Raw genomic sequence first — 142,227 nt, 5'->3', positions numbered from 1 at the left:
AGTCTATAATATAGCCCAACAAAATCACACTAACACACTTTAGTATATTTGACACATTTGGCAATAACATCAGTACATAACATATATTCACAGATATAATGTAAATAAGGTTTGTTCTTATTATATTTTGTTCTTTCCAGTGTTGTAAGTTGATACTGACAGGATTTTGCAAAATATTTCCCATTTTCGCTGCTCAAGCTTCATCGGAATAAACACCATTTCAGGTTAAACCACCATTTATGGAAAATTCAACATCCTCAAAGACTTTATCACAGGGGAGAAAACCCCTCCAATTGAAGGTGGCCTGTCTATTTGTGGTCTGAAGAAAAACGCGGAAAGTAGCTGTGTCTGATTATAATCACAGTAGTCCTTTTTATCAATGACTTGGGAGGGGGGAAGGCAGATTAGAAATAAACTATTTACAGCATTCTAACCAATGAGTTCAAAGTAAAGTTACCATATTTTCACTGCTCCTATTCTGTACTTTTAACTGTTGTCTGACATGCAGAAATGAAATGGGTGAAACATTTTCTACCCATGGAATACAGTGATGGGAAAAGCTTTGCTTAATTCCTGCACATCACGCTAAGTTTCACAAACTTAGCCCAATGCATTATTGATATGCCCCCTGGCACTTTTACATTTTGATATTATAAAATTATTTACTCTGTTGAAGTAAGTGTGATGTTGTAAACAGATGTTGTGTGCAGTAGGCTCTCATTATTCCTTGCCCTTCAGCTTCTCTGCCAACCTGCAAGTTCTCCTTTCACACTCAGCCATTGATGCTTTATGCCCAGATTTTTCCCCCTCCCCCACATCTGCATCTCCAGTGATAAAGAAAAGCCTCCATGTTCTTATGATTTTTACATCATAAGGAGTCTGAGGTTTTAAGGAGAAAGGAAGCTTGTCCTCTCCCTGACCTGCTTCCCCAAAGGCAAATGGGAAACAACTGTCCATATGAATGAAGATTTCATTTCTACATCTGGTACAGCTGAGATCCGGAAAGTACCATTGAAACTGGAATAGCACAAGAAGGAGAGTAGCTGCAGGGCATCTGACCAGGACAGGGTTTAAATTATTTACCTATAATGTTTTAGAAAGGGGGGGGGACTTTCTATAGTTCTGCCAATGTTATATTCAGTACATCAATTATGCTAAAAACTTAAAAGCACATGCTAAAGTCCCACTAGATCACGATCACCTATGCCTAACCTCTTTCTCCTAACCGTATGCACTAGAATGCATGCATAATACAATATTAAATCAATATTAAAATAATTAAATTATTGGTTTATTTCAATAAATAAAAAAATATAAATAAAGGAAAGGGGAGCCAAATGGAGCCCCGATCCTGCAATGGAAATAGTTAGTGGCAATCCACACCACCAATAAAATAAGAACTGGTTTGCTGGAGCAGGCCAAAAGTCCACTTAGCCCAGTATTCTGTTTCAAAAAAGACATCAGGTGCTTTTTGGTTTGATTATACTGCTCCTGGAGACAAAATTAATTGTTCAGTCCTTTACAGATTTTGTAACACTCAATTTTATTAGTATGTGTATTTTTAATGTGATGTACTTCTGTTAACTGTAAGAATGATTGATTGCTGCTTTCTCCAAGGTCTGTTACTTACTTATTTATTTATTTATTTAGAATATTTATATACCGCTCCCCATTGAAAAAATCCGGAGCGGTGAACAAGATAAAATGAAAATAAAAACAGAATAAAACAGTTAAAAACCAAATTTAAAAGAAGCAAAAACAGAGATTCAAGGCTGCATATTATTATTATTATTATTATTATTATTATTATTATTATTATTTATATAGCACCATCAATGTACATGGTGCTGTACAGATAACACAGTAAATAGCAGGACCCTGCCACGTAGGCTTACAATCTAATAAGTTGTAGTAAACAATAAAGAGGGAAGGAGAATGCGAACAGGCACAGGGAAGTGTAAACAGGCACCGGGTAGGGTGAAGCTAAACAGTATAGAGTCAGAACAAACTCAATATTTGAAGGCTATAGGGAAAAGAAAAGTTTTTAGCTGAGTTTTAAAAGCAGTGATTGAGTTTGTAGTTCTCAAGTGTTCTGGAAGAGCGTTCCAGGCGTAAGGGGCAGCAGAAGAAAAAGGACGAAGCCGAGTAAGGGAAGTGGAGGTCCTTGGGCAGGCGAGAAGCATGGCATCAGAGGAGCGGAGAGCACGAGCGGGGCGATAGTGTGAGATGAGAAAGGGCAGCCACGAGTCGAGATCGTGGAAAGGCTTCTTGGAATAAAGATGTTTTCAGGAGGCGCCGAAAGGAGTACAAGGTTGGCGCCTGCCTGACCTCCAGAGGCAGGGAGTTCCACAGGAGGGGAGCCACCACGCTGAAGGCCCTTCCCCTGATGGACTCCAGTTGGAGGAGGGGTCTATGTGGAACCACCAGGAGCACGCCCTCGGATGACCCCAGTGACCGGGCAGGTTGGCAGAGGAGAAGACAGAGCTCTCTCAGGTATCCTGGTCCCAAGTTGCATCAGACAATGTAAGTAACAGGCTTCCCTGAGGTTCATTGCCAAAACCCTAGTATACTGCCCGTGAATATGGAGGTTTCACTAATTTGATGGCTAACAGCCATTATCAACCTATTGTCCATGAACTTACCCTTTTAAAAACCATCCAAATGAACAACCACCTTCACATTTTGTGGTAGTAAATTCCACAAGTTAATAATGTATTGTGTGAAGAAGTACTTCCTTTTGTCTGCCAATTAGTTACATTGGATAACTAAGAACTCCAGTCTGAGAAAGGAAGAAAAATTCCCCTCTCTTCACCCTGTTCATAATTTAAACTGAGCCTAAGATAAGCAGAACAAATTGTGGGATTTGTATTAAATGCAGCAGGGATGACTGCAGAAGGTCAATGAGTGATCTAGATACATATTTGGAAGATACCGCTTTGTATTTATCGCATTTCCCTCCCTTTCTCCAAAGAGCTCAATTGATGGTGGTGAGGGAATTATTCTCTTGTCCTCAGAATGAACTTGCGAGGTAGGTTACAGAGACAATTTGGCCCTGGTTAGGCCTTATCTAGAGTATTGCGTCCAGTTCCGGGCTACACACTTCAAGAAGGACGCAGACAAGCTGGAGCGTGTTCAGAGGAGGGCAACCAGGATGATCAGGGGTCTAGAAACAAAGCCCTATGAAGAGAGACTGAAAGAACTGGGCATGTTTAGCCTGGAGAAGAGAAGACTGAGGGGAGACATGAGAGCACTCTTCAAATACTTGAAAGGTTGTCCCACAGAGGAGGGCCAGGATCTCTTCTCGATCATCCCAGAGTTCAGGACACGGAATAACAGGCTCAAGTTAAAGGAAGCCAGATTCCAGCAGAGGAAAACTTCCTGACTGTTAGAGCAGTATGACAATGGAATCAGTTCCCTAGGGAGGTTGTGGGCTCTCCCACACTAGAGGCCTTCAAGAGGCAGCTGGACAACCACCTGTCAGGGATGCTTTAGGGTAGATTCCTGCATTGAGCAGGGGGTTGGACTCGTTGGCCTTGTAGGCCCCTTCCAACTCTGCTATTCTATGATTCTATGACCACAACCTTGCCTAAAGACAACCACCGTTCAGTGATGCTCATGAACCCAGGGAACAAGCCAACAACATCACAATAAATGAGTGAGTCTCAGAGGGCTGTAGCTCTCCTCGACATGGAGTAGATAAATTCATAATTGATTTGGCTACTGGGTAGTGTGAAGCAAGCTACTATCTCCGAGTGTCTCCCATCTACATCATCATCAATAATAATAACAATAATAATAGCCTACTTTACAGGTTAAGGAGTATAACCTATACATAGAAAAAATTCTATATTATTCTTGTTAACAACAATATTATTCTTGTTATCAACAATAATAATAAATGTAAGAATTAAATTAGTATTATTAATTCCTACTTAATTTCTCTTTTCCCTCTTCCCCCCTGAAGTCCTTTTCCTTGTGTGTCATGTCTTTTTTAGACTGTAAGCCCGAGGGCAGGGACTGTCTTCTTTGCTAATTTATTGTAAACTTCTCTGAGAGCCGTTTTTGGCTGAGGAGCAGGGTAAAAATACGATAAATAAATAAATAGAATTTCCTTCCCAGATGAGCAGGGTCTATTTAGTCAGCAGCAGTCAGTCACATGCATCTTGGTTAGGGAGGGGCACCTGTGGTACTCCACATGTTAACAGACTACAACTCCCATCATCCTTGGCCACTGACCATGGTGGCTGGGCCTCATGGGAGTTGGGAGTCCAATAATAGTTGGAAAATCACAGGTTTCTCACCACCCCTAATTTAGGCACTCAAAGGCCAGGCATGAAAATGATGGATTTCCTCTTGAACTGCTGATCTGCAGAGATATACTGTTTCTGGACATAAAAGCTCGATTCTTAATTTCAGTTGTTTGTATTTGTTAATAATCCATGATTATTATTTTTTATTTTTTTATTCTGTCTATCTTCTCTAAGGAGCTCAGAGTGACATGCATGGTCCACACTTTTACCTCCCCAACAAGATTAAGTTGAGAGATGTTGACTGGCTCAAGATCACCCAGTAAGTTTTGTAGCCGAGCATATATTTGAACCTGGTTCTCCCCAGTTTATGTCTACACCCGCTCTCAACTAGGACAAGAAGTCATGCAGCAGTCCACTTCATCAGTGCATGGCTCGGTTGGCAGATACATAAACACCTGGGTAAGCTGAGGCCATAAGTGGTAAAAGGTGGAGCTAAATGGCAAGAAATAAAAGGCATACAATCTGACATAATTCAATTAAAGCTTAAATGTATGCAAAAGAAGCCCAGTGCCCATTTACAATTGGTGATAACGCAATCATGTTAGCATTGTAAAGTAACTGAACACCTGTAAGTGGGACAAAAAAAGTAATTATCTTGAGTAGAACAGATTTAAACTTCATTATTAGTTCCAATTCAACTGTCCCCCCACCCAAAGTCTCCCTTTGAAAGTCCTTTGCTCAGGAGAAGCAGAGTGTCCAGGACAGCCTTGGTGCTCTCTGGATGTAGACTACAGCTCCTATCACTCCAGACAGCGTGCTGGCAGCTGAAGCCCAACACATCTGGAGGCACCAGATTGGGGTAAGCAGGTCCAGGGAGACCGAAAAGTTTGTCTGTGATGTCCGATTTGCAGCCATTCATTCTCTTTGCATAGTTATACTGACCCATTTGTCCTATATACAACTCAGAATGCCACAGATGACAGCATAGATTTCAAAGGGATATTCAAGCATAAAACAGCTGAACTGAAACTTATAACTGATTGGTTTCCATTCACCTGGGCCTGATTTAGTCCCACTGCAGGTGTTCATTCGCTTAGGCTGAAAAGGGCCACAGGGCCAAAAAACCCAAAGTGCCAATATCTTTTAAAGCTCTTATGGTCAATAACTGAGCCTTTGGAGAGGTATTTCAACCTTTTAGAATGGGGTGGAGGGGAAGGGGAAGAAGGCATGGGCCTTTGGGAAACCCCGGAGGGCTGGATGAGGAACCCAGGAAGGCCGGATTTAGCCCCTGGGCCTGACATTCAGCCACCACACTATACAGTTACCTGGGAGTAAGTTCTATTGAACTCAATAGGCCTTACAGCTGAGTAGACACATAGGATTGTACTGCTAGCTGCTCAAAGATGGTTCTGCTATCACTAACTGTTGTGACTGTGAATGGTTACTGCACTTGTTTTGAAGAGATTTAAGTTGTCCACTGGCATTACAATCATAGATCCGGGAGGGACAAGAGTATTCAGATCAATTTCTAGCCGGTTAGCACCATGCACTGAATGCATCTAATGAAGCGGACAGCGTCCATGAAAATCTTACGCCAGAATACATTTGTTAGTCTTTAAGATGCAACAAGACTTTGTTATTTGGGACAAAAGATGATCGGGGATTGGGGTTAGAGTCGAGTCTAGCTTCTTGTTCTCAACACTTTTTATGATTAGGTTCTTTTCCTGGAAGTCCATTTTGGTTGTTTTTCTGTTAGTCAATTTAATTAGGAAACAAATTAAATCATCAAGATTTCATCACAGTGACGCCTTTTCCTGAGATGAAAGCACAGGTGAATTGAATTGGCTCAGTTCACCATTTGCTAATAATGCCTTTGACTTCCTGGCACTACTTTAGTTTAAGTTTTGTTTAGTCATGTTCACTTGCTCACCTTTTTCTCCCTCTTTGGAGAAGTCAAAGGAGTCCAACAAATCTCCCTTTCATTTGCGAATGAATAGGTTGTTGGTCTATGCGAGGTAAACTATGCAATTGCCTTGCAGCTACCCTTTTATTTCCAGCAATATTCTTATTCCGTCAACAACATGGTACTTTAGAGAGTAACTAAATTTGGGTTGGAAAAGAGAAAGAGGGGCATATTTTATAAAGTAGCAGTACACAACCTGTTGCCCTCCAGATGTTTTAGACGATCCCGTCAGACTCAGCCAGCGATCCCGTCAGCCAGCGTAGCCAATGGCCAGGAATTATGGATGTCGTAGTCCAAACCATCAGGAGAGCACTGGGTTGCCTACCCATGAGAGGGAGGCAGATATTTTGTTGGCAATTTACTATCAGCACAAGTTTCTGTTGTTGAATTTTTATTCTTGAGATGATGTTTCTCACCTATAAAACGGTTTCATTGGTAAATGTGTTCTTTCCAAGGTTCATTGGAATTCTTTTAGAAGAGCCAGTGCTGACATTAAGCTCTGAAGGGTTTCCGTTTGTTTATTTTTTGCATATAAATGAATGTCTGGAGTTGGGAAACATGAAAGATCACAGCGGTCACTTCTGGGACTTGAAAAAAAAACACACATTGTGATGCTTCTAGTCACAGAATTAGTAGCCATGAAGCCTTTCTCTGTTTCAGACATCACACAGCTGATGCCAGTGGACCACTGGTGTAAGCAGTCAGCTCTAAGTGTGAGTCGCCTGCAGCAACATCTGCAGTAGCTCTAGGAAGAGAGTCACATGAGAAATACCGTGTTTGACCTTGTTTAAGTCAGCTTCGCCAACCTAGTACCTTCCGTATAATTTTGGACAACAAGTCCCAAAATTACTGACCATTAGTGATGCTGGCAATTGTTGATGGGTGTTGGAGTCCAAAACATCTGGAGGACACTATTATTATTATTATTATTATTATTATTATTTATTTATTTATTTATTTATATAGCACCATCAATGTACATGGTGCTGTACAGAGTAAAACAGTAAATAGCAAGACCCTGCCGCATAGGCTTACATTCTAATAAAACCATAATAAAACAATAAGGAGGGGAAGAGAATGCAAACAGGCACAGGGTAGGGTAAACAGGCACTAGGTAGGGTAAAACTAACAGTATAAAGTCAGAACAAAATCAAGTTTTAAAAGCTTTAGGAAAAAGAAAAGTTTTTAGCTGAGCTTTAAAAGCTGCGGTTGAACTTGTAGTTCTCAAATGTTCTGGAAGAGCGTTCCAGGCGTAAGGGGCAGCTGAAGAAAATGGACGAAGCCGAGCAAGGGAAGTAGAGGCCCTTGGGCAGGCGAGAAACATGGCATCAGAGGAGCGGAGAGCACGAGCGGGGCAATAGTGTGAGATGAGAGAGGAGAGATAGGCAGGAGCTAGATAGTGAAAAGCTACACTAGGTTGGGGAAAGCTGCTCTAAGTCTTCAAAATGGCTAAAAAAAGAAAGAAAGAAAAACCATACCTATGCACTTTCCCCTGAAGATTCTGCACCATACATTTCTATAGTAAAAAAAAAAGCACTCCATATACACAGGAGCAGCTGCCACTAATAGGGGTCTAAGACTGTAATCTAAGCATACTTCTCTGAAAATAAGACCTAGTGAGACTTACGTCTCTGGTAAACATGCTTACGGGTAGAGTAACCAGATGCAAAAGCAGCACAGTAAGACTCCTGTATCATTAATACTTTAGCAGGGGAAGGAATTTCAGATAGTACACCCTTGCATGAGAAGCTGCACATGCCAAAATTCCCTCTTCTATACAGAACAAGCCTGTCAACAAGCCAAAACTACAGGCTGTTTTTCATCTATTTAAATGGTATAGCTACATCATATTATATGCAAGCAGACATAATAGACCACAAAGCGGTTTGTGCATTTCTTTAACAATACAATTTGGTTCTTATAACATGTAATTAGCCACTAAAATGTAAGGCTATCCTGGCAACATTACATGACAAATGGTGTTTCAGAAGAATGGAATTGGGAGATGACGTAGCAACACCTAAAAAAAAGTTGAGTTTTTCAGTTTCATACTATATCTCAGCGACGCTAATAAATGCACTCATTCATTCACAATCCAATCCATGATTACTCTAAAGTAAGCCCTACTGTCTTCAATATGGAGTGCTCCCAAGTAAGTGCACATATTACAGCCTCAGGCCCACAATTTCATTGCAAGGGGGAAAGCATTCTGCTGTCTTTATCATTTACTTGCAAAAAAGGGCTTTTTCCATGTTATTGTTAGAATTACAAACAGACGTGTTCGCCCCTCTTACAAGGGACTCAATTTGACTAGAAATTAACTCTTTGCTTCCAGAATAAATTGAATTTTGGGAGGATATGTTATATATTCCCCGTCATTTCTGATCAGTGTAATTAATATATTTATACTAGCGTGACCCTATGGAAAGGAGGACAGGGCTCCTGTATCTTTAACAGTTGTAGAGAAAAGGGATTTTCAGCAGGTGTCATTTGTATATATATGGAGAACCTGGTGAAATTCCCTCTTCATCACAACAGTTAAAGCTGCAGGTGCCCTGCCCTCTTTTAAATCTGGTCACTCTAGTATAGCTCCTGCACGTTAACTGTTGTGTTGGGGGGGGGGGTTGTTATGTTAAAATCATAAGGTTTAGCCAGCCATGAAACTAATGGCCTTTCCCTATTTGCCCCCAGCATCTGGGCATTCTGCCCCTGTACTAGAAGGCTCCATTTGACTCTCATCATAGCTAGTAGCAATTGACAGACTAACCCTTCTTGAATTTGTATAATCATTTTTAAAGTCCCCTTTGATGATGAATAGCACAGATTTATAGGCTGCTTTCCAATGAACTATCAAAGCTGTTAACAAAAATGTTAAAACCATAAAATGCAACAAAGTACAATAAAACAACCATTAGTTGGCCATGACTATATGTGGCTGGTTTACCATTCAGGGAAAGCCTGCATGAAGTGGTGGGTCTTGAGCAGATGCGTGGCCTAATGTCATCAGGGTGTCACCCTTTCAGAGGTGACGGCAGCACTAAACAAATCTCTTACAGGGTGCAGCAGTGCCAGGAGTGTCCCTTCTGAGAGCTGCGAAGACTAGGCAGGGAGAGGTGGGAGTGAGACGGTGCCAAAGGCAAGCTTTAGCAACAGAATGATAGAGATGGCCTGATAGATTACTGGCGGCAGCCACACGCTGCCCCAAAGAAGGGCCAACTGCACCTTGCACCACTTGCAACTTCTGGAGCAGGCCCAAGGGTATCTCCACGCAAGAGTGCATCACAATAATCAAGTCTTGAGGTTGCCAGTGCCTCAACCACTGTGGCCAAGCCCGTGTGGTCCAGGAATGGCCATAGCTTGTGAGCCAGTTGAAACTGGTAAATGGCACTGCAGTGCTAATTATAATGCAAATAGCAGGAAATGTGTTGAGCAGGGCCAGCATCCTGGGTTGGCTTGGTCGGGCATTGAACGAGGGCCTAAACCCCAGCAGGGGCCTACCGACAGGAGTCCTCAATAGGGCTTAGGCTGCAATGGTGTAGTGGTTAGAGTGTCGGACTGGGAGTCGGGAGATCCGGGTTCTAGTCCCCAGTCGGCCATGGAAACTCACTGGGTGACTTTGGGCCAGGCACGGACTCTCAGCCCAGCCTACCTCACAGGGTTGTTGTTGTTGTGAGGATAAAATGGAGAGGAGGGGGATTACGCACACCGCCTTGGGTTCCTTGGAGGAAGACAGGCAAGGGATGTAAATGCAAAATAAATAAATTTATTTATTTGTATGTTCTGTACAGCACCAAGTACGTTGTCGGTGCTATATAAATAAATCATCATAAATAAATAAATAAAAATTACGTGGGACTGAGCTCCATTTAATGGGGCTTCCTTCTGAGTAGGCATACCTACCTTAGGCGAAGTCAAGCATCCCCGAAGCCCCGCCCCGCCCTGCCCAGGCCCCTCCCCGCCAATTAGGCCACTTTTAACATGACAATGGCTAGGCAAGGCTGGTCTGCTGCAAGGCCGCCCATAAAAGATGCCCCGAGGGCCACGCGGCCCTTTGCTCCCTCGGCGGCGGCGGCAGCAGCTCCACCCGCAGCACCCCCCATGAGCACCCCGCTGGCGGCCAATGCCTGTGGCCGGGTATGCCCAGCCGCGGCCGGGATGGGGTTCGACTACTACTGGTCTTCTCTGGAGGAGATGGAGCCCGGGCGCTGCTCCGAGGGGCTCCTTGGCCCAGAGGCTGGGAGCGGCCCGGGAGAAAAGGCGCCCCACCCTCACTCAGGTAGGCGCGCCCAGCCTGCCAGGGGCTCCCGGGGGCGCCCCGTCGGGGGTGCGCGCGGGGGTGCGCGCCTTGGGTCCAGCTGGCCAGGCGTGCAGGCCCATGGGCCGGGCCGGGTGGCCAGCGCTAGCCCCGGCTGGGCACGGTGGAGCCCGGTCCCAGGCGAGCCCGGAGTCCAAGCCAGGGACTTCCATGCACCCGAAGGCGCGGGCTCAGGATCGCAGCCCTGGCCTGGGCTCTTGCGCAAACCGCGGGGTGGATTGTGGCCCTGTTGGCGCCCTCCGTGGTAAGAGGGCTGGCAGCCCGGCCCTGCGCCGGGTTTACTCGGAAGGAAGGCTGGCAGCCTTCGTGGGCGGTTGGCTCGGCACTGCCCCGGCAACGTGGCGGGTGGGCAGCTGAAGCGCGACCTTCCACGGAAGCGGCCTTCCAAGCTGCCCCCGCAACTGGGGGATGAGGCAGAGGGGGCCGGCCAGAAGAGACCGAGGCCGGGGCTGCCCGTCGCCGGCTGGCTTTCAGGCTGGAACAGCATAGGATGGCGCGGGGCGGGGCGGGGCGGGGCGGGGCTGGCGGGCTTGCAGCCTTGCGCCCTGCGCTTCTTGGTCCACGCATGGCTCTCTTCCAAGGGCTGAAAACTTTAGACGGGGCTGCGCAGTGGCTCAGCCCCGTAGCTACTCTTGGGAACGCGTAAACGCCAGTTACCTTCTCTTTTAAAAATAATAATAATATGCAAACACGTTGATACTCAAAAGTGATTTGACCCTTGCGCTGGCATTTTTAACATACGATGAATATTGACACCGATCCCTGCTCTAAGTTTTGAATATAGGAATTTGTCCATAAAAATGATGTATTTTCCTATAAATCAAAGATGCGCATCAAAGTTAAGTACCTTTAAACAGCGCAATCTTCGGCCATGTCTCCCCCATAGACTTCAATGAAGAAAACTTCCATTGAAAACAATGGAACTTTAAAATACACTTAATTTTGACTAGGTCATAGCCTGCCACGTATTCTATGGAGCAACACCTAAATGAAATTGGAGACAGAACAGCTAAAGTTAAGTGCCCCCAAGCGTGATTCAACAAGAGTTAAATGCATATTTATAACACTATTGTAATCGATGGAACTTAAAAGTGCTTCATTTGGGCCTCATCTAGTTCATTGTTGCTGGGAGTACCAGTTTGATAGTGATTATTATTATTATTATTATTATTATTATTATTATTATTATTATTATTATTATTATTATTTATATAGCACCATCAATGTACATGGTGTTGTACAGATTGCGTATAGAGAAAGTTTAGCAGTGTGTATCTCAATTAATAATGGTAACAATCTTATTGTTTATAATCATTAGCTAGGAGTATCATTTTGGTCCTAGAGCATGTTGGGGACAGAGGTTAAGAAAGTAAGACCACCCTTTCCCAACCTGGTGCTTCCCAGATGTTTTAGAGGGCGGGAGGGTGCTGTTGCACCATGCCCTGCCTTGTTCACCCCTGGCCGATGGCTGGTTGGCTACCGATGGACCCTTGGTCTGATCCAGCATCAGGGCTCTTCTTATGGTCTTATAGACTGCAACCCATCAACCCCAGCCAGCATGGCCCATTGTTGGGGTGATGGGAACTGTAGTCCAGAACATCTGGAAGGTGCTACTTTGGGGAAGGCTGGTAGGACTTTTAAAGGAAATACCTTATTGGGTGAATTTCTTGTCATGAGTGTACAAGCTTCCAAATTTCATTGAGGTAGGAACTGGCTTCCTTTCTGATAAAAAGTTCCATGTAGTCTAGAAGATGCATGGATATAGTTTCACCAGTGTAGGTGTATCTGCAAGATTTTTAACCGCCATGTTTCTCTTGTGTGTTTACTAGAAAGTAAGTCCATGTTCTGTCTTTCATGCTCTATGCATCCTTCCTTAACAGTGCCCTCTTTGCTTACTTCACAGATCTCTCTCCAAGGTCCTCCAGCTCTGGTGTATTCACTATTTACACACCAGACTCTGCCACCAGCCCCAACAGGCAGCCTCCTTCCCCACAGCCATCTTCTCCCCAGCTGCTAAAGGAAGAAAGTGCAGGAGGCAGGAAGGTCAAAACCCGCACCGCTTTCTCTCAAGAGCAGCTCCAGATCCTGCACCACAGATTCCAGAGCCAGAAATACCTCAGTCCGCAACAGATCCGGGAACTGGCCTCTGCCTTGGAGCTGACCTACAAGCAAGTAAGCCTTTGGCTGGGTGGCTGAAGCAGCATCTGGCACTGCCAGGATTGATTCTGCTGCACACCTTTGGCCTGAGGCTTCCTGAAGATCTGCCCTTCTTACAACTACAGCAGCCTTCCTCAACATGGAGCACTCCAGATGTGTTGGACTAGAACTTCCCACCCTTCTGGAGGGGACCAGGTTGGGGAAGGCTGAACCGTGGCATTAATTGTCCAGAGTCGGAACTCTGGTTTCTCTGATGGCTCTTGCCCTCAGTCTTGGGACCCTAACCTTTAACCTCATTGCGCCACACCAGAAGCATACTTTTTGCCATATCTCTTATTGCTTTTGCCTTTCTCTTTGGACATATCTAAACTGCAAACTTGTTTCTCTTTTATGCTACTTCAACTGTCATGTCTTCCCCCAAAGTATCCTGGGACTTGTAGTTTGGTGATGGTCCTGAGACTTTCATGTGGGCTCCAGTTCAGTGTTCTAGTCTGCTATGCCTTTCCTCCACTGTACTCCATTCCATTTCATTCCACACAATAGCCAGTCTACTTTCTATGACTATTGAACACTCTCAGGCCTCACTGAACACTTTTGGGGTCCCCCCCCACCTTAGGGTTTTTCCTAACATCAAAATAGACCCATTGAAATAAGTCCCATTCATTTCAGTGGCTCTACTTTAAGTATGACTCACGTTTGGATCCAACCCTTTTTATCCTTCTACAATATGGAAGGATATTGGCTGCAATATGAGGGACAACAATGCCCAGCCTAATTTACAAAGTTGTTGTAAGAATTCCTGAGGTCATAGACGTGATGTTCTTTTTATCCTTCTGCAAACCTTTGGGTTCCTGCAAGCTAGCTGATGCCTTCTTCTGTGTGGATGGTGCTGTTTTGGCTGCATATATCATTAGAGAGAATAAGAGGCCCTACCCACCCATCCACCCTAAACTTCAGTTCTCCAAACTCCAGAAAGAAAGAACTGCAAACCTGTTTTAAGTATATTGTGAAATTAAGTATATTAATTTTTGTGAACCGCCCAGAGAGCTTTGGCTATTGGGCGGTATAAAAATGTAATAAATAAATAAATAAATAAAATATTGTATAATAGCTTTTTGCCTATTTAGCTGACACTTCTAAGAAGTAAGAAAAATGCATTTCTATGAGGGATATAAATGTACCTTTGCATGGATTGACTAGAAACTAATTAAGAAGTGTCTTATCTGTGCTGTGTTCCAGATAAAAACGTGGTTTCAGAATCAACGGATGAAGTTCAAGCGAACCCAGAAGGAAAGTCTGTGGATGAGAAAAGGACTGTGCCCACCTCAGGTAACGGCTGCGTTTCTGTGATGGCGCAAAAGTCCTCATGTTTTCTGACCCTTCAAGAAGATGCTTGAGGGTGAGGTCTTTGTAGTGGGGCCAAAGTGTGTGAGGCCATTGTTCAGTGGGGCGAAGCACATGCAGTAACTGTTTATTGATGTATTGTGTCCACCTTACTCATTACTGAAACCAGTCTGCCATATGGATTTGGGAAGGGGGAAAGATTTCAGAAAATGAGGAGCAACATTTATAGCAAGAGTTCCTTAAGACCTACTGTTCTTCCAGCCTTTGGCTGCAATATGGGGACAATAATACCAGCCTAATTTACAGAAGACACAAGATGTCCTTTGAATGCCATGTATTACTACCATTTTCTCTGTTGAAACATTACTACCTTTTTCTGACAGAATGCTTACCTGGATATAAATCCCAGTTATCACCAAGGTTACAGCATTGGCGATGCTAGAAACATCCATTCATTGGCCGGTGTGCATGAGAATTATCCTAGCGACCAGAACTATGGCAGCGACCACCAGATCTACGGTAGCCCCCAGACTTTCTATCCAATTGTGAGTGGTGAGGATGGGAGCTTCCTTGGGAAAACTTCCGGGCCTTGCTACAGCCAACAGGCCATCAGCTACATCAGCCAGCAAAAGATGAACTTTTATCACGGCTTCGCTGCCAGTGTGGAATATGCCGCTGTGAAGATGGAGGATGGCTATCCCTTTGCAAATGCTGCTCCCACTGCAACAGCATTACCAGGAGCCTCCGTCCTCCAGCACTATCCAACACCTTTACCAGTTCAAGGAGCTCTGAGCGACTCTTAACTCCTAGGCTTCTAACTCCCCACCACACACGCTCTCATTCTTTTACTTCTCTCTCCTGAAGATACAGAATGCCCCCCCCCCATCTTCCCACCTCCAACTGCCATTGGCATGAGCAAGAGACCTTGGGCACTTCACCAAGGCCAGGTCCTTCCCTGCCCCGTCTTCTGCCTCAGGGGTGTGAATGTGTGCGTGTGTATGGTTCTGAACTTTGCTTTCATCAGATCAAACCTGGCTGGCTCCAGGAAAAGGCACTGTGTATATGGAAGGCCATTTTCATGAAGGGGAACAGTGCGAACGCTGGAATCCGTCGCCTCCCCCACCCTTTGATTGCCTGCTGTCTAAATCAGCCCTCAAAAGCGCCCAAACCCGAGGGCTTTCCCCTCAAGACAACTGGAAAGAAAGCTTCCACTCTCTTTAATACTACCCCTCCTTTCTTCCTTGTGGGTCTGCACCTCTTTGATATTTCATAGAAGATTTTGCTCCTGGCCTAAGAAATGGATTTTAGAATCCAGGCCTGCCAACTTCCGGTGCTTCCAAACAACTTCTTGTTTGTTTCTTTTTGAACTGCATATATCAAGAGTAGGGGGACAGGTCTCTGGTTGGGTACGCTTAATAGTTTGTGATTTCCAGTAGGTGTCACTTTCAAGTTGCAGGTATTAAAACTGTCATCCTTTTGCATCTAGTCCATTCTGAGACCTCCTAAAACATTATAGACGGAGCCAGGTATAATCCGGGAAGTGAAGCTGTTCTAGAATTCTTCATTAGTTTTAACATATAAAACACAGTGCATGGAGACTTGGGTTTTAATTTCTGTGTATTAGAAAGGAGAATGAGAAGTCTGAAGGAAAGGAGGAAAAATTCAAAAGGCATCTGCAGCCGCTTCTCTAAAGAGTGCCTCCCTGCCAACTTGTGTCCAGTAGCCTTCTCCGCCTTCTCCATCATTCACTGAGTTGCCTGCAGTCCAGGAGCAAAGGCACCAACAGGTCAAACCCCCATCCAGGCTGAATAGTGAGGTTCCTGGCTTTCCTTTTGCAGCAAGTGACCCAGCCCAGCTGTTGGACTGTGCGTTTCGCACTCTGTGCATTTCCCTTCGGTTCACATATTTGTTTATGAGTGATCTTGGAAGCACTTCATAAACCACTAACATAAGAACATTGGAGACAAGACTGTAACTCTCTCTCTAGCCAATGGCTGTCAGTTGCAGCATGACCATGGCCAATATGGTATGTGGATCTTTTCCTGTAGAAATTGGATATGACGAAAAATATCTATTCTTACAATTTATTCTGTAGGAATGTTTCAGTGTGACAGATCTGTCTAGAGAAGGTTATTTCTTATGAGCTCTTTTCTATGAAACTGTAGGACACTCATTTTTCTTCTAACTAGCCTCGCTTGGTAAGTCTTGCACTAGATAATGTAACGATGACTGCAGGAAGGGAGACCTGTCCCCTCCCATCCAGCACTACTGTGAAACTGCCCCCAACTCATTAGTAGCCTGCTACAAAGTGAAAACTGCTAGCTTTCCAAATGAGGTAAGAGAGACAGTCAGTAGAACCTCAAGTTAATGACCTGTTTAAATATTTTTTAGTTTTGTTTTTTAATAGCATATGTTGTTATAGGAGTTATCATATTCATATACAGAGCACACAGGCCTTTTTGTTAATATGCAGTGTTTTACTGTATTGCTGTCATTGCTTTTTAAATCACACAAGGAATTTATGCTGCAATTATTTCTTTAGTAAAAAGCACAAAACTGTTACCTGTGTCTTAATGGATTCTGTGGTTGATGGAGTTCTGTTTAGTTTCACTTTTTCACTTTCGCCCTACAATAATTACCTTGCACTAAGCACATAGGATTTAAACCTAAGGGGGAAATGTTGCTAGCCTGCCAGTGCACCATGCATCCCAATATTAATTGTTAGTGGGCTGAAATGAAAAAGAAAAACAAATAGGGGTGTGCACGGACCCCCCAATCGGTCCGCTCCGTGCCGTTCTGCCCATAGTCCGTTCCTCTTTGCCGCAGAGCTCCGGCTCCGAATATTAATTGTTAGTGGGCTGAAATGAAAAAGAAAAACAAATAGGGCTGTGCACGGACCCCCCCCCCCCCGATCGGTCCACTCTGCGCCGCTCTGCCCATAGTCCGTTCCTCTTCGCCGCAGAGCTCCGGCTCCGAATCTGCAGTGGAGGGGAGTGGTGCCAGGTAAGCCCCCCCTCCCTCCTCTCCCTTACCTGCAGAGCCTGGTAAGGGACCAAAGGGGAGGGGGGCCTTACCTGCGTCCGTCCGCGGTTCTTCAATTGAGCCCGTGGCTCAACCAGGAAGTCTGGGCCGTAAGTGCGGCCTAGACTTCCTGGTTGAGCCGCGAGCTCAATTGAAGAAGCCAAGGGACCGCGGACGGACGCAGGTAAGAGAGAGGAGGGAGGGGGGGTTACCTTTTTGGTGGAGCTCCTGATTGAGGTCGATCCGCTCCGCAATGCTCCGCCGGCCCCCCAATCCTCTTCGCCTCCGCCTTAAGGGTAGGCGAAGCCCCCCGCTCCGCTCCTGCTTCTCCGGTTCGAGGAGAAGTGGAGCACATCCCTAAAAACAAAAAGCTGTGCTACAACACACACACACACCCAAATCTGGTTGCGCTGCAGAAGCAAATCCTTGCTCCCCACAGGCAAGAGCTATCGAGGAACCTATGTTCCAATAGTTGCAGTAATAATTCTATTTAACTAAAATAATCCCATGGAAATGTATTCAGTTATGCAAGAACATGGCATCATAGGCTAATAACTCAGTAGTATGGGATGGGGAAATGACTGCTATTCCTGTTAACCAAGCCAGAATGGTGCAGTAGCCTGAGAAGGGATAGACAATATGGTGCCCTCCAGATGTCTTGTAATACAACTCCCATAAGCCCCAGTTGGCTTGGCCAGGAATGATGGGAACTGTGGTCCAAAACACTGTACCTACTCATGAGTTAGCGGCAGATATTATAAGGAGTTGTAGCCCAGTTTCAAATCCCCACTCAGTCATGAAGCCCAGGGATTAGCTATGAGCCGGGCTATTGCTCTCAGCCCAATTTATCCCTCTTTTGTCCAGAGCAACCAGGAAGAAAGGCATCTGGGCCCCAGAGCAACCAGGAAGAAAGGCATCTGGGCCCCAAGAAAGGCAAATGGCTGCAGTGGTAACCTTTGCACTAAAAAACCCCACCCCAATATATGAAGTAATTGATATTCTGTTACATTCTCACATAATGGGCAAGATATCCATGCTACATTTTAAAAGACACATGCATTGGCAACATTGTCTGAAGGATGTGTTATAACCTGCAATTTAAAATTGCATTACCAGCAGGTCTTTGTGTGACTTTCAGTAGATCAACAAGGATTTCTTGCTCTCAACAACCATCTGTCAGGGATGCTTTAGGGTGGATTCCTGCATTGAGCAGGGGGTTGGACTCGATGGCCTTGTAGGCCCCTTCCAACGCTGCTATTCTATGAATTAAAGCAAAAACAAAGTAGATCCTTCAAGCCTGAAGTCTCCCACTCCTGTTTTACATTAATGCTTTGGCTGATAACTACTTTGGGTTCTCTATCCCAGTGCCTTGGAATACTGTGTGCAAAATCTGGTTCTTGGCTACTATCTGGAATACCCTGCTGCAGAGAACATGGACTGTAGCTGCCCTAGAGCCTTTCATAACAGGAAAAAAAAAACTCAACTCATTACAGTAGAAGTTCTGATATAAACACAAGACCAAGGCATGCCAAATGCTGCTTCCAGATTAATCGTCTCCTCACAGGCCATTTTATGAATGAGTACCCAAACTCTGGAGACAATTGCTATTGATTTCAATGTTCCCATTTGCCCAAAGCACCCATCCACACAGAAGGCTGCTTGCTGTGTCTGCATGGTTTTATTTTATTGCTCCATTATTCATAGCCCTTCTGATTAGCCTCCACAATGGATAATTCTTGTCTCTGTGCAGCAGGCATGACTGTTGCATGTAGAAATACTGGAGCTGGGCATTTCTTGCTCTTGCAACACTCCAGAAGTTAGTGTTTTCAGGTGTAAAAAGCAAAGCAAATCTTTGTTTCAGTTCATGGGTAAAATGGTTTCCTTAGACAGATTCATGATTGGGGTCTCCTCTGTTTCTTTAAAAAAACACAGATGTGCAGGGTTCCTAATTGGATTGGAACTGCTCTAGTGAGGAAGGGGATTATCTGTCAAGTAAACTTCACTCTGCAATATTTTCTTGTTGTAAATCCTTCCATGTCACCATCAATGGGAGAGATCCCTAATGGGGCAAATGCCAGTTTGGAGGGGGAAATGATTTAAATGGAATCATTACTTATTATAGAAATCAACTAAAACTATTTGTCTAATTGCAGCTAACTCCTACAATTGTAGCAGGTTCATAATTTTTAACTGACCTGGCCAAAATCTGCTACATTCTTCAAGATATCTGTGTTACTTCCACAAATGCAGTGGCTTGGTTTAATGGGGCTTTCCCCTGAAATATCCACTCAAGACTGCTGAAAGTACCCGTTGCAAATGCCAGTCTTAATGTTTAATCAAGTTACGATGAATAATTTTTAATCCCATATGTTTGGCTTGGGGGAGAGGGGTGTTATAGAACCATTCTAAGGTTTTTCATGGTTGACAAGTCATCCAGCACAAAAACACTTCAAAATTTTCCATTGGTTTCTGCTTTAATGCTGTCACATTTCCTTGTAAATATGCTTTTTAAAAAAATGTAAAAGTGCATTAAGGTGATTGCTGTTTTATTTCCTAATTTTGGGGATGCCAGTTGTGTGCCATCCAAACACACACACACATACACACACATGTTTGAATGCATGTTGTCAAGTCCTGAAGCCAACTAGATGTTCCAGCATTCTTGTTGTTTTATTTAGCCTAGCCTAGAGACTATACCAGCTCTGAGTCATCTGAAAGATTAATTTGATCCAGTTTTCCACACAAATCATCTAGTAGGTTTCCAACACAATCAAGCATGCCTTATTGAACAAGGTTTGTTGGGACATGTGGATCAAATTTTTAGGTAACTGCTGCACTTACTGAAATCTCTCGCATTGATAACTTTTTTTGACTGGACCTATTTTTAACCAACATGAAGAAATTCAGTAAGGGGAAATCATACATGTCAGTTTCCGCCTGTCAAGCAAGTTTAAAAAAGAAGCTTGTAGACACGATAGCAGCCCTACTTTTCTGCAGAAGAAATGCCCTTGCTTTTTTATTTGTTATTATGACAACCCCCAGTTCGTAGCTCCTTATTCTTTCTATCCTTCCTAATGCTATCCTTGCAGCCTTCCCCAACCTAAAACCTTTGAGGTGTTTTGGACTTAAACTTCTATTGGCCCCAGCCAGCATGGCCAAAGCTCAGGAATGGTGGAAGTTGTCCAAAATATCTGGAGGGCCCAGGTTGAGGAAGGCTGTTTTAAAACATAGCCATAAAAATAGCCATTTTGGTGTCACTTCCCCAAGACATCATTAATGGTGTTTGCAAATCTAGTGGATGCACAGGACATTGGCCAAAACGGAAAGACTTTTGACATTCATATGCCTCTACATACATGCTTCTCCAGTGAAGACCTATACATGATTAACCACCAGTAAGTGCTATGGAATTCAACAGGACTTACTCTTGGGTTTCTAAGGATGTGGATGAAGCCCAACTTTTTTTCATTGAATTCAGGAGAAACAGGAACTGCTAAAACAGTGCCCAGCTGTCATGACAGACTGGATGAGGTCCAATAAACTGAACCCATATATGACAGAGGTGCTGTGGGTAGTTGGTATGTCTGCCCAAGGGTATGGTGGTCATCCTGTGCCAAACTGATTTGGACTCAAGTAGCACTATTTACCCTTTGGGTATAACAATCCTCCCTCCCTCTGGGTGACCACCTCCCCGTGTGCTATTCCAGGGACCCATGTATTTCCAACTAGATATGTATGCAATTAGTTGAAACAATGGAAGATGGATGATATGCAAGAGTTTGGCAAGGAATTTTTTGCCTCCCTCTGCAACCCTTTTTACTTTATCACTTCCCTGCCTGAAAAGGAGAAAACTTTGCATTTCATACCTCAGCACTCAAAAGGGGCCATCTTGGCCCCCTGGGCTATGTCTGCTCTTTCAGGAAACCCTGGGCTGAGGATGTTGATTGTATGAATTGCCAGTCCCGACAAGAGCCAGTAGAAACATGGTGACCCGTGGTGGTGATTTTGACACTTTCTTGACCTGCGTTTGAGGAAGAAATTTTGCATAAGAAACTGCAACACTAAGGCTTTAATGCCTGAAACTAGATATCAACTCACTAGGTGGCCTTAGACAAGTGACTGTTCTGTCTCACCATTCCGCCCAATATGTACCATCCTGACTTTCAGGCGGCTTCCAAGGATTACCAAGATTATGTATGCAAGGGCACTTTGAGCAATCTGGAGCACTATATAAATGCTAAGTATTATTAAGATTCTGAGCAGTGGGGTCATCGGAGGTTATAGGAAATCCATTTCATGGGCAGGTGTAATGACAGCTCTGCATATTACTTCCTGCTTCCCCCATTGTGTAAAACTCAAACTTTTAAGAACTGCTTTTAAAAAGGGGGGGGGTCACCTGTAAAGTAATACAGACCTTGGCCGCAATCAAATGTGTCCTACAATGAAATTCCAGAGAGAGCTAGTTCAGAAGTGCATTGATAGCTTTACATGCATGCACCCCTTCCATTTGCAATATGGGAGTAGGGGCTTCTCCCTTGCAACTTCTGTGCGTGTAAAAATATGCCATCTGCTGAGTTGCAGAGAACTCAAGGGGAGGGAGCAACATGTGAGACTATACGGAAGGTGTATTATAAGTAAGCAAGCACATCGATAATTGTTAATAGGCTACTTCAACTTGGCAGCAAGTGTTACCTATAGGATTGGGCAATGGCTAGCAGGCCTTTTTCCTTCTCAAGCTTCAGGGAGCTTGGCTTGAAACCAGATTACCTGAAGGAGTGCCGCTTCCCGTCCTTGCTTACTTGGACGCCCTACGGTCATCTTCCTGGTGTCCCTGCCGGATGAGGCAAAGTGGGCAAAAGAGGGTCCTCCTCGGAGAGGCTTGCCTGGCAACTTTTGTGGTCTTGGAGTCAGAAGGAAAATATCTTTTCATCCTCTCAGGCATTTTAAGAACTGTTTTAGTGCTTTTTCATCTTAGCATGCTTTTCATAGAATCATAGAATCATAGAATAGCAGAGTTGGAAGGGGCCTACAAGGCCATCGAGTCCAACCCCCTGCTCAATGCAGGAATCCACCCTAAAGCATCCCTGACAGATGGTTGTCCAGCTGCCTCTTGAAGACCTCCAGTGTGGGAGAGCCCACCACTTCCTTAGGTAATTGGTCCCATTGTCGTACTGCTCTAACAGTCAGGAAGTTTTTCCTGATGTCCAGCTGGAATCTGACTTCCTGTAACTTGAGCCCGTTATTCCGTGTCCCGCACTCTGGGAGGATCGAGAAGAGATCCTGGCCCTCCTCTGTGTGACAACCATTCAAGTATTTGAAGAGTGCTCTCATGTCTCCCCTCAGTCTTCTCTTCTCCAGGCTAAACATGCCCAGCTCTTTCAGTCTCTCTTCCTAGGGCTTTGTTTCCAGACCCCTGATCATCCTGGTTGCCCTCCTCTGATTTGGTTTTATGTGCTGTTGTTGTTGTTGTTGTTGTTGTTTTCTCTTTGCAGCTGTTTTTAGCGTGGTTGTATTCTGTGCTGTTTTTATTTAACTATTTGTACTTTAAACTTTTAATGTATAGTACGCCATCTAGAGAACTTGGGTAATTGGGAGTTTTAAAAGTGCAATAAATGAATACTGCACCAGGTCCAGGAAAGACAAACAACACTGAGGGTTGTTGTGTTGTGTGAGGATTCCAGAGTGTAGCTCTCTTACATATTCTCCCTGTTTACCACTCCTTCACTCTCCCTATTTAACTATAGGAAAATGCCTTTTCTTTTTTAAAAGTATGTTCACAAATGCTTTCATTTCACCCCACCCCTGTCACCTCAATAATTGCCTAAAACATTGAATTGCAGCTATTCTATTAATATACCCAGATTCATTTTGAGGTTAAATGTTGTATCAAGCATTCTTAACTTAAAAAGAAGAAGTAGAGGCCAGCTGATCAGCAAACAAGATATAATGAGCGTCATCAGATTGGTGTTGGTGTTGGGAATCATGGTTCCCTACCAATGCTTTTCTCCCCCCACTCCTGTCCCACAATACTTCCTCTTTCTTCCTGGAGAAGAAAGAGGAAGTAAACAAAGACCACGTGGCCCATTCAGGGCCCATTTTTATTGTGTCACTTTTCCTGCACACAGCAGGAAATGGCGACACATTCTGTTTCCAAAACAACAGTCGGATTTTTGGGGATCTGTTTTGTGATGGAAAGAAGGCAAGAAGGATTGGGAGGCAGACGGAAGTGTCTAAAAGACGCATGAAAAACTGCCAGTGGGAAGTAGCAAGCAGGATGTAAAACCGTCGACTGCTGAACCCCAATAGATGTAGGAAATTGTTCCAGGCAGTTTACTAACAAAAGCTGCTTCAAAAGCTAACGCACAACAAACCACTGCTGAGTAAATGGCTGTAGCGTATTATAGCCAAGAGAGGAAGTTACACAGAAGAGTCCATGTTTTTATTTGTGACATGTTGGAAATGAGGCTGTTGCCTGTAACAAACACAGAGCTGGGAGAACTGCCGGGAGATGCAGCCACCCCTGCCAGGATGACATGAAAACAACGCAAGTGTCCCGTCTAGTATTTTATTCTCTTCATACTATCAGCATTATCCCAGAATAGAAAAGACTATTTCTAAGTCCAGGGGGGGTGGGGAATTAAAAATAAATTTGTTTACTACAATGTGGATGTCTTTTCTTTTTCCATTAGGAAGAACAAAGATATGTTTGCACAAACAGTAGGATAATAATAATAATAATAATAATAAGAATAAGAAGAAGAAGAAGAAGAAGAAGAAGAAGAAGAAGAAGAAGAAGAAGAAGAAGAAGAAGAAGAAGAAGATGATTAAAAGGAAAGTGCCCACTCTAAAGGATACACGAGCAGTTTAAAGGAGTCATGGACTGAAACCAATTGGTTTTCAACGGAATACAATAAAACAGCGGTTCTCAACCTGTGGGTCGGGACCCCTTTGGGGGTCGAATGACCCTTTCACAGGGGTCGCCTAAGACCATCGGAAAACACATATTTCCGATGGTCTTAGGAAACTGTATTGACTGAACTATGTCATGTATCATCTTTTGTATTAAAGCTATTGTTATGTATTATTTTCATTAGCAAACCATCCCATGGTTCGTGTAGAGAAGAACAAAAATAATTTTATGGTTGGGGGTCACCACAACATGAGGAACTGTATTAAAGGGTTGCGGCATTAGGAAGGTTGAGAACCACTGCAATAAAAGAAGTTAAAGAGCATAATTTTGTTAGCTATAAGTCAGTGGAAGCACAATAATAAAGAGTCAGAGCTTGATGGGACGAAAACACCTGGCCTACAGGGGAGTTGCAGAATAGCCCTCTCCCCAACAAAATACATCATTATTCTACAATGACACTTTGCATTATTAAATAAATACCAACATCTTATTTCTGCATGAGGAAAACATTTCCCTCCAAATATATATTTATTTATTAAATTTATATACTGCCCAACCGGCAGATGCCCTCGGGGTGGTTGATGATAATGACGTACAAAAAAACCCCATAAAATAACAACCAGAACAATAAATACAACAATGACAATATTAAAATATTAAAGAGCCAACAGTAAATCTGATAATTGTTGTTTATTCGTTCAGTCGTTTCCGACTCTTCGTGACTTCATGGACCAGCCCACGCCAGAGCTTTCTGTCGGCCGTCGCCACCCCCAGCTCCCCCAAGGTCAAGTCTGTCACCTCCAGAATATCATCCATCCATCTTGCCCTTGGTCGGCCCCTCTTCCTTTCGCCTTCCACTTTCCCTAGCATCAGCCTCTTCTCCAGGGTCTCCTGTCTTCTCATTATGTGGCCAAAGTACTTCAGTTTTGCCTTTAATACAATCAAGAAATTAAAGAGGAAGGTGTCTAAAAATATATAACAAAGATGCCAAGTAGTTATCCCTGGGATGGGCATTCCACAAATGGAGACCACTACAGAGAAGGTTCTTTCCCTAACAGCTGCCCACTGCATTATAGTGGTGGCATTCTGTGAAGAACTTCCAAAGAGTCTCTGAAGAAGAACATATGGGAGAAGGCCATCCTTCAGGTAGAACTGGTCCTAAGCTGTTTAGGGCTTTAAAGGCAAACATCAACCATTTGAATCAGGCTCAGAAACTAACTGGTAACCAGTGCACTTGACACAGCATTGGAGTAAGATGTTAAAAACAGCCAGTTCAGGTAAGCAGGCTTGCAGTTCTATTCTGCACTAATTGAAGTTTCTGGACCATTCTCAGAGGTAGCCCCATATATATCACATTGCAATAATCTTCCATTGGGAGCAAGGTGATTGAGCAGGTGGTTACTGGTCAACTGGAGGCACTTCTTACTAGTCAACTTGACGAAGTTATCTGACACATTAATTATGTACTGGAAAGCTCTTTCATATTTTCTGATGTACATGTTATCTTAAATTATGTACCTACTTCTTGGAATGTAAAATATGAACAGCATAGATGGATTTTTCACGCCCTCTCGCCTGCTAAAAGACTGATAGTTACAACATTGGAAAGATAAAATCTCATCACCTATAATGCAATGGATTGAAGACCTAACAAACTAGCAACATTTGAAAATGTGGTATATAAGCGCCATTTATGAATGGAGTCATATTTTTTTCATTTAGAACATTGTAATATTTGAAACAGAGGTCATTAAAATATGTAGTTACACTTGCATTTTTTTGATTTTGTTTTGTTAAAACTCACAATTTAAGATGTGGTTAAAACTTGCGTGAAATTAAGGCCATGGCTAGACCAGGCCTATATTCCGGGATTGTCCCGGGATCATCCCTGTGCACCCAAATGACAGGCAGGGACAACTCCTCCATTTGCCTGGGATAATCCTTAGGTCTAGCTAAGGCCTCTGTATCAATTCAAATTCATTGAGAAGTGAGGACTGTTCAACATCTGAAGCAGAATGAGGTGGTAGAACAGGCTGGAATGATGCAGACTACTGGTGGGAATCATATTCTTGAGTGTTTTGGTGCATTAGAGCTCCCTGGAAATAGAAAAGAAGAATAGATGACAAAGTCTTATTGATTTATTAATTACATTTATAGCCCACCTTTTCTCCTCCGAGGAACCCAAGGTAGCATACATAATCCTCCTCCTCTCCATTTCTATCTATTCTTGTGACAGAATATTTCTTCCTGGTGTGATAGTTTTCTATTTGCATGGAGTTTTAAAAACATTTATTATGGTAATTTAAAAATGGATCCTCCTGTCTGAAGTAAAGCAGACCATGCTACCACCTCCTTTTCTTGCCTGAGGAGGACTTCAAGACAACACAAAACATTACAATGGCCATTCGGAGACCCAGTTGATTTACATCAGTGGTTCCCAAAGTGGGCTGTACTGCCCCCTTGGGGGCAGTGGGATTGCATGAGGGGGCGTTAAGAGGCAAGGGGGCAGCAGAGGGGCACTCGAGGTGGTCTTTTCCGAGAAGCGCCTCTCCAGAAGGTCTTAAAACCCAGGGACATTTTTATGGGAGAAGGTAGTTTGGTCCCAAGCCATATAGCGGAAGAATCCACACATGTATTAATACTGTTTAAGAAGAGTCCTTTTAACGGTGAATTGAAATGTTTCAAAAGCACCAAAATGCGAATGAAGAGACATACCCTGCTTGGTGTGCCCCGCCATGCTGGCTGCAAAACAGAGGCATTCGCTCTCTTTTCCCTCCCTCCCTCAGCAAGCCTGTGGCGGGTGCTTTGGATTTTGAATAAATATTAAATTAATTGTTACTGTTTTGAATTTTATTGTTATTATCTTCCTTAGTGGGTCGTTGAAAGCTGCTATTCTGAATAATGATTTTTATAGGGTAGGGTAGGGGGCACTGGGCATGAGTTTGTGGAACCAAGGGGGCGGTGACCTGAAAAAGTTTGGGAACCACTGATTTACATGATGATGTTTAGGAGGAATGTTATTCCTGAGCCAATAGCAAACCAGAGCACACAGTTGTCTGTGAACTGGAGTGTTTGAATACCTGATTTCCCTTTCAGCTACTCATTGTACAGATACCCCTCCCCCAGTCCCAATGCTATTATGTCCTTTGTGCATTTTATTTATTTATTTATTGCATTTCTATACCGCGCAATAGCTGAAGCTCTCTGGGCAGTTCACAAATTCAGTTTTTGCACCAAGGAAGCAGGAGTAAAAAAAAAAAAATGCAGGCTGGACAAGTAGAAACAGCCGCACAGTTCTCCGGATCGTAGTCATGATATATTTAATACATAAGATGAGCATTTGCAAATCAAGACGCAGAAATGAAAAGGAAATAACGCTGAATGCCAGCAGGTCTTCTCCCTAAAGATTCTTTGGGGTACGGTAAAAAAGATGATCAAATCATTACTGCGAGACAGAGGAACACCTCCCTGCCCTGTCCCCGTCCCCCACACTTTAATGTTTAGAAAGTGTCCCCCCCCAAATTCTCTTTCTAAAAACAACAGTTGCCTAAAGTCTTTGTCCAGCTGATCCCGGAAGGTCAGAGCTGCGGAGACGGCCCTGGCAGTGACCCTATGTGCGTTTCTGGACTCTGAAGAGCTGAGTCAAAGGAGCCAGGTAGCACATCAATCATGCTGTCATTTTGAGGAGTTTCACCTTTCAAAAAGTCGTCTTCCTCTTCACTTTTGCTCTCCCTGACGATGTCTGTAGCCTCTCTGAGGTCCTCAGCACTTTCCTCTTCCCAGAACTGATACAGAGGGTCAATTACGTCCTTGGATCTTTTGAGACTGTAAGAATCGATATTTTGCTTTTTTATCGATACACCTACTTTGCTTGATTGACCCATAAACTGGCTAGACTTTGGGCCAGATCTACACCAAACAGGATACAACACTTTAAAAACGGTTTGAATACGGTATATGTAATGTGTCCTGGGCCTGAACAGTTGTCAAAATCATTATAAACCGTTATAAGCAGTAGTGTAGATCCCGTAGTGAGGACCTTCTCTCTCATGGATTATGCATTAGGAAGGGTAATCTCTTTTTTAAATGTTTTTAAAATCCTTAGAGTATGGAATATTTTCTGCCTTTTGCTGGGAGCGAGGGAAAAACTGCTGGCAAATCACAGCCATGCTGCTACACTCCTAGTTGTCTTCATCGTTTTCTATGGGCGGCTCTTACTTTCACCCAGGGTAGGGGTGAAAATCACTTCAAAAGTAACTAGGAAAGTCTGTCTCCAAAGCATGTTTGTACTCTTCATTTTAAAAAAACTTCTATGCTTACCCCCCCCACCACTTTTCCCATCTCATGACAACTTTCGTAATTGTAACCTCTCCGCTCCCTCGCCAAGGGCAGGATCCACACTACTGCTTATAACGGTTTATAATGGTTATGACAACAGTTTAGGCCCAGGACACATTACAAATACAGTTTTCACACCGTTTTAAAAGTGTTATATCCTGCTTGGTGTAAATCGGCCCCTGATTGCTGCCATCTGGCGGACAAATCACGTTTGAACCCCGTTCAAGGCTTCTGTCACTCTTTTGCCTTACGAAGAAATCACGCGATTGCATCTCCTTTGCTCTTTGCTGCAGTCTGGTGGATTTACACCTGACCCGCTACTACAGAGGTCATGAGAATGCAAATATGAACACTAGCACAAAAACCATCCTGTAGTGGCAGCCCGCTGAACTTAAACTAGCATGTCAAGAACAAGAAGGGGGTAGGTAACCCCCAAACTAAGGTAGGCCAAGCTGGGTAATTTTATGTCCTGGACCTAGTGGTCTTTCAAAGCCCCCCCCCCCCTTTTTGACAGTCATGTGTATTACTTCAGTTGTGAAGAATGCAACTAATGTCTTTTCACCACCACCATTCCATGCTTTACAACTGTTATTACATTCCTGGCGTTTTAAAGCAAACAAAGAAAAACATTTTGCCAACCATGATAAAAAGCTTAGAATCACTTAAACCGAAGGACACCGAATGGCCATTGAAATGTCCCAAAAGAAAGTACTTCTTCACAGAGTGTATAGTTAAACTATGGAATTAATTACCACAAGACTTAGTAATAGCCACCAAATTCATGGAGAAGGTTATCAATGTCTACTGGTTCTGTTGAACTCATGTTTAGCCTGGAGAAGAGAAGATTGAGGGGAGACATGATAGCACTCATCAAATACTTAAAAGGTTGTCACACAGAGGAGGGCCAGGATCTCTTCTCGATCCTTCCAGAGTGCAGGACACGGAATAACGGGCTCAAGTTAAAGGAAGCCAGATTCCGTCTGGACATCAGGAAAAACTTCCTGACTGTTAGAGCAGTACAACAATGGAATCAGTTCCCTAGGGAGGTTGTGGGCTCTCCCACACTAGAGGCCTTCAAGAGGCAGCTGGACAAGCATCTGTCAGGCATGCTTTAGGGTGGATTCCTGCATTGAGCAGGGGGTTGGACTCGATGGCCTTGTAGGCCCCTTCCAACTCTGCTATTCTATGATTCTATGATTCGGAGGCACTGGAAAATGGTTCTTCTATGTAACAAAATACCACTGCAAATGGGTATTCATAAGGGCACATGATCCTGTCAAATGAATAGTTGGGCCTCAGTTTACTTTTAATATGTAATCTTCTATCACTTGCTATCGGACTAACAATACTTTCTAGACTCGCAGATCTGTTTCAGCCATCTGAGGACTCCGGGGATAGTGATAACATGAACTTCCTGGATTAATTTGCCACTAGTTTACATGCCATAAACATCAGGAAACCATCATGTCTCTCTACAGGTGTTTTTGTAGGATACAATTGTTTTCAAACTTTTGATCCCTTATGAAGTTTTCTCTTACATATTGAACTTTTCAGTTCTTGAAAGACACCTTACCTTGTGTAAAATGTAAATGAATATTTTGATGACAGCAACATATTTGGAGGACTATATTAAGGTTACAGGGGTCTAAGAAAAAAAGGTTGAATTGGATGTTGGAGAAATGCAAGACATGTAGACAAGCCTGCCCCGTGGGCTATCCTTCAGGAACCCTGTCTTGATATTATTTATATAAATATTCTAGCTAACACAATCTTGTTTGGGAAGGTGCCTCTCAATTCCAAGATATAGAATTAGTTATGCACAATTATTTTATTTCAGCTCCCACTTCCTTTTTAAATTGGGAAGTATTTTTATTTTGCGCCCTTAGACCTTTTTATGTCAATTATTTTTGCCATCTTGGAAGTAACAGCCACTCACATAAACATAAACACACACACACACACACACACACACAAATCAATTGGGCTTTTTTCTTTCATTTTAATTCATTTCTAGTCTTACGCAGAGCTCCTGCCAGGTTTCGTAAGGTCAGCCTGCAACACTGAAGGCAATGTGGCTAGCCATGGATGGCAACCAAGCCATTACAGTAAAGAACAAGATGACATGGTCAGACCTTTATATGCAGCTCGGCCAGTCTTTGGGAGGTTGTGAATATGCACTCCTCCTCATTCTGAAAACACAAAAATACAACTTGGTTTTACAAGCCCAAATTACTTGGGGCAACATAAAAAATATTCAGTGAGCTGTGTATTCCGTGTCCTGTTTATTCAAGGCTTCATTGGCATGTTGGACTCTTGATGAATTTACAGAATTTACAAAGAATTTCAGGTTTGTGGGGTTTCAATCATGCCGGTTTTTAAAAATGGTTTGCTCTTTCTGACTCAGACAAAGAGAGAGAATGAAAATATTTTCAGAAAGGAAACAGACTAGGGGCCAAGTCGTTGATTAGAAATAGGGCCTTTGAAGTCACAGCACTTCAAATGAGGGTATGGAAGCGTAATTGAGGATTCCACCATAATGTTGAGAGTTAATGTTATGTGGGTTAATTTCTAAAAAGGTGTTGGGGCTTGGAAGCTACACTGTGTCACCCGTAAAACTTCTACAAGAGTCTGCAGTACAGAGACTATTATTATTATTATTATTTATTTATTTATTTATTTATTTATTTATTTATATAGCACCATCAATGTACATGGTGCTGTACAGAGTAAAACAGTAAATAGCAAGACCCTGCCGCATAGGCTTACAATCTAATAAGACTAACAATGCAATCGTATGCACGTCTACTCAGAAATAAACCCCATTGAGTTCAAGAAGTTTTACTTCCAGGTAAGTGCAGACTAAATATATGAACGGAAACTGAGCCCCAAACCAGGTAGGGACTAAGCAGTATAGGACTTGCCCTACTATTTTCACTTATGTGGGGAAAAAAGAGGTAGTGAAACAAGTAGATAGGTTTGTTTGTTTAGGCTGGGAGAGTGGCTTCAGTTGTTTAGGTGTTGGGGCTGAATTATTTGTTGTATTTGCATCGAATTTGAATCAGTGATGAACAAACATGATTACCAAGAATGAAAGAGCCATCAGCTAGTTTATCACATTAGGCAACACTAGGAATTACAGCACAACACTCTGCGCATGTTGAAACAGCATTTATTCACGCATAACTAGCTAAGTCTAGAGGAAAAGCACACTAAGGACCAGCATCCTAGAAGAAAAGAGTCAGTTCTGAACAGGTCTTTTCGCTTTGTCCCACCATCTTCCAGGGAGATGGAACACTACACCAAACTACATTACTAGCGTAGTTGTCCCCGATTCTCCCTTTCTTATTCCTCTGTCAGAAAAACAGGCTTGTACTTCTCATCAAAAAGTTTCTCATTGGCTTCCGAGTGCAAGTTATTGAAAGAAACTGTCCTGAGATGCTCTGGCAGATTTCGAAACTCCTCATCGTTAATGTCTGAATTCTGCATTTTGGAGTGCAAAACCCACCAATGCCCCCAGAAGCCCACATCAAGGACATGGCTGGGAAACTCTATCCAGCGTGGCTTCAGGTACTTGCAATGCACTTGGTAGAGGTCGGCTCCCGTGTCGAAAGGCACCTCGTACACGAGAGAGAAAAAGAGCAGGCTCTGGAAGCGGAGCTGGCCCCGGTTCCTCAGCTTCAGCAGCCGCTGGACGTGCCCTTCTGAGCTGCTGCTGCGGGTCCAGGGTGAGAGGAGAAGGAGGGCGCCTGAGGCTTCCAGGAGGCTGGCCTCGAAAGAGGTTTCGCAGGGGCTGCGGAGGCTGCAACTAACCACTCCGGCCAGCAGCGAGACATAAAGGCCAGCTTTCCCTGGGCGCTGCCGGACGCCCTGAGCCACATCTTTGCAGGCTTCGGCATAGTCGTGTAGGAGGCTTTTGCACCACGAAGCTGGGGAAAAAGAGAGAGAAAGGCCCCGTTCAGAAGACACCTTAAACCGTGGCTTTAACCCTGGTCGTTAAGCCAGAAAGCCGGTCTCTGTTCAGAAGACACCTTAAACCGTGGCTTTAACCCTGGTCGTTAAGCCAGAAAGCCGGTCTCTGTTCAGAAGACACCTTAAACCGTGGCTTGAACCCTGGTCGTAAGCCAGAAAGCCGGTCTCTGTTCAGAAGACACCTTAAACCATGGCTTGAACCCTGGTCGTTAAGCCAGAAAGCCGGTCTCTGTTCAGAAGACACCTTAAACCATGGCTTGAACCCTGGTCGTTAAGCCAGAAAGCCGGTCTCTGTTCAGAAGACACCTTAAACCATGGCTTGAACCATGGTGAAGAAAGCAAAAAAAAAAAAAAGCCTTATTCACCATGGTTAAAGCCATGGCTTAAGGTGTCTTCTAAACACCGCCATGGTTCAAGCCATGGCTTAATGTGTCTTCTGAACACGGCCATGGCTTAAGGTGTCTTCTAAACACCGCCATGGTTAAAGCCATGGCTTAAGGTGTCTTCTGAACACCGCCATGGTTAAAGCCATGGCTTAAGGTGTCTTCTAAACACCGCCATGGTTAAAGCCATGGCTTAATGTGTCTTCTGAACACCGCCATGGTTAAAGCCATGGCTTAAGGTGTCTTCTAAACACCGCCATGGTTAAAGCCATGGCTTAATGTGTCTTCTGAACACGGCCATGGCTTAATGTGTCTTCTAAACACCGCCATGGTTAAAGCCATGGCTTAAGGTGTCTTCTAAACACCGCCATGGTTCAAGCCATGGCTTAATGTGTCTTCTGAACACGGCCATGGCTTAAGGTGTCTTCTAAACACCGCCATGGTTAAAGCCATGGCTTAAGGTGTCTTCTAAACACCGCCATGGTTAAAGCCATGGCTTAAGGTGTCTTCTGAACACCGCCTTGGTTAAAGCCATGGCTTAAGGTGTCTTCTGAATGGGGAGCCTGGAGCTGCGCGGGGTGACGCGACGGGAAGAGTCCGGGGACGGTGTCGGGGCCGTTCTGGCCGAGGGGCGGCGCGCTGTCAGAGCTGCCCGAAGCGCGGGGCGGCGGGGCCTGCTGCCGGCGGCGGCTCACGGCACCCAGCGACGACGGTGGGGCCGGCCTGGTGCCGCCCGAACTCCCCCCTCCGCCGCTCACCCAGCCGGCCGGCGCGGAGCCGCCCCCAAAGCCGCCGCTTCTCTTCCGCCTGGCCCAGACCCGGAGGCTCCGTCATGGCGGAACTGCATGAGAAATGGCTTCCAGCCGGACCCTAAAGCGAGCCGGACCGGAAGTGAGGAAGGAAGGAAGGCGCGTGGCCAACGCCTTCCTAGAGCTAGAAATGCAGACCTGCACGCGCCCGCTACCCGCGGCTCCTTCCGGGCGCTCCGCTTTGCCGCCTCCATGGACGCGAGCGGGGCTGGAGGCGCCTGCCTGCCTGCCTGCCTGCCTGCCTGGGAGCCCGCTGAGCCGGGCTTTGAACAGGGGGGAGTTCAGCCATTCTCCCTCCTGGAAATCCCAAGCAGCTGCGGGCAGGGCAGCAGCATCCCCCACCTGGAATGTGGCGGGTGAACCTGGAGTTGCTGCAGGGGTCCTCCGGCTATTGGGCGGTGTAGAAATGCAATAAATAAATAAAATAAAATAAAATAAAATTCAGGAATGTTGAACCTCCCAATAACCATCCGACCCCAGGAAATAAGGCCAGAGTTGGAGGGCATCTTTGGGTGGGTATGGAGACGCTCATGCACTCGGCAGCCCTGGGCTCCCACGCTGTGTTTATTTATTGCATTTATATAGGGTGACCCTATGGAAAGGAGGGCAGGGCTCCTGCGTCTTTAACAGTTGCATAGAAAAGGGAATTCCAGCAGGTGTCATTTGTATAGATGGAGAACCTGGTGAAATTCCCTCTTCATCACAACAGTGAAAGCTGCAGGAGCTATACTAGAGTGACCAGATTCGAAAGAGGGCAGCTTTAACTGTTGTGATGAAGAAGGAATTCCACCAGGTTTCCCATATATTCAAATGACACCTACTGAAATCCCCTTTTCAATACAACTGTTAAAGATACAGGAGCCCTGTCCTCCTTTCCATAGGGTCACCCTGTGTTGTTGTTTATTCGTTCAGTCGCTTCCGACTCTTCGTGACTTCATGGACCAGCCCACGCCAGAGCTTTCTGTCGGCCATTGCCACCCCCAGCTCCCCCAAGGTTCAGTCCATCACCTCCAGAATATCATCCCTCCATCTTGCCCTTGGTCGGCCCCTCTTCCTTTTGCCTTCCACTTTCCCTAGCATCAGCATCTTCTCCAGGGTATCCTGTCTTCTCATTGTGTGGCCAAAGTACTTCAGTTTTGCCTTTAATACCCTTCCCTCAAGTCAGCAGTCCAGCTTGATTTCCTGGAGTATGGACTGGTTTGATCTTCTTGCAGTCCAAGGCACTCTCAGGATTTTCCTCCGACACCACAGTTCAAAAGCATCTATCTTCCTTCGCTCAGCCTTCCTTATGGTCCAGCTCTCGCAGCCATAGGTTTCTACGGGGAATACCATTGCTTTAACTATGCGGACCTTTGTTGTCAGTGTGGTGTCTCTGCTCTTAACTATTTTATCGAGATTTATCATTGAGGGTAGGGTGACCATATGAAAAGGAGGACAGGGCTCCTGTATCTTTAACAGTTGTATTTAAAATGGGAATTTCAGCAGGTGTCATTTGTATATACAGAGAACCTGGTGAAATTCCCTCTTCATCACAACAGTTAAAGCTGCAGGTGCCCTGCCCTCTTTTAAATTTATTATTATTATTTATTTATATAGCACAATCAATGTACATGGTGCTGTACAGATTACACAGTAAATAGCAAGACCCTGCCGCATAGGCTTACAATCTAATAAATCTGATCACAGTACAGCTGCAGTATAGCTCCTGCAGCTTTAACTGTTGTGATGAAGAGGAAATTTCACCAGGTTCTCCATATATACAAATGACACCTGCTGAAATTCCCTTTTCTATGCAACTGTTAAAGATACAGGAGCCCTGTCCTCCTTTTCATGTGGTCACCCTAATTGAGGGTCACCCTAGGTACCTGCTATCACTGTTCACACGCAGGTGCGCGAGGTAGGTGTGGGGTTGTGGTGGTGGGGAGGGAGGGGGAGGGAAGTCAGTACCCAGGAGAACTTGGCCCTTCCAAAATGTGAGTCTATGGGGGCATCGTAGGCCTCGGACTGGCCCCTTTTGGGACGACGCCGCCGGTAGAGGAGGAGCTTCGGGTGCTTCAGTGGCCGCCGCCACCCGCAGCAGCCCTTCCCTTCCTTCCTTCCTTCCTCCCTTCCTTCCTGCCTCCCCTGGAAGGTAGCTCTCGCGAGGGAGTCTGCGGGCGCCGGTGGGACCCAGGGGGCCGCGCATCAGAGCAGGGGCGCTCGCCCCGCAGGGTGTGGGGCGCGGCCGCAGGTGCCTCTGAGCATGTGCCAAGCGCCTTTGCACAGCCGCTGAGTAGCACAGGAGGACGCGGTGTGGGAGTAGGGCACTCCGGGCCGGGGCTGGCTCCCCGTGGCCGTGGGGGGGGGGGGAGGCGGGCCCCACCTCGGGGGGAGAGACGGAAGGACGGACGGGGCCGTGGGGTGGGGTGGGCAGGTGGGGGACGGGACCCCGCCCGTGTTAGCCCGGCTTCAGCTGCCCGGCCTGCTACCAAGCGGCGCTCGCTGTTCCTTTCCCGTTGCAGGATCATCCATCCGGCCACATCATGGCTGCCCCAGATGAGCTCAAATTTCACGGTAGGTGCCTTCCTTCCTTCTCCCTCTGAGATCTGGGCTTTCGATAGGGGGTAGGCAACCTGGTGCCCGCCAGATGTTTTGGACTACAGCTCCCATAAACCCCAGTCAGCATAGCCAATGGTCTGGAAACAAAGCCCTAGGAAGGGAGACTGGAAGAACTGGGCATGTTTAGCCTGGAGAAGAGAAGATGGAGGGGAAACATGAGAGCCCTCTTCAAATACTTGAAAGGTTGTCCCCTTTCAAATATTTAATCTAGTCAGCATATCTTTGTGTATACTGTCTGCTGTTGTATGTTTTTAAATTTTGTATATTGTTTTTAATGTTTTATTCTTTTGTAAACCGCCCAGAGAACTTCAGCTATGGGGTGGTATAGAAACGTAAACAACAACAACAACTCTTGCTATTTACTGTTTTACTCTGTACAGCACCATGTACATTGATGGTGCTATATAAATAAATAATAATAATAATAATAATAGAGACATGATAGCAGTCTTCAAATACTTGAAAGGTTGTCACACAGAGGAGGGCCAGGATCTCTTCTCGATCCTCCCAGAGTGCAGGACACGGCATAACGGGCTCAAGTTAAAGGAAGCCAGATTCCAGCTGGACATCAGGAAAAACTTCCTGACTGTTAGAGCAGTGTGACAATGGAATCAGTTACCTAGGGAGGTTGTGGGCTCTCCCACACTAGAGGCCTTCAAGAGGCAGCTGGACAAGCATCTGTCAGGGATGCTTTAGGGTGGATTCCTGCTATGAGCAGGGGGTTGGACTAGATGGCCTTGTAGGCCCCTTCCGCTATTCTATGATTCTATGGTCAGAGATTATGGTAGTTGTGGTACAAAACTTCTGGAGGGCGCCCAAGTTGCCTACCCTGGTCCTGGTGAAAAAGTCTGTAAGAATCCAGCCTTTGTCGTGCCGTCTAGTGTCCCTACTTCATTCGTGCTTTGCTCCACCAGGAATGTCAAGTGACATTTCTAGCCCATGAGGTAACTCGTCAAGCACCTTCCTTTAGGAGTAAAGGAGCTGGCGTGGTCATTGGCACAGGGGAGCAGTGTCCATTAAACTCCATAGGGCTTACAGCCTATGCATGTCTACGCAGAAGTAAGACTGCTGTCCTAAACACACTCAGGCAGGGATCCCCAACCGTTTTGGGCTTGCGGGCACACTTGGGACTTTGGATAGTGTTGTGGGTGCTTTCACAAAATGGCTGCTGTGGTAGGCATGGCAATGCCTATCATAGAAAGGCAAAAAGAGGCAGTTGAAAGAGAAGTAATTTGCCTACCAAACTGGGAATGGCAGAGGTAGAGTCTCTGTTGTGAAGCTGTCCCATCGTTCCTTCCTTTAGTTTAGGGTGGATTCCAGCATTGAGCAGGGGGTTGGACTCGATGGCCTTATAGGCCCCTTCCAACTCTGCTATTCTATGATTCTTTGGTAAGAAAAAAGATGGGAAAAGCATGGTGGAAACTTGGGGAAAGCTTCATCTAGAAGCATCCCAGGTGGGAGAAATGCACATGTTCTGCTGACTGAATGGTGGGATCCTATATCTGCTCTTTAAAAAAAATAAATGAATTATATCTGCTCTGTAAAACAAATTTCAGGATTTCAAATTTTGCATCAGGTCCCAAATTGCACACAGAGTTGTATGCAAACTGTCTGTGTTAAAAGCATGCAGTAAAAAAGTAATGCTGTGTTTCTCACCTCCTCTCTTCCAAGCATCCCTCTGGGATCTTAAATACTGAATAAGAACAATGGTGCGTAGCAGCATTTAGATCCTCCAGAGTTCTAAAGTGGGAACTCTTTCCGTTCATCCTTCTAGTTAGTAAATCATTAATGACTGGTTTGCAACCTCTTCCAGACAAGTAGCTTGGCAACTATGGAATAGGCCAGGGGCCTCTTACCTTAGTTTGACACTACTTCTGCTGATGTGCGATTCTGCTTTCGTTCGATGTTGTACTTCGGGAGGTCCCTACTTTTGGAAAGCAGTGTTGCAGCTTGGCCCTTTGAGCCTGAGGGCCTCTAGAATGAAGCGTGCTTGAGCTGGTATGCCAGCCCTGATGGCCTTGTGTTTTCTTTGCAGAATTTGATGAGGCCATGGATTTGCTATCGGAGAATGCAGATGCCACCACTCCTAGCATTGGTGAGCGGCCATGCCACACCGCCTTGGACATGAGCTCCAGCTATAACGAGGAGTGTGAGCCAGAGGAGGAGGAGGATGATAAAACTGAGGTAGGTCTGTTTCTGTCCTGTATGTTGATGATCTGGAAAAATGGCTACTTTTGGGGTGAGGGGCAGATGGGGGCTACTGGCTGTAGGCCTGGAAAAGAGTGGGATGGAGATAACGGGCTACCAAATGGGAGTTTTGAAATGAGGTACTTTAGCGAGGGAGAAAGTATATGAAAAGCTGGATCAGGGGAAGATGATTTTGTGGAACCTCATTCCGTAACGTCCCAGGGGAATTCAGAAAAACACACATTTGAGACTCAATATAGAAAAAACTGCCACTTAAGGGGAAAAAAAAGAGAGTTTTAATTGTACACCACCCAAAGAACTCTTGAGTATTACTGTAAGAACATACTGGTTTTTCATACCGCTCCTAACATCTACAGAACTAGGGCCTGCTTCTCACTAACAAAGGAGGTGATAATCCTGGGTCTGGTATATACCACTTCAGATTGTAGGTCAGGAGTCCCATGAGGGAAGGCTCCTACATACAGCAAGTTCTCTTTATATTAAAATAGTATGTCAAGGAAAAGGTTCTAGCCCAGCCTTCTCCCAGTCATGGTAGGCACAGTTTCTGCCTACCATTGTGTGCCTTGCAGGAACACATTAAACAGATGAGTCATCTTGGACAACCTATTTTAGAAGGTCATATGCCTACAGAAGGATTTTTTAGAAGCTCCAACATGGCAGCCTTTCCCCAAGGTGGTGCCCTCCGATGTCCATGTTGGCTGGTAATGATGAGAGTTGTGATCCAACCCCTCTGGAAGAAACCAGGTTGCAGAGAGTGCTCTGTGTGATTGCTGGTGGCGTTGCCTAAAGTTGTTCCTTGATAACAGTATTTTTGGAGTAATTTTTGCCACCGACTTTTATTAATTCTGAAGTTTATTGTATTGTTTTTATCTTGTGAGTCATCTTGCCTAGGTTTGTTACCCTAAAAGGCAGACTAAAATATTTTAAATAAATAAATAATTCCTAAGCTGGTACACCCTTCCAAGTGTGTAAGTAGCCAAAGGTGAGTAGCTGTTGCCAGCCAGAGGCAAGGCTGCGCACCACTTGAAAAAAAATCTAGAAAGGTCACGAAGGTCCTAAAAGTACTATGGTAAAAATTCCAGGAGAAGACCTTTCCTCCTCTGGATTCTAATAATAAGAGGGCAGAAATAGGTTAAATGTCTCCCTGTGCCCTGACAGCATCTGTTACCAGTTCTTTGTTTTCTAGGGGTCTTTATTTAAGGGCAGACAAGTATCTTGGGTCCCCTTCAAGGCAGATGTTGCAATTCTTTTGGGGTGGGGGAGGCACTGGAATCTGGATTCCCCCGCCCAAAGTTTTAGTGGTTGCCACCGCAGCCTTCCTCACAGACTTCAACAGGATGAAATTTAATAGGGATAAATGCCAAGTTCTACATTTAGGAAATAGAAACCAAATGCACAGTTACAAGATGGGGGATACTTGGCTCAGCAATACTACAAACGAGAAGGATCTTGGAATTGTTGTAGATTGCAAGCTGAATATGAGCCAACAGTGCGATATGGCTGCAAGAAAGGTCAATGCTATTTTAGGCTGCATTAATAGAAGTATAGCTTCCAAATCACGTGAGGTACTGGTTCTTCTCTATTCGGCCCTGGTTAGGCCTCATCTAGTTCTGGGCGTCCAGTTCTAGGCTCCACAATTCAAGAAGGACGCAGACAAGTTGGAGTGTGTTCAGAGGAAGGCAACCAGGATGATCAGGGGTCTGGAAACAAAGCCCTAGGAAGAGAGACTGAAAGAACTGGGCATGTTTAGCCTGGGGAAGAGAAGATTGAGGGGAGTCAGGATAGCATTCTTCAAATACTTAAAAGGTTGTCACACAGAGGAGGGCCAGGATCTCTTCTCGATCCTCCCAGAGTGCAGGGCACGGAATAACAGGCTCATGTTAAAGGAAGTCAGATTCCAACTGGACATCAGGAAAAACTTCCTGACTGTTAGAGCAGTATGACAATGGAATCAGTTACCTAGGGAGGTTGTGGGCTCTCCCACACTGGAGGCCTTCAAGAGGCAGCTGGACAAGCATCTGTCAGGGATGCTTTAGGGTGGATTCCTGCATTGAGCAGGGGGTTGGACTCGATGGCCTTGTAGGCCCCTTCCAACTCTGCTATTCTATGATTCTATGACTCTTCCCAGGACACCATGAAGTTTGAAGCGCAAGCTCTAGCCTCCAGCATGATGCTAGACCTAACATGTGGCTCAGAGGCCGGGACATGAATCCCAACACCAAAGTTATGATGGCAAGTTCACAGTTCCCCAGGTAGCAAAGCTTTATGTGGCACATGCCCCCCCCCCCCCATGCCCCCAGGAAGATTGGTCTTGGTGGGAAATAAGGATTCGAAGGAAGTTAGACTGATACAAAGGATTGCAAATCCAGTGGCAATCCCTCTCATTTCCACCCCCTAACTAAACGTAGGGCTCCTAAATGGGAACTCTCAACCCCTTCCCATTTTGTGTCTTTTCTTGAAGCTTTTAGTTGTATCCATCTCAAAGCCTCTCCTCCTCCAAATGTAACTGTGCTTCATTCCCCTGCTTCTCTTCCCCGAAGGACTAAGACCAGCCTTCTGTCACATTCTGGAATGAAAAATTCTAGGGCTGTTAATTGCTTAAAACTCACATTGTCATTTTAAGAAACTATGAAGCACGTACCATGCTAGCAGGCGCAGTCCCACTGGGGTGGGCATATTCAGGGCCATCCCCAAAGTCATTACCAGATACCCCGTACTTACCAGGCTGTTAGAAGCTGAGAGGAACAAAGAAGTTACATGTAGGGTCAGAGTGCACTGCTTTACTCAGCGTCCTGCTCCGTGGCTGGGTAACTAGTGCACCTTCCATTCTGAGCTGGTGTGCAGGTACATGTACCTGTGGCATTAGGCCCCTGGATAAAACTGCTGTATTGTGTCCTAAAGTTACATAAGTGTGTATCTGATAAGTTTTTGTAACTTCTTTTCAAATGTGATGCAGTATTTTGATATTTGATTTTTATTGTAAGCCATTTTGGGCCTGGTTCACCTTGAAAAAGCAACATAAAAACAATTAACAAACCAGTTAAAATATATATGTAACACAAATTCTTTTCTACAAATAAGGCAATGCATTTATTGTTCAGTAGACTAACTTACATATACTGAAACCTGCCTGACTGATTTGCCTTTGAGCATCAGAAACCTCCACCATTCCTGTGTGAAGAGTATGTGGGAGAATTACCATAAAAATAAACATGCTTCAATAAGAATTTCAGTCCTCCCAACATTAAAGATTCCTCTTAACACACAACAGCAGTCAGTGGAGCACTGTAAAAAGATAAAATTTCCTGAATAGTGGGGCAGGGATGTGCCACTTTAAGGGAAGAAAAAGAGTCCTGACACTCTGGCCATGGTTTGAAATGAACCAGTTTTGGGCAAGTGACCAGGAGTTCTGTACCTTTACAACTGGTCGAAAGCTTGTTTTTTTGTCATATAAGCTCTATCTCTCCCCTGGCCAAAGACAAAGTAGTAACTTATACTTTCATTCCTGCAGCTCTTGAGTTTCCAGAAGAAGCAATCCAATTTCTGGACCTTCGAATATTACCAGGCTTTCTTTGATGTTGACACATATCAGGTAATGAAACCTGTGTCGCTTCAGCTTCATAGGCACAGCCAAGAATCAAATGTACTTGCTGAGAGAGGGGAGTGTAGCAACGGAACCTGCAAAAACCTTCAGGGATACTTAGGTGCTGAGCAGGGCATCTGAGATTGTCCAAGTACAAAATAATAATAATAATAATAATAATAATAATAATAAGAAGAAGAAGAAGAAGAAGAAGAAGAAGAAGAAGAAGAAGAAGAAGAAGAAGAAGAAAGATTTCTGTTTAGTTTGGGGTTGGATTAGATGATATATGGGGCCTCTTTTCATTCTGATTCAGCGTCTTTTGGAAGCAGTTGTGCTTCATGAGTGGAGGCACAGTCTCATGGCTGATATATTAGCATTGTGCTCTGAACCTGGTTCAGTTCCAGGATCTGCTGTGAATATTTCCTTAGAACTGTGGTGGCTTCTGTTTTGTAGCTACCAAATAGGGGCCATCATCTTTAGGTGATATCTAGGAGACGCTCTGCTATGTGGTGGTAGGGGACTTTTTTCACTAAATCTCTAACTTTGAATGGGTCTAAAAATGTGCGTGTGTTAATTTGTGCTGTTTCTCAGCAGCACCAGTAAGGTCCATTAGCCAGAATGTTGGCCTGTATCCCTTCCACACTGAACTTGCTGGGTGGCCTTGGGCAAGTCAAACTTCTCCCCTCATTACCATACATGAACAATAGTGTCTGGTGCAAGCCATGGGGATATTTGTTCATGACTTCCAGCAGTCCCTAAGGTGGGAAGTAGGAAGCTCGGAATCCTTCAGTTATCAGCACAGGCTCCTTGAGGGCCATCGTTTTGCTGAGCCATGGCCTTTTCCTATTTCTCAGGTCCTGGACAGAATAAAGGGTTCGTTGCTTCCAATGCCAGGGAAGAACTTTATATGGCACAACTTGCGGAACAACCCTGACCTGTATGGTGAGTATAGGAAAAACCTCATACTTAAAGTAGAGCAGCGTCCCTTGTCAAAGGTCACACCTTGCAAGCCAACCAGAAGCAAGAGCTCTCCAGGGACGAAGTCTACAAAGGCTTCCTGGGCATCTGAATGCAATTCCATCTTCTCCATTTACTTGCTCCCTCGTCAAATACATGCTTTGTACGTAAAAGTTCCCAGGTTCAGTTCCTGGCATCTCCAGACACAGGACCTTGGACAGCAGGGCAGGGGAAAGCTGCCGAGCAGAATAGAGAAGTTGGGCGAACGGCCTGATGGTACAGAGCAGCTTCATGCGTCCGTGACCATTCTTGGAGCATGCAGGTTTCTCTCTAGGGTAGCCTCAAGCACTGTCGTTTTTAGTAGCTTTTTTATTTTCCAAGTTTGATAACCATCAAATAATGGTGAGCCTCCGTTCGCCTCCATTCTACGGCCAGTGCTGAGACAGGAGGGTTGTCTCCTTGAAGAAAGCCATCTGCTCCTCTTTTTGATCTTCTGACATTACACTTGTGCCCCTCACAGGACCCTTTTGGATATGTGCCACCTTGGTCTTCACACTGGCTATCAGTGGCAGTGTTTCCAACTTCCTGGAGAAAATGAACAACTCCTCCTCGTACAGCCCCCAGTTCCACAAAGGTGAGGTTTGCCATGGAAATGTGTCTTGCAAGTAGCGTGTAAAGTGGTTGGTTTAATGGTAGCTCTAGTCTTTTAAAAAATATTGGGTATTGTTGTGGCCACATCAGGGATGGGCAAGATTGTGATGTAGGGAAAAGATAAGAAATAAGCTGCATGTTTTCTGCTTAAACCTATCGAACAGGGTAATGCAGGAAACAGAGCAATACTAGCAAGCCCCTACTACTCAGCTGGGCTGTGTGAAATGGGTAAAATAAGTAGTATTCAGAATGCAGAAATTCTAGTTCCCAGTTGTTATCTTTGCTATACTTCACTCTCATCCTTGTTGGGACAGGCATCCCATTCCCAGATTGTTTACTTCTCACTACTGAGGGTTAATTTAAAAGTTACTATACAGTTTATTGTTGTTTTTCTAGGGAGTTTCTATTCCTGTCTCCACCTAAAGGCTGTAGATTGTGAGTGTGTGGGTGGGTGCGAGGTATTTCTGCTGGTAGGACATGGTTCAGTTGTTACTGTGACAGCTATTTTTTTATTTATTTATTTAAGGATTTTCATGCCGCCATTCAGCCAAAAAAGGCTCTCACGGCGGCTTACAAAAGTATTTCTTGACAGTCCCTGCCCACAGCTATCGTCATAGGGCTTCTTCACACAAAGCTGAAATCCCACACGTTTACTGGGGCTTCTGCTTCTGGATTCCTTTCAGGATTGAGATTGCCCTCTTGTGTTTTTTCTTTCTGGACAAGTTCTATATGTTTCATTATACAACCACTAGATGGCTGCTGCAATATAGTGGGATTCCGGAAATCTATTGCATTTCAGAGCGTAAGAAAATCGCTTATCGCATTTTCTCTGTTGAGAGTTACTCTGCTATAATGGCCTGAAAGCGCAGGAGGGGCCCTGGAGGTAAAAGATCACAAAAAACCACGAGTGATCAGTCATGAGCACACAATAAAAGCCTCGTGTAGAAATGCTCATAGTGATTGCTGCTCTTGACACTGACAAGTTTCCCTTTTCCACAGTAACTATTGCAGGGATAGTGATCTACTGCTATACCTGGCTGGTACCCGTTGGCCTGTGGGGCTACCTACAATGGCGGAAGGGAGTTCACATCAACACAGACTCCTACACCTTCCTGGAGATGGTGTGCGTCTATGGCTACTCACTGTTCGTGTACATTCCCACTGCTGTGAGTAGGCAAATGGGCCTGCAGGGGGAGGGTTTTTATTTCTGCTTCTCTTCCGAACATAGAATTGAGCTTTCTGGTACGGAGTATTCGAAGCCATGCTTTTTCACGTGTCCCTCAGCACTTCCTGTTTCGTGCAGCTGGATTTCAGCACAAAGAATGTGAATTCCCGAGAGTTGCTGCTTGCTGAGGGCCTGTTCCTCTTGAAATGTATTATGGGATTTTTCCGTTCCACTGACTTACTCACTCCCATTTCTGTTCGCAGATTCTGTGGCTGATCCCAATACCGTGGCTTCAGTGGCTCCTGATCGTATTTGCCGTGGGCCTCTCGGGTTCAGTCCTGGTCCTTACTTTCTGGCCAGTTATCCGCTCAGACACAAAGCCAGCTGCCTGTGCCATAATGGCTGTAATTATTTCTCTCCACGTCCTCCTGGCTATTGGTTGCAAGGTAGGCTTCCTAGCGCTTCACTCTAGGCCTGCACACAGCGAAGCTGCACCAATCGAGGGGCCAGCTGGAGGGCTCCCCCAGCCAGCGCTTGCTGTGCCTGCCCCACATGCTCCCCCGTTGGGGAGGATCGAGGGGGATGCACTCCCCCTCCCGATTGGGATGGCAAGTGGTTACTAAGGGGCAGTCGCCACTGATCTCTCCAGCCAGCGATCAGGACCCTCGATCCAAGGGATTCCCTCCCGAATACCCTCCAGAAGGCGAGGTCTCACCCAAAGCCTCACTGGGCCAGTCTGGTGAGCCAGACTTGGCCAGCAGGCTGGAGGCTCCCCGTCTGTGCTTGATGAAAATGTCAACCTAGTATGTGGCTGGTGCGAAAAAAGCCAATTCCATGCTAGGCGTAAAATTGCCAATATCATACCGCTCTTATGCAAATCTACTCTTAGAATACTGTGTACAGTCCTGGCCACCGCACCTAGAAATGACAATTGCAGAGCTGGAAAAGGTGCAGCAAATGGCAACTCAAACTATCAAGGAACCAGAACAAGTTTCCTATGAGAAAATGTTAGGTTTGGGACTGCTTCTCTTAGAAAAAAGGGCGAGGAAGGGGTTGAACAGAATTCTGCGTGGTGTGGAGGAAGCGGAGAGGCAGGTAGGTTTCTCCCTCTCATAATACTAGAACTCAAGTCATCCGATGAAGCAGATTGATGGGAGGTTCAGGACTTATTAAAGGAAGTCCTTCACACAGCTGCAAATGATATCACTACCCTAAGATGTAGTGAAGGTCACCAATTTGGAAGGCTTTAAAATGGATTAGACACATTCATGGAGGCTATCAGTGGCTGCTAGTCCTGTTGGTCGTATGCTGCCACCAAGCAGTTGCTGGGAAACAGGAAGTTGCTATCGCATTCACGTCCCAATTGTAGGTTTCCCCACAGACAGCGAGTTGGCCATGGTGTCAACAGAATGCTGAACTGGATGGACCCATGATCTGATCCAGCAGGGCTCTTCTTAGGAGGCGACGCCAGTTTCTTAAATATAACTCCGTTTTAGAAAATAGAGCATCACTTATACTTTCTTTGCTCATTATTTGTGTCAAAACGGAATTGGGATGTTTACAAGGGAGTTACACTGTGACGTAACATGTTTCAAAACAAGAATTTATCCATACATATATAAGGAAACTGAGAAATCTATTTGCAGTGCATATGTCTAAAGCGGGGTAGGTAGGCAATCTTAACTGAAGAGCCCTGCTGGATCAGACCAGGGATCCATCTAGTTCAGCATTATGTTCATACAGTGGCCAACTGTTGACAGGGACCCACAAGCAGGACATGAGCGCAATAGCGCCGCGCCTCTCCCCCCACCCCCAACCATGGTCACCAGCAGCTGGTGTACACAGGCATTCTGCTTCTGATACAGGAGGCAGCATAAAGCTATCAGGACTAGTACATTGAGAACCTTCTTGTCCAGGATGTTCCCAGATGATTTGAACTGCAACTCTCGTAACACCAGACGTTGCTTATTGCTGGCTGGAGTTTATGAGAGTTGTAATCGAAAACATCCCGTTGCATCAGGTTGCCTATACATGGTAGAGGCCTGGGGGGGATTCCACACGTCGTATTGAGGCCGCTTCCATGCGCCCCCAGTGCGCCCCCAAAGCGATTGTGTAACTTGCCTGTTCGAAGAGACGAGGAAGAGGCGTCCTTGCCGCCGCCGCCACCCACCTACCTCCTCGCCGGCCGGGTCGGAGAGCTCGGCGGAAGAAGGCGGGGTGGAGAGCTGCTCTCCACCCCGCCTTCTTCTGCCGAGCTCTCCGACTCGGCTGGCGAGGAGGTAGGTGGGTGGCGGTGGCAAGAACGCCTCTTCCTCGTCTCTTCCAGGCAAGCTACACGATCGCTTTGGGGGCGCATGGAAGCACCCTCAGTACGACATGTGGAATCCCCCCAGCTGAACAGTGATCCGCCATAAAATGGGAAATAAATGTTCATGCTTCTAGAATTGAGGAAGTTGCCAAATTGATAGAGCATTGAACTAGTCGCTACCTCAGTGGGTTAGTCTGGACCCAGGATAATCTCTCTTGAAGGGTCTCAATATGAAAGTCTATTCTGCCATTTTAGAATGTAGAAAGGTGGCCTAACTTAGTAGGTTTGTTTGTAGAGCACATATTCAGTTTTGGAAATGTAATTTTGAAGTGTGCATGCTTAAACTTTTTTGTATTCAGATTTTGTTGTAAGCCAAGCTATTCTTAAAAGTGTGTCCACTATGAAATTTTAAAAATACATCTTATCCATTGTGGGGTGGGGGAGGGAGGGAATCCGAACTGGTTCTTGCTTCAACTCCAGCCAATTTAATCTTGTCGTCTTGAAGTTGTATTTCTTCCAGAAACCAAGTGCTATTTCTCCCGCTGTTCACCCCACATCAGCAGCCCCACAGAGCAGAAGCACACTCTCTCACCTGGCCAACAGCTCAAATCAAATATGAAAGGGGAGCCGGTAAGAGTCTTGAATGACATCCAAAGGGATCCGGAAACACTCTCGGGTTTGCTAAAGCCCCCTTGGCCCCATCCCTACCAAAAAAAGTGCAGGAGCCAAGGTGCTGTTGCCAAGCGTCTGTCCTACTTACACTAGAAACAAGACTGAATCCCTGGGAAAGGTTGAGGGAGGCAGCAAAGCTTCTACCCACCCAATACTCTGCTTTTGTTATAGGCTTTGAACATGAATGTCTGGCCTCAGAGAAAGCCAACAGTGCATCGCCACTGAAGTCATCCACTGAAGAGGCATGGAAACACCTCCGCCGGAACCGGGAAGCCAAGCAGCGTCATGCTATCATTGCCGCACCCATGCCACAGCCAGAGAACATCAGCATGGTGGCTGATTTGGAATGAAACCCACTCTTGGAAACCAGCCAAGAGGCCTGGCAGTTCAGATCATCAAGTGCTGCTTGGGGGGGATAGAAGTTGCCTTTTGCACCTCTGTAGCCAGAGGGCCTGCAGCAGTGACATGACTGAGGAAAGGGAACGCACAGAGTGATTGTCTGTTATGCCCCTTCTCGCTAAACTTAAGATTTTTATAAGGTCGGGAAGTAGTGGGGGATACTTCGATAAATTTGTGCATACCCTGCCATTTGGGATTATCAGCAGTAGACATAACAGCTTCTCTGAATTTGTTTGATTGAGGGGGGAGGAAGATCACTTAAAGATTTACTTTATTTCAGCCATTTGATTTTGTTTTCTATGCAAAGCTAATTTAAATTAAATTATTTGCATTCTGAGTGTAGACTGGGTCTTTCCTAACTTCCTGCATGGGCACAAAATATAACGGATTGTCTGTGCCTCTCCTATCTGTGAGGGGGGGGGGCGTTAAAAGCTTCAAAAGAAGCTGCAAGTAGCATGGGCAGGGGTCACCCCCTGAGTTCTGCTTGGATTCCAGCTTGAGCTTTGAATAGCGAAAGGCAATAGGACAGGAATCCATAACCAACGTCAAGGGCTAGAGGCAGCCGTTGCCCACAATTCAAGTCTCTGAACTGCAAACGGAAGGAAAATGAGCTTTATGCAGTTCCATCAACACCTAGGGTGGGGGAAACCAGCCACTGCAAACAAGTCTTCAAAACCCTCCCAGTTTTATTCAATAGTCACAAAGTCATTGATCAGCCAGACCTAACAATCGGCTATGTGTTGTCCCCACAATTCAGTCACTATGGAGCTTCTCCACAATGCCCCTCCCTCCCCCCACCCCCCAATTCAGCCCAGCAAGTCCATGTTGGGAGCAAAAAAAAAACCCCGCCTAAGTAAAACACACTTTTTCGCCATAAAATGGGTCCCTGCCAAGTCCTTTCAAAAATACCAGCTAGTGGCTCTTCAAAAAGAAAAAGGGGGGGGGGGGGGAAGGAAAGAAATGCCATAAAAGGTTACAGGTTACACATACAAATACTACAAAGGGGGTTCTATATCAGAGGCCAGAACCATCTACTCTATAGAGTCCCTGGTGGCTACTACAGGGAGCAGGCAAGTCTACATACGAAGCCACTTGGCACCTAGTACCCACTGCCTGCCCAGGTGAGGAAAGAGCGACTAGACAGAGCAGCTGCAACAGCCTAGAGAACAAAGAGCCGAGAACGGCGCCGTCCCTGGGCATAGCCCTCCGGATGAGCAACAGGAAAACTGATACACAAACTGTTCACTTTCAGCCAGCAACCTTTTTTTTGTTGTTTGTTTTTTGGTACATTCATGTTTAAAATTCTTTTTTTAAACCCTTTGATGTTACATCAAGATTTCCCGAGAGACAGGCAATCATCAGACCTGCTGATAAGATGCTTGTGGCACAACAGTTCGTTCGCCTCCGATGTTCTTCCAAAGGCCCAAGACCTACAGCAGTTAAGATGCTGGCACTCGCCATGCAGCCAGGAGAGGCTGGGCTTTGCCTTTCCCTGCCAGGAGGAGCGAGTCACCTCTTGGTCTTGGCAAAGCAACAAACACAAACCCAGAGGCTGAGATGGGTGAGAAATCAACATGGATATGAAGGATGTGCTGCTGGGTTTTCATCTGTGCCCATTCTACAGCCAGCTGCAGCCCGTTCGTTTAAAATACTGGGAGCAGGGATGAAGGTTCCGGTTACCGCTGCTGGCTGCCCAGAGCATGCTAGAAGCCCTGTTGCAGTTCTGCTCTACAGCCTGTGCCTAATGCCGATCAGTCATGGAAGATTGAAGAGGGATACCATTAGCGACATGATTGGTTGTAAGACACAGTGAGCACAGGAACTCAGTCATAGTTGAGCACGTTGAAGTGTCCAACATTTCATTAAAAAAAGTGTAGGCGTCCGCTATCAAAGAACCAATGGGGTTGCCTCCTATCGTACAAGGGTCTGAACATCTCTGGTGGGGCTACGGGGAGGGGGCAGGAGAGGAGATCCAGAGAAGTGATTGCCGAACTGTTGAGGTGCAGCAGGCAAATGGGCAGGGAGGCATTTTTTTTCTTCATTTGGTTTCCTGGTGCTGTCAGTTCAGAGGTTCAGGGGTGAGGGCCTCTTAGCTCCCATAATGCATTGTGTTGGTGGTGATGGACATGGGGGATGCCATGGAAATGGCTGGCCCTCCCATGGTGAACTGACTGTTGACGGGGTAGTGCGCACTTGATGTTCCTCCGCTCTGACCACTAGACGAGCCTGCAGAGGAGAAGAGAGGAGTCATCATCTTCATTCAGCAGAAAGAATAAACTGATCCAATTTTCTAGCAAAGAGAGGCCTGAGTATTCTAGCCGCCTACTTTCCTGTGCTAGGGAAAGTTCTAACAAGGAGCCAAAGCAGTTAGCGTTGATAAGTTTCAATTTCAATTCAAAAGCTCTTCATGTTGTCTGCAAACAAGTCTGAAAAAACAAATTTCAAAATCGGGGGTGTGGTGTGTGTAACGTGTGTAAAAGTTAAACAGGCAAAATGCTGTGCAACTTTTGAACCCAACTAGCATAACGATCTGTAGGCAAGAGCTTACTATTGTCTCTGATGCTTGAAGAGGAACGGAGGACTTGTCTCACTTCTCTTCCCTGTCCCATTCAGGCTCGTGCCACACAATAACACAGCCCTTCACCAAGGTGCCCTCCCCCTCCCCTATTAAAAGTCCAACAAGAATTTACCAATGACGATGCAACTGGTTTGATATCAAAATGGACTACTACAGATATTCCGCACGATCACCTGCATTTCTGGAATATCAAGTTTAATTTCCGTTTCAGGGATAATATAGGCATCAAGAATTAATGCCACAGGCTGCTACCTCCACAGCCAAACGACTCAAAAAAACCCCAAAGGAAAAGGAAGTGCAGAATCCCCTTGCCCGCCTCAATTCAAAGAGGGCCCAGGCCAGGCTTACCTTGGACAATCCCTGTGCTCATGATAGATCCCATCCTGGAATGGGTGTGATTGACAATCCCAGTGTTGGCTGATTGGGAAGAAAGAAAGAAAGACTCAGATATGCTCAGTCTGCATTAGGTTATTTAACCTCAAATTTATTAAGCTGCTTAGTATACCTTAACTTCCATTCCCACCATCTGCAAGCATATAACTACTGTGCCCAACACCAGCTCAAAAGCAGGCCATGTTTAGGGGAAAGATCACCCTGGTCTCTGCTAGCAACTCCATGGAGGTGAAGGACATGAACCGCCAAGCAAGGCTGAACCCAAATACCAGTTTAGAGGTGCTTTGAACATCAAACCAGAACTGAACACAAACCGCCCCAAATGGTAACGAGTTCAAAATAAACATCTCAAACATGTTCTCCAGAGATTCTACTGATGGTGATAGCAAAAGGCCTCTCACTAATTCAATCCTAGAGACAGAACATTTCCCAGAAGTGTGTGTGTGTGTGTGTGTGAGAGAGAGAGAGAGAGAGAGAGAGAGAGAGACGGGGTGTCCTGGGACTGGTCATTTTGCCTCCTGCAATTACCTTGACCCCAAGCATTAATAGCCATGTCTCTCAGGACAAAGAAAAAGCAATGTCATTAAAATGTGCTGGAGGGTGTGTGTGTGTTGTAAATTCCAAGGATTCACGTTCATACCTTGCTACCCCGTTGCTCCAGCCTGCTTATCCTTCCTACAATCTAAATTTAGAGTGGAAGCTTCTGGGGGTGGTAGGCACAGGGCTGTTGCTTATGGGTGCTAACTTAACAAGCTAGGCCGGCTCTCAGCATTCTGTCAACATCTCCTAAAGTTTCTTCACATTCCAATCTGACAAAGAACCGGAAGCCAAGATGGGGTTATGCCGGCAGGAGGAGGCTTGATTCTTAAGGGCGAGATGTTTTCCACAAGAGGCAGGGAGCAAATTTTACTCCTCACTCCAGTCATGTTCTAGAATACACCCTTTTGTTTACCCATAAATGTAAAAAGTGTGTCGTTTGTCTCTTCGAGAAAAACTAGAGCACTGCACTAGATGGCTGTGAGGGCGAAGCCTTCTTTCCACCAATGAAAGGAATCCCACAGGGGATTCGATCACACACACCTAATGACCCTGGGCACACCTACCTCACCTACAGTAGTGATGGGCATTTTCCTACTAATAAAGGAATAGGGCCTCTGAATATGGAAGATTCATTTAAGAATTACAGCTAAAGGCCATTAATAGACTTCTGCAAAACGTGCCTATTGTTTTTAAAGTTATCTATGGGTTTCAATACCACAAGATATGGTAACAACATCAGCTTCAAACTCAGTTTATATGTTCTGGGAGAAGCACTGCCTTTCATCTGTCCTGACGCTAGTACCAGCTGAGTGAACTGTAGACCCACAAAAATCACGGAGGAGACTCCTCCCCGCAAACTCACACATACATGGCAAAGGGAAGGAGTCCCCCGCCATGCCAGGTGTGAGGGGGGCCCTCATCCCTCCCCAGGTTCTCTGGAACGTGCAAAGAGCTCGTGGGGGCGCTTCAGGCTCAAACACCTTCCGAAGCAGCAAGTTCTTCTTGTGCTCTCTCTACAGTCATACACATGGGTTCTGTGGCTCAGCAGAGCTGGCACAGGAATATAAGAAGAAGAAGAAGGAGGAGGAGGAGGAGGAAAGGAACCTCTCATGCAAGCACTGAGTCATTACTGACTCTTGGAGGGACGCCAGCTTTCGCTGACGTTTTCTTGGCAGGCCTTATAGCGGGGTGGTTTGCCGTTGCCTTCCCCGGCCGTTATTACCTTTCCCCCAGCTAACTGGGTACTCATTTTACCGACCTCGGGAGGATGGAAGGCTGAGTCGACCCGAGCCGGCTGCCTGAGAACCAGCTTCCGCTGGGATCGAACTCAGGCCGTGGGGAGAGTTTCAGCCGCAGAAACTGCTGCTCCCTCTGGAGCACTGGTGCTCCCTCCCTTCCTACTCTTAAAGAGTATTTTTTGATCCAACTGCGCATGCCTCAAGGCGTGGGGCCCAGCACCTTCCAGTTCAGTTCTCTTTTGACCACTGCAGCCTGAGCAGTAGCTTAGGGAACGTGCTCTCCTCTCCGTGAGCAGCTTCCTAGCACTCAACAGGAACTGCTGAAGCTTGTCTGAGCAGTTATGAAACACTCAGATTGCTACATCTATGCTGCAAGTTCAGACTGTTTCCATGCCCACCTATCACCCTCCTTTTGAAAGGTGTCCTTTTTCCTCCTATTCGTTTGGGTCGGACAATTCTTTAAGGAGCTACATAGCCCGCAACACATCATTAAGCCCCCTATGTCAGCCTGGAGTCTTCCCTTGATCGTGAGCCCATGGACAAGCCACTCAGTCCCATGCAACCTGCAGCCTTTCACCTGCTCTTCCTTAAGGGAATTTCCTAGTGGCTCCTGCCTCCTAGCAAACTCTGCCTATGTCATGATCGGTCTGCCTCACTTTTGAATATAAAAGGTGGTCCTTTGTCCGGAGTCTGCTTTTTCTCTCTCCAAGATGGTCTAAAAATTGTTCCACTCAAAATATCCTGCTAGTCTTTCCTGACCGCAAGGATAACCGAAACATCCTGCACATACTGAATGTCTGGAGGGCTCTGGCCTTTTCTCTCCACAAAACCATCTCCTTTATAAAGGAGATGGTCCTGTGTGCACGATGGTTCCTCTCAAAAGGACTACTGTTGTCTATTGTCCATTGGTATCCACTAGCTCAATAGCCCATTCCAACAGGTGTCAAGGATCACTCAACTTGCCACTGCCTCTATACATTTTCAGGTGTGTCTGTCTGTAAAGGAACTCCTCAACAGTGTTACCTAGGTCCCACTGTTCCCTCTTTAAAAACACTTCTTTTAGAGCATGAGGAGCCAACTTTTTAGCAGGGCTGTTCTGCATTCTCCATTTTCACGAGAATACCAGCATCCACCTTCACGGAATGTCAGCTTCCTAGATACCCATGTGTGAATGTACAGAGACCACAAGGGGGGTTGCCTACCTACAGCTTATGACCTTCAAAGCAGTTATCTATCCAGTCACATAATCTGCTTGCATTTCACACGAAATGAGCAGGAACACTGCACTGCACATGCAGTTTAAGTTTCCTCTCACGGAGACAAGGGGTGAGCACCTGTGCCCAGCCTAGAGCTGTCAAACGTTCCTGAAGGTGCTTCTGCAAATTTGCAGAACTCATGGGTGTGACTGCACAGATGAGACTTGAACAACATTAGGTGCAAAAAACAACCTGTTAAATCTCTCTTGCTGTTTCTGCTTTTGGACTCTGGCACAGCAGGAAACAAATGCATCTATTTCCAAAAATCCTCTCTGAGTGGCAGAGGGTCTTTGGGGTAGGAGAGTCAGAGGCAAGCAGAAATTGTAGATTTGCAACCAAGGGCAATATTCATAAAAAGTGTTGATCACATTATAGAAGTAAGTTCTCTAATGAATTGCTTTTAACACAACAAATCGAAAAAAAGACTTAAATCCCTATAAAAGCTATGCTCACATTTGGATTCATATTATCTTAAAACATAAAAGTAATAAGGTGAGAAGAGTGAATCTGTTTATATGATTTCATCAACCCACCTTGTGGATATTGTATCCTGTTTGGATCGTGTCTATTTTGCAGGGTGTTTGTTAGGGTATTACTCTCAAGGCCAACCGAAATATATGTGGGCCCTGGCGGTGTTCCTGTATTATTTCTCTAGTATTAGGGAAAAGCTTCTTGATCACTCTCCACACCGCTTGCAATTTCACAGCCGCTTACCTACGGCAAGTAAGAATTCCCTCCAAGCAAACAAGGTAGGGAAGTTGTCCTGCACTGGCTGAGAATTGGGATTTGTTTCAAATTAGGGTACCGATACCCTTCAGATGCTTATTTACACTCCTATCCAAAGGGAGATGGGCAGATAGCGAACAGATGGCTGTTTTATAAATATCACGTTCCCCCAGTCCAAACTAAAAAGCTCCAAATGCTTTAGCCTAATTTTTGTTGTTGGTGGGGGTTTTTTGGTGGTGGTGGGAGGTGGAGTGGTCAGAAATGTACACAATATTCAAAGTGTGGCCACATTAGAGATTTATATAAAAGTCATAATACTTGCTCTCCTTTGCAATTGACAAATTGGCTCAAACACAGGGCAGCATAGGAAAAAAAACACACTTTGGGGACTGATTCCATTCCATCAGTGGTCAAATCTGATCTGAGTTGTATGGTATCGGCACATGCTAATAACAGATTAATAACAAATAATTTTCCAGTTAAATATGCCACTAATTTTTTAAACAGGAATTAAGCAAACAAGTTACTTAAAAGCAGTTACCGGGCCATTTTTGAAGTTAGTGTCTTAACCAGAGAATTAAAAAATACCAATGAAGTGGAACTGAACCCAATTTTTGAATGGTTCGTCTCCCTGTTTTCTAGCACTAGCATCAATCTACCAGCAGGAACACTCTTCTCCCACAATTGGGCTCAAGGACAAAGAACAAAAAAACCATTCTGTGGCCAAATATACGCCTTTGGGCCCTCAGAGGTCAGCCACTTGGATGAAGCAGGGCATGGCAGTCTTTCAAAGGGCCCTCAGCCTGGAGTGCCGCCCCAAAGACTGGCTGCTCAGAAGACTGTAGCCTGGGGCCTTCATCTCAGTCACAGAGACGATGCTTCCTAGGATTCTCCCATTTAGATACAATCTGCTCCACATTGCAGACAGACTCACCTAGAGGAATAAGGTTGTTGTGGCCAACATTGGTGCCACCAGCAATCACGCTGCTGAGATCATAGGCTGTGGGCATCCCTGCAGCACGGGGTAGAAGGGAAGAGGGTGAGAAACGAGGAAGGCACTAACCAAGACACACACACGCACGCACACGCACCTAGACCTTCAAGGAACCTGCCCAGCCCTTGTGTGGCAGGAGAGGACACTAGATGGAAAGTGTTACAAACATGAACCTCTTTAGGCAAACCCTAAACTCTCCCTCTCCCTGCAAGCCATTTCTCAGAAAGGCAGTTTGTTCCCAAAGACAGCATGGCGTAACTCATGCAGAAGCACTACTGGGCAGAAGCCGCTGTGAACTCAGGCCTCTGTCTGGTTCTTGTAGAAGACCAGCAGGCGGACTTCCTCACTGTTGTGCTCCACAGTATCTGGAAGTTCTCCCACCCTTTCCATATGTCTGGGTGCATGAGGGAGAAAGAGGGAGCAGACTCAGTTGTATTGTGTTTGAAGGACAAAGCAGTTAATAGCAATTCAGACAGTAGGGGATGAAATCTGAATGCGCACGACTCTCACAAAAGGTTGGTAGCCTTCTGGCATCATCTCAACATTGAATGGAGCCTACAAAAGATGCCAGTATTGGCCATCTCCTATTGAACAGATGAGGCCAAAGGCGCACACAGCCGTGGCCACCAGCTAGAGAAGCATGGCAGGAAGACAACACAACATCTCCTCCTTCTGATGAGGTATTCAGTCGGGGAGAGCTCACAGGAAGCCTGACATCAGTGCAGCTCCAGACTGCTGTGCCTTCAGATCAATGGGCAAGATCATCTCTTGTTTCCTGCAGTCCTGGAGGTGTGATGCATTTCTGCAGGTTTACTCTGTATTACGCTTCTGTCCTCTAAAAAAACTCGAGGGCAGCTTATTTTATTTATTTATTACATTTTTATACCGCCCAATAGCCGAAGCTCTCTGGGCGGTTCACAAAAAACCGGGGCGCCCATCTAAGCAGCGATCCAATTCACGCCTCCTTAGCTTCACCGGTGCTATGGGAATAATGCTCCCCCAGACCATTCTCTGAAACGAGGCACAGCAGTGAATGAGCTGCTGAGAGGCCGCATGCAATGCTTTCTTTGGCTCAAGCCACAAATGATAAGCGTCCTCAAGCATCTTAGAAATGCAGGGAAGGCAGGGCCCAGACGCTGGACGCTATTCTAGAAGGTGCCTGTCCCAAGCAAGGGGTACAAGCTGCTCAAATTGCATTCCAATATGGAGAAGCATGACAGAGAGAGGACAGTGAAACACAAACGACAGGAAAGTGCTGACGGCACCAGTGCAACAGGGAGCCCTCAGCCTCCGTGCCCCAGTCAGTCAATCTGAGGAGGGAAGGCCACACTGGCTGCCTAAATAAGAGCAGCTTCGCGTGCGTGCGTGCTCGGGACAAGACAGCCCTGGCCTTTTGTTCCGGCTGTAACCCTTGTACATGTGGCATAACCACTGCCAATAAGGTAAGATAAAGGCAGTGTCATGAACATCGCAAGGCTCTTTCAAGAGTAGTGGTTACCAGAGTGTGCCATTCTGCTTCACACCTGCACCCCGAAAGAAAAAGCAGCTGCCACATCCCAAGCAGAGCTATTCTTACTGCAAATGATTTACACGATCATTTAAGGAAGTAAAGCCACAGTGTCAATTTATTTATTTATTTATTTATTACATTTTTATACCGCCCAATAGCCGAAGCTCTCTGGGCGGTTCAACAGGCCCGTGAAGGAGAAACGTGCTCCCCATCACCCTTCAAGGGCAGGGGTGTGGGAGGAACAGCCAGTTAAGCTCTCCCTCCCAGGGGAACAAGGCCATGTGGCTACTGGTTGTGGCCTGCCTCTGCTCAATTCTGTCATAGATCTAAGATGATCCTGTGCTTCCCTGAAGGAAGGATTTCAACCTCCAGATCTGGTTTAAAAACGGGTGCAAACAAAAGCACATTGCTTGCCACAGGCCATCGCTTTACTCTCTGGGAAGCTCCCTAGTCCAAGCATCCAGTGAGCTTTCAAATGGTAGAGCAACACGTGGGCCTCGTGGCTTTCCGGGCTCCTGGCTGATAGCCGGACTGTTCAGATCCCAGGCCCCAAAGTGACCGAGGAGGGAATAACCCATCAGCTTAGCCCAGGAGTGACAGACAAGAAGGTTACAGTACCAGCAACAGCCATTCCTGTGCTCATGTTGTAGGCGCCACCTGTGTTCCACATGTTCTCTGAAGGAGATGTGTAGTGCGAGCCCGGCGGGGGTGAAGGAGTTGTACCTGTGTACCTGGAAGGCAGATATACACACTCAAACACCAGCCCCAAAGCCAAAATGGTGGAGAGTACAGGCCCAACTCATCCGCATTCTGGACAAAATGGCTAATTTCCAACCACCCTGAAGAGCTGACACAAGAGAGTGTCTTGAAGCTAACAGATTTATTGTGGCAAAAACTTTTGTGGAATATAGCCCATTACTGACGCATGAAGTAGATTACATGTACAGGCATAGAGACAAAAACTGTAAAATTGAGAGACGAAAAAGCTATTGGATGCAATTAACACAGAACGCGACATTTCTATGGAAAGCTCAAATGTATTCTAGGATCAAAACTCCTTCAGTTTAAGTGAATACAAATCCACATACACCAAATAGCATGGAAACCGTAAGTTAAAGCAACTTCTGTGCCGCATAAGAAATAAGCCTATTTTTTTAGTGTCACATATACTTACAACTTATCCATGCACCCACAGTCTTCAACTGAGGAGGGTTTTTTGGTTTAATCTTACTGATTGTTTTTCAAAGAGGAAATTCACTGAATTATAAGCCCTCTAAAGGAGGGGCAAATTTTTAAACTTCTCTACAGCTCTATATTTAGCATTAATAGTGCATTGTTTTAGTACACATCAGTCCCATAAGATAGGCAACTATTATTATTTCCATATCCCTGTTTCTATTATCACCTTCAGAATTTTGTCCGGTGTTACCCTCATATTGCAGCGGCTTACAAAAACACTGGTGTAGCCCACCAATACCAAATATGAAAGTGACAAAGATAGAGCAGATCACTCAAGGAGGTGAGCCAAACCCAAAATTACCCATGAAGTCCCGAGTCTGATTATATTGTTTACTGGTAAAGATTTCTACCCAGCTATTCAAACAGAAACTAGAACAGCTAACAATATGAAATGAAAAAAAGGAAACAGCATTTAACAGCAGAAATAAGCCACTGTATAAGAAAAATGCAGTAGCAAAACCGGGCGAGGGGGATATAAATTCCAAAACAAAAGGGGCTAAATGCCACCAGCAGCATTCAGCCCAAGCCAAAGACTTCTCTAAGCTGCTCAGCCTCCCAAACAGGCATTTCACTTTGGCGTAAGATAGTCAAAGAACTTAACATGTAGAAAATATTCACATATTTGGCAGAAAAGAGAGAGAAATGTTCATTCCTTCAAACAACCTCATTTCTCCTCCATTTCTTTGGGGGAACACGGCTCTGCCAGGGAAGCTCTCATTTTCCAAACAGACAGGTGTTGTATGGCCCCACCCCAGATGACATAAACTATTAAAATGAGTAATGTTTTAGGGACACACCACATTTTCACTCAGCCAGCGAAAGGGAGACCTCTGCAATACTATTGAATATTTGAAATTATCTGAGCTGTCGGAAGGAAATGTTTAAGATACGTTTTGGGTGGGTAAAAAAGTAATTGGACCTAAGAGAGCCTTACAGCTCAACACTAAACATTTCAATTGCTATAAGGCACCTATGCGACTGGATTTTTCTGAAGTGTAGCTGGGGGTGTAAACGCCCCCACCAGGCAGATTCTCCTCTGGGCCTGTTCTGCATTAAGCTATCGCAGGGTAATGGTCTGCTCTCGTCAACTTGTTTTCGCACTTCACTGAGGGCATATTGTAGTTTCAAGAATCTATAGCAGGCATCCTTAAGGTGTGAGCCCCTGACCAAAGAACGGAAATGAACACAATTGTATTACAGAGCTTTGCTATAGACAACGGATCATATAGTGTGCGTTGGGTAGTAGCTGGAAGCATGAAGACAAGAGGTCAGTGGGTTTCCAGTATAACATTACTTGCACAGCGGTGTCTAGAAAGTGAACCAACTGTGTGGGCTGGACCAGGTACAAACTGATGGTGAAATCCAAGTAGACATTCCTTTGGGTTTAGATAATGAAGAGCGATTAGCCCATTGCTGGCCAGGCCCAGAAGAGAACGTGACGGAACATCACTTGTTAACTAGTCCCCAGGTAAATGCACTCCAGTGCATCATGGGTTCATAGATGAAACCTCTCCTAAAGCCCGGGGGTGGGGGTGGGGGTGGGAGGTGGAGGAGGGGAGCAGGTAGGGCAGCCCTCCCTTATAGACAGACCCCCTAATCTAAAGCAACTGTTCAGCAGTGATGATGGCTACCTAATGGAGACAAACTCAGGGCCTAAGCCTGGAAACAAACCCAGATGCTACCTCTGCTTCCCATATCAACTCAGGCAACACTATCACAGACTTTAAAATGTCAGCCATACCTACTAGGAACTCGTTCACCTATTGCCTTTCTTCTGGCTATAGATTACAACAAACAGTTCAGACTCCATTCAGACTCCATACCAGAGGTAGAGAAGGAAGTAATACAGGAGAACCGCCTGGGGTTGGCTCCATAAGGTTCAGTTCGCAGTAGCAGCCAGGCCAAGTTGCTCCAAACACTCCATTACATTTTACGCAGCGTTCTTTTCAGACATGATTCTCTGCGGTCAGCCACCAATCCAGCCTCAGTTAATCCCCAAGGCCTTAAAAGGAGGATAACCACCCAATCCTATTTTAAAATATGATTCTACATACATTGACATCTTCACCAAGAAACAGTGTTAGGGCCATTAGCTGCAAGTCACGTGCGACAGTTATCTATGCTTACAATGTGCTCTATTTATTTATTTATTACATTTCTATACCGCCCAATAGCCGAAGCTCTCTGGGCGGTTCACAACCATCTATGGTTGCATCCATCTATGTGGATCTATCCATCTATGTGGCGGTTGCATCCATCTATGTGGTTATCTCTCGGTTGGACTACTGCAACCTCCTCCTCTCTGGCCTCCCCTCATCTCACATCAGTCCGCTGGTCTCTGTCCACCACTCTGCCGCTAAGATCATCTTCCTGGCCCGCCGCTCTGACCATGTCACTCCGCTTCTGAAATCTCTTCATTGGCTCCCAATTCATTCCAGAATCCAATATAAACTTCTCCTGTTGACCTTCAAAGCTTTTCACGGTCTAGCTCCTGCCTATCTCTCCTCTCTCATCTCACACTATCGCCCCGCTCGTGCTCTTCGCTCCTCTGATGCCATGCTTCTCGCCTGCCCAAGGACCTCCACTTCCCTTACTCGGCTTCGTCCTTTTTCTTCTGCTGCCCCTTACGCCTGGAACGCTCTTCCAGAACACTTGAGAACTACCAACTCAATCACAGCTTTTAAAACTCAGCTAAAAACTTTTATTTTCCCTATAGCTTTTAAATATTGAGTTTGTTCTGACTCTATACTGTTAGCTTCACCCTACCCGGTGCCTGTTTGCATTCTCTTTCCCTCCTTATTGTTTACTACAACTTTATTAGATTGTAAGCCTATGCGGCAGGGTCTTGCTATTTACTGTGTTATCTGTACAGCACCATGTACATCAATGGTGCTATATAAATAAATAATAATAATAATAATAATAATAATAATAATAATAATAATAATGCAAAACGCAGCAGCTGAGCTACTAAATGGTGGTTAGTATCAGGACCATACGACACCTGTCCTGAAAGACCTGCGCTGGCTGCCAGTTGCTTTCCAGGCACAATTCAAGGTGTTTGTCCTAACCATTAAAGCCCTAAACAACGTAGGAAATGGCTATCGAAGGGACCGCTGGTCTTACGATGAACCTGCCTGAAGAGAGGTGCTTTTGAGGGCACCACTTCTGACAGAGGCCCATTTGCCAGGCACCCATGAAAGGGTTTTGTCCTGTGTTGCCCCCCAAACTCTGGAATATGCCCCCCTTCAAGAACCACAATTGGCTCCTGCTCTCATGGCTTTAGAAAGGGTATGAACACGCGTGTTTTCAATTTAGCCTGGGTTTTGCTATTTTAAATCGTATACCACCTTGATGGTTTTCTAGCAGATAAAGTCATATATAAATGTTAACAATAAATTACGCAAAATTTATGTGTTCCCCCCCGCCAAAAAAAACACCTCACAAATATTTGAAAAATGTGAACCCTGAAGCAACTTGTGCTTCTGTGTCACAGTGGTGAGCAGTGAAGCGGCCGGGTTTGTGGAGGACATTAAATTATTCAGGGGCTACTTAGCCGCTGTGGTCTGATCCGGAAAAGGTCTTCTATTCTTAGGATTACTGAAAGGGATCCACGTTCTTTTGTGACCAGTGGCTCTGGGTTCAGTTTATCTATATGCTCAGATGCTCTCACTTCATTTAGACAACTACCCTCAAAAGATGATAAAAAGGAATTGGAAGAAAAATGCATCTTTCTGTCGCCATCCTCTCTCTTCTTCTCCCTCCCCAGCAAAAAAGTAAAACAGAAACCTCAGACTAAAAATTGGTTGGAAAGAAATATTTTTTTCTGCCACTCTCATTTCCAGCCCTCCCCTTCACCATAAATAAGTATGTTTATTTCTGTCCCCACAGCCCCTCCCAGCAGAAACCATGAAGACAAAGTGATTCAACCAGGGTGAGGAAGTCTGCAAAAGCAATTCCAGCCAGCTTCTACTACGGTTATCAGACCTGCTCCTCTCTTCCATGGGCCGTTCAGGTGAGACCTCTCAGCCTCACCTTGGGCATTCTCATCACTGCTGAGGAGAAGCCACAGGAAATAAACTGGGATTCCTTCCATGCTGCACCACACACGACTGACGCTGCAAAATCCCCAAAGAGAGAATGAGTCTGAAGATGTTGGAAAAGATCTATTTATTTTGAGCTTCATGACAAATCATCTTTCTCAGCATCTCGAGACGTGTTCTCTAATTCTGGATCCGTGGTGGGAGCTTTCCTGATTGTCTATACTTGCCATTACAAAATCCCACAACATTTTGAGTGTACGAGAAGAGGGTGAAGCCCCAGGCACAGCACTTCCTCTGTAGTATCAGGAACTATGAATGCAATGGAATAAAGTAACAGAGCGGAATGAACAAGTCTGGGGCCGGAATCAGCTTGCAGGATGCAAGTTGACCCTCAACAGCCTAAACATAAACATAAATACGTGCTTATTTTGAAATAGAAAAGGCTGCTATCTGTATCCCCAGTTCAGGGAGCATGGGGGTAAGATTTGGATGACTGTCACTTGGGTACGTCCACCGGCATTCATCTCCTTAACCTGCATATGAGCAGACCATCAGAAACACCTGAATTAGACACAAATAGCTCAGGGTCTGGCAATTCCATGAATTATAACACAACGGCCTCTCCTCATACCTATTGCACTCTCAAGCACCCCTCAAATGCTCTGATGACAGACCTGGAAAAGAGACCTTGGAGGCTCACTGTGACATACCTGAAAAATGGGTTTTTCAGGTCAAGTAAGTTGCTGGACTTGGAGCCTGTCTGATCCACTTGAGCAACAATACTGATGTCATAACTCTGCCTGAAAGAGAAAGATAAGAAATACTAACAAGATGACCACTGGTCCTTTTGAGAGCATTTTAAGACAGAAGAAGCATCAGAAAGTTTCTTTGTGACGCATTTGGAGAAAGGCAAGTGACTCCTGCAGAAGGAAAGTCCTTTCTGAATCGCATTGGACATAATGAACGTTTTTTGAGAATACTTTCTTTTTTGTTTTGGAACCCATAATGCCTTCCCTTCTTGTTTCCGTCAGTCCTTTTTGACAACTCAGCAGGTCCATTTCTACCTCAGGGAGACCAGGATTAAATAGGAAGATGAAAGTAGCTGTGAACTTGTTGATGCAGAAAGGAGACAGAGCAGGCACTAGCAACAATTCAAGCATCAGATCCCTTACAGGGGCGGTGTTTTGCAGAAAGCCTCAAAGGGCAACAGGCAGCTCAACTTCTGTTGTGCCAGCCATATCATCTAGATGAGTGTGGTGTAGTGGCTGAAGTATCGGACTGGGAGTCGGGAAATCCGGGTTCTAGTCCCCACTCAGCCATGGAAACCCACTGGGTGACTTTGGGCCAGTCACAGACTCTCAGCCCAACCCACCTCACAGGGTGGTTGTTATGAGGATAACATGGAGAGGAGGGGGATTATGTACGCCGCCTTGGGTTCCTTAAAAGGAAAAAAGACGGGATATAAACGCAATAATAAATAATAAATAAATAAAATTAAAATGAGGAGGATCTTATTTATATCTATTTTAATTTTACTCATTTGGCAAATGTATAAGCCCATTTTTCAAAAACAATCCTCAAAATGGCTTACAACAACAAAATAATAAAATGGAACAGAGCTGGCAATAAAACAACATCAGTTATGGAACATCTTAAAAGGTGATCTTAAAAAGGTCCAATCTGTAACACTGTAATTCCAGCGCTTGGGAGCCACAACCCAAAAAGGCCACTTGGTGGCAGCCACTTGCATGATTGGATCCATCAACTTCTGGGGTCAGATCATCCTCACTGTAACTCTGGTGCTCCACTGACCCCTCAGAAACATTCACACTGGAAACAGGCAAGCAGGGAAGCAAATGAACTCTGGTAGGGGCTAAAAGTCAGCGTCTGTTTAAGGTCCCGGAGAAGCCGCTATGAGCAACGTGGACTGTGCAAATGGAGGGACCAGTATTGTTCACAAGGCTTTCTGAAGTGCAAAAGGCACCCTGTACACTCCAGGGTCTGAGAGGGCTAGATTCAAACGACATGTGACCTAGTTCAAGACCTATTGTCTTGTTGAGTAGGTAACAATTACAGATGAGCAACAGAGACTGCGGTAACAGCTTAACTAGGGAGCTCATGGCAAATGTATTTTATCTTGCTCTGATCCAAGCCCTGCATTCAATCCAGTATACCACCCTGGATCCAGCAGAATTTAGCCTGGCTGCTTTAGGGGATGCTCTTTTCATTTCAGTGAGATGCTGCCTCCCGTCTTACCTCTTGTTGGCAATGAGCAGGCATGTCCCTGAGAGGGTGTCACCAGCCTTTGCGAAAAGTGGAGACTGAAAGAGGCACCGGACTTGGTACCAGTGGGTGAGAGGCTCTGTGGGAGCAGTCGAAAGCCAAACGGTCATTCTAGGAGAAGGAGGGAGGAAATAAAGTCTTGCTTAGAAACCACAAGAACAGCGGTTTCACCCATCCACAGTGCACCCCTTCACATGCCTCTGCCTCCAACCTTCGATATATTATCCAGCCTAAAATTCTGGCATCAACCAGGTCTAATTTATCATACGCTGGTCTGTTTTCACTCTCTACAGAGCTTTCACAGTCCCGGCTTTTTCCTTTCAAGCCAATACTACTCATTGGACCGGTTGGGTTTGTTCTAGGGTTATCTGAGGTCCTTTAACCTTCAAATAATCCACAACACCCGGATTCACACAACACGGCATGCTGCAGTGTGCTCCCATCGTGGCTTGCATATTCAAAACGGCAACCAGCATGCACTGCAGAGCCCACAGTGGCTTATCTTGACAGGTGAACCAGGTCATTGTGAAAGTTTAGCACAGTGGCAAGGCACAGAGACTGGAAGTGCCTGTAAGGGTTTGCTTCCAATGGTAGAAGTCAAGTGAGTACAATAATTGCAATACATTTTCATCCGGGCTGTCTTTAATTTTAATTTCAAGTGACGTGTACCCCGCCTTTCTTCCAGGAAAGTGGCATTCAAGATGGCCGTTTCTAATCCATTTAAATTGGAAAATCAGCCAGCTAAAGCTTTAGTTGATCAGTCAAGTGAGGCCTACTTTCATTGGTGAGGCCTGGATTAAGAACACACTTGCTACTTGTTGAGGCTACCTTGGTTTTGGTAATGCTTCTGTAATGGGAAGTGTTTAAAAATGAAAGACTTCCCTTCCCTTCCTTCTAATCATTACAGCTGCTTTTGCTTCACAGTTGCTGAAAACAACTGTTCCCAAATAAGCACACACTACAAAATGCACATTAAGTCATAAGATACACACAGAATTTTAAGTTAAGACAGTTAAAAACAGAAATACTATTAAAAAGAATAAAAATAAAAGCAACAAAAATCTCCTTCAAAACGTCCAGCAGAACAGGGGCCATCTTAGTCTGTTTGCCAAGACAAGCAAACCCTCAAGGAAGTTCCAGAACTCTGGGGCAATTATAAAAAGGATTCAGCTATGCGTTGATATCTGCAACAAGACCTCCTCAGATGTTCAAGATCTCATGCAGGAGGTACCACTCCCCAAGATATTCCGAATCAAAGAGTGCAGCCAGCCAGTACTTCTTGACATGACAGATTACTCTTCCAAACTGTGCAAACTCCAACCAAAAAAGAATTCCGCTTTAGGGAAGAACTTTGGATCCCATTTCCCAGAAAGACACAAGTCAAAAGAGAACTTGAACTTTCCAGTTTACTGAGGTATAGGAGTAATAATCAGTTATCTGTTTTACAAAGTCCAAATTTGTAAAGAAATTTACAAGGAAAGAGCACTTACATTGAACCAATGAAGGCTACATCGAACCAGAAAGCCAACCCATGGACTAGACCTGAATGCAGCATGTGGAATTTGAACGGGATTTCTATCCTGGAGAACAAGAAAAGACGTAAGCCACATGAAGCCACATTCTCCCTTGCAGTCACACGGTGCATGCTCTACAGCTAGAGATCTGAAACCGTCCCTGAGTAAAAGGAGCCGGACATTTCCATTTAGAGTTTTCCTTTGCATCTTATTAGGCTGTGGACATCACCTTCCTCCAAATGCCTCTGAGCTTCAGGATAGGGCCAGACAGGAAACAAAACAATGTCGCTGCCAAACAGTCTAGAGCTAAGCAGTGAATCACAAACTTCTCAATGCAGATTTCAGGGACTCACAGTGGTGTACGTACAACAAGCAGCAAAGTTTTGAAAAGAAGAGTGAAAGTCTTACTTGAAGGCTGATTTTTAGAGGGAGACACTGATTTTTAATTCATAACTTAATATAAAATTTGCACATTCACAGTTCTAGAAGAGCAAAAGATAGAATGCTAATGCAAACTTGAGACAAGATATGTAAATACTATACACAGTAATTTAACACCAAACATTTGCATCCACTCATAGCTCAAACAGTTCAGTTGGATCTCAATTTTAACTGGACACACCACCAGCTTTCCTCCAGAAACACACCTAAGGGATGTAGATAGGAACTGACTAGAAGAGATTTATTTATTTATTTATTTGGGTTTATGTTCTTTTGTGGGAAGTGATGAAGTGCAAGATTTTGTGGTGCTGTTTGCATGACATGACAGCCCATCATGAGATATTTAACCCGCTGTGAGGCTACAGAGCGTGCAGTCACTATTTTGAATATGTAACCCTCACTCAGGGCTTCTTGTATCATGCAGACCTGGCAAGCATGGGTTATGTGAGGGTTAAATAATCTTCGCATAAATCATGGTCTGTTTTAGGGTTAGTGAGGGTTGTTTAACTCTCGCACAACCCACACCCACCGGGGTTCACATGACAAAACAACCCCAGTGCAGTGGTTTCATATGCAGTTTGTCGCTTGTGGGCATTGTGGCTCATTATGGGTTAAATAACCCACAATGAATTGCAGTGTGTCATCTAAACCTGGTCAATATATCTGTACTGAAAATGGAACAGGAACCATTATCAATGGCAGAAAACACGCAGAACAATAGGCCAGCATGAACATTTCAGAAGTTTCTTATATATTGGCCCTCTTGAACTTGGAAGTGTCTTATAACAACTCAGCAAATCAGGAAAACGGACAAGTGACTGGGTTCCCACAAAATGACAAGCCACACACTCAAGGTTGAGAATGGGTTTGTATGGGTTGTCACTGAACCATGGATTGTTGCGTTGCGCGATCCCAGCCATGATAACAAACCGTGGTTTGTTAACGGCAAACCATCGGGCCAATTCACAACCCACGACAGCCCATTTTGGGAGCTGCAGTGTATGCCAGCCGCCATCATGAAGATGCAAGCCCCAGCAGGGGTTGCTGCAGCTTGTCATTTGTACTTGGCAGGAGGGGGTTATTTGAGGCTTAAACAATCCTCGCGTAATCCTAAAACCATGGGCATGTTTGGCCATCACTTTAACCCATGATAGATTCATAAGCTACAAAGGGTAGCTTATTTTTAAAATAGTCCACAATGCCCCTCCACAAGAAAAGGCTAACAAACTACAGTTTGCAGTTTAATTAAGTTCACCGTGTGTAATTTGACATCTCTCACCGCCCCCTGCCGCCCTCCCACCCATATGCGCTGGGGTCCCATCTTCCCTTGTGGTTTAAGCTGGAAAGGCTATTTCATTTGCTAAAGCCCAGCAGGGCACTTACTTACAGCAGCTACCACAGTGGCCTATTTGAGCTTTTCCCAAAGCTGCAGCAGCACTACACAGGGAATGCCTGGGAAGAAGAGGGAGGCGGCAGCAAACTGCACCGCACTTGTCACACAACCCTACTGGCAAGCAAATTAACCCATGGTGCCTGACAGACAAAACGATACCCATGGTGGGTTAAGTAGCCTTTACAGCAGGCCATGGGTTGTCAGAGTGGGTTATTTAGGGCAAATAAACCAATGTGGATTTTAAAATTCCCAAAAGATGACACGATAACCTACAATGGGTTAAATAAACCATTGTGGTTTATTTAACCCATTGTAGGTTATCGTGTCATCTGAACCCAGTCCATGGGTGCGGCGAGAGTTGTTTAATCGCAGACAGCATGCACCACGGCACCCCATGGTGGGTTGTCATGTTGTCCAAACCAGGCCACTGTATCCAATGTTAGTCCTCCTTAGATTAGACTCGTTGAAATGAAAGGGACTTCAGCTAGACTACCACTGGATTCAATGCTGGATCACTATTTAGGTGCTTTTATTCCCCCTCAAATCAGTGGGGAGGGGATGGAGGTTTGGGGAAAAGCTGTGCCAATTCTCTTGCAGAGACAAGAAGAAAGGGAAGGCCTGGACACCCTTGTACCCATGTGGCATCTTCCGCCACCATTCGCCCACATGGCTGGCTAGCCTACATGGGGCAGGGCGAGGGATGTGCTACCAAACAGGACCAAAAGATAGCTAGGAAAGGGCTGCTTGTGTGTTGCCATTTAACTCTGCTACATAGCATTCACAATCGTCATGAAGGCACGCAATGTAGACATGATTGCTACTATCCTAAAGAAAGAAAATGCCACTTTTAGTTTCTCCTGAGGAGCCAGGTTTGATGCTTGTCTCCCCTCCCCACCCTAAAGGAGGAAGAAGTTACCTGTGCAAATCTGCTTCTTTGGCGTCTAAGAAGTTCACTGTGTATTTCACAGATTTGGCCATTAGAATCCTAATATCAAACGTGTCCTAAGAAAGAAAAGCACACCCATGAAAATCACCCAAAACTGCAAGCCGGGGCTGCCACCAACCCATTTCCTTTCCCAGAGGGCTCCTGCCACCCCACCCAAGAACTTCAATTTCTGCCAAAACTCATAAAACAATCAAACTTACCACAACAGGCTGTCTGAAATATTCATCTACCGCTGCACCACGAAGTGCTGACAAATCTACCCCATGGAAGGATGGCTGATACCTACAAGACAAGACACAGCAGGCTGGATTACCTACCTGAGGCAATAAAGAGGAGAAATCCAAGTTGACACTGATGCAGGATGTCAAAGAGGGACATCCTGACATCAAGAAGATCAATCTTGTCTCAAAGTACATCTTGTGGAAAGGCAACAATGACTTCGCAGAAAACCATTGAGGTTCTTCACTGCTATCTAAGTAGAGGAGACTAGAAAAGGGCTGTTGCTGGTGAAGTCCAACCAAGCTTGAACCTCTTTGGCACAGATCAACACTGACATTTGTTAGACGGGCACTTCCAGTTTTCCACGGATGAAAGGCAGCAGCCACACTCAGGGGAGAACAGACTCACCAAAAGTTAGCTTTTGTGAACTGTTCCATGTAGAGCTGCTCATCTGTGAATGGTGCCAGGTGGACATCTCCAATTGTTGGAAACATATTTCCTGAAATGGAATGGAAGATGGGAATGGTGTTTTTATTTACACAAATATTTTTATCGCAAATTTGTTTTAACAAAAAAACGGATATTCTTTTTTTTTTTTTTAAAGTAAGCAGAATTTTAAAACCACCACCAAACAGGTTAAATCCAGACAGGATGGCAAGTCAGGAAGGCAGGCGAGACTGACCCAATTTTTAAAAACTTAGAAATTTTAAAGTCAGCAAAATAAAAGCAGGTTAAAACAAACAGGAGCAGCAAATAAAAGTATAGACAGATTTACAAATGAACTCCATCCTTAATAATAGTAAGCCAGCTCTTGAAGTGCTATTTCATCTTGTGGTATGTATGAGCATCTTCAACCCCATCACTTCCTTTCTACTCCAAGTCACTGAAATATATATTTGAAAGCAACAGCACAATCCAGTCTCAAAAAAGGGACTTGGTAGTTTAATATTGATCGGTGCTCCGCTAAGTCACCTCACCAAAATCCCTCTGAAGATGCATCTATTCCAAGCCATCGTGGTTGTTCATCACTGATTGGGTTCAGATGACATTGTGGGTGCCACAATGAGCTGTAGTGCCCACAGGCATTGAGTTGCATATGCAACCATTACTGAGGGCTGTAATGTTGTGTGAACCCATTAAGTGTGGGTTATGCAAGGGTAATCCTAAAACAGACCATAGATGATGTGAGGATTATTTAGCCCTCACATAAACCATGCTCCCCAGGTTCACATGACAAGAACGACCTCCACTCGTGCCCGAACAGGTGTGCATATTAAAAATAATGGCCCTGCACATGCCGCAGCCTCACCATGGATTAAATAACCCACAGTGGGCTGTCATGTTGCGCAAACAGCTCCACTGGGTGTGTTTTCATTTCTTCCAAAACTCCCCTTTTAAAATTTCTCTTACTTTGGTTGACTGTATATATGGGAAAACACACGAATTGAACTTCTCGATCTTCCCAGAGTGCAGGACACGGAATAACGGGCTCAAGTTAAAGGAAGCCAGGTTCCAGCTAGACATCAGGGAAAACTTCCTGACTGTTAGAGCAGTACGACAATGGAATCAGTTACCTAGGGAGGTAACTACCAAATGCACAGTTACAAGATGGGGGATACTTGGCTCAGCAATACTACAAACAAGCAGGATCTTGGAATTGTTGTAGATCACAAGCTGAATATGAGCCAACAGTGCGATATGGCTGCAAGAAAGGCAAATGCTATTTTGGCCTGCATTAATAGAAGCATAGCTTCCAAATCATGTGAAGTACTGGTTCCTCTCTATTCAGCTCTGGTTAGGCCTCATCTAGAGTATTGCATCCAGTTCTGGGCTCCACAACTCAAGAAGGATGCAGACAAGCTGGAGCGTGTTCAGAAGAGGGCAACCAGGATGATCAGGGGTCTGGAAACAGCCCTATGAAGAGAGACTGAAAGAACTGGGCATGTTTAGCCTGGAGAAGAGAAGATTGAGGGGAGACGTGACAGCACTCTTCAAATACCTAAAAGGTTGTCACACAGAGGAGGGCCAGGATCTCTTCTCGATCCTCCCAGAGTGCAGGACACGGAATAACGGGCTCAAGTTAAAGGAAGCCAGATTCCAGCTGGACATCAGGAAAAACTTCCTGACTGTTAGAGCAGTACGACAATGGAATCAGTTACCTAGGGAGGTGGTGGCTCTCCCACACTAGAGGCCTTCAAGAGGCAGCTGGACAACCATCTGTCAGGGATGCTTTAGGGTGGATTCCTGCATTGAGCAGGGGGTTGGACTCGATGGCCTTGTAGGCCCCTTCCAACTCTGCTATTCTATGATTCTATGAACCTGAACTCAACTTCAAGCGCAATTTGGTGTAGTAATATTATATAAAGACCAGCACTATCCTTCTGCATACCAAGCTAATTATAGTTAGATATGACTATTATAAGGGATGAACATTCTATCATTCCTTCCAGTAGGTGGTTGAGGGCCTACCCAGCTTTGGAAGCAAAACTGGGCCACCCAGAAATAAGGCAGCAGTTTCTTCAAACTTGGGGGACTTCCTTCCAAGCTGCCTGGAACCCTGGAAAGGGTACTCTTGGGGAGGTGATACATTATAAAATCTTGTTCCTTGAAAAATTGATAGGATTTGTTCTATGAAAATAGAGTTTGAATGGAGAATAACCTTGCTCAGTTGCACAAGCTAGTTGACTTTCAGAGACAGGTGAAAAATTGCTGAGGTTCAGCAACTTTGAAGTTTTGTTAGAAGAGTAAAGCGGTTTTTGTTCCTACCCTCTAAAGTTGCACTTTTTGAAGGCTCAAAAGATTTCCAAAATGTTATGCAGCTGGGCCAGGGCTTTTGATGGTTTGGAAAACCCACCATGTAACTAAACAGGATGAAATGCTCTCAGTTTACTCAATGAAGGGAGAAGTGCGGCTGGCGCTCTGTTGTGCTACTGAAGAGCTGCCTCGGCACGGTGGAACCTACGGCTTGCTTCTCTTTAGTCTGCTGGAGTGAAGTGGAGGAAATTGGACTCAGCAAATGTGAGCCATTAGGCATCATCCAAACCAAGTTCCTCCTCCTCCTCCTCCTCCTCAAGTTGGACAGGATGGAACACACACAATACAAAGACGGTTCTGGGCTTAATATGCAGCTTGCTGTACACTCGGCACAAAACCCAGTCCACTGCAGAGGCTACCTTGCACCGCACCGGAGGCGTCAGGGCTGGATGCACACTTTGCTACCAGAACTTTAAAAGATTAGAATTTTCAACGGATCAAATTTCAATTAAAAATGCAGATAATGAGTCTCTGCAGATTCTGGTAATTTTTCAAGAAGTGAGTTGCCAGAAATAAAGTCGTAGGATTTGCATGCATATTTATTTAATTTGCATAGTTTTCTCATTCCCTTCCACAACAATATTATTAAACATTCATATACCACTGACCTCAGCTTCTGCGTCGCCCTATCCCACAAAACAAGGGGATTGGGGCTGAAAGACTCGGGGAAATGTTCGGTGCATAGAGCTTAAGATGTAAGTGAACACAACATGCAAGACTACAGAACATCTTTATAGCTTACATGCAATAGAAATTAAGGCAGGTGCCATCTTACAATCCCAATGCTTTTTTGGTGCATGAGTGAATTTATAATAGCCTCCTTTTAAGACAAAGTTTTTCATCCTAAAATTGGATCTTGTAGCCCCTGTTGAAAACTCTGCCCAACGTGCCACCCTAATCTTCCTTTACTATATTCTAACATCAATGGTGAGGGAACTCCTGGCTAAAATCCACCATTGAACCTTGAACAAGACACAAGGCCTTGCCCCCAAGTACTAGCTCCTCCTTCAGTGGCATTGAAGGCAGCCGTGGAGCACAACTAGCAGCCAGGCCCGGTGCTGCCATAGAGGCAACTCAGGCGGCCGCCTAGAGCGCCAACCACACGGGGGCGCCGAACAGCGTACCCGGAAGCTGCTCTCCTAGAGTGGCTTCTGGGTGTGCTGTTCCAAAGCTGCCGCCCCAGCCTCCGCCCAACCCCAGTGTCCTGGGGCTCCTTCGAAGCCAGGATGCTGGGGTTGGAGCTGACCGGCCCACGGGGGGGAGCAGCCGGGCAGGGGATGGCCTCGGCGGCCCCTCAGCAGCAGCGGCGGCTGTGAGGGGGTCGGTGGGCCGGCCCGCAGCGGCAGCGCCTCGCCCCAGACGCCCTCTGCCCCCCCCAACCCCAGCGTCCTGGCTTCAAAGCTGGGAGCGGGAGAGAGTGGGCGGGCAAGCGGGGGGGGGGCGGCTTCAGAACACGCCTGCCTAGGGCGCAATATAGTCTGGCGCCGGCCCTGCTAGCAGCACCTCCTGTAGCGCGTAAGACTGTTGCCATATTAAAATACTGTCCTACTGTAAGCAACCAAAGGCTGCCCGTTAGTGTGATTTAGTATGCAAGGAACAGCCCTGAAAGAAGCTTCTCTGGCTTCCCCCCCCCCCACTGCACAGCCATCACAAGCCTTATCTACTTACCACTGGGCTTTAAATACTTCTTGGCATGCAGATAACTCTCCAGCATACGTTCATTGAAAAGCATATAACCCATTGGCTCAGAGATAATGATGTCCACCTGCTCCGGAAGTGAGACCTCCTCTACTTTCCCAGGAATGACCACGATCCGGTCAGTCAGGTTGTTACTCTTCACTAAAACCTGGCCAAGGAAGGGGAAAGGATAGAATGAGACCATCGACCCACAGACATTCCACCTCCGTTTGGTCCTATCTATTCCACAGGCCGGAAAGGGATGGATGCTCTCAATTAAGATGATGATGATGATGATGATATTTATTTGTATCCCGCCTTTTGTCCAATACTGGGCCTCAAGGCAGCCTTACAACATTTTAAACATATACATTTTTAATCTAGGAAAAGAAATGTACAAAAAATAAAAAACATACAATATTAAAACATTAAACATTTAAAATACACGACAATTTTACAAGTCCTTAACATAGATGGAGGGCCAGATTATTCTCCAAAGGCCTGTCGGAACAAACAAGTTTTAGCCTGCTTCCGAAAGCCCATCAAGGAGGGAGCCAGCCTAGCTTCCCCGGGAAGAGAGTTCCAGAGCACCGGAGCAGCCACCGAGAAGGCCCTCTCCCATGTTCCCGCCAAGCGCGCCTGTGAAGATGGTGGGACTGAAAAGAAGGGCTTCCCCAGAAGATCTCAAAGCACGGGCAGGCTCATAAGGGAGAAGACGGTCTTTCAAATAACCTGGACCCAAGTTGTAAAGGGATTTATAGGTCATAACCAGCACTTTGAATTGTACCTGGAAACAGACTGGAAGCCAGCGGAGCTGTTTTAACAGGGGAGTTGTCTGCTCCCTGTAACCAGCCCCGGTCAACAATCTGGCTGCAGCTCTTTGAACCAGCTGGAGTTTCCAAACACTCTTCAAAGGCAGCCCCACGTAGAGCGCGTTACAGTAATCCAATTGGGATGTAACTAAGGCATGTGTCACCGTGGCCAGGTCCAACATCTCTAGGAATGGGCGCAGTTGGCACACTAGCTTTAACTGCAAATGCACTCCTGGCCACTGCCGAAACCTGGGCATCCAGGCTCAGGGCTGAATCCAGAAGTACACCCAAGCTGCGGACCTGTGTCTTCAGGGGGGAGTGCAACCCCATCCAGCGCAAGCTGAATCCCTATTCCCTGATCTGCCTTTCGGCAGATACCAAAAGAGACACATTTAGGGCTGCTGCTTATGTTATTGTCAGGGCCGGTGACATGGAGACGAGTGGAGGGCTAGGCAAGCAGCTCAGCCGGTGGACCTAAGCCACTGCGGACCATTCTGAACCTAAGCAACAAGCTGCTGAGACTGAGAAGCTATACCTGAGAACCTTTGTTGGTTTCTTCTGTCACCTGGTCCATGCTGGACTGATAGTATGTCCCATCCTTCTGATAAGCACCAGAAGGGTGGGATATACATTTTATATAAACACACATATAAATCAGCAGTGGAGGTGTTGCAGAACCTATAAGCTGCCAGTACGACACAGAGAGTAAGGCACCTAGGCCTTACTGCACGAGTTGCCAGTTCAAGCAACCTGACACCTAGAGACATCAAAGTATAAAATTCATATGTAGTGTGGCAGTTTAAGGATGTGGAGAGTCTGCTAAGAGATGCAGCTCCTTTTCCTGTATATAAACGCAAGCAACATTCGTAGATGCTAAGATGTTTCAAGCAAACACTACTGAATAGCCTAAAGGATCTTAAATGTCTTCTTTAGTGCAGAATAAACTACCTACAAGAAGCGGAACTCTGAGAAATTGGGAACCGCATCAGCATTTTAAACATGCCCGGATTCAAGCTAATTCAGGGTTTTGCTCAGCTCCAATACAACATCACCACCAACAGTAAGAGAGGTACAGACCTGCTTTGCAGGTAAACAACCCATGGATTTGGTGAGGCCAAATGGAAGCCACTGAGCATGCTGTCTCCCGCATGCTCAGTACTTCCACTTTGGATTCGCTTTACTAAACAAGCCACGAACACACCATTCCCGATTATTAGTCATGATGGCTGAACCTGGCACTCTGGGTTGTTGTCATTCCTGGATTGTTTAGCAAAGCAGGTGTAAAGTGGAAGTATGGAGTGGGTAGAAGGCAGCTCACTTGCTGCCGCACGGGCCTGATAACCCATGAAATGTCATTACGTGGAACTAGGCTACAGAGTCCTGTCGTCGCAAGGCGGTTGCTGAGAAAGTGAGATGTTACTTTGTCACCCTGCCTCCAAATGACTCACTGGGGTTTCCAACAGAATCGTCACAACCAGTCTGTGAATTTGATTAGGGTGAAAGTGAACAGCTTCAACCCTGAACAGGGATTCAAAGATTCCAAACTTCTCCCGCACCTTAAGGATAATTACAGAGTCACAGAAGGAAGAGTCACCAGCTGCAAAACCTGAGCATCTGTGATCCCGATGAGGGTGGCCTGCCAGAGACTGCGCCATCAACCCTGAAACTCCACTTACCTCTGCATGCTGAGCCATCGTACTGGCTTCCACTGCATAGATTTTTCTTGCTCCAGCCTGCGCTGCAAAAAACGACAGGATGCCGGAACCACAGCCAACATCTAATACAATCTGGAGGAAACAATGGAGAGACAAAAACACAGCCACACTCACCACATACACTGAGCATAAACAAAATCTCTCCTTCAAAATAACTTCTTACGAATTTGGTATGAATTTGGTAACTTCCAAATGAGATTACTGCAATGCCCTCTACATGGGGCAGCCTTTGAAGACGGTCCGGAAGCTGCAGCTTGTGCAAAATGCGGCAGCCAGATTGATAGCTGGAACAGGGAGGTTTGAGCATATAACACCGATTCTGGCCCGCTTGCATTGGCTGCCCATATGTTTCCGAGCCCAATTCAAGGTGCTGGTCTTCACCTATAAAGCCCTACATGGCTTGGGACCGCAATCCCTGATGGAACGCCTCTCCCGACATGAACCTCCCCGTACACTGCGCTCAACATCTAAGGTCCTCCTCCGAGTGCCTACTCCGAGGGAAGCTCGGAGGATGGCAACAAGGGAGAGGGCCTTCTCTGTGGTGGCCCCCCGACTGTGGAATGATCTTCCCGATGAGACTCGCCTGGCGCCAACGTTGTTATCTTTTCGGCACCAGGTCAAGACTTTTCTCTTCTCCCAGGCATTTTTAACAGCATTTAACAACGTTAAGTTTGTTTTTAATGGACCCCAGAATTGTTGTTTTTAAATGGATACTGTTGTTTTTATACTGCTTTTATGTTTTTTAAATTTTTGTATACTTTTAATGTTTACTATTTTTAATTGTTGTAAACCGCCCAGAGAGCTTCGGCTGTGGGGCGGTATATAAATGTAATAAATAAATAAATAAATATTATATATTTAATCTATAACAGGAAGTTATAACCAAGCCACCTTTATTGGCAACTGCAAAATTCTGGAGACTAAAATTCTTCCATTCTTGAAAGATGTAGCTCAGAGTTCTTATGTGTTTGTTTATTTAATGTATTTTTCTATCACCTTTCCTGGCAGAAAGCATGCTCAGGGCAGTTTAGAAAATGTTTTTAAAAACCATTATAAAGCTTAAAATATATGTAATAAGAAAATTCAATAGCAGCAACCATAAAAATTCTTCTACTACATACCAATCAATTAATAGCAGTTTCACTTAAAAGCAAATTCAGGACATAAATAACCATGGCAAGGTCTATCCTCTCTAGATAGGGATGCAGAGGTCATCCAAAGCTGGAAAAGACCCACCCTGGTCCCCCACACCACTTAGCCTTCCATAGAGAGCACATGGTCCAGGACAGCCACCAAGCTGTGTGCCTGTCACCCCATCTAAGACCAGTCACATCCAGATCAGGGTTTATTTGTTTTCTATCCACATTATTATTATTTATTTATTTATTTATTTATTTATTTATTTATATAGCACCATCAATGTACATGGTGCTGTGCAGAGTAAAACAGTAAATAGCAAGACCCTGCCGCATAGGCTTACATTCTAATGAAATCATAATAAAACAATAAGGAGGGGAAGAGAATGCACTAAACAGGCACAGGGTAGAGTAAAACTAGCAGTATAAAGTCAGAACAAAATCAAGTTTTAAAAGCTTTAGGAAAAAGAAAAGTTTTTAGCTGAGCTTTAAAAGCTGCGATTGAACTTGTAGTTCTCAAATGTTCTGGAAGAGCGTTCCAGGCGTAAGGGGCAGCAGAAGAAAATGGACAAAGCCGAGCAAGGGAAGTAGAGACCCTTGGGCAGGTGAGAAACATGGCATCAGAGGAGCGAAGAGCATGAGCGGGGCAATAGTGTGAGATGAGAGAGGAAAGATAGGAAGGAGCTAGACTGCGAAAAGCTTTGTAGGTCAACAGGAGAAGTTTATATTGGACTCTGAGGTGAATTGGAAGCCAATGAAGAGATTTCAGAAGTGGAGTAACATGGTCAGAGCGGCGAGCCAAGAAGATGACCTTAGCAGCAGAGTGGTGAACAGAAACCAACGGACTGATGTGAGAAGAAGGAAGGCCAGTGAGAAGAAGGTTGCAGTAGTCCAACCGAGAAATAACCAATGCATGAACAAGAGTCTTGGCAGAGGAGACAGACAAAAATGATCGAATCCTGGCAATATTATACAGGAAAAAATGACAGGATTTAGCTACTGACTCGATATGAGGAATAAAGGAGAGCGAGGAATCAAATATAAAGCCAAGACTACGAGCTTCCTTGACTGGAGTAAGCGTAACATTATTGACAGTAAGAGAGAATGAGAGATGAGGAGAAGGTTTAGGAGGAAAAACAAGCAATTCAGTCTTTGCCATGTTAAGTTTCAAACGACGATGAAGCAGCCAGGCTGAGATATCTGAAAGACATGCCGAGATACGATCGTGAACATCAGGAGAAAGATCCGGAGATGAAAGATATAATTGTGTATCATCGGCATACAGATGATATTGGAGGCCATGAGATTGAATAAGATTACCCAAGGGCAACATGTATAAAGAAAACAACAGCAGGCCAAGCACCGAGCCTTGCGGAACCCCTACTGAAAGGGGAAAAGAAGAAGACGAGCTGCCGTTAGCCAACACGCTGAAAGAGCGACCCGCTAGATAGGAGGCAAACCAGTTATAGACAGAGCCACAAAATCCAAGGTCATGAAGGGAATCTAAAAGAAGATCATGATCAACCGTGTCAAAGGCTGCAGTTAGATCAAGGAGAATAAGAACGGAATAAAGGTACCTCCAACTTCTGTGCCTTTGGTTTGTTTGCCCTCATCCATCCCAAAAGTGGCTTTTGGGATAGCAGTGTCCTCTCGTTCATCAAATCAGAGAACAAGCCTGCTCTGGAAGCCTTTATAAGGATAAAGCCTCACCAGGTGCCATACTCTAGTCCACTGCCATTCAGGATGTCTTTCCTAGTCATCCTGAAGTTCCTCCTTCAGTTAGAATCTGGTGGTGGTACTCAGGCAGAATGTCTTAGAATCCACATTTAGAACCCTGCAGAGGGCTTGAATCTGAAGCCAAGCGTGCAAGAATCATAGAGGAGGGGAAGTTTAAGCTTAAGACAGCATATGCTCATTTCCCTAATGTAAATAACATTTTAAGTTTAATAATTGTTGATTGAATTGTTTTAGCATTTATTGGCATTATTGCTTTTATCTGATAGCGCTCATTTTTAATGTTGTAAATTGAATTGCACATCCTAAGATGTTATACTGCTTTTCAAATATGCTAAATAAAATTTATTTTGAGCACAGGAGAAATGTGGCCTGGATATGAAACTTGCATGCATATGTTCAAGAAGTAAATTTGAGCTTGTCTTTTACAAACTGTGGATCATTAGAAGAGTCTGTACTTCATTCTTGAATCTTTAATTCATTTGCATCTCAAACATAGGATATACTCAAAAGCCAGGTTCTTTGAGAACCTCTCTTTAGGGTGGGGGCCTGTACACCAGGGCAATACCACCCCTATCCCCGAATGTGAAGAATTAATCCTCACTCTATTGAGCAAACCTTCCCTCCATTTCTGTTGCCACTATTAAAAAATACCCCTTTAGTTAAAATATACCTTTTCCCCTAAGGTGCTTGAGACATAACAGATCAGTGGTACCAGGAAAATAAACAAAGATATATTACATTTTATTAAAAAGAAATAAAACAAGAAAGCTTATTATTTACAAAAGTTACTATTTTTAAACAGGGTTTGTATACACAGTTACTTTTACCACCAATCTGGATCCATTAAGCTCATCACATATTGCTAAGAGAGAAAAGTCTTGAGCTGGTGCTCTCCTCATTGGGGAGATCATTCCATAATTGAGGGGCCACCACTGAGAAGGCCCTGTCCCTTGTTGACATCTTCCAAGCCTCCCTCAGAGTAGGCACCTGGAGGAGGACCTTAGATGTTGAGCATAGTGTACAGGTACATTCGTGTCAGGAGAGGTGGTCTGTCAGATATTGTGGTCCTGAGCCGTATAAGGTTTTGTAAGTCAGAACCAGCACCTTGAATCAGGCTCGGAAACATCCAGCAGGCCACAGTTGGTCTTATATGTTCCAACATCCTGGTCCCTGTTATCGATCTGGCCGCCACATTTTGCACAAGCTGCAGCTTCTGAACCTTCTACAAAGGCAGTTCCATGTAGAGTGCATTACAGTAATCTAACTTAGGGGGTTACCAGAGGATAGACAACTGAAGCCAGGTTATCCCTGTCCAGATAGGGGCATAGTACGGTACAAGGTACTCCGTACCGAGGCCACCGAGGCCTCAAGTGACAGAGATGGTTCTAGGAAACCCCCAAACTACGAACTTGAACTTCAGAGGGAGTGTAACCCCATCCAGAACAGGTTGAAAAACCTCCATCCAGGCAGAAGAAACATCCACTAAAAGGATCTCAGTCTTGTTTAGATTGAGTTTCAGTTTATTAGCCCTCATCCAGTCCACTGTCACAGCCAGCACATTCACAGCCTCACCTGATGAAGATGAGGAGAAATAGAGCTGCGTGTCATCGGCTCCAAAACTACAGATGACCGCACTCAATGGTTTAGTGTGGATGTTAAACAGCATGGGTTTAAACAGCATCCCTGTGTAACCCCATACTTGAGAATCCACAGGGCTGAGCAATGTTCCCCAAGCACCGCTTTCTGGAGCTGACCCACTAAGTAGGAGCGGAACCACTGCAATGCAGTACTTCCCACTCCCAACTCAGACAGTCATTCCAGAAGGATTCCATGGTCAATGATATCAAAAGCCACCGAGGAGAACCAACAGAGTCACACTCCTCCTGTCTTTCTCCAGACATACAGGGTGACCAAGGCTGTTTCCATACCAAAACCAGGCCTGAAACCTGACTGAAATGGATGCAGATAATCAGTCTTATCCATGAGTGTCTGGAGCTGGCCTGCAACCACCCACTCAAGGACCTTGCTCAGGAATGGAACATTTGCCACCAGCCTAGAGTTATTAAGATTTTCCAGGTCCAGAGAAGAATTCTTCAGTAGTGGTTTTACTACTGCCTCTTTCAGGCAGCCAGGGACCACTCCCTCTCACAAAGAGGCATTCATCACTTCTCTGGCCCAGCTGGCTGTTCCATCCCTGCTAGTTTTTACTAGCCAAGAGGGGCAAGGATCCAATATGGAGGTGGCTGCACGAACCTGTCTAAGCTCCTTATCAACATCTCAAGCTGTACCAGTTCTGAGTTCAACAACCAAGGTTAATTAGGGAATGGTTTGTCATTACATTCAAAACAGGTCAAAAAGGGTCATTAGGTCCCACCTCCTTACCTTATCTTTAAAGTCACTGTGGTTCTGCAGGATTGCTCTCTGGTATGTGCCTGTTCTGACATAATCTTGCATCATATTTTGCTGTTGGGACAAGTATCCATAAAACTGAAAGGGAAAACAAAGAATCTCTGCTAAAGCCAATAAACTTTCCCTCCGAAAAAGGACTACCGCAACGGCCACATCATTTTTAGGAAATTTTCACAGGGTACATGTATAGACTTAAATATCTCAAATGCTGACAAAGCTTGTGAATATCATTCTAATCAATTGGACTCCATTTCACAATGCTGACAAAGCCACTTGAAAATATTAAATACGAAGATATTGGCAATGTATAAGCCCTGTTGATTTTTGTTTACAAAGCTACTCCCCCACACTGCCCCAGTTTCTGCTAAAGATCAAGGCATGCATCTAACAATCTGTACAGCTCCATCGAAAGTTTATGACCTCATGGTAATGGGGAAAGCCTTGCATACTCCTTGATCATTAATTCTGATGTTTAATTTACAGCATGTATGTTTTTTGTCGAAGCAAGCTGCAAACAACCAGACACTCCAAATTTGCAGAATTCAATTAGTTAACACTCTGGAGCTTTTAAAAAACTTCCAAATTGTAGACAGCATATACTGTGCAGTGGGCACGAGGAATTTAAACAATTCCACACACAAACACACAGAAAGAAAATCATCAACTGTTAACCCACCTACCTGGAAGTATTGCACTGCAGATGATTCTTCTGTGCGCTCACTGAACACTGACTGTTCCATGTTGTGGCCCCGGCAGTTTTTCAAGATATTATAAAACGAGCAGAAGTCTAAAGAGACAAATCAAGCATTGTCCCTTTAGCATTCAAGCCATAGATCAGACCCACGAAGGAACACAAAACTTGGAGAACAATAACCATTCTGGTTGATTGGGACTGGGGGGAGGAAGAGAAGAGTGAAACCGTCCAGCAATAGACAGGGCTGTGCATATTCCGATGTTCTGGCTACGAGAGGGACTATCCTATCAGCCTTTAACCTATGAGGGCTGTTAACAGAGTAATTGGGTCCTCATGGCTGTGTGAAGTTCCACAGCCTCAGCAACAGGGCCAGAGAGGCCCAACGGCCAGGCAGCAGCCAACAGGCCATAGCTGAGGCATCGCAACTCAGAAAAATGTCTTCATAAATGTCTCCAGGTGCCATCTTGAAGCCAACAAAGCTCTCTGCTGCCAGTAATTTCTAGAGAAGAAATCTGGATGTTCACAGCATCTGACTTCCAACCTATTAAAAAGAGCTTTACCCAAACTCATGTTACTACTGCCTAAAAATATAAAATTTCCAGAAATGTTGGCACCATGGGGAAAATACCTCTTTCCCCAAAAAAACAAATGGAAATTTGGCAGGAAATGGAAAAATATGTAATACTCTTCCTTCTTCCCTTTTTTAAACTCTGCTCTTTAAAGTCTCTTTTTTTAAAAAAAAATGGTAAAAAGTAATTTCAGTAAATGTGTAACCATTTATTTGACTTCGAGATGGCACCTGGAGACATTTATGAAGCCATTTTTCTGAGTTGTGATGCCTCAGCTGTGGCCTGTTGGCTGCTGCCTGGCCATTGGGCCTCTCTGGCCCTGTTGCTGAGGTGCCCAAACAGAAACCTGAGGAAAAGGACAAGTTGACATACAGGACAATGCCCCATTTATTTATTTATTTATTATTTTTGCTAGAGCAGGGAAGTTGTTGCTTGCTTGCTGGTTTTAATATGGAAGAGCATAAAATCTTCCACCTAAAAGCTTAAGTTGCACACTGTGTACTAAAGCTTTTTCTCTCACTTCCTAAAACAAAAGGAGCCACTTCGCATCGTAATGGCCTTGGCTCTGGAATAGGTGGTACAAAGCTGCCTTTTATTCCCACGGTAGGCCAATTGTGTGAAAATTAGTCTGTGCCTATTTCACATTACCCTATGGCTAACCATGCAAATACAGAATATGAAACTGGAGCAGAATTTGCACCCTGCAAGTCTGAGCTTTAATTTGTAAAGCCAGGATCGTAGCCCTTAATACTGCACAGAAGTTGAAGGTTGGAGTGGCTACTGGCTCCAGTATCCTGAACACATTCATGTTCTAAACAGAACTGTAATTGATCGCCCTAATATCCAACTATCTTTCCCCCCCACTCCCAAACACCCAAAGTTCTATGAAAAGCTGTATCTTGGACCATGAACTATGCAAACATAAGAAAAATGATTTCACATAATCTATTCCAAAGGTACTTTGGTGCAGAATCTTCCTTCGAGTTATTGCCTGGTGTGCGGAGATGGCCTGCAAACACGAACACACTTCATGAAGGGTTCTGGTGGTAGTGACTGTCTAGCTAAAGCTCTCCTCACGGGTGAACCTATGTGTGGTTCGGTTCTCAAAAATCTATTAGAGATGAGAAAGCCCATGGATGGGAGAATTTAAAGAAGTCTCCCATAATATGTATGTGTGTTTCATAATGACCAATTAATTGCATCATTGCAGAAGGTGTTAATCTGATATTTTTCTCCAGACAGATTTCTTCATTCCGCGTAATTACTTCCAAGCAAAAAAATGTAACCTTTTTGTATATCACAATTTTGATGTTTACTGTTTTCAATTCCCCCTCTCTCCACTGTCCCATTTAACAATCGACAAAACCGTTGCAGCCCCAAATAGCTATATTTGTTTGTTTCTGAATGTTATACCATTTAACACACAACGATGCAAGGACAGTGAAAGCAGTTTACTCAGAAGTTTACTCAATTTACTCAGAAGTAGGTCCCACTATGTTCAGCGGAGTTTACTCCCCAGTATGTGTGTCTAAGGATTGCAGACTATGTTATACACAACACATTTCATGATCTAAATGTGGTAAATAAAAATTAAGTCAAATCAATCATTATTACATATATTTCCATTTTTCTGCAACAGTCCCTCCCCACATGACTTCAACATTTCCAAACATTTTACACGTTTGGTCTTGCTCCTGCTCACCCAGGAACACCATCTCCTGATGCCTTTTGAATCAACAGGGATGGCAACTGTTCAGCACATCCACTAAAGGGCTGCATTAATAGAAGTATAGCTTCCAAATCATGTGAGGTATTGGTTCCTCTCTATTCGGCTCTGGTTAGGCCTCATCTAGAGTATTGCGTCCAGTTCTGGGCTCCACAATTCAAGAAGGATGCAGACAAGCTGGAGCGTGTTCAGAAGAGGGCAACCAGGATGATCAGGGGTCTGGTAACAGCCCTATGAAGAGAGACTGAAAGAACTGGGCATGTTTAGCCTGGAGAAGAGAAGATTGAGGGGAGACATGACAGCACTCTTCAAATACTTAAAAGGCTGTCACACAGAGGAGGGCCAGGATCTCTTCTCGATCCTCCCAGTGTGCAGGACACGAAATAACGGGCTCAAGTTAAAGGAAACCAGATTCCAGCTGGACATCAGGAAAAACTTCATGACTGTTAGAGCAGTACGACAATGGAATCAGTTACCTAGGGAGGTGGTGGCTCTCCCACACTAGAGGCCTTCAAGAGGCAGCTGGACAACCATCTGTCAGGGATGCTTTAGGGTGGATTCCTGCATTGAGCAGGGGGTTGGACTCGACGGCCTTGTAGGCCCCTTCCAACTCTGCTATTCTATGATCTATGATAGGATAGGCAGCAAGTGTTTAAAGTTAACCTGAGCTAAACGTTTTGTTACTTTCCTAACAACAGCAGCCATTTATAGACAAGAACAGGAAGGGACCATTTCCACACTGATATGTACTGGCAGGGCATACAGTACCTCTCTTTGCCAGAGCAAGGCTGTGGCTTCTCATCACCTTGAGCAACATGTCTGCACGAATCAAACACAAATGTGCTGGTACATACCACTTGGCGTTGCAAACTGTATAAGGACACTATTACATCCCAGCGTAATGATGAAGGATTGTTTGCCCACTCGGCTGCATTCTGTCTCCTTCGATACGGAACACTTGAACACACAAACATCATCTTCTGTGAAGGGGAAGAAAGAAGAGAAAATTATCAATGACGTCATCAAGTGCTGAAAATTTAGCTTTGTTCAGAGAGGGGCATATGAGGTACTTCATTCCCCAGACAGGCCGACAAGTCTAGAGTGATGCACAACGTAATTCAGTTGTGCAATAGCGAAGACATCCTACCTACAGTTCCCACCAATCCTTGCTCGAAAAAATATGTTTTGCTCCACCAGTCTATAGAAAATCCAAAATAAGAGTGACGAAAAATTCTGGAGAGAGGGGACTCAACATTCACATCTAAGGCGGTGTGCAGCTATAATTACTAGTAGCCAATAAGAATATAGAACAACCCTGGTGGATCAGACTAAAGGCCTTTCTAAGCCAGCATGGCATTCCCCACGGTAGCCAACCAGGTTCCCCAAATGGAAAGTCCACAAGCATGTCAGGAGGGCGATGGCTCTCTCCTGCTGCTGTTCCCCAGACTGGCATTAAGAGCCATGCTGCCTGTCATCCTGGAGCTAGCATAGAACCCTCATGACTGGTAGATAGCTATATAAAAGCACCAGGTATCTACTGTCCCATCAGATTGAGATGGTTACAACAATCATAGGATAAAGCTCCTGATACAGAAGCTTTTCAACAGCTTCCTAATCCTCGTGCTTGCGACTAAATGCCTCAATACCTGTGGGCCCTTTCCAGTAAAATTTAGGAAGCTAAGTAGGCAACATTCAAACAGGTCAGGAGAGGCAGAGCTGCACGTTGATACATTACCTACTTTACCTGCATTCTAATAATTGATCAAGTTTCCAACTTTCTACGTCATATATTTTCTGAACAAGCATGCATGCTGGCTGGTTACTAGCACAACTAACATTCAATTATTTTATTCATTCATTACACGTATGTGTCTTCCCACTGCTAAGGAAGTCCCAAAGCAACTTAACACAAATAAAATGTATTTGTTTGAACTGAACAGAACCTCTACACAATCCAGAAATGTAACTGAAAGCCGAAGTCATACAGTGCATATGCTTTTTGCGCTATAGAATCTATACAAACTTAGGAGAATGATTATGAAATCAAGAACTGATGTTTGGCTATGTATTCACTTGTTAGGCCACCAACACTTCTTGCTTGCAGACTGGACGTCCAAAACTTCCCCAAAGCAAGAGCTAGTATTACTGTGAAGAACAATGTTCTCCATGACAGGAAAAGTAAAAGTCTATGTTGCTTAGCTGACAGAGTCTATATAATCTAAACAATAAATTCAGTTTATGACCTATTGTGTCATATTTATATATTTATATGCTTGACTTCATAAGACAAGTTTGGCCTGATTTTATATTCAATTGTAATAGTTTAGTGCAGACTTCACAGTCAGATGTCATTTTAAACCAGGTTATGGTTTAATGAACATTACACGTAAATGATGTGTTTCTTTAATTATTTTAAGCCACTCTGGAAGGAGTCTTACAGGGCAAAATACTAGGATTGCTATGACCTTATAGACAAACCTTACAGACAATAGGAACTGTAGCCACACCAACCAATAACCGGCATGCAACTGATATGTCAAAGGTTTCATTATTAGAGGGCACCTGCCCTGATGCTTTGCAAACCTAGAGAATTGAGGAATCCATCACAGATTACTTTAGGGAGGCTTGGGCAGGGCCTTCCTCACATTACATTATAAATGAGCCCGACTCAAGCACTGAGTTCTTCTCGTCAGGACTCTTTGAAAGGGGCAGTCATTCCCACTGGAGGCCCCTCCCCAATGAAAGACAGCCTGGAAAGGAATGTACTTCCTATTTTGCCAAAGTGAATTCTATAGAAGTGATTTAAACACACAAGCAAAAACCGTAACATTTAGTCTCTGCAGACTTCCGTAGAAAATAAGCATCACAGATGAGCCCATACAGCTTTCAACTCACTGGAAACAAAGATTAAGCTACCTCCATTTTAATAAAGGGGGGGGGAGCCTTTTAAAGCAGCAGAATAAAAAGAAGGAGAAATCATAGAAGCTCCTAGCCATAATTCTTGGCTTTGAAATCTCAAACAGGCTAGCAGGCTGAACCATCAAGACAACTGCTCTGTATCCTGTTATCTCTGCATCTCTGCATCCTGCTTGGGGCAGGTTGATCTTTGTCAGGAGGTTGGATTTTGCCACCCCTAAATGGTTTTCAGGAAGGAGACTTTTAAATTCCTATACAAGCCTATGGCGCAATCCACTCCATAGGCTTCCACAGGAATTTAAAAGCACCCCTGTGCCAAAATCTAAGTGTGAGAAAAAAAATCCCCATCCTGCTTTTGCACAAAAACAGGGCAAAGGAGAGAAAGGGGGAGAATCTGCAGGGGTGAAGGAGTGCCATCTAGGGCCTGCAATGTCACTGGCAAGGAGGAAAGGGCATGTACAGTGCCTTGGCTGCAATCGAGAATGGTGGCCGCAGCCCTGCTTGGCCAGAGCAGCGGGGTTTCTGCCGCTCTTGTTGAATGGCTCATTGCTCAATGCCCTTTAGCCATGATGGGTTTCCCAAACAACCCTTTGTGGGTAAAACAAACCTGTACTGCAGATCGTTGGTTACCAGGGTGGTTTGTTCGGAAAAAACAACCCACCCTGGTAAGAATGGTCCAGATTCGCATGACATGCTAACCCATCATAAGCAGTCACCCATGAAGGGTTAGCGTGTTGTGTGAACCCAGTCCGTGTGTGTTGGAATGTTCTAGATAGGGAACTGCTTAGTGAATGTCAATCACAAAATTCGAGTGTAGCCCTCATGAGAAAATGAAGTCAGAGTTCAGGGGGTCATTTGCATCCTCCTTACCTCCAGCCAGTTTCTCCCACCCATATATATATTTTTATTTATTTATTTATTTATTTATTTATTTTTGCATTTATATCCTGCCTTTTTCCCTTCAAGGAACCCGAGGCGCTGTACGTAATCCTCCTCCTCTCCACTTTATCCTGACAACAACAACCCTGTGAGGTGGGTTGGGCTGAGAGTCTGTGACTGGCCCAAAGTCACCCAGTGGGTTTCCATGGCTGAGTGGGGACTAGAACCTGGATCTCCCAACTCCCAGTCCAACACTTCAGCCACCACACTGGCTCTTTTTACTTACTCATTCCACATCCCCACGTTTCCCGCACTTAAATTTTTGTTTTCATTCTAGAGTTCCAGTTTCTAGCTTCATTCTGTTCCCTTTACCAAAAGCTGCCATTTCAATTAAGGGTCACAGATAAGGCCATGATCACAGCAGGAGTCATTTTACTACAGAGAGTTAACACAATGAGCCGTTGTCTCCTGAAGATATAAGCAGCCTCGACAGGACATGAACAATGCCTCAGACTGAATTTGATTGGAAAGGCAAGGGTTAGCCCAAGACCGGGAGGGGATAAAAGGCCCAAAAGCATTTGTGTGCCTTGCAAAGAACACAATTCAGGACCTAGAAAGGAGAGCCCTGCCTTTTCAAGATAATGCTTTTGAAAGCTATTCAATGCAAATGTCTCCCATGCACATTAATTAGGCTATCAAGCTGGGCCTCTAAGTTCTTTGTGAGCAATAAAAGGGACAGCAGATGTGCCCTGGGCTTCCATACACATAACACAAAAGGGCTGAAATGCCTGGTGAATTCAAGGGATTCAAAAAGGCCGCCAGAGCGTTGTCACATCAGCGCTGGATTCATGAGCTGAGAAGTGCTTGCCCCACCCAGAGTTTGGCTTCCTTGAAGCTAGAACCTAGCCCCCCACCCTCTAACTACAATATTATATCACAAATGGCAAGTAAGCTCCATTGCTAGTGCTCCAAAGCCAGAAGTTATTGTGTTGGCACATACTTTTACTCAGGTGCTTTCTGTGTGCATTTCATCATGACTCAAGGAGTTTTCACAAGCAGAAGGACATTTCAGAAGCTATTTATGTTGCTGGGTTTTAAAATCAGCAAAATCCAGCCCAGGATTGTGAAGCAATAAACAATACTTTCTGCTTGCCATCAACACAAATGGCACAGTCTTGACATTTGGAGATATTTTAACACACTGGTAGATCCCAGACACTTTTTTCAAGCAACCCAAAGTAGGTCTGCACACAGAACAGTCCAGGAAACCAACGTTTGGCTTCAAGCGGAATTAAACTTCATTCCCCAAATCTTCCACAGCCCAATAAACCTTCCTCTATGGAAAACATGACACACACACACACACACACACACACACGTAACAAGCTGCTTCATGTCCATCTACCCACCATCCCCAGCAGCCAGGAATGTGTGGAGTTCACTGGAGAGCCAATGGACTTCAGTGGGGGGAAAAACTTGACTTAACTTGAAGAACTAGTCAGCCCTCAGTCACAGACCTAAGTGGCTTGAGGCAAGCTGCTACATCAGCCTGAGTCCCCTATCTAGAAAAACGGGACCGACCTCATTGGATTGCTGAGTTTGAATACAAAGTTTGAATACAAAGACTGCAAAGTTAAGCGGTTCTTAAAACATTTTGATGTGGGACCCACCTGTAAACCTAACCTGTTTTCAGGATCCCCTTGTCAACTAACTTTAGCTTTGGAGTCCTCTACAAAAGAAAATGCAAGGATATCACAGCAGCATAACAGCAACAGCGTGCTCTTGGCCCTGGGAATGAAAAAAGCCCCCCTGAGCAACCCACACTTTGAGAAGCTCTCCTGTGAACCAAGACACTAAGACACAAGAGGACTGGGTGTCTTTTGCATGCGCATGTATACAACACGACCTTAGCTGAAGAGCTACCTAGGGAGGTTGTGGGCTCTCCCACACTAGAGGCCTTCAAGAGGCAGCTGGACAAGCATCTGTCAGGGATGCTTTAGGGTGGATTCCTGCATTGAGCAGGGGGTTGGACTCAATGGCCTTGTAGGCCCCTTCCAACTCTGCTATTCTATGATTCTATGATTCTAAGAACTTTTTGCTCTTTTTCTTAAACACATGCAGGCAGTGTTTATGTGAGACACCACCATCCAAAGTTATAGTAGACACCAGTGTGCAGAATTCAATCATAAAATGTTCACATAAATACAAAACCACTATGGTTTACATATAAATCGACTTTTAAAATGCTTTCTTCAAATACACACTATTTTAGAATTAGTGTAAGTTTGCAGAAGTATACTGTGGCTTGATTTCATGGCAGAAAATCATAGGATTTCTCAACAAACGATACAGTGTGAACAACAACAAATAATAATATCAGATACCAGCCGATCAACTGCCTTCTGGGCAGTGGTCAATTATCACACGGAACCAAGATAATTGGTTCCAAGAGGGGGGGCTCCTTGCTCCTTAACCATACAGGATTATGGCTACGCAGACATTCCAAAAAAGTTTAAAATTAAATCATCATAAAATGCTTGGCTTTCCCTACAGTTCTAAGTAAATGCCATTGCACAACACTGTTAATAAATAATTGAACAGGCAAAAGTTGAGAATTTAATTTCATAACTTTGGTGTTGCACCTTATTACAATTCTACTAAAGAGTTATTGAAATACCCAAGGAAAGGACAACATTTGATTAAATGAGCAAGGTTTCCCCCCCCCCCCGTACTCATACGGCCAATCATAAGTAAAACACTTATACATTCTGAGGTTTTCAAATCTTTCACTGTAGACAAGTCAACCCCACTATATGGACAGACTCAATTAGACTCGGGAAGCCAAAACATCAGATTAACAGCAGCCTTTACCAAAGAAGAATGATTGCTCCACCTAGCTAGTGTGTTGTAGTGCAGCAGGAGGGAATCTGACGCCCTCCAGATGTTGATGGATGAGAAATCTCATCACCACTGACCATGCTGGCTGGGGGCTTATGGAAGTTGCAGTCCAGCAACATCTGGAAGGCCACAAGTTCTACCCCCTTCCCCAGGATAGTGGATAAAAATGTTGCATTTGGACCAGAGAGATTTAGATTCAAGTCCCTACTGGGTCGTTAAAAGTTCACTCCGGTCTATCACTCTCTTTGAAATCTAAGGTACCCTCACAGAGGTTGAGAGGATAGAGGGTAGAGGAAATGTAAGCTGCCCTACAAGATAGTAGGATACAAATGGGGCAGCTAAAATAAGGCACTTCACTTCATCTGTTTGGTCCCAACTCTTTTGGCTTACACGGGCCCTGAATATTGCTTCGCTTACTCAGCTAGCAGATTTAAACTTACACTACCTCTTGTCTCCCAAGGCATCTCTTTGCTATTCAGCACCGCCAACATCAGTGCTTAGCATTTTGTGTTTTGAAGTGCTCAAAGCATTCATTTCATCTTGTAATCTTTGCAGCTGCCCTATACGATGGGTCAGTATTATTAGCATTGCAATTCTCCAGATAAGGGACTTGTCTCAGCCATCTAGTGAACTCATGGTGGAAGCAAGATTCAAATCAGGACTTCGCAATTTATGGCTCAGTATGAACTCTACACATCAACTCTCTCGTAAACACAAACGAGCGACACATGCACAGATCACTCCATGCTCAGAAGCATTTAACAATATTTCACACATGCCAATTTAATGCATTACCTATGCAAGCTATTAAAAAAGGAGATCAAGAGACTCCCTAGTTTCCAAACAGGTTTTCGAAGTTTGCATTCTCCATGTTTTATACGTCACATTAGAACAGCTGCACATACACAATATCTACAACCCAGCTATGTACTATACAAATGTGTAAGAGGTATATGACCCCTAAGATTTTTCTCCTTTGCAGACTGGGAGGTCCTCAGTTATGTTGGCAACACTGACCTTCATAATGCATAATGTTTCTAAGCAGTCCTACTTATAAACCAATAGTGAACAGAAACAACAAACAGCACATAGTGGATTCTTGCAAGAAAATGCAAGCATTAACTTTCATTTAATCCCTGAATAATATAGGGTCATCACGTATGTATATAGCAAGTGATTGGAAAAGATGAACCAGTTACTTACTACTTGCCGCAAGACCACTTATTTTCACAACAAATACCTTCACAGCAACTCACTCAAGCAATCTTGGCTCTGCCAGGTAGGAATTCATTAGCTACATATGTGGCAAGTTATTTGGAAAGCTGCTCTTACTAGATATCTTCCAGGGCATTTACTATGCTTGTGGCTGGGTTGAATTTTCTGCCTGGGGATTTATTTGTTTACATTCTTTAAAAATTCAAGGCAATCAAAAAAATCAGATGAAAAATGCCCATTAGAATAGTTTAAATCCAATCCAGCCCACCCCACACCCACATATTATACACTTAGAAAAAGAAAGTTACCATTCAGAGTTCCAATTTCTAGTTGAAGACCATCATATGTGGGGCTCCCATAATCCTACCCACCTAAGGAGTTATTCAACCACCATATTATTGTAGCAAAAACTCGGGAGTTGTAACTATCTTTTTTGAAACTTCATGGTAGATGAATGAAAACATATCCAATGTATAAGTTGCGTTAATGTTGCCACTTTTTATCCAGTTTCTCTGAAATTTGGGTAGCTTGTTCACGTCACCAAGGAGATTTCACTATATAAAATGTCATATTCAGAGGTCTAATAGAACATTTATATTCTGTAATGGTAGAAAGTTTTTTAAAAATGGTCACACCTTGACTATACACTTGCTCCCACAGCTAGTGGGGTGAACATCACTGAACCAGCTGCTACTGAATTTCAAAATCGCACTTGGCTTGAATGCTGAATTTTGCATGCAGTCACAATTCCAGCTATTGTTAGTAACTGGAAACTTTAAGTAAATAACTAACAGCCATTAGAGAAAACCTCCCAAGGAACAGTAAGTTGATGTCCAACTACTGCACATCATTTCTTTCTATCATGAAGAATTAGTTACACTTTCAGGTACTGAACTAAACTGACTTCAGATATTATCTAGCTGTGTTGTACGACTGCAAACTTTATCCCATCTGACAAGAAAAGGAGGCTCCAAACTGCTCATGTGTCATTAATTTCCAAACCAACAGAAACAGGGAAAAAGCAAAAAGTTCTCTTATTTATAGTGGCTGGCCAGATTGAGATCCCAAAGTAATTTTATCAGGCTCCTGCTGGCCTTACCATATTTTAACCAAGATGTAATAAAGTTTGCCCATGTCTTCGCTCATAAGGGAAATTAGAACAATTCAAACTGTGAGAAAACTGTCCCACACTGGAATTTTACTTTTTTATTTTGTGTGCAATATCTTTGCTATTATCAAGCAGAGATGCTCAATCACTGTCCACTAGGGCCTACGAGGTAAGGCTGTGCATCCCCTGGGATGACCATCCCCTCGGATCAATTTGTGAGTCAAAATATACTTCCAGGGCCTGAACAAGAGTCAAAACAACAGAGTGGCTCACAAAAAAAAGGGGGAAGCTGGCCACCCCGGTTTATGGCATTATTTTAGACATAAATTACAATTTGGTAGAAAATGCAATTTAAAATATATACCGTATATGATAGATTTCCTGGAGTTCTCTCTTTAAAGGACTTTTGGTAGTAATAGAGAGAAAAAAATCAAGGAACTTGCTTGAGCTCAGAAAGACGCTGAGGCCCACAAAGAATAAAATCTACCATATGCTAGAAATGTGCATCTCTTACAGCCAGGGTGGATAAAAATCAATGATTTTTTTTTAAAAAAAATCGAATTTGCAAATATTTCAGTCATGAATAATTGTTCTGCAGATTCCCAAAATAACAATAAGTTTTGAAGTTATATTATGCAAAGGCCAAATTCATAATCTTTTGCTCATATTCAAGCAAACTAACAAAGTTCTGCAAAGGAACAAGCTGAACAGGGAGGTTGGAACGTCTCAACCATGGTTAAATAGATTGTGTCAGGAAGATTATACAATCCCTTCAAGATGGACCTAGCAGTTTATTAAATAAAAGGGAACAGTGTCCTCAGTATTCAGCTGTTGGGTCTTGTTGATTTTTTTGAGTGCATAGTATTTGCAAACAGGAAGGCACCATTCCCCCTGGACACTCTTGTGCTGAGTGGATGTTCCAAAACCAAGGCAGAAGGAACCACGACTTTTTGAAAGACAAAATCTGCTCACGTGGCAGCATTTGCAATCCTCAATCCCAGAGAGTTCCCTACCATAAGCACTGGCACGCACTCATGCACGTGCGCACACACCCAATTAGAGGGACCTGCCTCACACCTTAACTTAGTCATTTCTTGCTTTATCCTGCAACACACACAAAAGTAGTAAGCTAATTTCATGGAGGCCTTTGTTTCAATATCTATCCCAAATCTTTCCAAAGCTCAAGATAGTGAACTGGCTGACTGTCATGGACACCATAAAATCCCAAGCCAGCACTGAAGAGTCAGTATGAAAACTGGTTTCCCATGATCTCATCCACCTAACTCAAACAGCTGGACAAATTCTGTTGTGCAGCAGAGTGGTCAATTATACACCCATTGAATCACCCCTACCCCCCCACCCCCATCACAGGCCTTCAGCACCAAGAAGACATATCTTATATTAGTTGGTGCAGAATGCCTATTATGATAAGCTAGTTTAAGAAGATTTGCAGTACTGTGAACAAGTTTGAAATTCCAAGGAAGAGTAGATTGTAGAGTAGGATCAGCAGCAAGGAGAGGTTGGTTTTCTTTTATTCCAACATCCAGTTCAGATCTCACCTCAGTCATGTAGGCAAGCCTCCTCTCTCTCAGCAGTACTGGGATAATAATATTGACATAGCTGTCAAAAGATTTAGAGATCAAGTGTTTTGAACCTGCCTAGCACAGCAAGTCCAGCAATGGGTTGTGGTAACCATACTGATGAGTCACCATGTAGCAAAAGAAGTTACAACATACAAGGTATCAAATCACATATTTTATAGTGTTCATATTATACAGCCAGTGGTTTCTCCCCATGTTTATCACAATCCGCTAACAAACGCAATAAATGTAAGCTGAGGGGGTTATCTCTGTGACAGCCATAACCATCAAGCAAGAACTATCCCTAAAAGCATACACATTCCTACAGCTAAAAACATCTGTTTTAGAAGAGCACTCAATAATTTCAAGGCTGTCAACTGTCAGGTGCACACCTACGAGCAGCACCCTGGCCCTTCTCTGATTGTTGTGAGACATACCAGCCTCTTTAGATAATTTCACAGTAACAATTTGGATCCCTTTGGACTACATGTTCCAATTTCTGTCCACATTCTCATTTCACCCTAGTGCTAGGAATTTTTCTGCCAGCAAGCACAGACATATGGAAGAAAAGGGTTTCAGTTCCAGAAGCTAAAAGCTACTTGCATAGCTCCTTCCTGATTTACTTGGGAGCCTCAGGCTGCAACTGAATCTCTTTTAAATGGATGGAGCTTTACTAAACATGCGCAGGATCAGAATGATAAAACTGCTGCTGGATCTGCCAACAGTGCAACAGAGCAACTTAAAGTGGGAGTTGTGTGTGATCTAGGGAGATCTAGTCCAGATCTCAACTGGAGACATAAGCTCATTTGACTCTCATCCTCAGCATCATCCTCTAATATGATAATAATACTGGCTTATCTTCCTGAATTGTGTAAGGATGACTGGTATAGCGTGTATGAGCTATAAAGTATTAAACAGAAGCTAACTTCTGCTACTACTATCTCTTTTGGCTGGAACATTAACGTAACAGCAGTCCCAGCAGTAACTAACTGCTAACATGAACATACTCTTAAATACTATTTTGTACCCATGACAAATGAGCCTCACTACATGTGCTGCTCCTATGGGGTGAGGACTGGCTTACAGTATCTTTTCTCAATATTCAAGAAAACTGTCAGATTATAAACTGGTTTGCCTTCAAGACCAAAAATAAGCTTTAATGATCTTCTCTGAATTTGTAAGTGAAACGTTCTTTTAAAATGCACTATTCTAGTTTCAATCTCAGTTATTGACCCTAATGTTGTTTAAAAACATTACCTGCTCACTCCAATCCACTTCAGTTTCATTTGTTTTCTTCTGTTGTAGAATCACAATAGACATTCACATTCAGCTTTCACTATGGTCCCAACCCCTTAGTATCCAGCTATTGGGATGATAATCTGAAGAAGTATGGGTGGGGAGCAACTTCTGATACTTTCATTTATTATTTATTTATTTATTTATATAGCACCATCAGTGTACATGGTGCTGTACAGAGTAAAACAATAAAATAGCAAAACCCTGCCGCACAGGCTTACTTTCTAATAAATTCATAATAAGGTGCTGTAGATCACATTTTTAAAAGTCAAGTGGCTGATGTCTTGGAATTTCCCCCCCCAGACAGAGTATGTAATGTTTTCAGGAAACATCAAGCAGATAAAGAGTTCTGAGTAATCTGTGAACTTGCCTAAGAGTAAGAAACACCTATTGTCACTTAGCTAAGTGAACTCCTAGGCGGAGTGGAAACGGGACCTGCATGGGTAGGGTGACCCTATGAAAAGGAGGACAGGGCTCCTGTATCTTTAACAATTGCACAGAAAAGGGAATTTCAGCAGGTGTCATTTGTATATATGGGGAACCTGGTGAAATTCCCGCTTCATCACAACAGTTAAAGCTGCAGGAGCTATACTAGAGTGACCAGCTTTAAAAGAGGACAGGGCACCTGCAGCTTTAACTGTTGTGATGAAGCGGGAATTTCACCAGGTTCTCCATATATACAAATGTAGGGTGACCCTATGAAAAGGAGGACAGAGCTCCTGTATCTTTAACAATTGCACAGAAAAGGGAATTTCAGCAGGTGTCATTTGTCTATATGGAGAAATTCCCTCTTCATCACCAGTTAAAGCCACAGGAGCTATACAGCACCATGTACATTGATGGTGCTATATAAATAAAAAATAACAATAATAACTAGAGTGACCAGATTTAAAAGAGGGCAGCTTTAAGTGCGGTGATGAAGAGGGAATGTCACCAGGTTCTCCATATATATACAAATGACACCTGCTGAGATCCCCTTTTCAATACACCTGTTAAAGATGCAGGAGCCCTGTCCTCCTTTCCATAGGGTCACCCTACGCATGGGGCACCCTCCATTGGCTTGCAAACGAAAGGGAAGCGGCCACCGTGGCCCTCCAGGCCGGTTCGAGAGGACGGAGATGTCGTGAGGGGCGACTGAGAAGCGGCCGATGCCGTCGGTTCCTTCGGAAGAACTACGCCGGGGGCTGACGTCTGCCCTGCCTGGCCCCTGGAAACCCCTGCCTGTGTTCAGGTGTGCCTCGGAAGGCACTCTCCACATGCTCAGAGGCACTCCCTCGCCCCGCCGCCCTAAGCAGAGGCTGCCTTTGTGCTGAGGAGGCGGCGGGCGGGCGGCCACGAGGGCGGCCTCCCTTTCCTTCCGGCCTGCCTGCCTGACTTTCATTCATTCGCTCCATGCCGCTCCGCCCGCCTAGGCCCCCCGCTCGCCCCTCGCCCCTCGCCCGCCCGCCCGGGACTGCTCCACTCACGGCTGTAGAGGGCGAGGCAGGCGGCGTCCGGCCCAGTGCGGGCCTCGAGCCGCAGCGCTTGCTGCTCCTGGTGCCGCTGGATCTCGCCGTTGGCGTCGCCGATGGTCAGGAGCCGCACGCCGGGGAAGACCGACGCCGACGCCATCTTGGCCTCCCAGGCCCGCTCCGCGGCGGCGGCGGCTACTGCAGGCGAAGGCTGAGGGCAAGCCGGAAGGCGGCGGCGGAGGGGCCGGAAGCCGCGCCTCTCCCGCTCTGCCAGGCGGAGGGGATGGCGCCCCCAGCCGGCCGGCGGAGCGAAAGGCAGTTTGGAGCCCAGAGGTCAGGGCCGTTTGCCTCAGGGAAGGCCAGCACGCGCCCTCTGCCGCCCGCGAGGGGAGTGACGCTGCCCGCGAGGGCGTCCAAGAGACCGAGGAGCGGCAGCACGGATGGTTCTTTAGCCAAACTTCCGGTTCCCCATTGCAGCCCGCAATAGTAGAAAGTACGGTGACCCTATGAAAAGGAGGGCAGGGCTCCTGTATCTTTAAAGAAGGGGATTTCAGCAAGTGTCATTTGAATGCATGTAGCAGCTGGTGAAATTTTGTCTTCATCATAAGAGTTAAAGCTGCAGGAGCCCTGCCCTCTTGACCAGATACAAAAGAGACGAGGGCACCTGCACCTTTAAGTATTGCTATGAAAAGGGAATTTCCCCAGATGCTGTATGCCTACAAATGACACCTGCTGGAAATCCTTTTTCTCTACAACTGTTAAAGCTGCAGGAGCCCTGCCCTCTTGACCAGATACGAAAGAGACGAGGGCACCTGCACCTTTAAGTATTGCTATGAAAAGGGAATTTCCCCAGATGCTGTTTGCCTACAAATGACACCTGCTGGAAATCCTTTTTCTCTACAACTGTTAAAGCTGCAGGAGCCCTGTCTTCCTTTTCATAGGGTCACCCTAAGAAAGCCAACTATTATTATTATTATTATTTATTTATTTATAGCGCCATCAATGTACATGGTGCTGTACAGAGTAAAACAATAAAATAGCAAAACCCTGCCGCACAGGCTTACATTCTAATGACCACCCTATTTCTTCGATTCTAAGGCGCACTTTTTCCCCCATCTCTAAAAATGGGGTGCGTCTTAGAATCGCAGGTGTGTCTTAGGGGTTTTTTTTCTGTTGGTGGTACTGAAATTAGTGTGCGTCTTACAATCGATGGCGTCTTACAATCGAAGAAATACATAGATAGGATGTTTAAGTAGGGTGACCCTGTGAAAAGGAGGACAGGGCTTCTGTATCTTTAACAGGTGTATTGAAAAGGGAATTTCAGCAGGTGTCATTGGTATATATGGAGAACCTGGTGACATTCCCTCTTCATCACCACAGTTAAAGGTGCAGGAGCTATACTAGAGTGACCAGATTCAAAAGAGGGCAGCTTTAACGGGAGGGAATTTCTCCAGGTTCTCCCTATATACAAATGACACCTCCTGAAATTCCCTTTTCAATACACCTGTTAAAGATACAGGAGCCCTGTCCTCCTTTTCATAGGGTCACCCTAGTTTAAGAATTCATTTTATTGGGGCGGGGAGGGAGGGGTGAACAGATGAAACAATAAACACAATAAAACAAAAAGTATGTTGAGTACTATTTGTCATCAATGTCCTACATTACATCAATGTCCTACATTACTACGTTCTACTCGTTTGTCCTACTCCGTTCATATTCTATTATCCTAACAAGTCTTTCCATAACTGACCACGACTCTGTGGTGGTTCCAATGTTTCCTTGTGCCTAATAATATATGTTTTAAATTGACATGTGGCGCAGAGCGGTAAAGCAGCAGTTTCTGCAGCCGAAACTCTCCCCACGGCCTGAGTTCGATCCCAGCGGAAGCTGGTTTCAGGCAGCCAGCTTGGGTCGACTCAGCCTTCCATCCTCCCAAGGTCAGTAAAATGAGTACCCAGTGAGCTGGGGGAAAGGTAATAATGGCCAGGGAAGGCAACGGCAAACCACCCCGCTATAAGGCCTGCCAAGAAAACGTCAGCGAAAGCTGGCGTCCCTCCAAGAGTCAGTAATGACTCAGTGCTTGCACAAGAGGTTCCTTTCCTTTTACCTTCCACAGAAACCTTGTTTATAGTTAAAGTTCCTAGTTGGCTCTTTTGGCTTGGGGTCAGCTTTTCCGTAAGAGCGATTGACCAAAATCTGAGGCACCCTTGCTGCAACGTGGATTTGTGTGTCCCTTTCCAGCAGGCTGCAATTTCCATCCAGGCTGCTGCCCATAAGAAAGTCAGTATTTATTACATTTGTATCCCGCCAGCACTTTTTCCTCCAAGGAACCCAAGGCAGCGTACATAATCCTCCTCCCCTTCATTTTATCCTCACAACAACCACCCTGTGAGGTAGGTGAGGCCAAGAGTCTGTGAGCTTCCATGGCCAAGTGAGGACTAGAACCCAGATCTCCTGACTCCCTCACCACTACACCCCAGTAGACCTTGGTTTTGTAGTTTGTCATCATCTTTGTCATATATCGATAGCAAATCACTTGCCCTCTTATTTTACCAGCTTCTATTCTACAAACACCTCCTGCCACAATTGTTGCATAACACGACCACCACATGTGAAAAAAAGTAACAGTCACAGCTTCGCCAACACTTAGGAGTAGTTAATTTGTACATCTGGCTTAACTTTTGTGATGTTAAGTACCACTTGTATAAACATGTAATTGTGTGGGGGGGTTTAATAGAAATATATTTCATTGAACCCTATCTCCATAATTTTGCCCATGTTGTTTGCTCAATTTCCTGCCCAGATCCTTTTGCCATGTTTGTTTAATCCCTTCTGTATTTCCGAATTGCAAATCAGAAATGATGAACCCATATAGAACTGAGGTTATTTCTCTGATTTCCATTTTTTCCTTTACTACCAAATTCCAATAGTGGCTGTTTGTGCCTTTTTTGGTTAGATTATTAGAATCTAATAATCCAACCAATAATTATTAGATTATTAGGCAAGTGGCTACTAGGAGCAGGGCTTTCTCCGCTGTGGCACCCCGGTTGTGGAATGAGCTCCCCAGAGAGGTCCGCCTGGCGCCTACACTGTACTCCTTTCGTCGCCAGCTGAAGACCTTTTTATTCACTCAGTATTTTAACACTTAATTTTAACAAATTTAAATTATACTGTTTTAACTCTGTATTTTAACCTTATATCAATTTTGCTGTGTGGTTTTATCCTGGTTGTGCTTTTTATATTGTATTTTGTATTTGTGTTTTTAACTTGTTGGTTGTTTTATGATGGTTTTAATTTTTGTGAACCGCCCAGAGAGCTTCGGCTATTGGGCGGTATAAAAATGTAATAAATAAATAAATAAATAAATAAATAGAAAAAATGAGAATTTGATGTATTTGCATCCAATTGAATTTTACTCCATGTAGTTGACTTGTGATTTGTATTCCTGTTTTAGAGATCAATCCCATGTCTAGATCTGTTATCCTGTATAAACTGGTCAAGCCCATACCTGGAATTGTTGGAGCATATCTTTCTGGTAAAACCAGGAACATAACAGAACAGGGATAATGGAAGGGGGGCGGTAGGCATGAGTTTATCTTTCCATTTATGCCAAACTAGTAATGTACACTTAAGAAATGGATTTTCTATTTCTTTGTGAGTTTTTGATTTAACTGTTCTGTAAATCAAGCCTTGTATTTCTTCAATAGATTTCAGATATCTTTCCATGTGAATCCAATTTCCCCCTTTTTTCATTTAAACTAAATACGATTTTTAACTGGGAGAAGGCAGGGTTTCTGTGCCATTCAACAGATACTGAGTATTATGTATTTCATCATTTATTGTTGTTCCCCGCCTCAATCAAAATGGAGAGGCGGGCAAGAAATAAATTTATTATATTATTATTATACAGCCTCCATTATTATTATGATATTGCACTTGTTGAATTTTGGCCTGTAAAGCTGGAGCGTGTTCAGAGGGGGGCAACCAGGAGGATCAGGGGTCTGGAAACAAAGCCCTATGAAGAGAGACTGAAAGAACTGGGCATGTTTAGCCTGGAGAAGAGAAGATGGAGGGGAGACATGAGAGCACTCTTCAAATACTTAAAAGGTTGTCACACAGAGGAGGGCCAGGATCTCTTCTCGATCCTCCCAGAGTGCAGGACACGGAATAATGAGCTCAAGTTACAGGAAGCCAGATTCTGGCTGGACATCAGAAAAAACTTCCTGACTGTTAGAGCAGTACGACAATGGAACCAGTGACCTAGGGAGGTTGTGGGCTCTCCCACACTAGAGGCCTTCAAGAGGCAGCTGGACAACCATCTGTCAGGGATGCTTTAGGGTGGATTCCTGCATTGAGCAGGGGGTTGGACTCAATGGCCTTGTAGGCCCCTTCCAGCTCTGCTATTCTATGATTCTATGACTTTAATATTAAATATTTGCATTTCAGTAAACTTTTAGTGGGAATTTCTGTGCTTGAATAAAATTTCTGCTTCAGTTGTGACATTGTCCACATACCAACCTTTCACCTTAGTGTCAGGCAGAGCAATCATATACTCACACAGAGACTAGAGATATGCTGCAAATGAAGTATGCAATGGAATACTGGAGAGTTCCATTTACATTGCCTTTTTCTTGTGTGTGTTTGCGCATGTGTGTGCATGTGCATTTTTGGAACAAATATGCCTGACATGCTTCCAACGTTAAATATCCCTTATATACATATATCTCAGAATGTGTGTATGCTTATACACGTGTGCAAAGAGGTAATCCCTAGGTTTAAATCCCTTTATAATAAAATTCCCTGGGTAACCTTGAGTTGGTCACTTCTTTCTCTCTGCCTAACCTATCCCACAGGGCTGTTGCTAGGATAAAAAGAAAGCACAGAATAAAAATGAAACACATAAGACAGCAGTTAAAAGGAGAAGACAGAAGGAGCTCTGCTTGTCTCTGTTCTCTGGCCTGGCCTTGGCCCAACTGCGGCCACTCTAGCGGCATTTGCTAAACACCACCGTGCTTCAGTGTGCACTTGCTCCATGGAAAGGAGACACATTCTAACTTCCAGTGGAGTGACAGCAAATGCACATGGTCCAGCAAGGCTCCTCTGGAGAGAGGTAGCTCCCATCCCAAGCAAATCAACTGAGCAGCATTGTTCTTGGTATCTGTCTCTACCTGGGGGGCCTCACTTTGACCACTGGACCCTTGTCTAGCAGAAGGCCTGGCAGCTGTGGCCCTGAAAGCTAGCTTATGGCACTGTGAGCCGCCTAAATAAACCCATACATTCCTGTTGTTGTCCTGGTGTGGTGGTCAGGATGGCCCTCCCCAACATATTTGCTGGAACAGAAATGCTTTGGATCAAACCACAAGACACAGATAGTCTTCACTTCATGATTTGGAGGATAGATAGGTTTCCATGTTGTAATTTTTACTTGGTCAGAAAAGACCTTTTTAAGAATTTACATTGAAACTGGATGCATCATCAAGTTGTTTGGCCCTTTCTGTTTGTCTTCATGAGGTAGGTAAGTATTACTGCAGCAATTCTTAACAGCAGGAATCTGAGGTGCTAAGGAAGGAGGAGCAAGGCTGAAGAACGCAGGTTCAGGGGCTCTGCTGCCCCCACTGTTGCACCACTCAGCTTCAGGTGTCCTGGTGACATCACTAGACCACGCTCACCTCCTACCAAGGCAAACAAACAGAATTTAAATCCAAGAAGCACTCCAAAAGAATGGCACTCTTTAGCCATTGGATTCAAAGCTGAGGCACAAACACTGTCATGTCTAACCCTACCGCCCTTGTTTGGGGAGAAGGTGTTTCAGAATCAGATTCAGACCTAGAGGAGGAGGCGCCAGACACCAGCCAGCCTGTACCAGTGGGGGAGGTAGCTCTCACGGGCGACTCACCAGCTGGGAGTCAGCCCTCTCCAGAGCTTATCTCCTCAAGGCCAAATCCTACACACTCAGTGGGAAGTGAGCCTTCTTCTGGAGGAGAGCGTCCCGGAAGCTAAAACACACGGAGCGGAAGGAAGGTGTGAGAAAGTCGGTCCGACCAGGATTGTGCCAGAACCTGCCTCCACACCAGGCTCTCTGAAGTTACGGGCATTTGGGAAGAGGCTTCCTTTTCTCCTTGATCGGACAATTGTCTTGCTTACTTTGCATAGTTTTGCCTAGGGGGAAGTTTCCAAGAGATTAGCTTCTTTTCAGGTAGAAGAGATGTTTGTTGCTTAATAAAAGTTTTGTGGATTACCTAGCAGGCCTCGTCATTTGCCTCCCATCGAAAGCAGGAGTTTTCTGAGAAACATGACAAACACCAGGCTTCATCACTAGATGCTGGCACACCACAGCCTACGGACTAGGAAAGAGCTAAATCTCCATGGTCCTTCCAGGCCAATTTTTGTGGAGTTCTTCAGTCCAGGATCCTGTAATTCAGCACTCAACAGATTATGACATTCCCAAATAATCTTGTCACTCTGTGCTAGATAGAGCAAATGTGTGTAAACAACGAGGTCTGGTACATTGTTTGCATAATTCATTATATGAGGAATTAACAGTGCAATCCTGCACATGTCTACTCAGAAGTAAGTCCCATCGTAAATGGCAAAAGCTGGAATTTCTCCTTGTAGAATGATAGGTTTATACTTGCTGTGAATGAGAGGAGCAACAATTATCTTCCATTTTGCTCCATCCCCGCTGTTGGGGATTCGTGTCCAAAGTCCTGGGGCATATTTGTGGGAGATTTGAGAACACAGGTGTTAGATCATTGTCCTGTTGTCATATCTATGGGACACTGTTCTTGAATAATGAGGGATTGCTGCTTGTGCTCGATTCTCCATTGTGCTCATTGCTAAGTGCCCATTTGCCATAACTCACCACCACCAGTTTCCCTCTTGTAGACTTATACCTCTATAGTTGGGTAAGGAGAGTGATTTAGCATCTCTTGCCACTTATTTGTAAGTGAACTGTGCTTTTCCCCCTCCTGTTTAATTGTCCACTGTTGGCTTCTGGCTATGTACAAAGAAAAGGAGTCTTGTAAAATCAGACCATTGAAAAAATAATAATTAAAAAATTATCTAGAAAACAGCAGCACTTGAACAACAAATAAAACTGATAATCTCCTGATAAAAGCAGCAAGAGTGAGAAGGAACTAAACATTTTTGTAAACAGAATGATCTTAATGTATATGGAGACGGTGAGCAGGAATGTCTCCAGGTAGGCTACTCCATAGATAAGAAAAAGGTCTGCTCCACTAGGGTGACCAACTGTCAGGATTTCCCCGGATTTGTCCTGGTTTTTGTTCTTTCCATGGTGTCAGGGGGGATTTTCTATAATTTTCAATAATGTCCTGGAATGACACACCTTCCCCTTTAAGGCTGCCATTAGCATGGCAGGAGGGAATGACATGCTTTCTTGAGGCACATCATTCCCCCACCCCGAGCTCCAATTGAGGTCTTAAAGGGGAAAGTGGGTCATTCGTGGACATTATAGAAAAGGCCCCAATTGGAGTGGATGGTGGTGGTACAGAATGAAATCCTTTCCCCTCCTCCACTCCAATCGGGTTCTTTAAGGTGGCGGGGGAATAACGTACTTTCTGCAGGACTCAGAAAGCTGCTTCCCCCCACACATACACTAGGTGTCCTCTTTTTTGGTTTCCCAAATATGGTCACCCTATGCTCCACACACTAATAAATTTTACTTCTCAAATAGAAGATGTGCCTGATAGAGTCTCACCCACAGAACAGAGGAAAAAAGGAAAATACTAATACTCTAGTGAGTGCCAGGTATTCATAAAGTATGTGTGAGGCCCAAGCACTGTACTTGGGCTAAGAGGTCACCTAGGACTCCCAGCACAGGCTGCAAGAACATTGCTAGGAAGGAAAATTTGATGCTGAATTGTAGGTCATGCTTGAAGATCTTTATGAAAACATTTTACTATATCTCTAGGAGGCATCCAGATCTTGGATGCTTCCAGACGAGGCTTTTATGACGCTGTCACCCTGCCTCATTCACAGAAGTTTACTGGGGGTCCAGATATTGTTATGTTCTACTCCTAAACCTCCTGTGTTTTCTCACCTCTTCTGTCTTTTCTCTTCCTGCAGAAAATATTAAGAAAGAAAAGGCAGAACAGCTGCATAATATTATTATTTATTTATTTATTATACTTATATACCGCTCCCATAGCCAGGGCTCTCTGGGCGGTTTACAGAAATTCTAAAATTGAGATAAAAACAAGAATACAAAATTTAAAACTCTAAAACACAGTACATACACACATAGAGCATTAAAAACCAATTAAAAACTAAACATGTGGGTAATTAGGATGTGCCGCCATATGCCTGGGCAAAGAGGAAAGTCTTAACCTGGCGCCGGAAAGATAGCAGCGTTGGTGCCAGGCGAGCCTCGTCAGGGAGATCATTCCACAGTCTGGGGGCCACCACCAAAAAGGCCCTATCCCTTGTTGCCACACTCCGAGCCTCTCTCGGAGTAGGCACCCGGAGGAGTATCTACTCACCCGGAGGAGTGAGGAGGAGTGTCTACCCGGAGGAGCATAAGGAGCCCCATCACATCTAGGCAGAAACGCGCGGCTTCCGTCACTTCTCTGTCGTGGCTCCGATGTCGCTCCCTGAAAACAGGAAGTAACGAGGCCCATTCAGTCCGGCAGGAGAGAGCAGCAAGCGGACTTTTTCTGGGGGGGTTGCAGTGCAAGGAAGGCCAGAAGGAGTGGAAGACGCGCAAGAGGCAGACGATGTCATGTGAGCAATTCGTGAGAGCCCAGTAACAAGCGTGCAGTAAAATGCTCGTCGGATGGAGCTCAAGGTCTTCCAGATGGTAGCACTAGGAGCCCCCTGTCTGGAAGCATCCATTTTGAGATGTTGCTGGAGCCAACCAAGGCCTTCTCTATAAGAGAAAGAGAAAGTATGTCCTTGTGCAACTCTTGTAGCTTTAGAGATGGTGAGATGTGTGCCTCTCTTTGAGAGGCATACTCTCTCAAGCACAACAAGTCCCAGAGTTCGTTAGCTCTTGCAGCTATCTTCTGTGTGCGGGGTGAAGCCAACAGGAATGGCAACAGGAGGGACGGGCAACCACCATAATAATCAAGGACTTTGTGAGTCCAGGGACACTGGGAAGGAGTCTGCTGCTGGTAGGACTTACAGTCACCAGAATATGCAAATAAATTATTGGTCTCCAAATCGCATATAAGAACTGTCGTGAGATCCGGGAAAGAGGGAATAATGGTGCTGTTCCCATGTAACAACAGCCTATGCGTTGTTACAAACTGGGGAGAGGCAACGAGTGGGGTACAGCAGGGCTCAGTCCTGGGCCCAGTGCTCCTCAACATTTTTATGAATGATTTGGACGAGGAGGTGCAGGGAACGCTGATCAAATTTGCAGATGACACAAAATTGGGTGGGATAGCTAATACCCTGGAAGACAGAAACAAACTTCACAGTGATCTTGATAGGCTGGAGTGCTGGGCTGAAAACAACAGGATGAAATTTAATAGGGATAAATGCCAAGTTCTACATTTGGGAAATAGAAACCAAAGGCACAGTTACAAGATGGGGGATACTTGGCTCAGCAACACTACAAACGAGAAGGATCTTGGAATTGTTGTAGATCGCAAGCTGAATATGAGCCAACAGTGCGATATGGCTGCAAGAAAGGCCAATGCTATTTTGGGCTGCATTAATAGAAGTATAGCTTCCAAATCACGTGAGGTACTGGTTTCTCTCTATTCGGCCCTGGTTAGGCCTCATCTAGAGTATTGCGTCCAGTTCTGGGCTCCACAATTCAAGAAGGACGCAGACAAGCTGGAGCGTGTTCAGAAGAGGGCAACCAGGATGATCAGGGGTCTGGAAACAAAGCCCTATGAAGAGAGACTGAAAGAACTGGGCATGTTTAGCCTGGAGAAGAGAAGATTGAGGGGAGACATGAGAGCACTCTTCAAATACTTAAAAGGTTGTCACACAGAGGAGGGCCAGGATCTCTTCTCGATCCTCCCAGAGTGCAGGACACGGAATAACGGGCTCAAGTTAAAGGAAGCCAGATTCCAGCTGGACATCAGGAAAAACGTCCTGACTGTTAGAGCAGTGCGACAATGGAACCAGTTCCCTAGGGAGGTTGTGGGCTCTCCCACACTAGAGGCCTTCAAGAGGCAGCTGGACAAGCATCTGTCGGGGATGCTTTAGGGTGGATTCCTGCATTGAGCAGGGGGTTGGACTCAATGGCCTTGTAAGCCCCTTCCAACTCTGCTATTCTATGATTCTATGATTCTATACAGTCCATGGACTGTTGGAGATGAGTGGGAGAGAGTGGGCCTGCAGTCACTTCGGCTTTTAATCAACAGCCTATGATTGGCTCATTCGTAGGTTGTTGACTGTGACCTGTGAACCCAGACCAATGGTTGTTTGAGGGCTAAACAACACAATGGTTAACCCAACACCAAACTATGGGTTAGCATAGGGTTGTAGGTTGTTGAGTAAAAGCAGATGTTGTGGACGCATGGGAGGCAGTGCTCTCTCGCTCGCTCTCCAGTTTGCTTAAATCATGGGTTGTCATTACAAACCAGGTCAATGTTCTACACATGCATAATGAATAAGTAATATAGGTCATACTGCCAACTCTGGCTATAAATAAAAAATTATGCAGGCCAATATGTAAGGCACTTAAGCAAAGGGAACTAAAATAAACTAAAGGAGACTAATAAATCACCCAATTGTTCAAAACAGAAAAGGGATGTGGGTGTGGGGGAGAAGGCCTTATATACCTGGGGGGAATCCGCACGTCGTACGGAGACCGCTTCTAAGCGACCCCAGTGCGGCGTGAAAGCGAGCGTGTAACTTGCCTTTGGAAGAGCCGACGAAGAGACGTCTTTGCCACAGCCGCCGCCACCGACAGACCTCCTTGCCAAGCGGCGAGGAGAGCTCGGCTGAAGAAGGCAGGGTTGAGAGCGGAAGAAGCTCTCCACCCCACCTTCTTCCCCCGAGCTCTCCGTCCCAGCCGGCGAGGAGGTCTGTGGGTGGCGGTGGCAGCGGCGGGAAGGACGTCTCTTCATCGGCTCTTCCAAAGGCCAGTTACACGATCGCTTTCACGCCGCACTGGGGTCGCTTAGAAGCAATCTCGGTACGACGTGCGGATTCCCCCCTGTACTGGGCCCAGAGAAATTATGCTTGAGCACCGTACACACGATGATAACAGCACTATATTGTTACCAGGTGAAGAAAGAATACTGTGCTAGCAGAGACTCAGCAGTAGCCCCCTTAGCTGGACCATAGGAAGAGCGTGCCTGGTAAACCAGCTTGCGTGTCTGTCTAGCCACGGCAGTACAGGTGTGGCTGCAATTTCAGTCTCTTCTTGGGAAGGAACTGCTGGGAGCAGGAAGTAGAGGTTGAGGCAAAAGGATGTGAGTTCCTTGGATGCTGCAGCCTGGCCTGCACAGATTCTTCCTCATCGAGGCTAACATCTCCTGTGCTAATTGTAGTATCAATCAACAAATGTATTTTCCCCTAAAAAAAAAAACCCTCATGAGACATTCTAAGTTGATCTAGGAAATATAGGAACAGCAGCAATGGGAGCAAAAGACAATGTAATGCAGAAAGTAACAAGCAGATCTACCACATTACACAGAGCAAAATGTATGCAAGATACAAGAGTGATCCATCCACACCAGCAGTTATAGCTAAACTGTGTTAATTTAACTCTTGTGTCTGATTTAATAGAACTGAACTTGCTGATAAATTCCAGGCCAGTAATTTCGCGCCTTTGGAAACTTTTTGTGCTGCAGTTTGGCATTTCACGGCCTTTGGCCTCACTGTTTAGCCACTTTTCCCTCTCTACCCGTGTATACCTGTCAATGGAGGATAAGAAGGCATCCGGGCGAAGTGGGCTTTAGAGCTTATGATGATTAGTCTTTAAGGTTCCAGAGAATTCCTCACTGTGTTTGATCCAGAAATATATCCTGATCTTCCCACTGTTTGTGAAGATAGAGCAAAATACTTGATTGGAGAGACTCAAAGAAAGTGTAAACGGATGTGTCATTTCAATGCTGCTATGATTTCAGTCCTGCTATGCTTCCAGCATAAACGACAAAAATGTTCCTTGTCTCTCCATGGATATACAATTGTATAGACAATGGCATTATTTATGAAGGTTCAGACAGCCATTTTCTATCCACCTCCTACTTCCTTCCAGTACTGCATGCTTGAATTACTCTCGGAGCTGTATTCGTCAGCTTTCCTTCTCCTCCCAACCTAGGGTTGGGGAAATATTCTAGAAATTTATGAAACTAGCAGGAGCATCTTGTTGTCCTCAGAGTATGTGGTTGGTGGTGCTGGGGAGGACCAAGAGAGATGAAGGACCAAAGAGCCTTTAGTTGGAGAAACCCAATGAACTTTGTTTCTGTTGATGTTACGAGAGGAATGACGTGATGGTCGCTGATGGAAGAGACGCAGGAGGTCATTCTGGAGCTCTGAAGGTACAGAAGTCTGGCTTTTCCAGGGAGATGCTGGATGTAAGTCTTTTGCCCCTGGCTGAGGAGTTGCAGGCACCTTGGTTCCCTACAGCTTCTTGGTCTGCTTTCTTGTGGGATAAAAAGGTAAAGATGGAGAGAAATAAATGAGACAAAAGAGACAGGGGCATGAAGCATGAGGAGGGGCTCCACCTATAGTCAAATCACACGGAAACTTCTCTCGCTTGCATTGGGTAGGGCAAGATAGCCCTGCTATACAGCCCCTCTGTGCATGTCTTAGCTGATTCCCAGCCATGGGAGCGGCCTCTTTATAACAGCCCGTGGGCCTTCCTCTATCACTGACTAAAGCAACAGGAACCCTATCCCTGAAACATGGTGTGATAACTTACCACCGAAACAGTGAACAAGCTGTTATCAAAAGATGTCTCTGTGGAATAAACAGTGTGAATAAAGTTACTGAGTTACACCAACATCTAAACAGATGCAGCCTTTATAAACGGTCAGGCAGCACTGGTAATATCTTCCCTTCTGCCTGCAGCCTGTGGTCCACGTCTCAGGAGTCTTCTGCCTAAAGCAATGGTCTCAGCCTGCTGTCTCCTTTCCAGCTAGCTTCTTGGGCCCTGCTGGGAAACCTCTAACACATGGATACAAGGCTGAGCTTCTGACCTCCGAGCTGGAAACATCCCAGAGACAGGACTGCCAGTGGCCCTGCTGGCTCTGGGCAGCCAATTATCACACCCAAAAGAGAAAGTGGGGGGTATTCTCCCCACCTCCCTCACACACTTTCCTTTGAGGCCAGCTTCCCTCTTAGGAAGGGAGAGACTAGCAGCCATCTCTTTTTCCAACAAGGCAGATGCATTGCTGTCTGTACACCGCAGAGCCTGCTCTGACCAGTAAGAGGCACAGGTTTTGAGTGAGGACAATCTCCAGAACCAAAATTAATTTACCTGTTGTGGGGTAGCTTGTTTCTGTCCAGCAGGATTCCAGCTCCCTAAGCAAACAAGGAGAATATGTTGCAATCCTACAATAACTGTCATCTGTTACAAAGAAAGCTGTCAGGGTTACTGTCCACATGAGCCCCTTGCTGAAGTGGTACAGGTGAGGGGGGTTGGCTTGCCCTTTCACGTACCAGGGCAAGGTTCGTATTCTGGCAGGGTTTTATAGAAAAATCGACTAAACAACCCTGTCCTTTATGGGCCGGATCTACACTACTGCTTTAAAGTGCTATAAAACTGTTATAAAGCACTTTAAAGCAGTAGTGTAGATCCGGCCATGGAGTGTGGCTGCTGCCATCAGCAAGAGCGCTTCACTTATAGCCATTCCTCAGCATCCTTTTGCTGGGGGAAACGCTTTTCACAGCAAGCCTTTCAGCAGAAGCAGCCAGAAGGGGAAAAGCTATTCCCTACCCACCTGCCCTCCGCCCCCACACAACTATTCCTTCTCCGTGAGCCCCTGCCAAAGGAAGTGAGGCAGGTGGCTACTAGGAGGAGGGCTTTCTCTGCTGTGGCACCCCGGTTGTGGAATGAGCTCCCCAGAGAGGTCCGCCTGGCGCCTACACTGTACTCCTTTCGTCGCCAGCTGAAGACCTTTTTATTCACTCAGTATTTTAACACTTAATTTTAACTCAAATTTAAATTATACTGTTTTAACTCTGTATTTTAACCTTATATCAATTGTGCTGCGTGGTTTTATCCTGGTTGTGCTTTTTATATTGTATTTTGTATTTGTATTTTTAACTTGTTGGTTGTTTTATGATGGTTTTAATTTTTGTGAACCGCCCAGAGAGCTTCGGCTATTGGGCGGTATATAAATGTAATAAATAAATAAATAAATAAATAAATATTTTCTGCTCCAACCCAACAGTTGTCTGGTTAACCCCAGCCTTGGAGGACACTGGGAATATTTCACGTTGACCACCATTTTTGGGAAATGCATATGTGAGGATGAGGTTCTCTCACCTTTTCTTCTTTCTTCTTTCTTTAACTGGTTAAAAAAAAGAAAGAAAGAAGGGTTTGTCAGAAAGGGAAAAGCGTTCATAACTTTATCAGGTACACTGAGGCCCAAGGTTTGGCATGTCGAGTTAAGGGATGCAAATAGCAAGGACAGAGCAGGTAAGCAACGATCTGTGAGCCCTGGACACGCCTCACTCTTTAAGGGCACTGCTCCAACATGCAGCTGCTCTGATTCTGCCTCTGTTTCACTGTCATTCCAGCTTGCTGCCCTATGCCCTACTTCTGCCGTATGTCCCCCAGCCTTCCAAATCAACAGCAATTACAGAATACCTATTTTTGACCTTGGTGTATTATAGAGCTCCATCACACCAGCGATTTATCACACACTCACCATGCCTGGTATGCAGTTTTGCAGCCCAGTACTCACATGACGTCATCCCTGTTCTGCACTCATTTCGCCTCTTTCCCTCCATTTTTCGTTTCATTTTGGAGTGGGGAAAGTCTGCTTTTTTCCCCCTCCATGTGAAATAAATGCTCTACTCCCTCCCATGTATAATAATAATAATAATAATAATAATAATAATAATAATATTTATTTGTTACCCGCCTCTTCCTCTGGATCGAGGCGGGGTACAACACAATGAAAAACAACATAAAATACATAAAACTAATTCAAACTTTAAAACCAGTGCATCATTAAAAGCGGCACACCATTAAAAAAGGCACCTTAATATTTATTGATTTATATAGCACCACCAATGGCGGGGTGCTATCAGTATGCTGATGACACCCAAATATATTTCTCTATGCCTTTGACAACAGCGTCAGCTAAGGATAGTGTGTCTCCTCTGAATGAATGCTTAGAGGCGGTAATGGGCTGGTTGAGGAAAAGCAAACTGAAGCTGAATCCAGACAAGATGGAGGTGCTTCCTGTCAAGGGCTCTGACCTAGGTTTGGAGGTGTGTCGCCCAGTTCTGGATGGGGTTACACTCCCTCTGCGTTTTCAGCTTGGGGGTGCTTCTGGATCCGTCGCTCCAAATGACAGCCCAGATAGATGCGACGGCCAGGAGTGCCTACTATCAGCTTCAGCTGATACGCCAGCTGCGCCCCTTCCTAGAGTCGGAAGACCTCAAGACGGTAGCGTACGCGCTGGTAACTTCGAGGCTCAACTTCTGCAATGCGCTCTACATAGGGCTACCTTCCTGCCTAGTCCGGAAACTTCAACTACCCTATTTCTTCGATTCTAAGGCGCACTTTTTTCCCCATATAAACATCTCTAAAAATGGGGTGCGTCTTAGAATCGCAGGTATGTCTTAGGTTTTTTTTTTTCTGTTGGTGGTACTGAAATTAGTGTGCGTCTTACAATCGATGGCATCTTACAATTGAAGAAATACGGTAGTTCAAAATATGGCAGCCAGGCTGGTCACCGGTGCAGATAGGGGTGACCACATTACACGAGTTTTAAAATCTCTTCACTGGCTGCTGATTAGTTTCTGGGCAAAGTATGAAGTGTTGGTTATCACCTTTAAAGCCCTGCAAGGTTTGGGTCCAGGCTACCTGCGGGATCGCCTTCTCCCGTACAATCCGCCCCACACACTCAGGTCCTCTGGGAAGAATTTACTCCAGCCAACAAAAACAAGGCTGACAACTATTACCCAGAGGACCTTTTCTTCTGCCGCTCCGAGTTTGTGGAATGGCTTGCCGGGAGAGATTCGTCAACTTAACAGTCTTCCGGCTTACATTTCATGTATTGCTGTCCTTGCATTCTGTTGGGGGCGTGAGTGTCTAAGAGCAGGTCTTGCTGACAAAAGAGGAGGACGGGGTGGTTCTCCGCTCAACCATGAAGGGGGAGGGAGAGAGGTCCCATTTAACTCTTATGTTCTTACTCCTGAGTAGGCATGACCAAAGGTACGTTTTTACCTTAAAAGAAATGTGAAAAATGCACTGGGACAGGAGCGGTGGTGGTTCACCCCCACACTTCCCTAGAGCTGTGAAGCATCGCAGTTAAAAACTTGCTTTGTTTTAGAACTGGAGCAAGGCACTGGCACGCCCGGTACCCGAGCTGCAGTGCCCATCCATTCCTCTTCCCCACTCCAAGCTGCATCAACTGCTTTTCATAGAAAAGTGCGGCCCACCCCAGTTTTCGCTCCCAAATGCAGTAACTGCCTCTAGTTTGACAGCTATCAAACTGGAAGTGGTTACTGCATCTGGGGACGAAAAAGTGGGGGGCATGCACTTCTCCATGAAAAAGAGTTGCTGGGGACTTGGGCAAGTGGTGTTTTTATTTTCAAGACACTCCCAAGGTTCAGGGAACTCTTTGAACCTTGGGCATAACCCTGCTAAGAGGGCGATCTCCATCCTGTTTCCCCACCTGTCAATGGTCAAAGGCCGTCACACCAGCTTCTATACAGTCTAGGCTTGCCTATTGCCTTGAATGTTTGGCAGATCAAATATACAAGAGTCCAGGCAAGGCAAGCCTGTATATTTCTGACACTCCAAGTTTTGTACTTGTGCAACTCTGAAAATGCAATTTTAAAAAGTGGGGCTAGGAAAATGTGAACGTACATTGTCCAGGGCCGGGAAAATGCAGGGGGGGTGGGGAATTCCTGACCCCTGGTTCATGAACAGAGTTGCAGACACAAGATGAATTCTGCCACCAAGTCCCCAAGGATATTGGGTGGAGCCATATGGATGACTGAGGGGGAAGTGTGATGTAGTGGCTAGAGTGTCAGACTGGGAGTTGGGAGATCCGGGCTCTAGTCCCTACTCGGCCACGGAAGCCCATTGGGTGACTTTGGGCCAGTCACAGACTCTCAACCCAACCTACCTCACAGGGTTATTGTGGTGAGGATAGAATGGAGAGGAGGAAGAGGATTATGTGTGCCGTCTTGGGTTCCTTGCAGGAAAAAGGGCAGGATATAAATGCAAAAATAAATAAATAGAATAAGTGGGAGGAAACAACCGATATGGCAACCCCAAATGTCTATCAAGCGCACAAACTACACACCCACGATGGGTTGTGGTGTTATGCAAATGCAGCCAGTGAAACAGTGTCAGGAAGAAGGTCCTAGAAGACTCCATCCTAGACATTATCTACACTGGTAAATAGAGAGAGGATAGAAAAATAATTGTTTCCGCCTTCAACGTACAACGCCCAATTGCTATCACGGCCACCACCAGGATCATCACCAGAAGCAGTACTCCAGTCACGCTCAGGGCTGTGGGGAGAACCCAGGCTGGACCTGCAAATGGAAGCAGGAGGTCAGCTGCATTTAAGGCAAGACAGCTACCCTTTCTTTTCCTGGGTAGAATCAGAGAAACGGCGGTGGGAGAACATTCTTACTCAGTTTGAACAACACAAAAAACAACAATGGGTTAAGCAGTCAGTGGTTGGTCATTGTGTTGTCTGTTGGGACTTTTTCACAGCATGGCTGGTTATTTGGCTGAAATAACCAACACAAATAACCAAGGCTGGGCAGAGTTGTTTATTTTAACAACTGTTAGTTATGGTGTCGTTTGTCGGGCACCGTTGACTATTTCGTCGCACACAGTTGGTTATTTTCGGCAGCTACAGAGTCTCCAGGCAAGAGGGACCAAGGTGGCAGCTGCTGCCCTAGTCCAGTTGGCAGAACTCACAATGGCTGATGGGATACCAGCGGGAGGACTGAGGGGGGGAGAGAGGGGGGATCTGTGTCCATCAAGCACACTGTTGACTAATAGTCAACTCAACGCTGGCCTTAATCCACACCACAACTGATTACAATCATGTTATGTACGGAGTACCCCCTCGATAATCAACCGTGGAGTTACTATTAACCCACCATTGACTATTGCGTTGTCCGAATGCAGCCTCTCTCTTCTCTCCCCTCTGATGGCAGCCACTTACACTTCACCAAAAGGAGGAAACGCCGATTTGCGTAATATTTGCTCACACTAATTTATTTATAATTTATTTATTTATTAATTACATTTCTATACCGCCCAATAGCTGGAGCTATTCAAATTTAGATTCAAATATAGAAACTGTATATTTAAATAGCGATACAATATCTCTCACCCTAGTGGGGAAGACTGACCAGATGACTTGGTCAGCCTGTGGTCCAGGTGCGAAGTGTTGATGGGCAGCTCAAGGCCCCCTGTTGCTCTCCCTTCGTATGGTCCTTTATTTTTAAACTGGACTTGGACTGGACATCCCTTCAAATAGAGGGCTGTCCTCTGTTTGACACTGGCTACACTCCCGAATCCTGCCCCACACAGACTCAGCAAAGTGCCCCCAAGTGTTAAGGCTTTCCACCGGATCTTTCTTGCTCCTTTTCTCCATCTTTCTGCAGTGACTGCTCTCAACGCTGCTTCCCAAACACTTGCTGGTTATGTTCTTTTCTGAGTTTAGGCCCTATGCTATAAATAAAAATCCAATAAATAAATAGAATCATAGAATAGCAGAGTTGGAAGGGACCAACAAGGCCATCGCGTCCAACCCCCTGCTCAATGCAGGAATCCACCCTAAAGCATCCCCGACAGATGGTTGTCCAGCTGCCTCTTGAAGGCCTCGAGTGTGGGAGAGCCCACAACCTCCCTAGGTAACTGGTTCCATTGTCGTACTGCTCTAACAGTCAGGAAGTTTTTCCTGATGTCCAGCTGGAATCTGGCCTCCTTTAACTTGAGCCCGTTATTTAGGGTGACCATATTTGGGAAACCAAAAAAGAGGACACCTAGTGTGCGTGTTGGGAAGCAGCTTTCTGAGTCCTGCAGAAAGTACGTTATTCCCCCGCCACCTTAAAGAACCCGATTGGAGTGGAGGAGGGGAAAGGATTTCATTCTGCACCACCACCATCCACTCCAATTGGGGCCTTTTCTATAATGTCCACGAATGACCCACTTTCCCCTTTAAGACCTCAATTGGAGCTCGGGGTGGGGGAATGACGTGCCTCAAGAAAGCATGTCACTCCCTCCTGCCATGCTAATGGCAGCCTTAAAGAGGAAGGTGTGTCATTCCAGGACATTATTGAAAATTATAGAAAATCCCCCCTGACACCATGGAAAGAACAAAAACCAGGACAAATCCGGGGAAATCCTGACAGTTGGTCACCCTACCGTTATTCCGTGTTCTGCACTCTGGGAGGATTGAGAAGAGATCTTGGCCCTCCTCTGTATGACAACCTTTTAAGTATTTGAAGAATATGTTGCTCACCGTTTGAGCCAGAGCTTGTTGGAAGACTTGTTGGAGGAGGCGAGGGGATCAAGCTGGGCGCTGAAACAAAAAGAGAAATGAATGGGCAGCTTTTTCTTTTTGAGAAGAATGTACAAACGTAAAATAAAAAGTGGGTTTGCTAAAGATCATTCCCCCGCCCCCAGCAAGAGCCAAGCAGATCTGTAGAATCCCAAAGAATCCCAAACATCCCCAAGTGGGATCTGTCTGAATAAATCTTCCCTTTTTATACCTTTGGATAATGAAGTCACTTATTTATAGTTCTTTTATAATTAGTGTTTATATTTAGTTGCCTTGAATAGTTTTATTTAATTTATATTTGGTATTAGTTTTCGTTGTTTTGCTAAACTTTTGTGCTGGAAATCTAATCTTGCTTTCATATATAATAATTCATGCCTAATGACTGATATGCTTCGTCAACTAATCATCATAAAGTGTGAAGGAACATCTAAGGTCCTCCTCTGGGTGCCTACTCCAATGGAAGCTCAGAGGATGGCAAGAGGGGAGAGGGCCTTATCGGTGGTGGCCCCCCAATTATGGAATGATCTCCCCAAAGAGGCTCGCCTGGCACCAATATTGTTATCTTTTTGGCGGCAGGTCAAGACTTTTCTCTTCTCCCAGGCATTTAACAGCATATGATGAGTTTTTAACTGATCCGAGAATATTTGTTTTAAATGGATATAGTGGTTTTAAATTTTGTATATCTGTTTTTAATGTTCATTTTTTAACTTTTCTAAACTGCCCAGAGAGCTTCAGCTATGAGGTAGTATATAAATGTAATAAATTAATAAATAATAAATAAATAAATAAAGGAACATGCCATTTGTTTCCCAAAAATTAAAAATATATTATAAAGTAAAAAAAAATGATGAAAAAAGTAATTGATAGCATTGCAACTGTTAAAACACAACCAGGGAAAAGCTTGTTAGGACATTTTAAACACTGGGAGAGATGCCCGGTAGGTACTTCAAGAAAAACAAAAATTTAACAGTTTGCTCAGTTGGTAAAAGATATATTCAATTTGGAGTGAGTTAGTTTGGTTTATTATATTTATATACATTTTTCAGCCCAGTTTGAACCTCAACATGGCTCAAAATTAAAATCCACACAAAAGTAGATAATATAATAAGAGATTCTGAGAGTGCCTTGGACTGCAAGAAGATCCAACCAGTCCATACTCCAGGAAATAAAGCCAGACTGCTCACTTGAGGGAAGGGTATTAAAGGCAAAACTGAAGTACTTTGGCCACATAATGAGAAGACAGGAGACCCTGGAGAAGAGGCTGATGCTAGGGAAAGTGGAAGGCGAAAGGAAGAGGGGCCGACCAAGGGCAAGATGGAGGGAGGATATTCTGGAGGTGACAGACTTGACCTTGGGGGAGCTGGGGGTGGCGACGGCCGACAGAAAGCTCTGGCGTGGGCTGGTCCATGAAGTCACGAAGAGTCGGAATGAATAAACAACAACATGTTGGTGAGGAGAAAGTTTCTTCTGGACCCTGGCCTCAGAGCGGTCCAGTCCACGTTCCGGGCTCTTCTCTCCCAAGGGAAGGGACAAAAGGAATTTCAGATGGACTCAGGGACTGGCTGATGGTAAAGACGCCAACCCAGAGGAGCAACCATTCTGTTGATCTCCTTTTCAAAAAGGTACTTGCACACTCATGTGGTACATTGGGGAAGGAGTCGCCCTGTAAATACACCCTTAAAATACTACAGAACTGTGTGTGCGCTGCCAGGGCGTGGTGTGGTGAAAAAGAATCTTATGTGAGTGTCTCAGGGTGCTTCCAGACAAGGCTTCTAATCATGCAATTGCCCTGCCTCGTTCATGGCATTTCACATTGCCTTCCAGTTGTATCTCTTTCATATTTTCCCATTGTGTCCGCCATCATTTTTCTTCCTACAAAAAATCTAATAGGTATCCTGACAGTTCCACAACCACGCTATTTACTGATGGTGGCAGTAGCAACAGCAATGGCTATAGAGCTGGGGTAAGGGTTATGCTTAATGCAGCGCTCACAGTGTGTAGCTTGAGCGCTGGTAAAAGCAGCACAATTTGGAATGAAAATGTGTGTGTGTGTGTGTGTGTGTGTGTTTGTTCCCCATATGGCTTGAGCAAAGGAACAGCCACCTACGATTTTTTCCATTAATGTTCTACAGGTTTCTGTTTAACTCTAGAGCGAATCTACACGTCGTACTGAAGGCGCCTGCGTGCGCCTCCAGTGCACCGTCAAAACGATGGTGTAGACGGAGAAAGAAGAGATGGAGGAGGAGGAGGCTGGGGAACCGGCCGCGTCCTTGCCGCCTCCGCCGCCTCCCCGCCGGCCTCCTGCTGCCGGGGTAAGAGCCACCCGGGTTGGAGAGCTCGGCTTCCGCCGAGCTCTCCGACCTGGGTGGCTCTTACCCCGGCAGCAGGAGGCGGCGGTAAGGACGTGGCCGGTTCCCCAGCCTCCTCCTCCTCCGTCTCTTCCTCCGCCTCTTCTTTTGCCGTCTACACCATCGTTTTGACGGCGCACTGGAGGCGCACGCAGGCGCCTTCAGTACGACGTGTAGATTCCCTCCAAGTCCCCCTTCTTATTAAGAAGAGTAAAAAAAAGATAGCAGAAAAAGAAGACGTATGTTTATGCTTTTAAATTTTTGTATATTTGTTTTCAACTTTTGTAAAACCGCTCAGAGAGCTTTGGCTATGGGGCAGTATATAAATGTAATAAATGTAATAAATAAATAAATAAATAAATAAATGTGTTGTGTGGGGATGAGGTGGACGGGAATCAGAGTAGGGTATGCAAAAAAGCATAGGTTTAGCCAATGCTTGTTCCAGGTTGTGGTGAGCCCTCAGGCAAGAAGACGCCCTCAGTCAACGGGCTTACTCCCTCCCTCAACCACCTCCTCTTTGCTGGTGCCCTCCTGTTGCCCGTTCATTTGCCGTCCTTTTCTGGGCATAAACTACACGGGTCTTTGCCTCGTGCCAAAAAAAGGCAATAAAGTCGGCATCAGGTGAGCTTCCCTGGGAGAGCATTCCCTAAATAGGGTGCCACAATCAAGAAGCCCCCCTTTTTTTTTACAAGTGAAACTGTGTTGAAACATTTTGTTGTTCCTTCATTAAAACTTGGTGATGCCACAAGGGAGAAGATAAAGCTGATTTAGGGATAAAGTTGCCAGTTGGCCACGCCTGGCTTCCGTTGCGAGTGAACGCATGCCTCTCCCGTTCGTGCCATCCATAGTCTACACACATGTTAGGATGAGAGTCATCGCATCCAAACAGAGCCACTGCAACCCATTCCCATCCCGCCAAAACGAGCTCAAAAAGACTTACTTGTCATTGTAATCTCCAGGATGTAGCTGAGTTCAGAGCGCTGCCATTGGCTCCCGTTCAACAGGCGATATTGGCACCTGTATTGGCCACCGTCACTGGTAGTGCCATTCTCCAGAAGAAAGGTAACATGATGGTGTGTCTCTGCAGCAGGGAGAGTCTGCGCTGGCTGAGATTGGTCCCCTTTGAACAAATCAAACCAGGCATCCGTGTAGGCCCTGGGCGCCCAACATGATATCTGGATGGATTCTCCTTCATCAAACTGGTAAATAAGTGGAGCGGGAAATAGGCTGGAAACCACCAAAGAGCCTGAAACAATGCAATGCACATAGTGAAGAGATGGAGCTTCATAACACCACTGGGTTTAAAATGCTTTAAAATAAGGTATCTATTGCTAATCTTTTCTACAGCTAATATTTTCTACAGCACGATTAGCTACAGATATTCACTGAGAGGTGAGCCCTGAGAGCGGCTGCGAGGCAAGGGGCCTGAAAGGGGTGTGGCCTGATTGCCGATTGTTGTCAGCTGCCCAGTGAGCTCATTCTGCTTCCTGACTCCAAGCAGAGCAGAAGCAGAGAAGAGCAGCTGGCCCAGCTGAACTAGAAGCTAGAAAAGGAAGCAAGCTCTCAGAGAGCAAGCAATCAGAATGTACAAACAGGAGTTTGACAGAGGGAGTGTAGGGGAAGAGGAGACCAAGGCAAGGAGGAAAAGAGAGGCATCAAGGAAATCTAGGAGGCTGCCAATTCAAACAGACTGGGAGCGCACAGTGTGCTCCTGAGAAGTGAGTCCTGAGAGCGGCTGCTGAGCCGAGGGGCCTGAAAAGGGTGTGGCCTGATTGCTGATTGTTGTCAGCCTCCCAGTGAGCGCATTCTGCTTCCTGACTCCAAGCAGAGCAGAAGCAGAGAAGAGCAGCTGGCCCAGCTGACCTAGAAGCTAGAAAAGGAAGCCAGCTCCCAGAAAGCGAGCTAACAGGGTGAGCAAACAGGAGTTTGACAAGGGAGTTCAGCAGGGGAGGTCAAGGGTGAGGTCTCTAACAAAAAACCCAAACAAAAACAACAACAACAAAAACCAAAAAAAAATCTTTTTCTTCTCTTAAGACATACTCATATAGTTGAGCACCTTCAGAGAAGACAGGAGAAAGCACAGGAAATTCCACTATAATCAGAAAGGAAAAAACCAAAACAGAAATAGACAATATGAACGGAAAGGAGTCTCTAGCGGTGGTGACCTGCAAAGTGGGTGCAATGTACGTGTTCCTGCTTGAGATTGACATGGCGTACACCTGCAACAAGTGCAAGCTGTTTGCAATATTGGAAGAAAAAGTGAGAGGACTTGAGCGGCGAGTGTCCACCCTCCAAGGAATAAGAGAAGTCGAGGAGTTCTTAGAGAGAACGGTGGAACTGTAGCCTAGCTACAGTTATCCATGCTCTGATAACCTCTTGTTTGGATTACTGCAATGCATTATACATGGGGCTGCCTTTGAAAAGGGTCCGGAAATTTCAGCTGGTACAAAACAGGGCAGCACGGTTACTAACAGGGACTGGCCGACAAGACCACATCACGCCAGTCCTTTTCCAGCTTCATTGGCTGCCGGTCCAGGTCCGGGCCCGATTCAAAGTGCTGGAATTAACATTTAAAGCCCTAAACGGCTTAAGGCCGGGCTATCTGAAGGAAGCCTCCTTCTGTATGTACCTGCCTGGACCCTAAGGTCACCCTCAGGGGTCCTTCTCCATGAGCCCCTGCCAAAGGAAGTGAGGCAGGTGGCTACCAGGAGGAGCAGGGCCTTCTCTGCTGTGGCACCCCGGCTGTGGAATGAGCTCCCTAAGGAGTTTCACTTGGCACCTATGTTATATGCCTTTAGACGCCAGGTGAAGACCTTTTTATTTTCTCAGTATTGTAACACCTAATTTAACTTAAATATAAACTTTGCTGTTAATTCTGTATTTTAATCTATATCCATTTCTGCTGTGTGGTTTTATCCTGGTTGTGCTTTTTATATTGTATTTTGTATTTGTATTTTTAGACTGCTGGTTGTTTTATTATGCTTTTCGTGGTTTTAATTTTTGTGAACCACCAAGAGAGCTTCAGCTATTGGGCGGTATAAAAATGTAATAAATAAATAAATAAATAAAATAAACTGCAGCAGCAACAAGAAGCACACGAGATTGAAGAGCAACAGCCAGCTGAAGCAGAAGTGGAGTATGCTGAGGGGAGGAAAGCCAATGAAGAGGAAACTCCCTGGAAAAGAGTGACAGTTAGGAGCAGAAGAACTAGAAGGCATTCTGCACTGGTGGAACCATTAGAGTTATGCAACCGCTTTCAGCTACTGGAGGACAGTCTGCAGAGGAAGAATTACAGAAGACACCAGGCAACAGTGAACAAGAGGCAGAAGGTCGGTCGAACAACAAGAAGAGAAAAGTAGTAATTGTGGGAGACTCCCTGCTGCGTGGGATTGAAACTAAGACTGTGCACGGACCCCTCCGAACCACTTCTTGGCCTGATCCAAAACTTCCGGATCGGGCCCAAACTGCTTTGGGTCGATCCGCTTGTCCTCTGTTCTGCTCCACGGAGCGAGATCCAGAGGGGCAGATCAAGATTTTGCCCCCCCTTCCCTACTTACTTGCCTCTGTGGCGGATGGCGGAGGCAGGTAAGTGGGGAAGGGGGGACAAAATGGGGGCCGATAAGCAAAACTCCCTCCCACCCCCTTACCTGGTTCCGTCGTGGGCTTCAACTGAGGGCCAGGCCTCAAAGCAGCCTGCTTCCACTTTGAAGCCTGACCCCCAGTTGAAGCCTGCGACGGACTGCGACAGAGGCAGGTAAGCCCCCCTCCCCCCTGCTGCCTTACTTGGTTCTGCTGCTGTCGCCACATGGGCGGCGGCGGCGGAGCCAGGTAAGCCAAACTACCCCCGCCCCCTTACCTGTGTCTGTCGCGAGCTTCCATTGAGGCCCCAGCTTCAAGCTGGAAGAGGAGGCTGCGGCCTCTTCTGGCTTGAAGCCGGGGCCTCAATTGAAGCCCACCACGGACACAGGTAAGCCTCCCTGCCTCCTTACCTGGCTCCATCGCCGTCACCGCACGGAATGCGGCAGCGCCAGGTGAGTCCCCCTCCCCCCCACTAACCTGCGTCCGGAGCTCCAGATCGAGGTGAACCACTTCGCCTCAATCTGCAGCTCCCCCGACCTGATCTGTCTCCTCCTTTGTCAGAGGCGAATCAGACCGCTCCGCTATCGCTTCTATGAACCGAAGTGAAGTGAAGCACAGCCCTAATTGAAACCCAAGTATGTCGTGAAGACCCATGGACTCGCCAGGTATGCTGTCTCCCTGGAGCACAGATTAGAGATGTGACTGAAGGGTTGCCAAAGCTCATAAAGCCCACAGACACATACCCTTTTCTTCTCATCCATGTGGGAACAAATGATGCCGCCAAGCGGAGCTACGAAGAAATAATGTCAGACTTTGAAGCTCTGGGAAGGAAACTGAAGAACTTTGTGGCCCAGGTAGTTTTCTCATACATCCTCCCAGTTCTTGGAAGAGGATTAGAAAGGGAAAGAAAAATACTCCGGGTGAACGATTGGCTACGAAGGTGGTGCCGACATGAGAGTTTTGGATTCTGGGACCACGGGCTACGCCACTTGGAAGATGGATTGCTGGCAACAGATGGGTTGCACCTCACAAGGGCTGGAAAGAATCTGTTTGGCCACAACATGAAGAATTTGATCAGGAGGGCTTTAAACTGAATCTTACGGGGGTGGGAGATGTAAACTTCAAGGCAACAATGGATGAAGGCCCATGCACCACAATACAGAGAACAGCTCCAATAGTGCCCCCAAATAGTGTCCACAATAATTAAGGAACAAAGCCAGACTATAAAGTACATGATCTTTGATGTCTATATACTAATGACTAGAGTATGGGAAACAAACAGAATGAACTTGAACTCTTATTACATGAAGGCAAATATGACTTGATAAGTAGAACTGAAACTTGGTGGGATGACTCCCATGACTGGAATATAGCAATTGAAGGATATAACTTGTTCAAAAAGAACAGAAGAAATAGAAAGGGAGGTGGAGTTGCACTGTATGTTAAAAATAGCTATCTCTGCACAGAAATACAGGTGGATGAGACTGGGAGCCCCATCGAGAGCATCTGGATTAAAATAAATGGGGCAAGGAATAAAAAGAACATGATAATCGGAGTCTACTACCGACCACCCAATCAAGGGGAAGAGGAGGAAGAAACTTTTGAGAAACAAATTGCCAGTGTTTCAAGAAAGTCTAATGTAGTACTGATGCTTTTCAACATTTTTTTTAATGATTCGGACAAGGAGGTGCAGGAAATGCTGATCAAATTTGCAGATAACACAAAATTGGGTGCGATAGCTAATACCCTGGAAGACAGAAAGAAACTTCAAAGTGATCTGGATAGGCTGGAGTGCTGGGCTGAAAACAACAGAAGGAAATTTAATAGGGATAAATGCCAAGTTCTACAACATCTAGGAAATAGAAACCAAATGCACAGTTACAAGATGGGGGATACTTGGCTCAGCAATACTACAAACAAGCAGGATCTTGGAATTGTTGTAGATCACAAGCTGAATATGAGCCAACAGTGCGATATGGCTGCAAGAAAGGCAAATGCTATTTTGGCCTGCATTAATAGAAGTATAGCTTCCAAATCGTGTGAGGTACTGGTTCCTCTCTATTCGGCCCTGATTAGGCTTCATCTAGAGTATTGCGTCCAGTTCTGGGCTCCACAATTCAAGAAGGATGCAGACAAGCTGGAGCGTGTTCAGAGGAGGGCAACCAGGATGATCAGGGGTCTGGAAACAAAGCCCTATGAAGAGAGACTGAAAGAACTGGGCATGTTTAGCCTGGAGAAGAGAAGATTGAGGGGAGACATGAGAGCACTCTTCAATTACTTAAAAGGTTGTCACACAGAGGAGGGCCAGGGTCTCTTCTCGATCCTCCCAGAGTGCAGGACACAGAATAACGGGCTCAAGTTACAGGAAGCCAGATTCCAGCTGGACATCAGGAAAAACATCCTGACTGTTAGAGCAGTACGGCAATGAAACCAATGACCTAGGGAGGTTGTGGGCTCTCCCACACTAGAGGCCTTCAAGAGGCAGCTGGACAACCATCTGTCTGGGATGCTTTAGGGTGGATTCCTGCATTGAGCAGGGGGTTGGACTCAATGGCCTTGTTGGCCCCTTCCAACTCTACCATTCTATGGTTTTATGGCACTTTAAAACTTCTCCCCACCCTTTTAAATCAACTCTAGTTGCTTTTCCAAGCTGTTCAAACCACAGCATGTTCTTAATCAGCTATAAATGCTACAGGGGAAAATGTCAAAGAAACCACGTGTTAGCCAAGGTTGATGCATACTCAGCTGTTATTCTAAGGATGCTTCGAAACAGGCTGCTCTTAGCCCTTATGAAACACTCTTCTTCGGCTGTAAGCTACATGTGGAATAACTCACTTTTCACACTTTGGCGAAATAGCACTTTTTCAGTGACCACGTTCACAGTTTGTGGTGGCAGTTTCTGGATTAACCCAGGAATTGTGGAAACAAGCAGAGCGTGTGAGTCACATTCTCTTTGTTTCTGCTTTTAATTAACAACACAGGAACAACCAATGGGCAAATGCTGGGTTAACTCTGTGTTGTTTTAACCCATAAACAACTCAGTGTTCCGGGTTTACACATCAAAAAATTAAAAGTGGAAATGATGAGTGCCCAGCTTGGATGCAAGTAGGAATCCCTACTGTGATATGCAAACCGGGTCTCTAGGCACATCCTTTTAACCTTTTAGGTTGCTTTTTTAAAAATAAACAAACGTTTTCAATATTTGTGCCAAAGCGCTTTCTAAATGTCAGTGCTATTGCACAATTATTTCAACAACTTTGGGAAATGGTTAAAAAGAAAGAAAGAAAGAAATTAATGGAGGAAACATTGTGATCCAATGGCACAAAATGGAAAGACCAGAAAGGCAGAGTGTTGTAATATTTTAAATCAGTATTTCCACTAAAACTTTTTAAAAACATTGCATGAATATTTTACACTTCAATTAATCATCGTAAAACGTGAAGGGGCATGTCATTTATTACCAAAAAATGAAAAATAAAGTATAAAGTTAAAAAAATTATGAAAAATAGGTAATTGGTAGCATTCCAACTGTTGGCACCAGAATCAGTTCAATTTTATCACTATTGGGGTGGGGTGCTCCTGTATGAGGCTTTTAAGGTGCAATCTCCCTGCCTCACTCACAGAATTTTAACATGGAGGGAGTCCAGATGTCATCAACCACTTGTACGCCTCGTGTGCTTTCCTACTGCTTGTTCCATCTTTTTTTCCTACCATGGAAAAACTGTTAAGGAAGAAAAGATGAAATAGCTGCAGCATATGTACCTGCCTGGACCCTAAGGTCATCCTCAGGGGTCCTTCTCCGCGAGCCCCTGCCAAAGGAAGTGAGGCAGGTGGCTACCAGGAGCAGGGCCTTCTCTGCTGTGGCACCCCGGCTGCGGAATGAGCTCCCTAAGGAGGTTTGCTTGGCACCTACATTATATGCTTTTAGACGCCAGGTGAAGACCTTTTTATTTTCCCAACATTTTAACAATCTACGAATACATTTTAACTTGGTGTTTTAAATTTGTAATTTTTCATTGCTGCTGTTTTTATCTGGTTGAGCTTTTATATTGTATTTTATATTATGGTTTTATACTGTCGTTTTATACTTTGAATGGTTTTAATTTTTGTGAACCGCCCAGAGAGCTTTGGCTATTGGGCGGTATAAAAATGCAACAAATAAATCAATAAATCATGCTTTCCGTCTTCCAAATGGAGGGGTCTGGAAATACCCACAATCAATTCTGGGTACAAGTTGTGAATGCTTTTGTCTTCCACTTCCTTCTTTCCTTTAGTACACCTCACTCAGGGTACTTCCAGACAAGGCTTTTATTGTGCAATCGACCTGCCTGAAGCACAGAATTTTAAAGTGGGTGGAGAGGGTGTCACACAACTTCATCTCCTACCAGTAACCCTCTTGTATTTTCCCATGGCATCTTCTATTTTTTTTTTCCTTGCCACAAAAATTCTGTTAAGGAGTGAAGATGGAATAGCTGCACAGTGCCTTTTGATTAGCGGTGCTAGGAGTTGCACCGCTAAATTTCTACCCTTTTGAACTGAGCAATGGAATGGGCCTGGTTTGAACTTAATGGCTGAAAATCCTGGGTTAATTAACCCGCGATTTGTCACGACACATGCCCTAGCATAGTATAGCCACCACAACAGCAGGAGCATAGTATCATAGAATCATAGAATAGCAGAGTTGGAAGGGGCCTACAAGGCCATCGAGTCCAACCCCCTGCTCAATGCAGGAATCCACCCTAAAGCATCCCCGACAGATGCTTGTCCAGCTGCCTCTTGAAGGCCTCTAATGTGGGAGAGCCCACAACCTCCCTAGGTAACTGATTCCATTGTCGCACTGCTCTAACAGTCATGAAGTTTTTCCTGATGTCCAGCTGGAATCTGGCTTCTTTTAACGTGAGCCTGTTATTCCGTGTCCTGCACTCTGGGAGGATCGAGAAGAGATCCTGGCCCTCCTCTGTGTGACAACCCTTTAAGTATTTGAAGAGTGCTATCCTGTCTCCCCTCAATCTTCTCTTCTCCAGGCTAAACATGCCCAGTTCTTTCAGTCTCTCTTCATAGGGCTTTGTTTCCAGACCCCTGATCATCCTGGTTGCCCTCCTCTGAACACGCTCCAGCTTGTCTGCGTCCTTCTTGAATTGTGGAGCCCAGAACTGGACGCAATACTCTAGATAAAGCCTAACCAGAGCTGAATAGAGAGGAACCAGTACCTCACGTCATTTGGAAGCTATACTTCTATTAATGCAGCCCAAAATAGCATTTGCCTTTCTTGCAGCCATATTGCACTGTTGGCTCATATTCAGCTTGCGATCTACAACAATTCCAAGATCCTTCTCTTTGTAGTATTGCTGAGCCAAGTATCCTCCATTCAAGAGGCAGCTGGACAACCATCTGTCAGGGATGCTTTAGGGTGGATTCCTGCATTGAGCAGGGGGTTGGACTCGATGGCCTTGTAGGCCCCTTCCAACTCTGCTATTCTATGATTCTATGATTCTATGATCTTGTAACTGTGCCTTTGGTTTCTATTCCCTAAATGTAGAACTTGGCATTTATCCCTGTTAAATTTCATCCTGTTGTTTCCAGCCCAGCACTCCAGCCTATCAAGATCACTTTGAAGTTTGTTTCTGTCTCCCAGGGTATTAGCTATCCCACCCAATTTTGCGTCATCTGCAAATTTGATCAGCGTTCCCTGCACCTCCTCGTCCAAATCATTAATAAAAATGTTGAAGAGCACTGGGCCCAGGACTGAGACCTGCGGTACCCCACTCGTTGCCTCTCCCCAGTTTGAGAAGGTTCCATTGATAAGTATATTGATCAGCTGAAGTTGTTTCCTGTGAAGACTATCCCAAATTCCAGCCTGATTTATTGTCTTGTGATCTCTATCCTCATTACATGTGAAGTTGTTATTCAGACCATCACCCCCCCTTTCCCTTCCAATCCAATATAACCCCTCCATTCAATAGTTCAAATGACTGATCTCCAAATATATTTTCTTCAGCTTTAGCCCTTCTTTTCTAACAGTGGATCTTCTTGGGATCAAGAAGACCCCCATGATTAAGAAAAACCCTTCCGTTTACTCTGTCTGCTCCAAAGGTTAAAATCTCAATGTAACAGCAATCTTGACAACATGTTTCCTACCATCAGCATCATACAAAAAACCCTGATTAAATTCCCACCATTTAAATCTCTCTCTCTCTCTCTCCTCTTTTGGGAATATCCAGAAAGATCTCACATGTAATACAGGGTAAAAAAGAAGTGAAAACGTACCAGCTAGAAGAAAGAGAATTTTCAGCTCTGTATTACTGCGGAACATCATGCATCTTTTGTAGACAGGCATGGAAAAGGCCAACTGCTTAATCCAAATTCTTTGCAAAATGTGAAAGAACAAAAAGGAGAAGACATTTGCTTAACATGGAGTTTCATCATCAAAGGAGGAAATTGCGATTTCCTGACAAGCAAGACTTTTCCATTTCCTATTGCAAGTAGAACTTTATGGTTTATCTATCAAATGTGTTGTTACAACAAATGCAGAATTCTTGGTTGTTTTGTAACTAATGCAACAAGACCTGGAGCTTTTCTACACCAGGCTTTTATTATGCATGTGCACTTCCTCACTCGTGATAGTTTGTGGGTTCTTTACACAATGTCCGCATTCTCCATGGCCTCTTTCATGGTTTTCAATCATTATCACAGCATTTTTTCCTAATAGGGAAATTCTAGTATGTTTTTGCAATGGCATTATAAGAGTGTTGTGTAATTGCACAATTCTGCTATACTACAGTGCCACCTAGTGCTGTATAATGGAACATACAGAAAGGCAGAGAAAGAAAAACCCGGCGGGGTGGGTGGGTGGAAACGTGTAAAGGAGCTAATTTTAATCCTGCATAGAATCTGGAAGCAGAAGCCTTGGTAAAGGTACATGTTACAAACCTCATGTAGAAAAGCTCTCTCCCCCTCTGAGGAAAGGATGTCTTAACTATTATGTATATTCCAAAATCCATATTAGTGTAATATCTTTATTAAATTAACCAAAAGATCACAAAAATATTGAAGCTTTCAAAATCTCTGGATCTATTCATCAGGCAAGATATTACAAAAGTAGATTTGGCACTATTGGTGGCTGGATGGGAATAAAAAACCCTGAGTTGATGGTGAAGTCACATATCTGGTTCTCAGATTACAATAATCCACTGTGGGTTAATTTGTTGAGTTATGGCTTTAGAAGCTGTTTAGTTATTGCACAGACTGGGTTTCTGGCACATAACCTTTTGTGTTGAGTCTCTGTCTGGGCCCTACAGAGACTAGCAGTGATTACAGCGGTTCTCAGCCAAATCAGCAAAGACGTGAATTAAGACAGAGATTTAAGTAGGTTAAAACAAACCTTTTTACTGGCAAATAAATATATAATTTAGTTATGGCAGTACAGATACAAATACTTACAAATGGTCAGTCAATACAGCTCACATGAGGGACATGGAAGTTATACAGGAAGTTGAAAATACATTTACTTTTATAGACAACCTGTACAATGACGCAACTCCTTGCAACCCTTAATTGAAGACAATCAGTTAGACAATTATTCAATTATGACACTCAATGTCCAGGTGTAGAGTTGACCTTTAAGTTTCTGCTGAGTCTTCTGTTCCTCCAGATCCTCAGCAATTAACAAATCAATGGAAAACATAACCAGGATCCATTCCAGGATCCAACATAATTCACCCATGGGCATTCCACAGCTTGTCATGTCGCGTGAACCCAGGTGTCGTGGGACATTTGAGACTTAAACAACCCTTGTATAATTCTAGACCAACCCAATGTTGGCCCAGCACATGTTTCAGAGCCTGTGTGAATTATCCAATGGTGGCAGATTGTGACATGCAAACTGGCCCACAGTATCTGTACATTCAGAGCCCTAAATGACCTAGAACCTGCCTACCTGAAGGAGCGTCTTCTCTCATATGGTCCTACCTGACTATTAAGATCATTCTCAGAAGCTCTTATCTACGTACCGCCACCTACAATGGTGCAGCGGATGGCTACCAGGGAAACAGCCTTCTCTGTAGTGCTACAGGTCTGAGGAATGCCTTTTCCAGGAAGATCACCCTAATGTCTTCATTGTTGTTGTTTATTCGTTCAGTCGCTTCCGACTCTTTGTGACTTCATGGACCAGCCCACGCCAGAGCTTTCTGTCGGCTGTCGCCACCCCTAGCTCCCCCAAGGTCAAGTCTGTCACCTCCAGAATATCCTCCATCCATCTTGCCCTTGGTCGGCCCCTCTTCCTTTTGCCTTCCACTTTCCCTAGCATCAGCCTCTTCTCCAGGGTATCCTGTCTTCTCATTATGTGGCCAAAGTACTTCGGTTTTGCCTTTGATACCATTCCCTCAAGTGAGCAGTCTGGCTTTATTTCCTGGAGTATGGACTGGTTTGATCTTCTTGCAGTCCAAGGCACTCTCAGCATTTTCCTCCAACACCACAGTTCAAAAGCATCTATCTTCCTTCGCTCAGCTTTCCTTATGGTCCAGCTCCCGCAGCCATAGGTTCCTACGGGGAATACCATTGCTTTAACTATGCGGACCTTTGTTGTCAGTGTGGTGTCTCTGCTCTTAACTATTTTATCCAGATTTGTCATTGCTCTCCTCCCAAGAAGTAAACGTCTTCTGATTTCCTGGCTGCAGTCAGCGTCTGCAGTAGTCTTTGCGCCCAGAAATACAAAGTCTGTCACTGCCTCCACGTTTTCTCCCTCTATTTGCCAGTTATCAATCAAGCTGGTTGCCATAATCTTGGTTTTTTTGAGGTTTAACTGCAACCCAGCTTTTGCACTTTCTTCTTTCACCTTTGTCATAAGGCTCCTCAGCTCCTCCTCGCTTTCAGCCATCAAAGTGGTGTCATCTGCATATCTGAGATTGTTAATGTTTCTTCCTGCGATTTTAACTCCAGCCTTGGATTTAAGCCCAGCACGTCGCATGATGTGTTCTGCATACAAGTTGAATATGTAAGGTGAGAGTATACAACCCTGCCGTACTCCTTTCCCAATCTTAAACCAGTCCGTTGTTTCGTGGTCTGTTCTTACTGTTGCTACTTGGTCGTTATACAGATTCCTCAGGAGGCAGACAAGATGACTTGGTATCCCCATACCACCAAGAACTTGCCACAGTTTGTTATGATCCACACAGTCAAAGGCTTTAGAATAGTCAATAAAACAGAAATAGATGTTTTTCTGGAACTCCCTGGCTTTCTCCATTATCCAGCGGATATTGGCAATTTGGTCTCTAGTTCCTCTGCCTTTTCTGCTTCATTGTATTGAAGCTTAATCCAGCCAAGACAGAAGCACTTTTGGTCAGTCAAAAGAAAAATAATGGAATAGAGATTCAACCTGTGCTGGCTGGGATTACACTCCCCCTGGACTCAGGATCACAGTTTGGGTGTACTCTTGGACAGGGCCCTGAACCTGGATGTCCAGGTTCCAGCAGTGGCCAGGAGTGTGTTTGCACAGGCACAGCTGAGACTAGTGCACCAACCATAGCCATTTCCAGAGACATCTAATCTAGCAATAGTTACACATGCCTTAGGCCAAATCTACACCAAGCAGGATATAACACTATGAAAGCGGTTTGAAAACAGTGTATGGAATATGACGTGGGCCCCAAGTGTTGTCATTGCACTTCAATACCGTTATAGTGTAGGGGCTCCATCACACCTACTTTTTTCCCTCCTGGTATGCACTCGCAATTTTGACCTCCGTTTCATTATTGCGGCGAGCGCTGGTCGCTTACACAATCGCTGCTGTCGTTCGTTCTCCTCTTATTGCACCCGCCCCTTCTCTTTCCCTCTCCAGTTCATTGGTTCTTGTTGGGTGATGGACATGGTTGCCTTCCCCCCCTTCACTCTGGTTTTGCTGTCTAGGGTTTTACCGATTCAGCGTTTAATTGGCGCTGTTTCTGCGGGCAAGAAGGGTAGGGTTGGAACACCAAATGCCTGTTCCACCGGCTCAGCACAACTCTGTTTGTTCGACCAGCAGACTCAGCAAAAATCCATGAGTGCCCAGCAACAAGCATACAATAAAATGCTCATCTGATGGAGCTCTAGTGGTTCCACTGGTGCAGAATGTCTTCTAGTTCTTCTGCTCCTGTCACCCTTTTCATGGGAGTTTCCTCTTCATTGGCTTTCCTCATCTCAGCATTCTGCTTCAGCTTGCTGTTGCTCTTCAATCTCTTGTGCTTCTTGTTGCTGTTCCATTTGACTGCATTGGGGCTGTGGTCGCTGCTCTCTTCTTTATGTAATTACAGCTCATTGCAAATGCAGAAGAGAAGCAGGAAGCAGAGCTACGGTAAGGGATTGGGGATTTCCCCCCTATCTGAAGGAGCTCTAAATTACATTGATTTTATGCTGGCTTAAACCTGACACCAAATGACCAGGATAACAGAATTATCTGAAATTGAAAAAGCATTTGGTCTTCTGCGAAATTAACATTTGTTATAAAATATAGGGGGAAATGGTTGTTTTTCACCTCCACCTGCTGCTGTTTTTACCAGCTGGTTCTGGTGGCTTATAGAAGCCACCAGAACCATCTGCTCTATGTAGAAGAGCAGAAGGACCATTTGCTCTGGAATGGTAGCAGTGGGACATTTCAGCTGCATTATTTATTTATTTATTTATTTATACACAACATCAATGCTTATTCTACAACCCTCTCCACCCTTGGTCAATCACACCAAGACACAGCACATTGCAAGGAGATTGTTGACCAACCCATATGTGATGCAAAGGGTTGCACTTTTTGCAGTGAAAGCTAATAGATGTAGAGCAAAGTTTTTAGATACAATTGGAGTGTGTTGTTATAAAGATTCAGAGACATAAATGAAATGTCATTGAGAAGGAATTAAAGGTTTCTGTATGTCCGCTGTGCTCCCATCTTACTATCCTTTTAGCAATGCATGTTACGTTTTTGATCGCTGTAATTTTTAACCTTGTGTCATTTTCAACCATGGATAGTATAGCAAAATAATGTCAAGTTTGTATGTGTTGCAATGATCTGTGGATGGAGCAATAAACATATTGATTGATTGAGGTTGTGGACAGGCCTAGGCTGACCCTATGAAAAGGAGGACAGGGCTGCTGTATCTTTAACAGTTGCATAGAAAAGGGAATTTTAGCAGGTGTCATTTGTATATATGGGGAACCTGGTGAAATTCCCTCTTCATCACCACAGTTAAAGCTGCAGGAGCTATAATAGAGTGGCCAGATTCAAAAGAGGGCAGGGCTCCTGTATCTTTAACAGTTGTATTGAAAAGGGAATTTCAGCAGGTGTCCTTTGTATATATGGAGAACCTGGTGAAATTCCCTCTTCATCCCAACAGTTCAAGCTGCAGGTGCCCTGCCCTCTTTTAAATCTGGTCACTCCAGTATAGCTCCTGCAGCTTTAGCTGCTGTGATGAAGATGGAATTCCACCAGGTTCTCCATATATACAAAGGACACCTGCTGAAATTCCCTTTTCTATGCAGCTGTTAAAGATACAGGAGCCCTGTCCTCCTTTCCATATGGTCACCCTAGACAGGCCGCCAGTCTTTTCAGGGAGGCCGCGCTTCCCGGGCCCAGGCAGGCAGCGGCGGCGGCCGCCGGCTCGCCCGCACTCTGGGGCCTCCTGGGGCCGGGCCAGGCCAGGCCAGCCCCCTCTCCTGCTGCTGTTCGGCGCCTGCCCGAGCGAGCGCGGAGGCGGGCCGGGCTTCCCTCTGGCCCCGTCCCCTTCTGGGTGGAGAGAAGGCCGGCTCGGCGGCGATGGCGTGGGCCTCGGGCCTCGGGCTGCCGCTGCTGCTGGCGGGGGCCTTCTGGGGCGGCCTCCAGGCAGCCCAGCCGCCCGCTCCGCAGGACGTCGAGTTCACCTTCCTGCTGCCGGCCGGGCTGAGGGAGTGCTTCTACCAGGTCGCGCCGGGCAACGGCTCCATGGAGGTCGAGTACCAGGTGGGTGGCTGGGTGGGGGGTGCGGGGGAGTGGGGGTCCGCCCCCAGAGGCCTTGGGGATGGGGATGGGGATGGGGTCCGTCCAGACCCCCGCCTCGTGGTCTCTACTAGCGCCCCGCAGCGGGAGGCGATCTGCCCCTGATCCGGTGCGGATCCGGTGCGCCGCAGCAGCAGCTTTCGGTGGCTATAGGGTATTTATGTATAGGGTATTTATGTATGTATGTATGTATGTATTGCATTTTTATACCGCCCAATAGCCGAAGCTCTCTGGGCGGTTCACAAAAATTAAAACCACAATAAAACATTAAAACCACAATCAAACCAATGGATCACCGACAAATGCCCACTGGCTGGTTCGTCTTTCCCCAGCCTGGTGCCCGCCCAGATGTGTTGGACTACAGCTTCCATACTCCCCAGCCAGCATGGCCAGTGGGTGGGAATGGTAGGCCAACAGATCTGGGGGGGGCACCAGGCTGGGGAAGGCCGGGCTATTGGTTTAACCAAAGTCTGTGTACTTGCTACTTCTCTTCTGGGAAGTTTAGCTGGCCCATGAATTGTCTTACCAAATCCAGTCTTGTCGACGCTGATGGCAGGAGTTTTTTCTCTGGAGTTATCGGGGATTGAACCTGGAACTTTTATGCATGGAAGGCTTGTGCTGAACCCCAAGCTACGTCTTGCCCTTCATTCACACAGTAGCTACTTATCCTGACAACAGCCCTGTGCAGTAGGTTAAGGGTGAAAGAGAGGGACTTGCCTCCAGTGCATTTCTTATTTATTTATTTATTTATTTATTTATTTATTATTGCATTTATATCCCACCTTTTTTCCTCCAAGGAACCCAAGGCAGCGTACATAATCCTCCCCCTTTCCATTTTATCCTCACAGCAACAACCCTGTGAGGTGGGTTGGGCTGAGAGCCTGTGACTGGCTCAAAATCACTCACTGGGTTTCCATGGCCGAGTGGGGACTAGAACCCGGATCTCCTGACTCCCAGTCCAACGCTCTAACCACTACACCACACTGAAGCAAAGGTCTGCACCAGTTTGCCACTTCCCTTGCGTTTCACTGGCTTTTCCGGACATGGCGGTCTCTATCATGCATCCCTTGTTGTGCCATTCAGGTTATTGGTGGGGCTGGGCTGGACGTTGATTTCTCCTTGGAGAGCCCTTCAGGCGCCTTGCTGGTTGATGAGTACCGGAGATCAGACGGGGTGCACACGTGAGTAACACAGCTTTGTTGTCTTGTTGTCCCAAGAACCGCGGGCAGGGACAGAGGTCATTTCTTGCAGATTAGTTGCTCCTTACAACACTGATTAGGAATCCAGTTATCTCTCTGTTCTTTATAAGTAAGTGTATTGTAGCTGACTACCACAATTAGCATTAGGGTGGTTGGCCACTGTGTGAATGGAGTTCTTGTTGATTGCGAGTGGGATCCAGAGTCTATCATCATCATCATCATCATCATCATATATTTCTTACCCGATCGAGGCGGGGAACAACATATTTATTTATTTATTTTTATTTAGGCATTTTTATCCTGCCATTCAGCCAAAAAAGGCTCTCACAGCAGCTTACAAAAATATTTCTTGACAGTCCCTACCCACAGGCTTACAATCTAAAAGACATGACACAAAAGGAAAGGGGATTGGGAGGGAGGAGGGGGGAAAGAAAAGCAAATTCAGGCACTACGTTCTTAGTTGCAAAGTTCAGCAGTGAGAGTTGGTAGCAGGAGGGAGGGGGCTCTCAGCTGGAGCTGGATCCAGGCACGGTGGAGAGGTGCCTGGCTGCTGCTTCCTCCCTCTCTGGTGGCCTCTGCAGAGACAGTTGGTAGCAGGAGGGAGGGGGCTCTCAGCTGGAGCTGGACCCAGGCATGGTGGAGAGGTGCCTGGCTGCTGCTTCCTCCCTCACTGGTGGCCTCTGCAGAGACAGTTGGTAGCAAGAGGGAGGGGGCTCTCAGCTGGAGCTGGACCTAGGCATGATGGAGAGGTGCCTGGCTGCTGCTTCCTCCCTCACTGGTGGCCTCTGCAGTGACAGTTGGTAGCAGGTCTGAATCACAAATTCTACATAGGGGACTGGGCCTCTCTGCTGAATGGGATAAGGCTGCAGTGAATAGGAAAAGGGGGGATACCTAAAAATCATGCAGGGGCACATTCCAGGAGCAGAACCCTTCTGTTCACAGAAGGCAGGTACTGGATCCAACCTTGCAAGTTTTAAGCTTTTTTGTAAGCTGCCTTGGACATTGTAAATAAAAGAGCTAGATTTAAATCTGGACTACAAATAATAACACAGCCATATTTTTATTTGCACAAACATGTTTGTTTAACATATGTTTCCTGCTCTTACGTGGGGGTCATCGGCCTTCCATCTAGAGCATGGATAACTGTAGCTAAGCTAAGCTATTACATTCACCTCAGGCCACGTTCGGACGGCATTTTGGTGTGGACTTACAGCATGTTGCTTTAAAGCATCATGGTAAAAGCTGTCCGTGGGGTGGAGTTCACCCGCTGTGTGGGATACTCTTCTCTCCGCCCTCCTACCATATTGGGTTCCCTCTTACCATATCGGGGCGCCACCATTCCGTGGGGAGGGGAGGAGTGGGGGCAGAGAGCCGAAAGACGCAACTCTTGCCCTGGCAACAAGCACTGCCACCGCCGTGCCCCCCTGGAAAATGGATCCATCTGCTGAAGGAAGAAGGCGACGGCCCCAGCAGATGGATCCATTTTGCAGTGAGGTGCCGCCGCCGCTTGTTGCTAGGGCAACAGGCGTGTCTCATATATTGCCGATGCAGCCGTCGTCATTGCTGGAGGAAGAAAGGGCAGTGAGTGGATCCGTCCTCAGAGGGAAAGCGATCTATCCACCACTTCCTCCTTTCAGTACTGCTAGAGCAATATGTAGCGGGATTCAGTAATGCGATAGCTGCGCTAAAAGGAGCAAGGATTATTGTGTTTTGACAATACGCAATATTGTATTGTGTATTGACATTCTTCACCACCCCCACGCCCGTCCTGCGAAGCGTTTGAAGATCGGTGCAAGGGGGTGATATTCTCAGGGCTCTCCCCTGAGAGCATCAGGTAAGTTCTTTCCATCCCCCCCGCCCCACCCCGATATAGGGACGTGCACGATCGGGGCTCCCCACGTTCATCCCAGCATGGAATTCTTTCCTGTGCCTGTAGAGCCCGGGGTTTCTGCCGCTCTTCCCTGGCAACTCTGGAGACATGGGGAAAACTCCACGGAGCCCACCACGCAAAGTCAGGCACTCTCCTCTGCACAGCGTGGATATTTTGCGCGGAGTGTTTTCCCAAAAATCTCCACTGTTGCGTGGAGTTTTCCCGCCCGACGATACGTTTCTCAGTGGTGGTTCTATCCTTTGCCTGCAGCATTGAGCCTACAGAGGGAGGTGCCTACAAGCTGTGCTTAGACAACACCTTCAGCACGATCTCGGAGAAGTTGGTGTTCTTCGAGATAATCTTTGACAGCAACCCGGAAGAGGACGACTTGAACAGCTGGGCAGATGTAGCAGAACCGGAGGAGATGCTCGACATTAAGATAGAAGACATTAAGGTGGGCAAAGATGCAAAAGGAGATGAGAAATGCTGAGTGCAGACAGTGGGGTGGATCCAAACCTAGTCATATGTACTGTAGACCCATTAACTTTCCCCATTGATTTCAATAGGCCTACTCTGTATGACTGGACCCAATCTAATACATTTAGGCAGCATGCAGTTTTTTAAACCACTGGAACTAGATTGGGAATACAACAGGACTTTTCCAAGCCCTACTGAAACCTTACCCAGGAAGGTAACATCATTACCTGTGCTGTAGTGGCTAAAGTGTCGGACTGGGAGTCGGGAGATCTGGGTTCTAGTCCCCACTCGGCCATGGAAACCCACTGGGTGACTTTGGGCCAGTCAGACTCTCAGCCCAACCCACCTCACAGGGTGGTTGTGAGGATAAAATGGAGAGGAGGAGGATTATGTACAGCGCCTTGGGTTCCTTTGAGGAAAAAGGCAAGATATAAATGCAAATAAATAATAATAATAATAATAATAATACGCAGCAGGGGGCCAGCCAGTCTGAGAGTCTGTTGCCAGGGGGTGTTCAAACCATCCAGGTATTGGCTGATTCAGGAAGAATCTCCTGCTTAACAGTCATATCCTTTCCTGGATCTTCATGCCCCTTTTCCAAGTTCCCCGTGTCCCACGTTCCTATTGAGGGCCTGCCCCCCACCCACCCCCATTGGATAGCCACTGGGCAAAGCATTACAAATCAGCTAAGAGCCCAGTTGGGCAATGGATCTTCCAAGCACTAGCCCTGGTATGTCATGATTGGCGTTGATCACATTTATAGCTTCGCACACGCACACACTGCCTCCACCCCCCCCCCCCAAAAAAAATCCCCCAGCATTTGGCCTTGGGTGAAATGTGAATGCAGCAATTTACACTTGTGAGGACAAGCCAGGAGTGATTAGAGCTGCTGCCGCTGCCACCCCTATTTCTGGCAGCCTCTTTTCTCTCCCTCCCCTCCCATTAGGCTGTTGCAGGAACAGGGGTCTAAACTGATCTCTTACCAGAGGCCTAAACTGATTGCTTGCAAAGGGCTTTTGAGATTAAGCCAAGGGCCACATGTTGCCCACTCCTGAGCGAATAGGGTATGTAACTAGAGTGGCTCTCTCCTGCAAGCCCTTTATTCCTCTGTTTGCCTGACAGCGTGATTCCCTGCCTCACCATACCACAGCTGATATTCTCTGATCAGCCTTTGTTCTCACCTTTATAGGAATCTATCGAAACCATGAAGACCCGCCTGGAGAGGAGCATTCAGATGCAGGCACTGCTGCGAGCCTTTGAAGCCCGAGATCGAAATTTGCAGGAAAGCAACCTGAGCCGGGTCAACTTCTGGTCAGCTGTCAACCTCAGTGTGCTGCTGCTGGTGTCATTTCTCCAGGTGTATATGTTGAAAAGCCTCTTTGAAGACAAGAGGAGAGTCTGGACGTAGCAGAAGGAGAAACTGCCCCTTCCTTTCTACCTATGGATTCAGACCAGTACCAACACCCATGTTGCCAAAGCTCCTGAAATAGCTGCAATTTTAGTCTTGGTCCCTCAACTGAAGGGTTAAAATATCACAGCCAAGGTCAGGGAGGGATTGAACAGACGCATCTTGTGTGGTGGTGGCAATGTGTCAAAACTGAGAGCAGGACACCAGTGGCTTGAAGAAATGGAACCGTTGGGCGGCAGCAAACAAGCAAGAATAGCAGCCGAATTCAGTGCCTCACACATTCAATGGCTTCTTCACTTGCAGTGTCTCACCAAGGGTTATGGCTTGCAACAGCGCCTGTCCTGGACCTCAGACTTGGCTATTCTGTATCAGACTTCATCCATGTGTGCCTTAACAATTGCTAACCTCGTTGGAGGTAGCTCTGCCGATGCCTCTTCAGTTGCCTTTAGTCTTTACTCTTGAATGCCTTTGTCCTAAGAGCCCCCAGAATACTTCAGGGTATGAAGCAACTCCACACAAGTAGCTTTGATTATCTTTGCCCTCCATGGTTCCGGGCTCCATTTTCTCCAGATGTGTCTACATGTGGGGTACATGAAACTGGTAAAGGGATTGTTTGAAAAAGTTTTGGCTCCAGCACTTGCCGGACTGCGAAGGATGGAAATGCCTGGCATTGCCCTAATCCAAAATCTAGTTTGCCCTATTCCAAAATTCTGATTCCCAGCCAAGTGTCTGAAGTTTTTTCCCTTGGGAGAACTATTGCCTTTCCAAGACTAACTTTTTAGGTATTTTTAAATGTTAGGTGGGATTATAGTGGGCTGACCTACAGCCTGATTGTATCCACTCTTTTTGTTTATTTTGCACACACACACAGCCTCAGTTTATACATTCTTGGGGGAAGATTCCCTGTAGCCTGGGGCTTTGTTCTTTTCTCTTACTAGAGATGAGGGTGGGATGTTCAAGAGCAGACCGTAATTGTCTCTTTCAAAGGTGCAGCCACATTTCATTTTTTCCTTCATGTTCGTAGAGTGCTTAAAATGTACTTGAACGTAGCCTGCCAGTTCATGGTACTCCTTTGGCTGCCCTTCAGGGCCCAGACCTGCGACTTTTGGTAGCTGCATCCCAGATTACCAGCCTGCTTTTCTGATGGCAGGAAACAACTGTGTGCATGTGCTGAAGTGCTCAAGGCTTTATATGGGCTTCCTCACCTCCCAGAATGCCTGGCATGGTATTAATATGAGAGGCCGACAGCACTGACCCTTTTGAATGAACCAAAGAATGTATCGGTCAATGTCTTGTGGTTCAATAAATGGAGCTTGTGCTGTCCTGGATCTGTTATTGGACTTGGGCTAGAACAGGGCTGGTAATGTTTGTTTTTACCCCAGGGAACTCTAGGCTTGGCATAAAGTATGCCAGTATTGCAACAGTAGACACAAGGCAGTGAGGAAACCAACATTCTAGGGAGCCACCTGCTGTTTTATCATTTTTACCAGCTATGAAAGACTGGACCGTTATGGAATTGGTAGAATGCAGAATTATGGCCAGATCTCAATGGAACTATTCCAGTGTTTGCCACCAACTACTTCTTGCATCCCTGGCTTTATAGACAGGGCAGTGAAGTATTCTTGGAACTCAACAGGTAACAGAGCTCCCTCGCTTCTGACTTCTGTCTAGATCCAGTGAAGAAGCCATGTTTGCCTCTATGGATAGGTCGCTGTGGAGTATTGCATTAGTATAAATGGGAAAATACAAAGTATAGGAATATACTT

At 45.2% G+C, this 142,227-nt stretch overlaps 6 protein-coding genes across 10 annotated transcripts; 3 read left to right on the top strand and 3 right to left on the bottom strand.

The window, feature by feature from the left end:
* Positions 1-10,197: 10,197 nt before the first annotated feature.
* Positions 10,198-14,832, top strand: LOC134397015 (homeobox protein NANOG-like). Its single transcript, XM_063123624.1, has 4 exons — positions 10,198-10,489; positions 12,432-12,700; positions 13,925-14,014; positions 14,413-14,832. The coding sequence occupies exons 1-4, from the start codon at positions 10,198-10,200 to the stop codon at positions 14,830-14,832; spliced, it is 1,071 nt and encodes a 356-aa protein (XP_062979694.1).
* Positions 14,833-31,451: 16,619 nt separating this feature from the next.
* Positions 31,452-33,502, bottom strand: TIMM29 (translocase of inner mitochondrial membrane 29). Its single transcript, XM_063123024.1, has 2 exons — positions 33,409-33,502; positions 31,452-32,224 (listed from the first exon to the last, which is right to left on the bottom strand). Exons 1-2 carry the CDS (start codon positions 33,482-33,484, stop codon positions 31,641-31,643), a joined length of 660 nt encoding a protein of 219 aa, XP_062979094.1. The 5' UTR covers positions 33,485-33,502; the 3' UTR covers positions 31,452-31,640.
* A 2,010-nt stretch (positions 33,503-35,512) lies between these two features.
* On the top strand, positions 35,513-48,337 carry YIPF2 (Yip1 domain family member 2). The gene is made up of 10 exons (XM_063119067.1): positions 35,513-35,590; positions 35,961-36,012; positions 38,093-38,241; positions 41,777-41,857; positions 42,703-42,790; positions 43,326-43,439; positions 44,456-44,622; positions 44,885-45,067; positions 47,435-47,559; positions 47,773-48,337. Exons 2-9 carry the CDS (start codon positions 35,982-35,984, stop codon positions 47,546-47,548), a joined length of 927 nt encoding a protein of 308 aa, XP_062975137.1. The 5' UTR covers positions 35,513-35,590; positions 35,961-35,981; the 3' UTR covers positions 47,549-47,559; positions 47,773-48,337.
* Positions 48,338-48,668: 331 nt separating this feature from the next.
* Positions 48,669-98,116, bottom strand: CARM1 (coactivator associated arginine methyltransferase 1). Of its 5 annotated transcripts, none has more exons than XM_063119061.1 (16): positions 97,961-98,116; positions 85,457-85,582; positions 82,294-82,400; positions 81,587-81,691; positions 76,293-76,403; positions 73,796-73,973; positions 69,722-69,812; positions 69,295-69,376; positions 69,065-69,150; positions 66,291-66,380; positions 64,774-64,911; positions 63,228-63,317; positions 57,854-57,966; positions 55,666-55,743; positions 50,927-50,998; positions 48,669-50,226 (listed from the first exon to the last, which is right to left on the bottom strand). In XM_063119061.1, the coding sequence occupies exons 1-16, from the start codon at positions 98,103-98,105 to the stop codon at positions 50,090-50,092; spliced, it is 1,749 nt and encodes a 582-aa protein (XP_062975131.1). In that variant the 5' UTR covers positions 98,106-98,116; the 3' UTR covers positions 48,669-50,089. The 5 variants fall into 5 exon arrangements, with proteins under 5 accessions (XP_062975131.1, XP_062975132.1, XP_062975133.1 ...); XM_063119062.1 differs by having other exon boundaries at positions 50,927-50,995; XM_063119063.1 differs by lacking the exon at positions 55,666-55,743 and having other exon boundaries at positions 50,927-50,988; positions 57,844-57,966.
* A 5,450-nt stretch (positions 98,117-103,566) lies between these two features.
* On the bottom strand, positions 103,567-129,825 carry C3H19orf38 (chromosome 3 C19orf38 homolog). Its single transcript, XM_063123623.1, has 8 exons — positions 129,780-129,825; positions 120,874-121,179; positions 117,547-117,606; positions 115,505-115,597; positions 112,362-112,386; positions 111,351-111,394; positions 110,793-110,830; positions 103,567-103,617 (listed from the first exon to the last, which is right to left on the bottom strand). Exons 1-8 carry the CDS (start codon positions 129,823-129,825, stop codon positions 103,600-103,602), a joined length of 630 nt encoding a protein of 209 aa, XP_062979693.1. The 3' UTR covers positions 103,567-103,599.
* A 5,463-nt stretch (positions 129,826-135,288) lies between these two features.
* Positions 135,289-141,783, top strand: TMED1 (transmembrane p24 trafficking protein 1). The gene is made up of 4 exons (XM_063123622.1): positions 135,289-135,471; positions 136,591-136,688; positions 138,847-139,030; positions 140,243-141,783. The coding sequence occupies exons 1-4, from the start codon at positions 135,289-135,291 to the stop codon at positions 140,459-140,461; spliced, it is 684 nt and encodes a 227-aa protein (XP_062979692.1). The 3' UTR covers positions 140,462-141,783.
* Positions 141,784-142,227: the final 444 nt, after the last annotated feature.

Source organism: Elgaria multicarinata, chromosome 3 (genome assembly GCF_023053635.1).
Source record: "Elgaria multicarinata webbii isolate HBS135686 ecotype San Diego chromosome 3, rElgMul1.1.pri, whole genome shotgun sequence".
Taxonomy (NCBI): domain Eukaryota; kingdom Metazoa; phylum Chordata; class Lepidosauria; order Squamata; family Anguidae; genus Elgaria; species Elgaria multicarinata.
The sequence above is the reverse complement of the archived record's forward strand: the minus strand, read 5'-3'. Positions and strand labels throughout refer to the sequence as shown.

What these genes read in the sequence shown, in the direction of transcription:
- LOC134397015 (XM_063123624.1), top strand. Translation starts at nt 10,198, where the DNA reads ATGGCTAGGCAAGGCTGGTCTGCTGCAAGGCCGCCCATAAAAGATGCC. An exon ending in TGGAGCTGACCTACAAGCAA is followed by an intron (nt 12,701 to 13,924) that starts GTAAGCCTTTGG and finishes GCTGTGTTCCAG; the next exon opens with ATAAAAACGTGGTTTCAGAA. An exon ending in AAGGACTGTGCCCACCTCAG is followed by an intron (nt 14,015 to 14,412) that starts GTAACGGCTGCG and finishes TTTTTCTGACAG; the next exon opens with AATGCTTACCTGGATATAAA.
- TIMM29 (XM_063123024.1), bottom strand. Translation starts at nt 33,484, where the DNA reads ATGACGGAGCCTCCGGGTCTGGGCCAGGCGGAAGAGAAGCGGCGGCTT. An exon ending in GCTCCGCGCCGGCCGGCTGG is followed by an intron (nt 32,225 to 33,408) that starts GTGAGCGGCGGA and finishes CTTTTTCCCCAG; the next exon opens with CTTCGTGGTGCAAAAGCCTC.
- YIPF2 (XM_063119067.1), top strand. Translation starts at nt 35,982, where the DNA reads ATGGCTGCCCCAGATGAGCTCAAATTTCACG. An exon ending in CAGCCCCCAGTTCCACAAAG is followed by an intron (nt 43,440 to 44,455) that starts GTGAGGTTTGCC and finishes CCTTTTCCACAG; the next exon opens with TAACTATTGCAGGGATAGTG. An exon ending in TCGTGTACATTCCCACTGCT is followed by an intron (nt 44,623 to 44,884) that starts GTGAGTAGGCAA and finishes TTCTGTTCGCAG; the next exon opens with ATTCTGTGGCTGATCCCAAT.
- CARM1 (XM_063119061.1), bottom strand. Translation starts at nt 98,105, where the DNA reads ATGGCGTCGGCGTCGGTCTTCCCCGGCGTGCGGCTCCTGACCATCGGC. An exon ending in CTGAAAAACCCATTTTTCAG is followed by an intron (nt 57,967 to 63,227) that starts GTATGTCACAGT and finishes TCTGCCTTCCAG; the next exon opens with GTACACAGGTACAACTCCTT. An exon ending in CAACAACCTTATTCCTCTAG is followed by an intron (nt 50,999 to 55,665) that starts GTGAGTCTGTCT and finishes TTTCTTCCCAAT; the next exon opens with CAGCCAACACTGGGATTGTC.
- C3H19orf38 (XM_063123623.1), bottom strand. Translation starts at nt 129,825, where the DNA reads ATGTTCCGCAGTAATACAGAGCTGAAAATTCTCTTTCTTCTAGCTG. An exon ending in CCTGGAGATTACAATGACAA is followed by an intron (nt 117,607 to 120,873) that starts GTAAGTCTTTTT and finishes TTTTTGTTTCAG; the next exon opens with CGCCCAGCTTGATCCCCTCG. An exon ending in CGTGATAGCAATTGGGCGTT is followed by an intron (nt 112,387 to 115,504) that starts GTACGTTGAAGG and finishes TTTTTTAACCAG; the next exon opens with TTAAAGAAAGAAGAAAGAAG.
- TMED1 (XM_063123622.1), top strand. Translation starts at nt 135,289, where the DNA reads ATGGCGTGGGCCTCGGGCCTCGGGCTGCCGCTGCTGCTGGCGGGGGCC. An exon ending in CCATGGAGGTCGAGTACCAG is followed by an intron (nt 135,472 to 136,590) that starts GTGGGTGGCTGG and finishes TGTGCCATTCAG; the next exon opens with GTTATTGGTGGGGCTGGGCT. An exon ending in TTAAGATAGAAGACATTAAG is followed by an intron (nt 139,031 to 140,242) that starts GTGGGCAAAGAT and finishes TCACCTTTATAG; the next exon opens with GAATCTATCGAAACCATGAA.